The sequence below is a fragment of the Amblyomma americanum genome, chromosome 4 (genome assembly GCF_052857255.1).
Source record: "Amblyomma americanum isolate KBUSLIRL-KWMA chromosome 4, ASM5285725v1, whole genome shotgun sequence".
Lineage (NCBI taxonomy): Eukaryota > Metazoa > Arthropoda > Arachnida > Ixodida > Ixodidae > Amblyomma > Amblyomma americanum.
In genome coordinates, this window is record NC_135500.1 from 153,737,338 (window position 1) to 153,871,931 (window position 134,594).

The following is a 134,594-nucleotide window of genomic DNA, read 5'->3' on the forward strand; positions in this document are numbered from 1 at the left end:
TGCGAAAGACAGCGAAGAAAAAGCGAGGTGTACAAATATACATGACTCATTGTGCTAATGTAGTTCTCGCGTTCATGTTTGAGTAGATTTGACATCAATGAACCTTTTTCCAGTAGCGCACCCCTCTATCGGCAGCCAAGTACAATAGAGTCGCCCAAGGCTCCCTCTCATTTTTCTGCGAAAATTCTTTTACAGTTGTGGGGTGGCATTATTTTGCTGGCAGTAGCTAGAGAGACAATAATGGTTGGAGTGCTGGTTTCTTGCATGCCCACGCTGATGTGCACGCTGGAGCGGCCCCCGCACGAAAAGACGCATTCTGGTTTCCCTGCCTATTTCTGACTGGGATTAAAAGCCTTAAGTGCAGCCCTGAGAGGGCACTGAGCAGATGTCCCCCGTGCCCCCACTTTAATGAAGGAATAGAGAACTTTTCAAACTGCAGGAGAGCTGGCTCATTGGTAGAAAATTTCCAACCAAAAACCCTCCTTCACAGACTCTTTTTTCTTCCTCAGTCAGCGTGAAGGTATACATCAGTCAGCTGCCCTCAGTTGTATTCTTTTAGAAAAGTGGGACGGCCCTTAATCTGTGTAATCCTGAACCCCGACGGTTGCCACGAGCTTTCGAGACGAGTGTTAAGGGTTGTTGTCGAAAAGGTACAATGGCGCATTCCGATCACAAGTACCTGTCTCGACTTACTCCTGACGTTCGCATCTCTGCTTTGAACAGAAAAAGGTAGAGCGCAAAGTAGCAGGCGCCAATTATCCTACATTTCTCTTAATTAATTTTAGTAAGCTAGGGACCCAACACTAATAAAAGGATGGCACCACTGTGCCCGCATACCAGTGGAAATTTTGGATTCATTGGAACGCTTTTTTGATGACTCATTCTTTTCCTTTCGACAACTTTCTTCTCGTGCAGATCAAGTGCCATCTCGCACCTACTTTTTCGAAAAAGGATTCGAGAATGCATTTCATGAACAAGAGCTTTTGGTTGCAATATATCTCCACGTGGTTCAACTTTCCTGCATTTTTAAAAATTTGCCATTTTCACAGAGGGAGGTTCAAAAGACGGACGGTGATGCAGAGTTGCAAAGCAGGATGTGAAAATGGAGTCTGCGACCAAAGTTTTTCGTCTTGTAATTTTTTTTTTTTGCATAAGAGATGAAATACTTAAATTTCCGTAAATTATATCCCAACCAATCATTGCATTCTATTACGTTTCATGTCATTTGACGCTTCTATGGCAGGCAACCGTTCTAAGATACCGGCATGCGGGACACAACACATGATTGGTAGAGAGTTGCTTTATTGCTGTCACGTGCTCTACTCGTGCAAATCTGCCTTCACATTGCAGTTTGTAGAGTGCACACACGGGTCACCCGAAGACATCTTGGATGAAGACAGAACTGAGGGTGAGCCTGACAGCCCTGAGGCGGCCAGCAACCTGTGTTCCGTTCGGCCTAGCGAAATGCAACCACCCTTGACCAGAAGGACCAGACAAAACATGCGTCCAGACATGTGAAAGAGTGCCAGAGCGTACTAGCAACTATTCCGCGTGCAGTGCAGCCAGCGGGGAGCAGCGACGCCGCTGCATACTTTGCAAACAGTATCGGCACTATGATTAGGCATTTGAAGTGGTGTAAAGCTTGTCTGCTGCCAGAAAGATATTCTTGCTCTGCTAGAAAGGCACTTGGCCACAGATTAATTATACCAGGCGTTGACTTCCTGTTTTTGCTTTATTTTCTCTGCCTGTGCAGCGAAAAAAAATTTGGCGCATATTTGTCTTCTTACGCGCAGTTCTACAATGCAGTCCCATAGTTCTTTTTTGTGTGTGGTTCTGGGCGTAACGTGCCAACATTGGCAGACTCTCGCTGCTGAGCACAGCACCTCTGCACATTAAGTAAGCACATATTTTGTCCCACACAGCAGCACCATACACACTCTCACGTCCAAAGGACGGTAGGAACCCGGAAAAGCAGGACCCTCCAGGCCCTTCACTGCTACCCTCGACGACAGCTTGCGCATCTTGGCACAAAATGTGGCGAATACCACACGTTCCAATCACTGCGGCAAGAACTCTTACCGGCCTTGCGTTGATAACTGTTTACAGACAGTGAAAAAGGGTTGGCCAAGATCCCAAATGTATTTTTCACAAGACGTCGGGCTCTTGACAACGTGCAAAAACGAAAGGCAAGTGTTAAGTGAGCCACGACATACTGAAATGCGTAACTTAACCCCGGACATGATGAATCGGCAGTTTGGGCGAGTGAAACAGCACACTCATTCTTTTCTTCAGCTCCGTATGAGCCAAACTGGCACCAAAGTACTACCGGTACCAGCAGTGCCACAAAAAAAATCTTATAAATTAAATAGAACGCGTGCAAAAGCTAGTAGACGCTCTGTAAAAGGAAATTATATTTTTTTTCTCAAAGGCTTAGAAATACGTGAAGGGTTGGGGTGGAAAATTCTCTCTTTGTACAGAAAAATCCTGAGAACGAAGTTCCTACACTATATATAAAAAAATAAACTGATAACTGAGCTGGGGAGACAGGGTCGGACGGGCTGGGGTAGCCCACAACACTTGGGCAAAAGCTCTTCTCCTTTCCTTTCCAGCTTCCCAGCGTTGTCAATAGCTTTGAAGTAGTCTAGAAGCTTTGGTTTCCCAGCGCATCGTCTGCTTTTTTGGTCCGCCCTGTCCGCTTGCCGGCATCGTTCCGCAGACCAGTTTTCAGTTCCTTGTGAACACGTGAGCCCCGCCGCGGTGGCTGAGTGGTTAGGGCGCTCGACTACAGATCCGGAGTTCCCGGGTTCGAACCCGACCGCGGCGGCTGCGTTTTTATGGAGGAAAAACGCTAAGGCGCCCGTGTGCTGTGCGATGTCAGTGCACGTTAAAGATCCCCAGGTGGTCGAAATTATACCGGAGCCCTCCACTACGGCACCTCTTCTTCCTTTCGTCTTTCACTCCCTCCTTTACCCCTTCCCTTACGGCGCGGTTCAGGTGTCCAACGATATATGAGACAGATACTGCGCCATTTCCTTTCCCCCAAAAAAACAATTATTATTATTATTATTGTGAACACGTGATGCGCGACCCGGGACCGATGGTCCGTCTTGTGAATCAGCCTTAATGCTGTTGCGTCATACCTTTAAGCCGGAGATTAAGTGTCCCCTGAAGTTTTAGTGCGCTAGCACGAAAGCCGAAACTCACCGATTTCGCTGGTTTTTGTCTAGAGCTTGCTTGATATTTAAAAAAAAAGCCTCCACCGGAAACCGGAGGGAAAACAGATGTGCTATCGCACCTAATTCGCATTTGGCCTAACCACGCTAAATATTCCGTCATTTTTTTTGTTGCTATTGGCACTGGTTGAGTTACCGGTTTTGAAAGTTGCTGACAGGACAAGCTTTGCGGAAGAGTGGAGCTGCAGTTGAATTCCTTCCCTTAAGAGTTCACATAGGCCACCCATGAGAACTTCATCCGCGCTATCATCATGAGCGCCCGCAGAATTAAGAAATTAAAAAAAACAGCATCAGCTTTGAGCGAGAAAGAAGAAGATCTCTTCGTGATACTTGTGCCACGGAGCTTCGACGCTATTCTTTTGGCCCCGTGTGCGGCTTTCTTTAGCCAGCCATCTCGCTATCCTAATTCGGGGTACCTTCAGTGATGGCCTGGACAACCAGCCAAGAGCAATCGCTTTTCACGAAGCCCTGGGACATTCAAGAAGAGATGCCACTCCAGACTCCTCCCGAGATATCGCCTCTGGCAGCTGGTCAACCGCCCAACAAGGTTTCCAAGCAAGAGCGCTATCAGTCATCATCGTGGCGCAGAAGTCAGGCTCACGCAGGGCACCCCACAAGACCTTGCAATGACTACCGGGCATCCTGTGCAAAGACTGCTAGGCCAACATTTTCTGAGCCCCCAGAAAGGCCAAATGGGGAGATGCCGTCACCGAGTCCTCCTGAATATCGTTGCCCCAGGAATGTTGACACGGTACACGGAGTGTCTTCCTCCCGGAGGATCTCGTCAGGTGGTTCAGGACGACCATACGAACCTCGCAGCAGGAGACCTTCCGCAGCGGGACGCCAGAGCATTATGCCGGCCAGTATTAGTCACGCTTCAGAACCGCCCCCACGGCAACCATCCGTACTCGCGAGCAAAGAAGCGGTGGCCGCCCGTGACGGCATATCAAAGCCTCCCTTTCGAGTCATGGTTTATTCCAAGCGCCGAAAATTGTCCGGAACACCTCCGCGCTACCAAGGTTTTCCCGGAATTCCTACAAATGTTATCGAACCAAACCTAATTCTCTTCGTACCAAAGCCACCGTCTATAGAGAACCAAGAGCTACCGGCGTCTATTATCCCAGCGTCTGACGCTCATTCGCCGAGAGCACCCAAGGCAAGCCCCAAACGCACCCCTGTGAGCCCACCCGTGTACTCGTCGGCAGTTGACCCGTCTACAGAAGGCTATCAGACGGAAGTAATACGAGAAAAGAGGAGACTTTTCATGAGTTTTTGGGTCTTCTTTGCGGTGACAGTCTCAACACTGCTGCTTCCGGTAGGCCTGATTTTTCTCTCGTACTTCGTTACTCCTGCCGACTTGCCATCAACTCCGACTGGGAGCACCATGTCAAGAACGTTCAATTACGATCTTTCGATTCCGAGTCTGCCTACTATAGGCACAGTACCACCGCCGTGGTCTACTTGCCTTGACAAAGTCCACGTGGATGACGTCCAAGTGCCGACTAATACGTCGTCAGTTCCACGTTATCTCCGACAGGGTTATCAGTTCGGGAACGCATTCTGTATATTTAATAATTCAAGAGTGATGAGAACAGCGAACCGATACTTCTTGCCAAAGCACATCCCGCTCACATTCTGCACAGGTATCATATACTGGTCTCTCGCAATCAAAGGCGGGCAGGTAACAAGCAGGACTCCAGTCTTCGATCAGAAGCCCGGCTTGAAAAGGTTGCGGCGCATGGTTACCTCACGCGGCTATAGTGACACACCAATACTTGCTGCTATCGGCGGTTATCAAGAAGACAGCCCGGAGTTCTCCCTCTTGGGCCGCCACACAGCGTCCATGGCGAGATTCGCCGAGAGTACATTCAGTACTGTGACTGGCAACTACCTAAACGGCATAGCTATCCACTGGGTACAGCCAGAACAGCGATGCTTCGACGGTGACCATGTTCAAACCTTATGGTTGATTGTGCGAACGGTACGAAATTTGTTCGCGCTAAACGGGTACAACATCACCGTCGCGGTCTTTTTAGTGCCTCAGAATAACGTGTCCAACCCCTTGTGGGCTTCCCTAGAACCTCTTGTAGACTATTTTTTCGTTGAAACGCAGTCTTTCTCGTTACGTAGATTGCATATGAGAGTTAACTGCAACTTCATTATTCGCCGAATCACCAGCTTTATGCAAGCTTTACCAGCGTCCCCGCAAAGCGTGCAAAAATTTTGCCCCGGTGTTTCTGTGGCGCCGTGGCTGGCGCAATACGATCTCATTTCGCGCAATCAAACGCCCGCTTCCTCAAGTTTCGCGGGGACACCTGACAGGGAGGCTGTTTTCAAGGTCTGTGAACAGAACGTGTGTACTATCAGGAGGAGCCCTCCCGATTGCACCGTAGTGGTGCCCCAAGCACACTTTGTCTCGCCTCCCTCGGGCACTCATCACATTTACTACTTTATGCCGCCGTTTTCCTTTCACCTCCTCGTGCAGAGTCTTTCCACTGCGGGAAGCCTTGGCTCTGGACAACTTTGTTTCGTTTTTTACGACATAGACCTAGACGCTCTCGACCGATCATGTACTGGAGGACATGCGTGGGTCGGCTTAAAGCATATCGAGCAAGCATTCGATGCCCCTAGGGCTACGCTACCGAATGAAATTATCCCGGACTGTTGAAGCAAGGATAAGACACCTGTATGCTAGACGAAATACTGTACATACGAATCGCGCAGGGTACAATTTGTTGGCTGTAGTGATTTGGTTGACGTTACGTCCTAACTGCACGTGCAGTTTAGCACCTACCTGAATTGATGAACCTGTGTGGGAGATAGGGTTCCTTAAAATCTGGAATTCTGCCGCTCATGGTACAATTTTTAAACTCTCACATTGAAATCAGTAAAACTGTTTTGTGTGCTTCTGTGCAATTCTAGAAGAAACATTGACTACAAATCAAGTGGAAATGTATAGGGGCTACGGTTCTACATCTGAGAAATTCAGTTCTCCATGCCTGGCTATGCTCCCAACCGCTGCACGAAAACTTTTTTTGCGTACCCTTGCCTCTATTTGCGCCCATGTGTCATGCAGTCAGCGGTGCATCCCGAGGTGTTACGCTGTCAGCGATCACTTTTCTGTATTATAATACTGAATGTGTGTTGGTATAAGTTTTCTGTGGTAAAACTTGTGGGGCTCGCCGGCCCCTTTTAGCCATTCAAACTCCTCGCGCTGCTTGCGCGCCCTATTTTCCCGTTTTGTTTAATATGTTAAACTTCTGACTGAAATTCTTGGCAGTCAGCGGAAGAAAAAGCACGCAACAAAAGATTATCTGCAGGACTATTTAAACCCCTTTCGTCAAGAATATTGCTCGCTTGCTCGCCCGGTTGCCAGCTTTGCTTTGCTTTCTTTGGCAGTTTTGCTTGCTTTGCTTGGGTAACTTGTGCAACCACGATATCCCACACGCACCATTCCAAAGCAGGAACATGGGCCCTATTTCTACCCTACTTTTCAGCTTCAATCATAACTTTTTTCCGGGATTGCTCACGGATACCATTCATAAACTTATATCATTCTGCTGGCTTTGCTCCAGCGGCCGTCCAACCTTCTTTAACCAGCATATACGGCATTTTCCGTCATGCCTATAATTTGGGACATAAGCCGTTTGTAAAATAGTGGCGATTACGCGCACAGGAGCTCCTTAATTGCAGGGCGCGAATGCACAAGAACTAAGGAGGATTAGCCTCTAGCTCAAAGTATCTGCTTTAGTGCTTATTCGAAGGTACTCCAGATGCACAGAAACGTGTCAAAGAAGTCCTTTGAAAAGAAGCTAGCACAAGCAGCAGACGAATGAGATGGAAGGGGGAAAAACACAAGTAATATAAGAATGAAGGATTCATCAAACGCTGGTAACGCCAACTCGAGATGAGAGCTTGGGGAGATCCAAGTTTGAACAATCGTGCTTGGCTTTGCCCCAACACAAAAGTGTCATTTATTCTATTCGCTGCGAGTTTTATTTTACTCTATAACTGCTTTAGCAAGTTAGCGTGGGTCTATTTCCATTCCAGGCAAAATTTTACTTCTTTTCACGCACTGGTGAAAAACTGCGGACCACTAATATGGTTCTTTAAACCTGCACCCTTATCTGCATTTTATTTTATTTCGTTTTATTTGTGTGTCCCACCTGAATTGTTGTTGACGCATCGATCTGTCTGCCCGATGTACAACTTTGCGCAGGACATTGGAATGGCGTACATCACACAGATGAAACATGCTATGTAGATTGTCCCAAGCCTCATTCGGCCACCACGCCTGCAATCACCGCATGTGGGGAAGCAAAGCTTTGATAACGTATTACCGAGATAACGTTAAGGGTCCCGTGTAGCAGGAAAGCGAGTGTCGGCGTTGTTCGCCGTGAGAGAAAGGCCCAAATATCCTTGGAGAAGCAACCTAGGTTGGCCACCAAGGTCACGTGACCTTGTGACATCTCAACCTGCCAACCGGATTGTGAGCAAACAACCCACCAGGGCAGGGAAAAGTTAAATTAATGGTTGATAGTGAAAGGTTACTCCTGTAGAGCAACCTTGGTCTTAGAATCCCCGCCAGTGGCAGCACCTGCCATCGCAGGACAGTGGCACGTCGATTAACCGCTGAACCACTTAGCCAAAAGTGGAATCAGAATCGGAACTCCCAGCGATCTATGAACGTAAACTACAAAGTACCATGCCCCTCATATCTGGGCATTAACTCACGACTGATTTTTATTTGAAAGAAGTCTCATCTTTAATAAATTAAAAACGTCATATCCAGGACTATGCGCAGTTCAGAAACCTGCCTTCTTATACAAGTTGATTGGTGGGTCACTGACAGAACCATCGCCTTTCTTTCTTATGAAAAAAATTAGCAGTGGCTTAGCTAGGCTATGCCAGCATATACATAGCGTGAGCCAAGCTGAGCCTCTGAGCATGAATTGCCGCTGAGCAGCAATTTCGCTCTCCTTCTCCATGGCCATACCACACTGGCAAACGCCCCGCTACATGTATACCCCACTGATACCTCTGCGCATGCGCACATAATGAGAGGCGCTATCAAGCGGCTCCGCAGCGTCAGATTTGGCTACCGCGCAACGGAGGCGCACAGCTGGGCACGCGCCGGCGCCAGTGCGTCTGCCGCGGCTATGACTTCACTCCTATGAAATAAGCAGACCGGCGAAGCGCGCGCAGCGGCGACGGTTCCGGCGCGCCAGCTGTGCGTCGTGCGACGTCACTGCTCCTCGCGCATGCGCAGCACGGCTTTCCAGGAGCGACGCGAAACTGCTCAACCCCGGCCAGTGTAGCTCACGCTACAAAATGGCCGCCTTGGTGTCTCAGTGGTTATGGCGCTCGGCTGCTGACCCGAAAGATTCGGGTTCGATCCCGACCGCGGCGGCCGAACATCTATGCAGGTGAAATTCTATAGGCACGTGTGACTGTGCAATGTCAGTGCACGTTAAAGACCCCCAGGTGGTCGAAATTTCCGGAGCCCTTCACTACGGCGTCTCTCATAGCCTGAGTCGCTTTGGGATGTTAAACCCCCATAAACCATAAACCTTCTTATGAAAAATGCCTTGGCAAGATCACATGCCACCTGGCCATGGCTTCTCTTCAAAACGTTTGTTTTCTTCAGCAAATGCAGGTATGGCTTATTGCGTGCAGTATCCGGGCATGCGCCGCGCTGCAGAGGTAAATTTTACCCTTGTTTGGACTTATCGAAAGTTTGTATTCTCTTAATCGATCATTTAGAGATCGATCCGTCTGACTGATGTATACCGTCCCACAGGTTAGGAGGACTTTTATAAACAGCGCCCGTCAGGCACCTGTCGAAAGGAATGTCATGACGCTTTACACAGTGCAGCCCACTCTACCCCTCGGACATGATCCGAGGGCACATTGAGGTCAATTTCACGGGGCGGAAAATACAATCTATGCACCGTAGCGATTTGTGTCAAATTGTAGGAAACCCTGTGAACGTAGGGTAGCACTGCTGGCTTCATTTCGTTAGTACGGCCATCATCCTGGCAGGGCCTGGCTTTCAATTCTGTAGAACTGTCCCTGCCGCAGTGATAATGGTCGAAAAAAATCCAGCTTTTGTCATCTTATTGTCCCGATTATTAAGGATCTCATGTATCAGGTGTACGCAATGCTTAGCGTAGGCGCCCTCTAAGCAGTACATTCTAATGACACGTTTCACAATCCTAAAATCTCACTAATATCTGAAAACTATGGCTTGTCACGGTGTGGTAGTTCGTGAGTAAAGGTTAGACTTTTCCCATATCGTCTAAAAACCGATAAAACCTTTTCAACGGTTACAGTGCGTAACGTCGGGTTGATCTTAAAGAAAAATAAAAAAATCGTCTACATATCTACAAACATTCACAGTTATCTCGTCCCGCAAACAGCGCATCAGGTCGGTTGGATGTCAGTTTTTCGGTGGCGAATAAGGCATGCTGGCCCTATTAATTTCGTATACGCTCCACTAGCCTATCACGCAGGGTATCTTGAAAAAAGTCACTGTATTCGCACTTCCTAGCTCGGCAATTCGTACTCAGCTCGGCAGTTAAATTCATAACTGTTCTGTATCACGTCCCTTTCGGGGCTTTAATGGCCCTTCAGGAACATCGTAACGCCCGAAGAAGGTTTCCTGCCAGCACAACCAAGCTCTTGGAAACTTCAAGCGCCTCTGGGCCTCTCACTGTCAAAGAAACCGGTAACATTTTTGTTTTGCCCCTTACATCGTTCGCCGTCAGGACACGCTCGAACTGCCCAATGTGTGATTTAGTTTTTTTTCTTGGGGTCGTACTATGCCATCCTTCCAACGCGCGACATTCTGCTGCCAAATAGAAAACCCGTTACTTATCTGCTTCTCTCCCTTGCATAGCCTGCTGTCAATCGTCGCTGTTGAAGATCTAGTCCCAAGGCCAATATCGATGGGCGTTGCTCGATTCCAACCAACGATAACCCACAGCGCCGGTCAGTGCGAAGTCATACCCCGGGAGTACCTACTTGGCTAAACGGTTTCAAGCGCGAGAGAAAGGTTGCGCTTGCTCTTCCCTCGCAGAGCGTGCCTTCAGTGCTGCTCTGTCGACACGGTAAGTTTCGTTGCCTACGAGGCTACGTAACCAGGCTCGTCGCCAGATCAAATGACTTGAAGTGGCATCCCGATGAAGGAGCTGTGTTTATTCACGAGCGCCGTGTATTTATAGCCCAAGGCGACATCACGCACCGACAGCCGGGCGACGCTTCCGCGCGGTAACAAGTACACGCTGATAACGCGCACGAGCTACAGCAGGAAACTATCGCTGCCGCCTGGGAGTTGACAGCATGCGAGTACCGAGTAAACCTGTGGGAATGCTTTTAAGCGTAAAACACACCCATTGGAAATAAAAACATATTCTCTTATCTTGAGCGCTGATATCCGCTGATATTCCTGCATCTGCAATCTAGAACTGCCATGGTATAGGCCAAGGGGAGCGGTGGGGGCGGGTAGGCGGCCGAGTGTCGCTCTTGTTTTTGCCTCTGCGAAGATAGCCATTCATATATCTACTGCCCAGGAGAAAAGCAGAAGTGCGGCCTTTGCCTAGAAGCTTATATGAAAAAGGGAAAAATGGTCGAAAGGACTCACTGATAGAGCTGAACTGTTAAGATCGACATGCCGCAGCTAAAGTTCAGTGATTGCTACACGGTAGTTAGAGCTCCGCGAGGTATCGCTCTTATTTCGTCTAGCCCTAGGGGTATTGCTGCCGTAATGATGCTGAAGTAGCAAAACGCCCCTGGGAATTATCTTTTGAGTATTCTCATAGCCAGTCCTGACTCTCACTTGCTTCAGATTATACAGGCTGGGACTACAACTCCTCTCTCGGCATATAAACGCTATCTCCCAGCCCAGCAATCGAATCCCGATACGCCTCGACTGCGATAACGACACGATTTTGCATTCCGTAGCGGTGGTTGGGGTGTGTTCTCAGCATGTAAACTCAAGTTGTTTCGAACGTGCAACCTCCTGCGCAGTTCTTAAAAGTAATGGGACCACCCTGAGTGCCGTGTTTACCCACTTCCACGCAAGAAATCTACTAAGCACCCCATCTGCAATAAAACTGAAATTCGCAATTTGTGTCAGGTCGTCTGGTTGCCAGCCACTCGCCACCAATGGGTCCCTGTAAGCTCTAGAGTGTAACAGTATTGTTCTATGCCGTAACTGACAATTCCCTCAAATGTACCCAAAAATCCCATTTTGGTGTCATTTTTTTGTGTGCAGCAGCTTGAAAACTTCGACAATTCAGAGATAGCGAAAAAAAATTGTTTTTAAAATTCTCTGAAGCTCCATAAAAAATACCTCTGCTCCAAGTTTTTCTCCACAGATTCTCTGAAATAGGGGCAAATTCGAAGGAGATATCCCTTAAGTACAACCCTCGTTTCATACATTCCTTTTTATCACGCTTGCATTGCCTTTTAAGCAAGCTAATTCCGACTGTAATAATTTTCAGAGGACCTTGGTCGATTGCCGAAAAGGTTTTCCACCTACTTTCTTATTTAACATTCCGACTGCTGAGCGAAGAGGCGGCGATTTGTTGTCCATTGTTTGTTCAAAATTTTCTCCCGCGGCAAAATGTTGCAGTTAAACCCCGCTTCATTTGCAGTGGATCTTGTTCCCTGACCGTTTTTTAGGTTACTCCATACTCAGTGCCCCGGGCTTCCTGTATACTATACGGCCATGCGACTTCTTAATAATCCCTATACGACTGTTGTTTACCTGATAATATAAAGTCAGCGCGTTTCACTATTTTGAGCCTGTCGGTGCGGCACTGCAAGCGCCTTTGGTACTGTGCTGCAGAAAACTTTTCGTACAAGCATTCAGGACCGGCCACATCCCTCAGCGGACAAATTCGATCCGTGTTAGGCATGCCATTTCACATCCTCGCACAGCTGAATCCTAGTGATCGATTGGTGAATAAGGCACCACGAACAATAATCTTTTCTCAAGTGTTAAAGTTGGCTGGCGCCTTAATACTGCAGCTTCTCACCTGCTGTTTTATAAAATACAGCTGGTTTGAACACTGCCATTGCTTTACTGTCACGAATAAGGGACGAACAAAAACTAAGCGCCATGTGCTCAGTTTCCAAAAAATAGAGCAAGGAGCAGGTTTCATGCGCGGTGGTTATTGCTCATCGCTCACTTCCTTGGCGGAATATAGTTGTTCTCTCGGTTACAGCTAGATGGAACCTGCGTGCAAAACTTCTTTACAACCAGCATCGAGAACATTAGAAAGATTACAAACACATGGCTGGCATGCACAAACGGATGGTTTTAAGAACGGAAGTTCAATACGACATTCAGCATTCTGATTACCTACAACACCCATTTTACCCGCATGTTCAGTTTTTCCCATTTAAACAATGATCCAGGCTTCATTCATTACTAATTTCTTGAGTTTTCACGCCTCGGGAAGCAGGAGCCACTTAGAAACGCTGTGAGAACGCTCGGGAACGCTCCGAGAGGTTTGGGGAGGCGGATTCTGATTCAATTTTCCTTCTATTTCAGTGCTACTCCTGCCGTTAGAAGAGGATAATGATTTACCTTATTAAATCTTCATGTTGTATTGAAGCCAGCAGCCACTGCTGCAGGCTGCTAAAGCGCCGCATCATGAATGCTGAAAATCAATTCAAGAGGACCCACAGACGTTCATTGTAGGCGGAACAGCGCAAAAGGAATACAAATGATAAAACAAGACACGATCACCGGTCGACTGTATGTCTTCTGCTTCTGTTTGTTCCGCCCAAAATGAACAGCAACTGTCTAGCCCAGCTTTCCCTCCCTCATTAGGATTTACAGTTTTTCCACTACTGCGTCGAAAAACATGAATACACTATACAAAAAGGCCGTCAAGGTTATTCCGTTAATAAAACATCAAATTTGAGCTATGCTGCAGATATGCTATGCTCTGGATTTCTCTGACATCGAACGTTGCCCTATAAAAAATTATCTTACTAACTCGGGTTCCAGACTCTGTACCGCAATTTTGTACTCAATACGGATCGCACATCCTCGTCTAGAAAGTACCATGTCCTTCGCGTGAAGCCTTTGGCAGTATGGCGTTTTAAAAACTCGCGACATGTACATGTACAATTTTTTTCAAAACTCTGGTCTTCCCACGTTATTTTTTGGTGTCTGCCTCAGCATTCCTCCTATATATGCACTTACATTTTTTCTGTCTTCGAAATCGCATCTGCTCGAGCAGGTAGAGTCGAACAAAGAGGTTTGCCACAATACGCGGTCCTTTTACTTGCGGCTTTAATTTTCTGGTCAGAGCTACGCGAACTTTACCTAACGCTAGATATTTAATGCGACGCTCAAAATATTGTGCATCTTTATGGTCACCACTGAAACGGCTGACCGCAACTGACGTCCGGACGTCAATATACACTATGTCGCTGTTTTTTCCTTTTAGTAACAATAAGTAGCCTCATTTTTTTAAGAAACATAGATAGCAACAAGCAACTGGTATAAAATGTAGCATGGAAGAAGATTTGCACTGCTCTACGGAATCTTTCGCTTTGGAGATGTCATTAGATTTCAGCGTACATTAAATTATGAAGGAATGAAATTAAAGCAGGTATTTTTTGTTTAAAATGGGTATTTTATTCCCACCGAGGCTATACTACTGTAGAATTGGCGAGCTTGTAACAACAATTATACAGCGAGGCTTAAGAATTTAAAAATGCAAAATGATATTTCACTTTCTTATTCCAAAAAATCAGTTCTTGTGAACTTTCTGATTAGATCACTTAAGCTTTCGATTTCAATTAGCTTTAAAAAATTAGGGCACATTGACTGAGACAACATTATTCTAAAATATACCCGCTAAAGGTGAACTTTTACTTCTGTCCTTCTGAACATGTAGTCGGTCTACAAAATTTAATTTCAGCCAAGAGGCGGGTAGCTTCAAAAATAAATCGATGCGCACCTGGTTCACTTGCCGTTGCAGTATTAAAATAAGCTTGCAATATTACAAACTTGCATGCAAATTTTATTCCCCAGGTGAGAGACACGTCTCGTGAGCCTAAGTTCTCGCCTTCAGATGTTGCACGGAGTGGAACGTGGTTATCGCGCTTCCTGCAAAGAGAGTTTAGGAATATTTCTTCGAGTTATGACCTAGGAAGTCGCTGCCGCGTACAACATCAGAGAGCGCCTTGAGGGTTGTGTTGAATTTTGAAGGCGCACGACTAGCTAAACACGTTACGGAGACCCTTCGACTGTTGGCAAAACCGAGCGAAAAAGCGCATCTTACCTTCTTCCTGAATTCATCTCCCCGTTTCCTGTCTCCTCTTACTCCCACTTTCCATTGAACATGGATATATATTTTCTGCCCACGCTACCAACCCCGACCCCCAACCGTGCCTGGCGGGTATTCCTCGGACTAGGAGATAACCCGGTGTGGCGCCACGAAGCTGAGCGAAGAGTTATCGTGTACTCTCCGCTCTCTCCCCCGTTCCTCCTCCTTCAGGGATCATGGGCAAAACTCGACCGAGGTGAAATTGAGTTTGGGGCAGTTTCTGAAGTTTGCTTCGCACACAACCTTGCCATTCCTGTGCGAGCTTCCCACTCTGTTTTCAGCGGCTGCCTAACTCGAAGATGTTCTTGGACAGCATTTCTCTCGCTTAAATTCGTAGAATAATATTTTCGTTTTTGTTATTTTATAACCTGTTTTTCAAGCTCCTGCGAGACTCAATTGCATTGGTTTCCCAGCGAAAAACGTTTCCACGCGGCAGGTATTTGGATCGATGACTTCGAGGGCGTATATTGAACCAGAAACTAAATTGGATCTCTACCTCTGCTTCCAAGTTCTTTCCAATCTGCGTACCTACCTGCTTTTTGCTTCTCCCTGGGCTTCGTTTCGCCGGTGGTACGCGATTCGGTATGCAGCTCCTCGCGCGCATTATTGGCTACAAAGGGTTATTGCTCTACGCGGGAGGATGAGAGAGAGGGTGGGGGGTGCGGTTTATTCCGAAAGTTACGACAAGAAGGTCAGACAGGTTTCTCGGTCGGCTCAAATTTCCCAAGTGACGGAAGCACATACATTTTGCAACGGAGGAAGAATTGATCGTGCTTATCGTAGAGGTGTGAACGAGCGAAAAGGTTTGGAAAAAGTGACATACCACAGCTAGGGTTTTCACGATACGTGTGAGTCAACAAAAGCTCAAGAAACGGAGTCTGTACTTCGCGATGTGAATACAAAAGGAAAATGGATAGTCAACATCTTATCACACTTAATTCATTTAAATTTAGTTGTTACACTTCAACAAAATGTAAGGAATGTCTAACTTTAGAGGGCTGTAGTATGCCTGCTTCGCAAGGGTTTAGAAAGCGCTAGCTGGCACGGAGAGGACACACACAAACACACACGACCAAGCGCCACTAACAACTGTTTATTTTTCGGGAGAGTATAAAAACACACCACAGCGTTAAACCATGCGCATAAAGATTTGCAGTAGCCCTAGATTCCCGTCTCGCAGGTTTAAAAAGCAAAAAGAGAAAGCAAACACGAAAAAACCTTGTCAACCAGCGCGTGCATTTACAAAAGCTTAAGATTGCGGTCCCTCAGATAGTTAAATTCGGTTCTTCCTAAAAATGAATGAAGGCGTACTGACACGTTGGTAATGTGCGCAATCTTCATGGCAAATGCTTTAATTTCTCGTTCTTTTCTGCTTTAAGCTTTACCTATAACCTTCCTCTTTTTTGTAGTGGAACGCATTCGCATTGTGCCCAGTGAGGGGCCAGATTTCCAGATTTTACTTGTTCACAGGCCCACTCGAGCTCTCTTTCCTTGTTTAAGCACCCTCCCTCTGCCTAACGTATGTTCATTAACGTTTTTACGTATTTGCTTCCTCTTCTTGCTGTTAAAACTTAAAGGCGCTCATCTAGGGCTGCTGCACATCTTATTGCGCATGGTTTCATGTTGTGGTGTGTTTTTATACTCATGCCTCTTCTGAAAAATAAACAGTTGTTAGTAGCGCTTGGTCTTGTGCGTTTGTGGGTCTCCTTTCCGCGCCAGTTAGCACTTTCCAACCCTAGCGATGAAATAGAAACTCGCCTCCATAGTAGCTTTTATGCCTGCTTCTGAAGCTGTTATGAACACCGTTGGTTTTTTGCTGCTTCTATTCGGCATTGTCGACGGGCTCGGGCTGAATGTTTAAACAATAATGCGATTTCCTTCCTGCTGGAGTGAGGTAAAGAAGGAAGAGAAATGGGTTTGTTACACGGCTTGATTTCATACTGTTTAAACATGAACACGTAATCCGCGCTGAACGGTCGCGGCTCCATGAAGAAAAAAGGACAAATCGATAAAACCCTGAAATCTGTCTGAATGATTCTTAAAAACGTAAACTGCCATGGAGCTTATCACTACAGGGAAATAAAAGACCTTTCAATTGTGGCTTCTTCGAGATAAGCAAGGAAAACACTTCATTGCGAAGCTAGTTATTATTACCATGTTTTAGATTTTTACCGAAAGTAATGGGTCTCGTTAAGGACGAAATAAGAAATAAATCCTCCACAACATAAGAGTGCAGCACATTGATGCTTTTTTTACATGCTCTTTATTCCGCCACATTGATTCACTGCTGGTGGTCCTTAAATTTCTTAACTACGAAACTAGCAGCACTCAGCGCACAAAAACGAAGCACAATAACAAGAAGGACGGCCGAACGGATTCATTTCTTGAGCTTCGTTTTTGTGCACTGAGTACTGGAAGCATGGAATCAAACCAACTAGCCCAACAAGTATTGCTTACGAAACTTATCATTGATTTTAATAATCTTCTTCTCTGATGTCGTGGTAACTGTTTAAGTATAAAGTGGTTAGGTCGCTCGCCTACAGAGCCGGAGTACCCGGGTTCGAACCCGACCACGACGGCTTAGTTTCGATGGAGGCGAAACGCAAAAGGCGCCCGTGTGCTGTGCGATATCAGTGCACGTTAAAAATCCCCAGGTGATCGAAATTGTTCCGCAGGCTTCCACTACAGCACCTCTTTCTTTCTTCTCTTAGTCTCTCCTTCACCCCTTCCCTTACGGCGCGGTTCAGGTGTCCACGGACATGTGAGACAGATACCGCGCCATTTCCTTTCCTCAAAAACCAATTTTCTGTTTTCAATTCAGGTCAAGGTTTGTGCCACAAATTTCTGTAATTAACAAATTAACAAATTTCTGTAATTCATTCCTGCGAGACACACGAGTATTATCCAGCAAACTTCGCATCGGACAACCTCCACCGGGTCAGAATTGGCCGCTCTTCGTGCGGCTGTGCAGACGGCATTTGTTGGGTGCACAAACACCCAACAAATGGGTTGTATTCTGCGACTCAAAAGCAGCCCTACAGTTTCTTAATTCTGCTTTACGCCATGGCGATCACGATCAACTAGTAGCTGAATTAAGACATCTCCAACACCAGGCGCAGGAAGAGGGTCATGACATCGTCTTCCAGTGGATACCGGGGCACTCTGGCATTGTTTGAAACGACGCAGTTGACGCTGCAGCTCGAGCGGCTCACGGCAGTGCCAACATTGTCCAGATACCGTTTGCAAGAGCCGACGCAGCAAGACATCTGCGAATGCTTGGCCGAAGAGAGCTTTTAGCGTCATGGTCTTCTACTGACAACTCCACATGCCGTCTGCACCGCCTAGACCCCTTACTCCAACTCAGTCCTGCGTCCGGCCTCTCCCGCTGCGATGGTATACTCTGTTGTGTCGCCTGTGGCTGGGAGGGGCGTTCACAAATGCCTACTCCCACTTAATCGCAATGGCAGACTCTGCTGCGTGTGAGATCTGTGGGTGCGACGAAACTATAGAACAACTTCTTTGTGACTATCCTCGGTTTCAGCGTGAGCGTGCACTCCTGGCTGCAACACTCCGCCGCTTAGATCCTCGGCCCCTTACTGAAGCCAAGATTATGGATCCTGGCAGTAAGCCTTCATCGCAGACGAATGCTTTAAAGACACTTTTAAAGTTCTTGAAGGACTCAGGACTGAGTGAAATGTTGTGAACTATCAGTGTGTGCCCTGTGTGCCTTACAAGTAATGGCCAACGGACATGTGGAAATCTATCTCTCCCTCCATTCCCGTTCCCACGTGTAGGATAGCATACCGGGCGCTGCCTGGTTAACCTCGCTGCCTTTTTGTTTGTCCTTCTCTCTCTCTTTTCTATAACTAACATCTAGACTAACCATACAAAAGCGGTTAACCATTGCACATTTCTTGGGGTTGTCCTTGAACCCAATTTGAAGCTCACAAAACATACAGCGCACTTTGAATTGAATTGAATTGAATTTATTTTCTCCAGAACAACCGGAAGGTTTTCCAGGCAAAAAGCTGCTTTTGCAGCTTGACTGAGCCCGGGAAACCTTTAGATAGCAGTGGCTGCGACATATCACGTGATGGAAACAAACATAAGAAAGATACAACAAAGGAGAAGAAAAATACACACTAACATACAAACAATGAATACACTTAATAAATACAATTGTGTGGCTAAAACTGTAGCTTCCAGGCTCATCTATAGTTAAAAATAATACGTAATCAAGAAATACACATGTAATACAATAACAAAGATGTGCTTAATGTTCACTTGTACATATTTTGAAGATATGTATATACATGAAAAGCAGAATATACTCATCAAGTTGTATGAGATAATCAAAATTTAAGAGAAGTGCACAAAATTATCTCTGCAGATCATAGTGCACCTAGAGAATCAGAAGTAATGAATCTAAAAATACCTCACAACTCAACTAAATACCGTCGCAATTCTTTGAATGTGAAGTTTTTGGTATGTTTATATTTGTTGAGTACGTGCGGAAGATTGTGTTGCAACGTTTAGAGTATATAATTAGTTCTAAAATGAGGAACAAACCAAGTATCCGTGCTGCGGGTATTAACAGAAGTATGTTCAATTTTTGGGAACGCTGTTTCAGTTACAAAGGCCTTGTAAGAACTATTAAAAAAGAAAACAAACGTAGCATCCGGAAGTCATACATGTGCTCAATGCTGATAATGTGAGCGCAAGCGTAACTTACACGGCAGGCGATCGGGAAACCGTTCAGGCAACGGACGGGTTTTGTTTTTTTTTGTTCCCCGAGGGCCGACGTCCGCTTGACGGAACCGAGCCATGGTCACGACCCAGACCACCAGACCAAGGCCTCCATCCCGAGCCTGAATCACCAGGCTTTCGTCCTCCCAGCCCCGAGCCATCAAACCCTTGTTGTGGCGGACTTCCAAACCTGAATGCTTGGCTCTGGTGCGATGCTGCTGTGGTTCCTTAGTATAAGAGTCCGACAGCATCGCTTGCCCTGAGTCTTCCTCTGCCTCTACGGTGTCGCCTTGCCGGATACCCTTCCAGTACATGGCTCGTCGACGCCGAACGGTGATCATTCTTATGGTGCCGTCCCGTCCTGTCTGTTGCTGACGCGTGCTCGCGCGTTGTTTTCTTTATTCCCTTTCCCTTACTGAAAAAGTTTTTTTTTTTTTTTTTGCCTGAAGCAATCGTCCTCGCCTCTTTCTCTTCCATTGGCACCTGGGCAACACTTGTGGAAATGGCGACGCTGTAACTTAAAAATCATACAGCGAGGCTTAAGAATTTAAGATTACAACAACGTGATATTTCACTTTCCTACTCTGGAAAATAAGCTTTTTTTAACCTTCTGAACAGATCACTCAAGATTCCAATTTCTATTAGCTTCAAGAAATCAAGGCACGTACGTATACCCTTACTTTAAGATGAAGATAAAATGCGTGATCATTCCAAATTTCAACGTTTCCCGAAGCGAAATCTAGACGCCGCGAAAATGTGAACGGTTATAAGCGTCAACTGAAATTTTATAAGCGGTAACGCCAGAAACAATAGTTTAAGCCCTCATCATTACGCTCTCAGTGTGACCCTCCAGGGTTCATAGAAAGGAGCCGCATGATGGCATCTATACGTTCTCCGAATATTGCTTTTCACACTTGTTCTACGCAGGTCCCTAGCATGACCAAATTTGTAGGGGCGTGAGATGGGGATCTTTGCGTCCAGTGCTGCCCTCTCTTGAGAGTGGGAAGCGTTGGTGAGTAGCCCACGATTCCGAGAGGTTTTCCGGTTCGGTGGCCGCAAATTGAAGGGCGCCATCATGACAGGAAAAAAAACGAGAGTGATTTCCGCTCCGCCGCGCGCACATTGAATTTTATGTCTGCTGTTCTGACTTCAAATTTTGTTAGTGGGATCCACGGAACTAATGTTTTCAGGCTGATTTGAAAGCAGTAATAAACGAGCGCTGCCAGCTATGTAGTGAAAAGCTCTTGGTGGGAGCTGCGGAAAAGCAATTATATAAGAGCTCAGAAAAACCTGAGGGGGAATAAGCCAGCCCTGCGTTTGCCATCTTATAGCCTCTTGTCTAGCGCTGCACATTTAACTCGATCAGCGCACCTTTCTTGACGACAAATGGAATGATTGATACTGGTGACTTGCGATATGCAGCCCTGCATGCGCTTTGCCCGCAGCCCCGAAAGAACAATGCACACACTGGTTCATTTGTTATTTGCTTTAACTGCTAGAACCTACGCTGTGAATCCCGTACGAATTATCCACACTTCCCCTAATATAACTGCACCAGGAACTGCTCTTGCAAAAAACTCGAGCTGATACCAATGCAGTACTCGTTCTCTGGGAAGAGTGTACTCATTGAGTGGTGATTCCTTGTATGCATTCATATCGAAATCTCAGCGTGTCTAATAATGTCAGATCAGCTGCATTCATCGCGTAATTCCTCCGTTTCTGACCTTCCACAATCATCCATAAAGGTGCCGATTGGACTTCCTGATTTGAAAACTTTTAGCAAGTATTCAACTGTGATTATTATAGATGAAAAAGAGGCGTGCCATTTAATGAAGTCCAGCGCATGAAAGCAGACTCCCCTCCTGGCGCACTACGATGCAGATGGTTGGCCGCGTCGAAACGGAGCGGGATACAGACTGTCCACAAAATATCGTTGCCACCGACACAAGGTATCTCTGTATGTTACGCCTGTTCACATTTCACCGGAAAAGGATTTCCTGTCGTTTACTAATCTGCTCCAAAGCTTTGCTATAATGGATGTACAACCGGCATTTCTAAGTCTGAAAACACGCGCTCCAGTGCTTCGCTCACTCTGCGCAGCCGTATGGCATTTTTAACCTTGATGTCGTCAGTGATCATAAATTTGTTGGGATTTTTCCTATTTTTTCAAACCGCGAAAGAATGGCCCTCTGGTAAGAGCAACGTCAACGAAGATCGGCTGCGGCTGCTCAAGAATTTCAGGTTTCTATAACTGTTTCAAAATCACGCATAATCATCTCGCGCAAGTGTTCTCTTTCAAGATCCGCTCCAGATAGCAACAAACGAAGTGCAGCAGATTAGCCAAGATATTTCAACTTTCCCGATTGAATTAGAAAAGGAGCCGCTCTCAACCGCCATTACATCTGGAGTGCGGAGCAACGGTTGGTGACAGTGTCCAAGCAAAGATGTATGCAGTCCCACTCGAGGAGTACATAAATGGGCGCATGTATTACGCAGGCGTATAATATTTAATCAAAGTCGTCCGAAAATTTTTTGCCAGAAGGATTTTACCAAACGAGGATTCTGACTATATTGGTGTCTGTTTTTACATTCTGTGTAGCTGGACTGTCGGCCAACCACTATGGTTTGCTTCGTTCCAAGCTAATAATACCGACAATAATAACGACAATAATAACGACAATAATAACGACAATAATAACGACAATAATACCGACAAGTCAGACCCCCATGGCGGTCGATTCATTCGAGACAGCGCACCCCAACTTTCCTGCCATCTAATAAAGCCGGACACCACCGGCGTTGACATGCGAATAGCACCGTATGGTGCTGGCAGTATAGATTAAAACATCAAGCAAAAAGCAATGCACCAGGTCTTCATTTTCAGGCATAAACTGCTCTTATCTAGAATCCGGCGTTCGCTCTGTTAGAGCGATAGTAAAGAGCTTGTCAATATGTCATAACGCAAGTTTCATTTCCAGGTTCCGGTGACAGCTGGCGCAATATTGCTCCGAAAACTTTCCAGACAGGCGAGCTTCGTATTTTGCACATAGTCAAGACCGCCAAACTGATGTCAATATCATGTCCGGACATCTAACAGTTAATGACGCTTTATATGGTGGGAAATATGGGAAATACTAGAAATACAATCTTTCATGATATTACTTCCCAGTTGTACCGCAGCACAGAACGCTTGTAAAGAAAGGACTCGGCGAGTGCAATTTGTCTCTATCGTTATAGTTCAACGTAAGGTATTTGCTGAATGCAGTGGTGGAGGTCGATGATCGGAACAAGTACATATCTTACCAAATAGTTTGGCGAAAGCCTTAGTGTCGATCATAAATTCAGCCAGCTTTATTATGTAAAAATGTCGGCTCCGTCATTACCTATCCATCTCCATGACCGCATTTAGAAAATCCCTCGACGCTGTTTTCGTGCAAGAAAAAAAAATTGCTGCTTTAAGTAAGCTTATCGGTCTGTAATTTTCCAAGCCCCAGACGTCCCCTTCTTTAAGATCATATACGCCACGCGTGAGGACACAACTGGAACGTCTTGAAGTCAGCAAGTAGTCTTCTGCACTGCGAAACAATGCATAAATAGCATAAAAAGCAGCACATAATTTGCATAAAAAAGGTAACAATTTTTATGTGGTGTTCGAAAAAAATTTCGTTCTCTCGCTTCTAACTTCACCATAATGATGAGGCATATGTCAAAGCCTCTTCAGAGAATGAGTATTGTTGACAGAAACTGCAGTGTCAGAGCATTTATATCTAGAAGTTTTTGGAGTTTTACGAGTAATTTTTCCCTTAAAAAAGCGGGTAGAAGTTTACAGACCCGCTGACCGATGTATATAAATTTATTTATTTATTTATTTATTTATTTATTTATTTATTTATTTATTTATTTATTTATTTATTTATTTATTTATTTATTAATTTATTTATTTATTTATTTATTTATCAACAGCGCCACGCGGCATTACCGTGGGAGAGGGCATACATAAAAGAAAACATGACATAACCAGTGTCAGCCACGACAACAAGTCAGAATTTCACAGCACCACTAAAACTTAAATGTTCATTAAAACATAGGAAAGAAAATCAAGGCATCTTTTTTTAGCTGCAATCTTTCAAGGAAGATTGTGGCTAAACAGCGAATGCAAAGATCAGCCCTCTGCAGGGAAATTCCAGAAAGCTCCAGGCACACAGCTGCAGAAGTGTGTACTGAGCACGTCAAGACTTCATTCATTCATTATGCATCCTTCATAATCAGCATAAATTCAGCCCTTTAAGTTACGGGTGCAGCGATGGCGTACAGGTAGAGCATCTGCCTCGCGGGCAAGAGGACCGGGGCTCGAGTCCCAGTGTTGTGCAGTTCTTTACCGACTAGCAAAAAAACTCCGCGTGCTGATAAAATTCAATAACCAAGCCTGTGGTGCGGCCTGATCTCAGTGACGGGAACTAACAACGCACTCCCTCACCAGAACTCTACCAACTCATCTCACCAACACACTCCCTCCCATCTGGCCAAGGTGGCCAAAGTGATCATCACCTTGATGCAGTACTTCTCCACGACCTCGATCCTCTATGAAGAAACCAATTAACTCTCGGTCTTAGTCCCCACCTGCTCCAATGCAACTGACCAATGCGGCAGTCAGACTTGTGACGCAGTGGAGTGTGCTAATAATTTCAGGGCTTAGTGAGGTTCGGAGGACAGATGAGGAGTATGGAGTGCTATAGGGAGGGCACATGCTGCGCTATCGTGGATTAGCGGACAGATAATAACTGGCTGCATAATTCCTCATCAATCAGGATACAGCTGGGAAAATAGCAATTCTATGATATTAACGAGGTGGTGGCAGTTATCGTAATTAGGTTTAATAAGAGGTGCAATGTGCAGGCGTACGCGCCTACATCTAGCCATGATGACAAGATCGCTGAAGCTTCTATGAAGACGTGGAATCGGCAATGATCAAAGTAAAATTACAGTACACTGTACTGATGAGTGAATTCAATGCCAAGGTAGGCAAGAAGCAGTCTGGAAAACAGGGAGCAGGCGACTATGGCATAGATTACATTCGAGCATACCCATGTAGCACGGGTAAAACAGGTGCATACCCGACGCAAGCTGCGACTTAAAGGTGTTGAAACATGAAACTTTGAGGCTGTAAAAAGCATGTTATGGCTTCCTCTGTATGTAAGGTCACTCACGGCGAAGTATTGGATGCAACAAACGCTTACAATATATTTTAATTCATCTCCAAAGAGTCCCGAAATGCTCTTTCTCATGATGGAGGCCTATCGCTAGCGCTATAGTTGGTGTTATAGAGCTGTGAAAACGATATCAGTCATTAGTAGTGACATCACAGCAGAGTAACTTCACGTATACCATGAACAGCGACGCGCGACAACGGCAAGGTCGGCGACTAAGAACTCAGTGTGCTGATCTGCAAATATGCCGTTGACGACGCACCAGCCGGCACCAGCATCGGCGGCCGAGCGAAACCTTTACTTCGATGAGACAATGACTATAGTTGCTCTCGTCCACGCCTTCTCTGTACAACGATTAATTGAAACGAGCGACCTTTCATGTGTTCGCCTTTAACTCACCAGCGGTGCGTATAGGCCTAAAGAGTCCGCCGGTTTCGTATGCGCGATGTCGGCGATTGTGGAGAGCGAGTACACAAGTTCTAGCGACTACAAATGGTCCTCAAGCATTGCTTTGACAACAGTGACCTAAAATCGGGGATTACTAACATCTTAGGACGCAAATACATTGAGCGGCAAGCGCCGCTGCTATAGCGGATGTGACCCAGTCTGCCAACAGCTGCAGCGCCGGCAGCAGTCGTCGGCGTCGCATGCGGACGACAAATTAATTGTCACTTTAATTATTTCATTTGGACGCCGAACATACTTCTAGATGAAGCAATTTAAAGTCAAGTACTGGGCACATTGGAAAAAGCAGTTACAACGAGCGAGAAACGCCGGACATACTCGGTGTCAGCAATCTGGCTAGGAAGCGTTCCCCATGCAGCTGGCGCTCGCTTTTATCGGCGATTCTTGCTGACTTACCGCACTGCGTAAACAAGTAAACGTACAACCGGCGCAAAAATGAAGAGATTATTCATCCTATGTAGAACATAGCTTTAAATTCAATGCAGAACTACTACGCCCAATGGCTGCACCGTAAACAAAAGTAGCGCTGAGGTGTAGTCGTTGTCATGGGCGCATTCCTCGGGGAATTCCGTACTCGCGCGGTAAATGCTGAATCCTGTAGAATTATCTTGAATCATTCATTTAGCGAATACACGGACTATTTGCTATGCAATAAGCAGAAGAAAACGAGCAGCAAATATTGTGACCAGCAGCCCGGAGCAGCCTCGCACAGCGGCTGCGCGGGCGGAGCGAAGTGAAGACACCAACTGGTATTGGTCGGCACGAACAGTAAAACATCGCGTCGTTGTAATGTGACCAGGGCATCGGCCGACTGGCGCGCTGTCTGCTGCGGGCCACCGACACAGACGTCTGCCGATCATCAGCGTCGGCGTAGTGCGGCAAGCTAAACACAACGCAGAAGCCGCGTTGGTATACGAGGTATGCCCAATGAGATCGGTCCAGAACTCGATGTCGCCCCTCGCCCGTTTGGCTTTGGTCAGCATATCGCAGTACCGGCCGGCATTTCTAAAGGGCCTGGTATGCAGAGCATGTGTGCGAGAGCAGACGACGCAGTGGTCCGTGCGTCACTACTTTTGGGGCCCACGCGACCAGGTTGCTGCTCTTACTTAAGAGTGACGTCGTAACACACCCCTGCACTCAGAAGCCGAAACCGAAATCGTTCAGTATATATAATGCGGTAATAAATTATTTGCCGCCATATATGAATCGCGGAGCACGTGCCACGCGTCCTGAGGCAATACGCAATGTTTGAAACATAGAACACGTCAACCAAAAATGTGTCTCCACCCCTTTAAGAGGTTGCCCCTATTTGACTCTAACAAAACATTTCCTGCGGACTTCTAGGCACAATTTTAAACCGGTACGGCACGCAAGCTTATCAAGCCTAGCGCCTAGCCGAAGCGAAACTCGGCGGTGCCTACTAGCTCTTACCTTCTAACGACTTCCGCAAAGCTACGTCATGAACCGTAAGACGCAAAAAGCGGTTTGATAAGTACTCTTCCCTGGTAGCTATACCCATACAAGCCTCACTGACTTTTCCATAAGTGAGGCGCCAGGTTTCCTCCGCACCAATTAATTAGGTGTTTCCGCCAGATTCGCTCCAAGCCTTCTCTCTGCACCCCGCTACCAATGGAGATCTTATCTTGAACAACGACTTTCTTACGTGCAGTGGCTAAAATACAGCGCGCAACGGCGATGTAAGAGGGGTCATGTGTGATCGACTTATTAGGTCCGAAAGAGTGAAACAACAAAAGAGAATCACTCAACGGACACACAAACCAAGGTGAGCTGCCGAACTTCTTACTTTTTAAGCCGATCTCGCCTGCAACACCCACCGATCTAGAGAAAACGCGACGGCTGAGTGGTGCTGCCATCTCTGCTTGCAAGAGACAACCAGACTGGTTTTGTGTATTGCAAATTTACCGGGCGAGGCCGCTGGCGGCGCTCTTGCGCGGGTTTCTTCCCATTTTTGAATCACGTTTTTTTGTTCGCGAAAGGAAAGTTCATTGTCTACCGTACGTCAATCCCTTCCCAACGTACAGTCTGCACCGTTGAGTGCAACATTTCACATACACATCAAACAGCTACACATCGTTTAAAAAAGGCATTCGTGTACTGAGAGATATAGGTTCAGTCTAACTTAAGTGTTTCTGCTCCAGACTCCAGTAACAGGGGCAAGTATTCTGCAATACCAGGTGGGGTGGAGGGGAAGGGGCGCGGGTAGGTGTTCGAATGAAGGAGATGATAATGTGTATGGATGCAACACATGCGCAGTCCGTTTAGTAGGAACAGCGAGCCGAGACCTGAGCTGAGCAAGAAACAAGCGAAGGAACACTAGAACTGCTTGTGGTGTTTTTAAAACATTTGTCCTCCGAATTGATTGCTGTTGAATAGTGCCGAGGAAGTGATTAGCGCCAACTTTTTACACACGTGTATCGTCTGTTGCAAAAGTTTACAGCACCCCACCCCTGCTCATCCGAGTGGTGGGATTGACTGTAAATTATTGCAACATGTGGCGCATATGGCAAGCTACTGTTATGCGGTTTACAGTCTCTGGGAAGGGGAAGGAACTACAGCTTGGCTAGTCGCTATGTCCTGTAAAATTGATGTACCAACGGGTGAAAGCTGCGCCCATTATAAACCAATATAGAAGGTTCACGTGAGGGAACCGTTGCCTCCAATCTGAAGAAATTGATTAAATTCGAAGGGTAAGGCTGAAGCCTTCGGCCAGAAGTCGATTTTTCGTATAAGATTGCATTTTTCACATAGAAAGAGTCTATATTTGCGAAGCAACATCATTTCATTCCATAATTTTACTTTTATGTTCATATCTCCCAAACCAAAGCCGGTATTAGCGTCCTATATTGAGTTTATGCTGGAGCACTGATTTGTAAATACGAGATGTCTATCACAAAAATAGGAAAAACTTTCCTCAAAAATGCAACATTGCAAAGTAAATTTAGGTTTTCTAAAGGAAGCCTGACCTGTCGCCTTCCCCCGAAGCTCTTTCACCATTTAATGGGTCCTCTCCTTTTCCCACCAGGCTAATATCATGACATACGGTGAGTTTCTAAAGCTTTTATTCTTCGACCCACATGGCACACCATGGTAACATAATCTGACCAACAGGACTTCCCGCAGGATTCGGCCATGACTTGCAAGTCGACAACGTACGCCGCCTGTCTGTATGCGTAATAAAAGCAGAGACAGCTCATGCGGCTCTCTCCACCAATCGGTATGCTAAATTTTGGCGCTCCGCCAAGTAACGAAGGTTAGCAGTTGAGATCTTGAAAACTGATATCTCGAGAAAATTGTGATCTCGCGGGCAAGGCAGCGACCTGCCACGGCAAGGGTGTAGGCAAGAGTGTGAGACTGTAGACAGGCCGGCAGACATAGCAGGGAACGCAAAGCACGCAAGGCAGGAAAAGCTTGGCAGGTGACAGGACAGCAGAAGCACTGAAGAAGCAAGCAGGCAGCGGATGGCAAGAGCAAGCAGGACGACAGAAAGAGGCAAGCAGGGGTGGGCACGTAAAACCAAGCAGGAAGTGGCAGGAAAAATAGCAAGGAAAACTATAGAAGCCGGCAGAGGCAAGCAGGCATAAACAGGCTGCCAGAGACATGCAACCACCCAGAGGGAGGCATGCCAAGGCATTAGAGAAACAACAGTCCAGAAAAGACAGAAAGCTAGCAAATCCATGCCGACAAAAGCAAGAAGTTTCCCGACCCCGTCAAGAAAATGCAGTCAGGCACATGCAGGCCTGCAGGTGCAGGTAGGCACTGGTATCCAGGCACGTTGAGACAGGCTGGCGCACAGGCGTAGAGGCGTGCACGCAGGTAGGAAGAACCAGGCAGAGGCAGTAAGACGCGGCAGGCGGGCGAAGGCAGGCAGGGAAGCAGAGGCAGGAAGAAGGGGGTGGGGCAGGCAGACAGGCTGAAGCAGGCTGTCAGAGAAGGCAAGCAGCAGGCAAGCCAATTAACGGGTGAAGATGCAGGAGCGCGAACTGGCAAGCAAGCAAGCATGAAGGCGGGAAATTAGTGCAGGAAAGCATGCTGGGAAAGCAAGGTAAGACAGAGGTGCGGCCAGATGCAGTTTTGGTAAGCCCTGTTATAATGAAATATTTTTTCTTCTTATCCATTCTCGCCGCCACTAATTTGTTGCCCTGAATTTGAGCACTTTCTTCAGAGTCAATTTTATGACGTTGTGGTTTTGTGCGGCTTGGTTTACGACTTAGCAGCTTTTAAGTTACGGAATCAGTTTGACTTCAGACCACATCTTTAATTGCGTTCTGTCGTTGTGCTGACGCAACTGACGCTTAATAAACTTGCTTCTGCGATGCTATTTAGTGTTGATGTTGTTCGTGTGGGTAAGCGGGAACCCGCTGTGTCCGGGCTCTGACACTCAAACACAATGTGGCTTTGACAGACGGTATTTTCTGCAGCTCTGTTAGTACAACGGTCACTGGGAATAGTCTAGGTCCGCATCCGAGCCTCCGCGGAGGAGGGGGAGGGGTATGCGAGGAAAACAGCAAATGAGCGGCGTGCAGAGTAGCTTGGGAAGAAGAGTGCACAAATTCGTCCCTCTCACCTCACCCCCCCCCCCCCCTCCCTGACCCCACCGACCATTCAAAGAATCTCATCTCACCTCGCGCTACCTTCAGCGTTGTCAGATGGGGCGCGAGGCCCCACAAAACGCTGCCAAACATATTGGAACTCCTCTCAGAAAGAATAATTCAGCTAGTGTTCGCGCCGCTGAAGCCATGTCATGCAGAAATGCAGTGTGGAAACATCTTGCACGAGATTTCAAAAGCCGCAAACAAATAAATAAGTAAGCCTACGCTGTGCTGCATATGTTGCGAACCTCATCAAGAGAAAGCGTAAACGTTGCCGGCTTTTTTTTCTCACATCTTGCCATTTCTTAATTGAACTCTTTCACAGATATGATACAGGTGAACACCCACTGTAAGACGTACTGTCGCACCTTTGATAACTGCATATGACACCCACCCAGACGTTCACATAGCGTCGGAAAGACATTTAGAAGCACTTGGCGGCGTCTAAGGACATCACGTCCCAGCTGATGACACGATCGCAACAACGAGCACGAAAACTAGCCGCTTTTTGCAAGCTCAGAACGTACGAAGCAGCGGCCAAGAATTGCTTCCTCTATTATTAAGATAACACATCTCAGAATGACAGTCCTGATGTAACTTCCTCGTTCGAAACATATTGGGCACCTGTCAAAATTGTCGATTGTTAATCAGTTATGTTAGAAACCAGGCCAGGTGAAAACGAGAGAAAAGTATGGGGACGTGCCCTTCTGGGGCACGGGCTTAATGCTTAGCAACGCTAAAATATGTTCGCAGCATGCAGCATTTTCCAACTTTTCAGGCACGAAAACGTGCAATAGACATCGAATTCTTATTTCACATCAAAATTTAATAGCGTCCTTGGCATCAAGACATACTAGCAGCGGCGAACTCCTCGGAGGGTTCATAATCCGGATGCGGACGTGATAAATGCGTAGTGGACGCCAGTAGTGCACTGCTGCATTAACATTCTAAAATTATCACGTCCTCTCTCGCCGGTTTCGATCGTACTCAGCCAGTTGTCCACCCTGGCGACTTCAACGTGTACGTCATAAAGCACGGACAATTCGTCGTCGATGTCGACTAAGAGGACGTATAGTCGACGTCATAAACACGTGCATCGACGTTATGTTGAGCTGGCAGTGCAATGTGAAACGAAATACGAATATAAGCATGAATTTCCCTGGCCGCAAAGCCGGCGTTATCAGGTTGCAAGAAACCAAAATGGCACAGAGACTATAAAAGGACAGGCCAAACGCAATAATCGATATTCTTATCATTTAAGAGTCAGCTAAAAACAATTACGAACGACAGTCTTAAATACGCTGCGAATTCCAGCGGCGTATGCATCTCCTCTAAACCAGTGAAGGACAGCGGGACGTACGCGCACTCCCGTTAGAAAACCCTAAGCGGCGGTCGGGGCGGGATGTTCGCATTTATTCAGGTTGAGCGATTTATACGATAGTTTAGCAGAAGTCGAAGCTTCAGCAGCGACTAATAGGTCGGGATAATTTCACCTGTTTTTTTTTTTTCGGATCATCATATACACTTACAAATCCTGGCCACTTCCATGGCAAGTAAAAAATCCTCTTATATTACCCTAGAGATCTATCTGAAATAACCCGAAAATTACTTAAGCTCATTAAGTTTCATAACTTACCAAATTAGACAGTTTTCTTAACAATGTTGAGACGTTGAAAACTGATGGGCATGAAATTGCGTTGATGGAAGCATTAACTGATAATGCATTTCAGTGAGCCTTCTCCTCCACTTTTTCTTTTAGGAAAACGAAAGATTTGTGGAAGATGATCCACATTGTTTGGATGTCCCGGTAGCCGCGGCTGGTGAGCCGGCGGAGCGGGCTGTCGACGTTGCTGGCCAGGCCGGTTGCCGGAAGCGTTCTGTGAGTTGCGCGAGCGAGGACGCGCTCCCCAGCTTCATCTTCATCATCGACGCCGCTGGCGATGCCAGCGCCGCTACAGATTTTCACGACTGAAGACGCTTTTGAGCTGCACTTCAGTCTCCCTGATTTTGAAGCAGATATGAAAGACGAATCTTCCGATGTATCAGAAGAGCTCCCGACTGAGGTGTAACTCGACGGCAATGTCGAAGAGGGGTCTTCCGGGACCAACATACCCAACAACTCTGGGCAAAAGCATATTTCAACGGGAAAGAGTTTATGCGCGCAATTTGATATATATTTTAAGATCTCACTAGAGCAACCAATACTTCCGCATATCTGCCGTCGGCAGTCTTTGTACTTTTTATTATTAGCATTCTTGCACTCGTCAAAAGCGTTCCCCATATTGGTTTCCTATGGCAGTCCTAACGGCTCGATGCGAGCGATGGGAACACTTTAAAGAAATGTTTTGCTATATATCGGGAGGATTGACCATTACCTTCAAGATTTCTATAACAACGCCTTACAATTTTGCAGTATTCAAAATTATGCTCCAAGAATGTTCGACATGTGTCTGCAGGAAAAAAAATCGTAGTTGATCTCGTGGTGGTCGAAAGCAGCTGTCAGCATGAAATTCACTGCAGGAAAGGCGTAGCGCATTTCAGGAGGGCTCATAAATGATGGTGGCTGCGCATCGGTGTAGGCCAGAGCATTTGGCTGCTGAACATGCCTCTGCCTTGACCAGCTTCTGTTCTTCGAGCTGTGCAGTGCCATGGGCCCCTTGGCTGCTTTTGCGGCTTGAGCAGCCTTCGCCATCAGCGGCTTTTCTGGCCAACGCTGCTTTTGGTGTGTTGCGTGCGGCCGCTTCTGCTTTTTGTGATGAGCAGCGAGCATAGCGCCCCTCGCTGTCCAAGCTGCTTTACGCGCCAGAGCGCCCGCCCTCTATTCATCGACCTTAGTGACGCGTTTTTCTACCTTTGCCATCCTCTCACTTTCTAGTGTGGCAACATAAAGGTGCCACCGGCGACATATTTGCCAGTTGCCGGTATTTGCCATATATACCAGTTTACTTAACCTACTCAATTGCACAACTACGACAGCTTCGCTACTGGCTACAGGTATACGGAAGCACAGAACGGGTGGCTGAATGCTGAGGAAGATGACGATCTATACAAGAGGAGGCGCGGAATGCTTCCAGTTAGAACACATTGCGCGATAAGCAGCCGAATGGTAATGAAGAAAAAAAGCGGTGGTGGCCGATTGGTCTAACATCGGAAAACGAACCTAATCTGTTGGCGTCGGCTCTGGCTAGAATCCCGCTTGCTGCTTAAGTTTCTTTTTTCTGCAGTCTATCGTTCTAAAGGGAAAGTTCGGAAGTTTTTGGATAACTTCGGCTTCCTGTGCGGCATGAGGTTTGCCATGATTCCTGAATGAGGTTAGCTAACATTTGCGCAGGATGGAATCTAAAGACATTTTATGCTTCAAGAGAAAAGCAAAGAAAACATAGTTGCACAGCCGTAAGAAACATCGACGCACAGGCGTTGCTGAAAATTACGGCGCCGAAATTGAAGGTTTTGGGGAGTGTACAACACTAGAAACAGCGACGTCAGTAGAGCAACTGGTCGGGAAAACGTGCTATGCAATGTTGCTTTTATTGACTGTTACATAGGTTTCTAGTTACTAGGTAACCTAGGTCTCGACCGGCATTTATTGAAAAGGAGCATTCCCACAAACAACGTGCTCGTATGTTCCCAACAATGTAACGTAACGGAAAAAAAGTTAGTTTTTGGCTTACTAATTGCACGCCATTGTATCAGAATTGTCCTCAAGAGTAAAAAGAGCAGCAGCCGAACTTTTACGCCACGCTCTAAAAGCCACGGAAAGTCCGTTTTTACACCCTCCTTCTCCATTCACGTCTACAGACAGCCCAGCCCATAATATGTGAAAAGGAAATAAAATATTCGTCAAAGCCCAACGCAGCAAGAAAAGCCTTTCTATGTTTTTGGACCGTCAGCATGCCTGATTCAGCAAATGATTCCCTAGGTACAGGTAGAAGACTATGAAAGGCAATCATACGAGGGATTGCCCAAATGTTTTTGGGCTTTGGTTGATCAAATACTGAAAGATAAATTCGAATTGCTGCAAAAGAAAGTCTGTTCACTCAACATTTTTCAACATATTCGCGGGCATTGTCACTGCTTTTCTTCATGTGACTTCTTCACTTAGCATAACGTGCTTCGAAGTCACGCTTTTCTAAATTTAGCAATTCATTAATGCCGTCTGATTTCTGCTAACATGCAGTTTACTACAGAGTAGGAGGTTGCAGATGTCAGAAGAAGGAAGTTCAGGGAAATTATCCGTGGCTTCAATGACTGGTTGTCAGAAAACCGATGTTGGACGCTAGAAAATTGTCATCTTTATTATGTCTCAACTTGGAGGAAGTTCTCACGTTGGGTGCTTAAATCCGACCTTTCTCGAATTTTGAAAGTATCCACAAACCTTTTCACACTACTCTACAGTTTTTCTCAGATGAATCTCCCAATGGTAGATTTCCGTGGCTGGTTGATGTCTGAGGCTGTCCGCTGCTTTCCTCATTCGCGTTGTCAGAGTGTTCGATGTGCATGTTTTGAAATCGTTAAAACCATTGGAAAACAGCAATAATAGATTGATCTTCATTCCCAAGATGCTTCTGAATCGCGACAAGTCACTCGGTGTTGCTCTGACAAAAATGAGAATGGTACAGCATGGTTGTTCGTTTTCTAGGGATACTTCAGGGCATCTCGCACCAGTACAACTTTTGTTTACATTGTTAAAAGGCTGCAAGCCGATGAATGGGACGAGATGACATGGTTGCAGCATGATTTAGTGGCGGGCGGCCTGGCGTGAGCAATCCTGCCCACGCCACTGCACAGTTCGTCGTGTTCTAGTCCTTAACACTACCAGGGGCCGCAGAGCGATAGTCCGGATCGCGAACGAGAAGATCGGCACTGAAGATGAAACGCAGTAGATGACGATGGGCGTGAAAAATGGTTGAATAGAGAAGAAGGTGAAGGGCTTGCCGCCACGGTGGATGAGACGATCGGCTGCTGAGCGCTGTCCCACGAAGCTTCTGGCCCACGGGTCACCTGGAGCCCTCGACCGAGGCCCATGGATGCACCGAGCGGCACGGGTGGGGAGCTATGTTCTTACTCGTATGTGGCTTCTATGGTCGATGATGTCACAGGGTCTTGTAGCGGGAGCGTCGTCATTTCGCCGTGCCTTTTTGTCGGGGCGGGGGACGGGGCTGGGGTAAGCGGCGAGCTAGGTCAGTTCTGGTCTGGCGGTCTGAGGCACAGCCGGGCGCTGCCGACGACCACGTAAGACGCAGGACGCCGAAGCTACGGGACCAGGATGGCGATGAAGGCACCACGCACCTCACACCAAATGTTACGTGACGGCAAGCCGATGAATGAGATGAGATGACGGATGGTCACTATATGAATTTAATGGCGAATGGCCTGGCGCGAGCCCTCCTGCCCGCGCCACTGCACGGTTCGTCGTCTTCTAGTCCGTCACAATATTTCTAATAGCATGCTTAGCTGGAAAAGCACTGTGAAGCAATTATAACTCTAAAATGACATAGAAGTGTCGCTCTAAAGCTTGACAAGACAAGAAACTGATGCATCAAAATGTGCTGCCCGAGAATGCGATCTTTGGGAAAACGGCAACATTATGCAACAGAATGGGGGCATCAGCCAAAGTACACACACTATTTCATTACTGCATTGAAATTACAACACTGAACAATTCTCTAGAATGACGCTCGTGAGTTTGAAGAGAAGCAGGGCGAGGCTACGGTGGACCTCCTCTCTCCCAGCAACTCACAGCACGAAACAAACCCATTCGCCTCGCGCCAGAGCTGCACATCATACGCTGCAACTGCCTGCCAGCTGTGTTCAGACTTCTCATCCCACGCGTTGACGGTGTGGCACCACTCATCCCCCTCTGAACTGCCCAGCATGCGATAGTGTTACTACTCTTGCGGCATGTTGGGTCGTTTTGATTCCGTCTGCCGACTGTAAGTGCGTACGCGTACTATACTCAGGAAATGCAGTGTACTCAATACATACCCAATCAGAGTCGTCTTCGGACACCAGACCAAGCCGACAAGTTCGCAAAGCAGACTCCATGCTTCAGCATAAGCATAATGGACGGAAACTGTCAGCATATCAGTGCTTTGAATTTTGCCTTCAAGCTGGACAGAGCAGCTGTGTGAACGTCATTCCTTGGAGTACTCTGAACGGATGCCAGCAGTAACCAAAAACTTATCTGTTCCGCCATAAAAGTTTGACTGAAGGTGCCACAAAACTAACAATACCTGGGCGAGTGCGCGATAAAATCACTAGTAAAAGGTAAGGCCCGTAATTCGACGTGTTTTGTCCACCAACAAAGAAGTTGTTCCTGTCCTTGGCACATCTGCAAGACAAGACTTGCAGCTGGTTATTGGTGTGCACTCATGCAGCGAAAATCCCCTTATACTCTAGGTAAGAAAAGCTTGCTATACCGTGGAGCGCTCAAGCTAATTTAGACTCTTTCTGTGATATATTTAAAGGCATCTGTGAGCTACATTGCGTAGTCAGCATCACCCTAAAAAAATAATGCGGTACCTGTCATCGCAGCACGCTGGACGGTTGCTCTTGCCGCTGAACACAGGGTAAAGGATGAGCTTGATGACATGGAAGCAAAATGCATCAAAAGCATAACAAAACTAAGAAGGCCAATAGATTGGTTTCTCCCACTCGTGATCGTCACGAAAAGGATGGCAGCTTCAGATAGTTTCTGGAACCAAGACAGTTAAATGGCCCAGTTAATTGCGAGCATGCGCGAATTAGAGCGCATACCATCACGGGAGCAACTTATTGCTAACTTGATCAAATGTGCAGTGTTCACGGTCTTGATGTTGAGCCGTGAAGCAGATAGAGGTAGCGCGACGACAAAGAAAATGAACGCACAAACGACCAAAATTGGTTTTCCAAATGTTGCATACCTAGGACACCAGCTAACGCCAGATGGCTTGAACTATATCCGGCTAAGCTCCAAGCTATCTCGTCTGCAATAGCACAAGCTATCAAAGTTTTCTAGACATAGTTACATTTTTGCAGTTTCTTTTTCGTCCACAGAAAGAGCATAGCTCAGAGCTCTCCTGCAGCATGGTGTAGCTTGGTACTGGGAAGCAAATATGGACACAATTTTTCGCCGCCCCAGGAGGCACCAGTCCTGAGATCCAAATTATACTCTGTCTGCAGATACCAGCGCATGGGGACTAAGGGCTGTGCAGAAATTGAGAAAACTCCTGGTAGTTGCGTTTGCTTGTGCTCAGTTTCACTGAGCCGACCTCTGGAAGTTCCCACTGACCACAAGCCACTGATTAGTCTCCACAAGAAGGATTTCGATGGAATTTTCTGTGAGTGGGGTGCACCTAGGAATCATTTCTTTTTTTTTTCAGGTGAATTTCGCATACATCACCTCTAAAATAAGCTTTTTTTTAAGCATATAGCGAACGCGGTAAATATTACTTCGCGAAACAGTGAGCGGCGTAGCTCGTCGTCCGCCATTTTCGCGGGGATATTTTTTGTCAACAGTAGTGATTTTTTTCTCAGTTTCAAGCATAATGTACACCTTCTGAATGAATATTATTTCCACTATCATTCCGGTGTTTACCACTGAGAAGTCGCGGAATTTCGATGCGGTATATTTGCCAGTCATGACACTTCTTTACAAAATTTTCCACATCCCTGCTAAGAATCAAACGGTAGTATTTAGACGAGGAAAACTAACAAATTGTCTTTCTTATGGCCTGAATACGCTATTTAGGCAGGAAAATATTCAATTTCGATGGTTTAATGTTATATCAATGTCTGTGGCGTTATTGTTTGCGAAGAACCAGCGTTACTGTTGACTGCACCTTGTCGAGATGTTCGAATAACTTGATGATCTTCTTGTCTTGACGGCGTATTCCACTGACAAGACGAGGCGACCATCAAGTTATTCGAACATCAAGTCGAAAGTTCAAACTAACACTCTTCTCACTCCCCTAATGCTCTACAACTTCGGACGGCGTGGCACAGATCAGTAGTCCCAAATGTCCAGAGATCAGGGCAGACATAGAACACATTCTCTACTCAGTAACACTGCCTGTCCTTATTTCTCCTACCCTCCCCCTCCTTCCTGGAGTGATTGTCTTCACTCGGGCTCGGCAGATCATCAGCGGGCCTAGGCGGACTGAGTCTCTTCTTCACTGGGCCTTAGTGCTGGCCCAAATAAAGCTTCTTCTTCTTCTTCTTCTCCTCAAGTAAAGCTTTTTCCTCCTTCCTCTTCGTCTTTCCTTCGTGTTCGAAAAACTTTGTAAATTTCCAAATTTCATGCGAATCGCTATGTCCCAATCTTTTTTTTTTTTTATTTCGAAGTTATAGCGTTGCTGCGCCTTCAAAACCGAACTAACCCTATTTGAGCTAACTCCATTACGAGGTTTTTAGGGGCAGGCTAAATGAATGCAGCGTTAATTTTTTAGAACGTTTTGGGCCATCTACCATAATTTCCGGTATATAGTTCGCACCCAGTGTGTACTCTGCAGGGCTCAATGTTGCTGTAAAGGTAATCTTACTAGATTGTCCGCTCCCGATACACAGCCTACAGGAGTCACTCGTGCGGCGCCCGCATAAATGTCTTTCAGCGAACACCGAAATTATCAAAACCCTTCTAAATAGAATAAGCGTTGGGGATCTCAGGCCATACTCGGATATGTTGAGAAAACAACTGTAAACTCCGCCCCTATAGATTGTTCACAATGCCCGCAATTTCATCTTTTGAGGATTTATTGTACGCGTATTGTATGTCGGCGATTACGGTACATCAAATGTAGCATTTCTTCCGCCATAAATTCTATCAAACGTGAAAACGGAAGAGGCAGTAGCCAGGAGAGTCACGCTCGAGTAAGCACAGCTGCGTGAGAGGAGATGAGACTTAGGCGAGGGTGGGGCTTCTGCTGCTCCGATTCTGACTTCGCTGAGGGGCGTCCTCTTTTTTTCGTCTTCTATTTCTTTTGCGTATAGTTAGAGGTGTTTTAGTGACGTCCGGCTAAACCTGACCAGCCGACCTTCCGAGGCCGACAACATCTGGCAGCTAGCAGCAAAAGGAAAAGGGACCCAAGGTGTCTATGCCGGTAATAGGAGGTCGGGGACAAGGGAAGTCGTAGTAGTCCCGAAAAGAGACAACTTTAATTTCGACCGGTTTCGGCTAAGCTGCCGAAGCGATCGGCGCTCTAGGCGCGCGAAAGCACGGCGCAGATAACAAAGAAATGGAAATAAAAACAGGTAGTGGGAAAACGATTGCTCGGCGTTCGCCTTATGTCGAAAAGAAAACAAGAGAGAGAAAATTTGTCAGTGGCTCCACCTATCGACGCTCCGTGGAGACTGTTTACGGGTTTGCATCAAGCTGCGAGGGAGAAACGCGCTCGCAGGTGTGAGGAGAGGAAGAGGAGAGGCGCGTAAACAGAGAGGCGTGCGAGACGCGACCGACGGGACTTCGCCGAAAGCCGCAGTCGTCGGTCCCTCCGCATCTGTTCGTTCATTCCGGAAGGTGGCGCGCGTCCAGCGCCGTGAGCGTCTGCCGGCTGCCGCCGCGGGCTGCTCGTTGTCGAATGCCTCCTGGTGCTCTCAGCCTCGCTGACTGACTTCCCTCCTCGCTGGACCGATTCCTGATGCGGAACGACGAAGCCCGGAGGGGGAGCAGCGCGCGCGCACGAGCAATCATCGTCTGCTGCCCCTGCAGGGCGCCAGACAACGGGATACTGCTTCGGCGGCCCCTCGCCCCCTGACATCAGTGGACCGTCGGGCACCGGCGCTGGCTTATCTGCACGAGCCGAGCAGCACCGGCAGTCCGTTAGCCATGCACCACTGCTGCCTGCGCTCTCGACTCGTGCTGTCGTCGTCGAAGTTGCTTTGGGCAATCGGTGCCTGCGAACTGACCGGCCATGCACGGAGTCGGAAACTCTTCCTTTAGTTGACATCAACCTCTCCTTGTGCACTGTCAGCGTCGGCCGGCTTCATTTAATTATCACATTCTGTCTGACTGAGTGATTGACTGAACTGCGCGTGTTATTATTTCGGATCGACTGCTTTCCCCGAAATGTCAAGAGTAAAGAAACTGGAGATGTCAGCGACTGCTTCGGTGCTCCTTCTCATCGCCGTTACCGTCACGTCAGTGGTGAGTTTACCATAGCTTTATTTGTGTAGAATCCGATGCTGGTTTTCGACATTGTTTTCGGGAATCTCGGAAGCGCGGTTGTAGACTGTTGAGCTAATTTGTTAGGACGCACAACTGTTCACTGTTCCGTCTACCTGGGTGCATGTTATAACCGTTTTGATGCGCGTGCCGTTTTATGTTTGTCTTCGTCACGCAACGAAGTAAGGATTCTGATGAGTTGTTTGAAACAAAGTGCATCAACGGCGTGAGTTTTGTACAAGGCGAATTCTTGAACAACTATCGTCAAACCTTCTCCCGATCCCAGTTCCTCTGTACGCGGGCAGACGATAGGCGTGTTTAAAGCATGGCACCCGCTCTAGTCTATACTTGCCTGAGAAACATTGATCATTATAAACCGCGAGACGAAAGCCTCATTCCATCCTAGCCGCCAACTGCTCAGTATGCATCCATACGCTGTCTACTAATAATGTACTGAGATCACTGGTTCTTTGTGATCATTTCGCATAAACGCGACTGTTCCATCTTCTCGTTAAAAACTCATAAGTTGATCCGCCGGAGTGACCGCCCTTTTGGCTCGAAGCTCTAAGGCGTGTGCGGCGACAGCACCGACATAGTGCTCGATTCTACTGCAGTTTCGGCCCGTAAACCAACACAGCATTTACCCTGTTTAGTTCTCGTCTCCTGGTAGGTTTTGATTTTATGCAAGGGTTTTGGGGTGCATGGTCCTCAGAACACAGGCTGTTTTTCGGCAAACAACGAGGCTCAGCAGAAACTAGTACAACTGGACGGCAATAATAAATATTACGCCCTGTATATCTATGCAAAAGAACGGACAGAAAGATCTGGACGCAACCTTGACCACCTTGACAACAGTTTGTTTTTTCCTTTATAACAAAATCTGAAGATTATTACGGAATATTCTGTGCCTTTTATTATTCTGCCTCTAAAAAAAAGCTGCCTTGCAACGTGGAACTTGTCGAGTAAAACACAGCGCAAGGCACCAGGGCAAAAGCGAAGACGAGACTCGCAGGGCTCCGTGCTTTCGTCGCGTCTTCGTGCTTGACCCGGTGCTTTGCGCTGTGTTCGTAGTCAACACAGTGCATCAACTAGCTGGATCTTCCATTTTGTTAAGGAAATGCTTATTTTATGTTAGTTTCGTCACTTTCTCTTCTTGAGGCGCAAGTGTTATCACAAGAGACAGTGTGTAGCAGTTTTTCTCGATGGTGGTGTTGTTTAAAAACTTTTATTACCAACGCCTCTAGACTGGGGCTGTTTTCCCCTCGAATTTCTTACTTCAGTGTGGTGAGTACGACTCAAAATTGAAAATGCTTGCCCAAATTCGGGTGATTCAGAGTTGGCGCAGTAGTCAGTGCCGTTTGAGGTAATCCCGCCTTCGTACATCGCCACAGGGCATCTCGTTTAGCGTGACGACGCAATACATTTAGAGTGACGACGCAATACAGTGCTATTTGGTCCTCGTTACTCGAGCATTCTATTATGATCGCAGGTACTCTGATTGTCTTGATTAATGCTGTGAAGGGCCGCATACGGGAGGCCCCGGCATTGCTGAAAAGAACTAACCAGGCGACCAGTGCCCAAGACATTTTCCCTGCCTTCAAATTTATTGGCCCAGACATGTCGGCGAAGACGGCGGCGGGCGATGCAGAAGACAGATGTGCAAAGACCGCCAGACGGCTAAAGAGGAGAGGCTGCGCGCGGTGCCCTACGCAGCCGCAGTCTTCTCTGCGGTTTGCGCCGTGCTGCCCCCCCCCCCCCCCACCGGCGCGCGAAGACGGGTTCGTTTGTGCTTTTGTGTGTGCAGGCCGACAGGCGACCTTACTAGCAGCGGACACGACGGGCTGCGTAATGGCTCGAGGTGGCGGAGGAGGTCGGCGGCTGGCACCGGACGGACTGACTGCAGAGAAGCGTCGCCCTCCGAGGGACACCTGATCCCCTTCGACCCATCCCCAACGGCGCCATCGGCCTTCCCGTCGTAACAGCCGCGGATTCCTAGAAGTTTGGCGGGTGCCTTTGATCGGCTGTGTGAGCAGCGACGACGAAAAACCGTTGGGCGAGGATGACCCAGAGAGAGAGAGAGAGAAAGGGAATCTCCGGAGAGACGCGGCGGGGCCAACGAGACAAAGGAAAGGAGTCGAGCAGAGACGGGCGAGGCGAACGGACGCAAGATGTCGCGCTGGTCTATAGTCAGCGAAGCCGGACTTCAGCGTCCGTAGCAAACTGACCGCCAGCCGAAACGCCCAAGAGTCCTGTGGCCTCGACCCGTCACAGCACCGCCAGCCGAGAGACGCCGGGAAGAGAGGCAGAGCCCGGGAGAGCCGAAGCAGCCGCGGCCCGCCGACGCGAGACGATTGGAGTGGAGCCCCGATCTGCCGGACCTACAACCAGAGGCTCCTGAAAGCCAGCGGTGAGCGGACCACCAGTTTCGCCTTCAGGCAGAGAAGAATAAATAATGTTTTGCCGGGTTACCGCCTTGTTGGCTCATTTCTCCTCGCTTCAGCAGGACCCGTAGATTATGTGACTGACCCCCGACAGGTGGGAACGTCACAAGTGGTGGCAGCGGTGGGATTTTGCTGAAGTTGTGGTGCGAGACCATTCACCCTCGTACCTGAGGAGAAAGGGGCCAACATGTCGCTACAGGAATCACCGAGTCTTCACGAAGGGGTAATAGGAGCAAATCAGATGCTGTTGGGAGCTGTGATTCCATCGTTCACGGGGGACGACAATGGTCCCAAATTAAGAGATTTTCTCCAAATTTTAGAGCAGGTTGGTAATCTGGGCGGATGGCAGGAGAAACAGTTAATCGGGATGGCGCGGTGTAAGATGGTCGGGGCGGCTCTAGACTTTGCGTGGTTGGATGAGGAGGTGGCCGGCGTAACTTCGTATAGATCGTTTAAAGCGCTCGCGCTGAAACGATTTGATACTGAGCCGGCGTACAGGAAGTTTGAGAAGTTTCTGAGCGCAAGGCAGAACGCTGGTGAAAATGTGCGCTCGTTCGCGAGCCGACTGCGTAAGCTCGGGGTGGAGGCCTTCGGGGACGTTGATGGCGATGAGGCGTCGAAAAGTGAAGTGAGACGCGAAATCCTTAAGGAACAGCTGACCTCTATTTTTCTGAATGGGCTCCGCGATCCGATGAGGAGATTTGCTCTGTCACATGATCCCAAGACATTCGAAGAGGCAGTGGAGGTAGCGTCTAGAGGAGAGCTGTTAGAGGAAGTGACCCGCACGAACACCGCTATTGTCCGGCGTGTAGAAAGCGGGAAAGAGATGAGTGAGCTTAGTGAACGTCTAGATCGGCTGGAGAAGCTGCTCGTAAAGAGCATTCGGATACGTGAAGAGCGTCCATCCAGGCAGACGGGAAAATTCAATCGGCGCGTCGAATCAGGCGCGTGCTTCTCGTGCGGCAGGTCCGGGCATACCTCACGTTGTTGTCGTATGCGTCAGGTATCGCGCGGGCGCATTCCAGATCACACGGCCTGTTACGAGCGGCGTACTGAAGAAGGCAAGGGCAGCCGTGAGGCTGTTGAGGAAAGAAATAGATCCTCTACTGACGGCCATCATGAGCGAGGGCGTTCAGAAGCGGTAGTGAGCCTATGCGCGGGCAAAGCAGAACGGCTGAGCGAGGCAAGGGAGAGCAATCGCCATGCAGATGCGCTTAGCAGCGCGGCGGACGCCAGAGTAATCGATGTTCCCCCTGCGAGTGAGCGAACCCGCCTGTACAAGGGGCAAAGGAAAGATCCGTCTGTCCTAAAATTGATAAACGTGTGCAACAGCTCAGAAGGGAAAGAGTCGGGTTTTTATCATTTGGACTCTTGTGGTGTACTCCGTTACAGAGACAAAGCGCACGGGGCCGCAGACAGAGCGGTTGTCCCTTTGCAAATGAGAAGGGAAGTTGTGAGGTTATGCCATGATATGGAAGGCGGAGGACATTTAGGCTTTCGAAAGACCCGTCGGGCAGTTAGCGAAGGCTATTTCTGGCATGGACTGAGACAGGATGTGGCAGAACACTGTAGAAACTGCCACTGGAGAAAGACACCGAGGGTTAAAGAATTGCATGGGCCACCTCCTGATTTTACGTAACATTTTCGTGGGCAGCATGACGTAAGGGGAGTCTGTGAATTGCTGCGATCATTGAACAATGAGAATGACTGACTGGCTACACATTCTCGTCTTAGTAGCAAAATTTTGTCTCTGAGCTGTCATGCGTGAATGACTGGTGATTTACAATAAGAGCGGACCTGGATTTGTTGTTTTGTTTGGTCATATTAATTTGATCTGCCTGATGGAGTTACTGGCCCGTTCATAACGTGGTGCTATGAAAGATGGTGTTGAGAACTCTGTTACGAACAGTGTGCTGTGAGAGCGACGTGAATGTAAAATTTTCCTAGAAAATTTCTTTGTAAGAAGAGGGGGTTGTGAAGGGCCGCATACGGGAGGCCCCGGCATTGCTGAAAAGAACTAACCAGGCGACCAGTGCCCAAGACATTTTCCCTGCCTTCAAATTTATTGGCCCAGACATGTCGGCGAAGACGGCGGCGGGCGATGCAGAAGACAGATGTGCAAAGACCGCCAGACGGCTAAAGAGGAGAGGCTGCGCGCGGTGCCCTACGCAGCCGCAGTCTTCTCTGCGGTTTGCGCCGTGCTGCCCCCCCCCCCCCCCCCCCCCCCACCGGCGCGCGAAGACGGGTTCGTTTGTGCTTTTGTGTGTGCAGGCCGACAGGCGACCTTACTAGCAGCGGACACGACGGGCTGCGTAATGGCTCGAGGTGGCGGAGGAGGTCGGCGGCTGGCACCGGACGGACTGACTGCAGAGAAGCGTCGCCCTCCGAGGGACACCTGATCCCCTTCGACCCATCCCCAACGGCGCCATCGGCCTTCCCGTCGTAACAGCCGCGGATTCCTAGAAGTTTGGCGGGTGCCTTTGATCGGCTGTGTGAGCAGCGACGACGAAAAACCGTTGGGCGAGGATGACCCAGAGAGAGAGAGAGAGAAAGGGAATCTCCGGAGAGACGCGGCGGGGCCAACGAGACAAAGGAAAGGAGTCGAGCAGAGACGGGCGAGGCGAACGGACGCAAGATGTCGCGCTGGTCTATAGTCAGCGAAGCCGGACTTCAGCGTCCGTAGCAAACTGACCGCCAGCCGAAACGCCCAAGAGTCCTGTGGCCTCGACCCGTCACAGCACCGCCAGCCGAGAGACGCCGGGAAGAGAGGCAGAGCCCGGGAGAGCCGAAGCAGCCGCGGCCCGCCGACGCGAGACGATTGGAGTGGAGCCCCGATCTGCCGGACCTACAACCAGAGGCTCCTGAAAGCCAGCGGTGAGCGGACCACCAGTTTCGCCTTCAGGCAGAGAAGAATAAATAATGTTTTGCCGGGTTACCGCCTTGTTGGCTCATTTCTCCTCGCTTCAGCAGGACCCGTAGATTATGTGACTGACCCCCGACAGGTGGGAACGTCACAATGCAATCCTTGGACTTGTGTCATAGCGTCTAGTCGTTTAACATAGTCGAGCAGTATTAAAATTAACGGCTCTGGAGCAAGAAAGTATGCTTGTGTCTAACTGACCAAAATTCTGCTCTCTCCATATAATCCATTCAAAACGTGTAGTCCCGTGTAAGAACTCACACCTGAGTGAGCTGCCTGTTTGCTAATCCCAGCCTAAATCCGCGCGATGCAAACTTAACGTCTAATTTGCATTGATGAAGGCCAAAAACGAGTCCATGCTTTTTTCTATCCTTCTCTAACCGCCAGGTTTACAAATCATGCGCTGAGAATATAACGGCATTTTCTCTTAATAATCAACAATTGTGGCAATCCGCGAATAGCTATACTTTGTGACCGATATTCTTGAGGGTGTTGAAATAAAAGGAACATCTTTGCAAACATTATTTGTAATTGTATGCAGCTCCCTTGGGCGCCTCTTCCAGCTCCAGCTTAAGGCACTGCTGTGATGCTTCAGGCATTAAACATTAGCTACAGCAGAGAAAAAAAAAAAAAACCCGCCCTCCTGACTAAATACGCATATCACTTGTCTACACAGCATCCCTGCAATTTAGATGTTAATTGCCTGAGTTCTTAAAGAAACAAAAAAGGACAAACGGTTAATTTCGGAGCTTATAGTGCAGTCAAAAACCTGATTGTTGGTTTAGTAACTAAGGATTTGAGTTTATTGTGAGCTGGGTGACAATGTGTCCAACTAAAATCGCGTTGTATATATAGTGACTGCCCTGGCGCTTTCTGGCCACTTTCTTTTCTCCTCCTACTTTCATATTATTTAGCTTCTTTCTCAGTGTTGCCTGCAGTTCATCAGCTATAGTCGGATAGAACTCAAGAACGCAGCGGCACATGCCCCTGAAAGACGTCGCTCCAGCCAATGGCGTCGACCGGTTCTCATGATGCCGTGATTAATCCCGTTCGGCCATTCCGAGTCCCAGGGAGGCCCACATGACTCCTTGATGCAAACATGATGTGGATCCAACTTCGCTTCATTTCTCTTTGGCATTCGCGCTCTGCTCATCGGTCAAGTCTCCGCCTCTCGGTCAACACGAAGAGGCCTCATTAGCATACGGGGCCTACGAGAGTATGCTTTTACCGCGTGACGCTCCTCTCGACTCCGCAGCAGTTGTGCTTCCTCCGGGAAGCACAACTCAGTTGACCTCATCTTCCCGCTCACCCCGAGACAAGCGGGGCGTTAAACTCTCGATCGATCAACAGCGCTGTCAACGCGCTCTCGAAACGTCTATTCTCCCCTCCACTCTCTCTCTCTCCCTTTCAGCTCCCCACATACGGAGCGAGTCCGCAGAAAAAATTGGCCCCGAGTCCGCCTCACTTTGCTCTCGAGGAATGCTTGCCCTCTCGCTGGCTCCTCGCGTATCATCCCGGTCAACAAACGCACTCCTACTCTCAGACAAGAAGACAACAAGGTGAAACGGTAGCGAATAAGCCAGTATATGGCCACCCATAGCCAGTATATGGTATATAACAGCTGTGTCGTACTTACTTATGGGGCAGAAACGTGGAGGCTGACAAAAATAATCAACTGGAGTTAAGGACAGCGCAGTGATCTATGTAAAGAAAAATGATAGGTGTAACGTCAAGAGACCGGAAGCGGGCAGAGTGGGTGGGGGAACAAACTCGTGTTAATGACATCCTAGTCGAAATCAAGAGGAAGAAATGGGCTTGGGTAGGGTACGTAATGCGAAGGCAAGATAACCGCTGGTCCTTGAGGGTAACGGAGTGGATTCCAAGAGAAAGTAAGCGTAGCAGGGGACGGCAGAAGGTTAGGTGGGCGGATGAGATTAAGAAGTTTGCGGGGATACGGTGGGCGCAGCTGACAAAGGACAGGGTTAATTGGAGAGACATGGGAGAGGCCTTTGTCCTGCCTTGGGCGTAGTCAGGCTGATGACGATGGTGATGATGTCCATTCACATCGCGGAGGTTGTAACCCCGGCCGGATGCAAAATGGATGCTCGTTTTCGCACTTTCCCCTCTTATCCTTATCAGCTCGCTTTGCACAGCCTTTGGCGCTCAAGCACCTTTCCTGGAGTCCCAAGTGAAGTTTGCTGACCCTCAGGCGAAGAGGCTAGAAACAAAGTGGCGAGAAAACATCCGCGCAGCCGCCCTGTGGCTTCTGTCCCGCCGTGGGCGTCTTTGAGATTAGATAGCGCCTGCAGCTCTGCAAACGGGCTCCTTCTCATTCAGGTTCGTGTGAAGTGGCAGCTGTGACGCACCGTCTCGGTTTGCTGTGTCGTTTGCCTGCGCCGTGTTTGAAGAACAACAAATGATTTCCTCTTGAACCGCCTCTGAGACTGGTGTTCCGATTTGCACGTTTCCTCTCAGAGTTTTCCATCAGAATACTTACAGGCTAAACTTATAGCTGTAGCGTTAATAAGGGTGCGAGGTTCCACGTTTCTTCAATTGTTTATTGTTTATTGTATATTGTTTATTGTAATACCCACAGCGCCACAAGTGGCATTACAGTGGGGGGGGAATAACACATCATACAAACGAAAAGAAAGGTAACAAAGTGCAGCACATACAATGCAACCATGATGCAACAGTAATACAGCCTAAAAACAGCATTCACAGAGATGAAGAGAATAAATCACCTGACGTAATTAATACCACCTCTTCAGAGAGCCGGTTCCAATCTCTTATAGACCTAGGGAAAAAAGCATATTTGTACATCTCTGATTTACAGTTAATTTCCTTAACTTTTAATCGATGGTCACGACGTAGCGAAATATAGTTTGGTGAATGGATGTACAGGTCACGGTTTATGCCAGTATTGGAATAGTAAATACTATGAAAAAATTTTAACCTCAAACAATATCTACGTTTTTCAAGCGTCTTCCATCCCAGCGAGTTTTTTGCACGTGAAACGCTAAAGCTCCTGGTATAGTTGTTAAACACATATCGGATACCCAAGTTTTGTACCCTCTCAAGTTTTTCTATATCCGTTTTACGCCAAGGGTCCCATACTGCGCAGGCATATTCGAGAACCGAGCGAACGTTTGTCATAAAAAGTAACTCTTTTGTTTCTAAAGAGAATTGCTTGGTGTTACGCCTTAAAAAACCAAGAACGCGACACGCCTTTCCTGTTACATAGTCGACATGTCGTCTCCAGCTTAGGTTGGAAGTTATGAATACGCCGAGATATTTGTATTCTGATACTGAGGAAAGTTGTGTCCCATTAATTGTATAAGAGAATTCAATCAAATGCTCGCATGAGCTCGTTGTCTCTATGTATTAAATAACAGGTTATCTTAATTGTTCGAATTTCGCAAACACTTTACTAACCTGCATTTTGTTTACTTGATTGTGTGATTGAAAGCAAAAGTAGGCCGTACTTATTCAGTACATGTCACTGCATGTGCTCTCTACTTACTAACGAATTCGTCATTGTAATATGTCTTCGTATAAAAGGGAACCATCGTTTGCCTACCGGTCACTCGAATTCGCTATATTTGTTGAGACGGCGCGAAGTTCGGACAAAATCCCTGGGCAATGTCTGTAATAAAATAAATCAAAGGCCTATCGATTTTGAAAGCTGCTTCTGTGTGCCGCTCCCTCATGTTTTTCCTTCTTTCGCTTCCCTTCTGCATTGCTTACGTTCATGAACTTGCTACACCCAAACAAAAATATGGTTTTGATTGTGCCGTTCGTCATACGATACACTTGAGCAGACAAGACACCGCGTGTCATAAAATATGAAACATTAACTAGGCAGCACATTCCCATTTAGTTGCTTTTTGTTTATATTAAATCAATTTCACATTAGGCAGCATCGATCTTTGTTTTCAATGTACCGTGGCGGCTAAGCTATGTTTAACACGCTGGACGAAGGCCAATAGGCTCTAACACTAACTAGAGCGGAAACCACCAAAGCAGAAGCCACGACACTGAGGGTAAATTGAAGTTTGGCTGTATCGATACATAGACTCTAAGGCATTCTAACGACAAAGAGACCACTCTCGTCGAAAAGGGAGCCTTTATAACTTATAGGCTAGAAAAGACCAAAAACCAAATACAGGGGTCGCCATCACCGCCCGATTGCGCGAGTGAACTGCTTGCGTCGATCATAAATTTTTGGACCGGATCTCAGAGGCTATGCTGCACCATCATTCACTTCAAAACGGCCGCAACCAGCTCTTCTCGGTGCAGAAGTGACTAGTCTGAATAAAGCGGCTGGAAAATTTTTAAAATAAAATTTTCTGAGGCACAAATGCACTATTTGCTGCCGGACAAGCATCCGCATGCCCAGGAAGAGGCGGGGAATCAATCTTCACTCAAAACAATAATTCCATACAGTTGTCCTCAGTGCTGCTTTAACATGGCCCCGGTACACGCCCTAGCTGGTGAGAGCAGGTATGGGCGTTTCAGCGCTTCCCCTGCGGCAACATATCTAAAATATACCGCATGCGGTATTTTTAGGGTCTTCAAGCTAAGCAAAGCTATATAATACGTTATTCGAAGCACAGCACTTAGGCACACCTATTCTGCCTAACTGCTCTACATGCGTGACGCGGATCCCCATGCGGATTGCGGAGGGGCAGTGTGCGGCAGGCGCCGCGCTTGTCCAAAGTGCCCCGGCTAGGTAGTTCAGAAAATTAAATGCTGTCTACTGGGGTGATGATATAGCGTTGTCGATCCTGTTTATGCGTGCCTGATCTCCCACATACACCATTTACCCTTAAATGCGAGATGCTACGAAGAAATACCTTTAGCTTTCTCAATCCAAGAATTCTAGACAAAAGCATTTCTGAGCGGGGGAAACTTTTCATGAACGCAATTTTTTCACATAATGTATGATTTCACTATAACAATCAATATATCCGCACATCACCCGACGGCAGCCTTGTGTGTGTGTTTTTTTTTTCTATTCGCGTTTTTGCTATCGTCTTCGTATGGCAGTCTTAACTCTTTGATGCGATCGATAGAAGCACGTAAAAATAAAGATTTTGCACATATCAGAAGAATCGACCGTTACCTTCAATATTTCCGTAACAGGGTCTCACAATTTTCAAAATTTCTCTCCGAGAATGTTGGACATGTCGATTCCTTTGGTGTGGAACGCCACTATCGAGCATTCTACACAAGTCCGTGCATTGCGTCTTCCTAAATGTCCTCGCTAAAACGGAAGCGTCCTCCTTGTAACGAGGGCACCTTGGAAACTCGCGCAAGCCGGTTCGCATCCCTTTTGTTCTCACGGAAGCAGAGATAGGGGACGGTGTCTTTCGCACGTGAGCTCTCCTTGGAATGCGCACTGTGTCTTCCTGCCTCGAGTGCTTTCCTTTTCCTGCGTCTCATTTTTATCGGACGCTGTACCGGCCCTTCACGGCAACTGTCCTTGGGCGGCTGCCAGGCTAAAGAAAGTGTTACTGCCGCCGTATAGGCAAAGTGCAGAACAACATCGCCCAGCCATATCTCCGACCTCCTACCGCGTCACATGGAGCTCTGCAGTGCCTGTGCACTGATCTACATTGCACTTGGTGCACTATCGGATGCTCGACCGGCGAATAAACAGCCGCTTCTGAGCCGTCAACAGCGACGTTCGCTTTATCGTTTCACTATATTCCAGTGTCAGGCAGGCCGGTCGTTAAAGCGGGTCGCGAAAGCGTCGGGTCAGGCTCGTGCGTAACCCTTTTACTACCACGAGGCTTACGTCGTCATGTTCTCGCACGTGCAATAACACCGATATTTCATCGTGTCGCGCACGCAGCTATGAAGCATTCCAGGCTATGAAGCACCTGACAGTGTGCACCCAAATTGCAGTGGAGAAGCGCTGCTGTAAACGCAAGGAGATGTAGAGAAAAGTTGGTTTCAGGCGTCAAACACTCCGTCTTCAGTGAATGCAGCCAAGCATTACTGGGAACGTTAGTAGAGCATGAGCCTCGGAAGACCCTTTAGCTATTGTAATATTTTGGTGCCAAAGCACTAATCCGGGGGTTCTGACCCGAACAAAATTGTCTAACGTTTGTCTATCTGTCCGAGGCCAACCTGGATCACGCATATTCCACATGTGGCATCACCTGCCATCCCAGGGCAGTGGCTTAGGAAGAGCAAGCTGGATGGCAGAAATTGTACCGATGTCAGCACTTGCCATCCCAGGGCAGTGATGCATCTCTTAACCGCTGCACCACTGCTTCAGGAGTGTTATGAGGACTCCCATTGATCTATGAATGTAAATTAGAGAACGGCCAATTCTGCATACATGGATACACCGTGCTTTCGCACTGTATACGAATATTGTAAACATTCTTTCTCATTTTCGCTTCAACAGCGGCGGGCGCGGACTAATTGGAAAGAGGACGCACGAGACAGCGAACTGAACTGTGGATCTTGAAAACGATCTACATAAAAATATTGGTACACAAATTAATAGAATTTTTTAGTACTAAGTATTGCAAGATTAAATTTACCCTGGGCTCCTTCCCGGCCGCGGCGGTCGAATTTCGATGGAGGTGAAATTCTAGAGGCCCGTGTACTGTGCGATGTCAGTGCACGTTAGAGAACCCCAGGTGGTCGAAATTTCCGGAGCCCTTCACTACGTCGTCCCTTATAGCCCGAGTCGCTTGGGGACGTTAAACCTCCATAAACTATAAACCATAAATTTAAACTGATTGTCCGTTCCCTTGAACCACCAGCCGTATACAATTACACGCGCATGCATAGACGAAAGGAAGGCTGGCATATACGCCGATACGTTTATAGCAAACAGTAAAACGTATAAACCAGTGATGATGCACAGTGCTCGCGGAACTTACGACCGTAGATGAAAGAAAGCCACTTGGTTGCTCAGAAACTTTGCTGCGCGTCGTATTATTCCGAGAAAAGTTGTCATTCAAATACGAAGGCGCATAAGTTATGAATACTATGAATAATGCGGCGCGTCAAATTCTTTTATAACACTCATCATTCTGTCTTCCGTTGAATTAGAAGGGCTTTTACTAATTGCTTTCTACAAGGCTGTTGCTACCATCCGCTCTAAAGGAGCGAGTGATCAAGAGGCTGTCGTATCCGTATACTATAGAACGCCGACATTTGATTGGCCCGGCGCTGTCAGCGTTTCAAATGCAGCGCCAGCTTTGCCGCTGTATTTCCTTCATAGCAAGCCAGGAATGCAGCGATTAAATGAGAATCTCTTGAGCTAAGAAAACAGCCCCTTTAACAAAAGGTGATTCAGGGCACCTTAAAAGAACGATCGCGACGCACAACTAAAATACTGCAAGAAAGTGAGTTGTCCGCTTCTGATTCCTTCTCTGCGTTTTTGTTTTATTTTTTTTCAGTGGGTTTCTAACAGTCTCCCATTTTTTGAGGGTGGCTAAGCACTGTGAACCTTCAATTATAATAAATGTTTATTTTTCTATGGAATAAGCAAGCGCATTTTGTTCATTCGGCATTTTTTTCTTTAATTCGCGCTATTTTTAAAGACAGAAATAACCGTAGAGAAAAATCGATACTGGTAGCACAAGATTTCATTGTACAACCGCAAGCACCACTGCGCTTGAGTAACACGCGCATATAAACGCAGCGCAACCTAAAGAGCCCTAAACTAACGGTCCAACAGTAATGGTTCTCCTCGTGCCAAAAATTCCTCGTGTCAAAGTTGACGCGGGCGGTGGCCAATGGTCACTAAACGATAACCTTTACTCAGACGAATGCTGTACATTTCTTAGGTGCACATCTGCTTCCTTCGTTCAACTGGCCAAGTGTGTCACCCAGCTTGCTTGTTCCAGGATACTAACATTTTCGAATTCTGTATGGGTCTTGATTTTCTACAATAAGCCACTCTCTACGATGTGGTAGCCTTCTGCTGCCATCGTTTTTTTTTAAGGGAGAGGCGGGGGGTGTAGAGGTAAATAGCTCTTTTTCAAATCCGAATACAATGCGAATCGACTAACGACAGAACCGAACCAAATGCGATTCCAATATTTTTATTAATTTTTGCTACTTGTGTAAAAACTCGCCCAAAGTGAATAATCGGGGTAAACAACGAAACGCTAGCAGTGGCGCTCTGGTAAGGCGTTAAAACTTAGAAAGATATAGCCAAAGCTGTCAAAAGGCACAGCACCGATTTCCGCTAGGGGCACGCAACATGAAGTCAATATATTAGCTCAGTGACCGTTATGCCATATATTACGTAGAATGAATTTTTTCGGCGCGAAATACACAGGACAAAGAACGGAGATACACGTCATATAGTACCTTTTGCTACTGATGACGACTGCGAATAATCTAACGCCACATCGTAGTCTATGAGAGCGGCGAGAGTCATGCATTAGCCATGGCCTCCAAGACCAGGAGTCACTGAAAGGTTTGCTGAACATGAGCACTGCCGCGTCTCTCAATCAATGAGGCGATGTTTTAGCATTATCCAGGCCGTGACTCGAATGGACTGCATTACGGCATTCAATCCACCGTCCCACGCTGACTGATCTGGGCAGCATGCTGTGCGGCTTCGGAGCGGGTCGCAGAAACTCCAGTGTGCCTTATTCGACTTCATGCCAACTTTTTCAAATGTATCCGAAGACTTGAGAACATATTCAATTCGTTTGCAATAATTCTTCGAATAGTCGAACATTAGATTAGCCTTTCGAAAGTTTCAAATATTCGCACGCAATACTCGAGGCGTGTCCGAATGGCCATCATCATGTGTTACCGTTGCAGGACGGGATGATCTCGTGTCACCAGTCAATACAGGCTTCACTGGATCCTATAGTTCGCACTCTGACCTCGTGCAGTCGTTTGACGACGTGTGATCGGACTCTGCTCTTCTTTTAAAACTAGCCGATATTTGATTATTCGGAGGCTAGCCCCCTTCATGGAGAGATGATGTAAGAGTTCCTCTTTGCTTTCGGAGGCCAAGGCACCATTCCTCCATGACGATAGCTCCTTGTTTTCTGAATCTTTTCCGCCGCTGATAAGACCCACAAACAAGACCACAAGGCGCCTCAAAATACGTGATCTTCATGTTCTGCGCAAGGCGCACCTTTACCAAGCGGTCCACAAGATAAGAGGCATCGGCGCCATGCTGCGTGCTCTATGTAGGAGGCAGGTAAGCGCGAGCACGACAGCTCTCTCTCTCTCTCCCCTCCTTCCTATCGTCACTTCGCTGCTAGCTCTTCCGAAACCTGTTTACAATGTTCTGCAGAAGAGAAAATAAATACTGACCGGCTACGCTCGATTGTCTCGTTCGTTATCTGCCGCAGCACTCACGTTGGGACCGGCGGCTTATTTCTTTCGAGCTCGCTCTATAAGGGTTTCCAGGCAGCGTTATCTGATATGCGGCCTGGCTGCATATGGCACAGCGCGCTCGGGATGCTCTCACCGCTCGCTCCGTCTATCATTCTAATTGCGTGCAAGGTTATCGTTCGCCTAGTTTTTTATCACTTTATCTTTTTTTTCTTGGGGGGGAGGGGGGGCGGAGACTAGCCTTCGAGCCTTCAGGTAACGCTGTCTCCCCAGATAGCGTCCAGCCTCCTCTATGAGAAACCGCAGTGGCGCAGTTGGCGAGAGCTCTATCGAAGAGGGGCTTTGCGGGGACTCTTAACCTTTGGTTTACAAGCTTTACAAAGACTCGCTGGCGTCCTGCTTGTCTTTACGGCGACGCATGGTGGGGTTCGGGATTGTTTTGCGGTGATGTTCTCAGGCCCACGAGAAAGATAGGATGGTGCCCAGTTGGCAGCTGTTTGGCCTCGTCAACTTGAAGAGCTGACGTGACAGCGATGTGCATATATAGGGCACCGTCCCAATGATCAAGTCGCGTCCCGTGACCAGTAGTCACGGGCTGAGTAAAAAAAAAAAGAAAATTGAGGTTGAGGTTCTCTTCAGTACCACATATGCGAAGGGAGGACAGAATGTTAAGTCTTCGACTAGCAAGTATGCAAAATCGGGTGCATTGGGACATATAAAATAACAGCTCGAGAGAACATAACTTCCGCGCGGTTGAGACCGCTCTCGGCGCGGGTTGCTTTTGGGCAGCTTCGTCTAAGGTTCCTGGTCTGACTCAGAAATGTACGCCTTAAGGATTTCAATGCACTTGTTTCCAGCGGGCCCTTCTCAGGTCAGAGCTCCGGTAACACAGCAAAAATTTTTTTTTTTTTTTGCTCGAGAATTACGGTTTCACCCAGCGTCGGAGGAGATTCGGAGAGTCGTAAATTACGCCCCTGCCTTTCAGACGCACCTTTCCTGCTGTCTTCATATCTTTCTTGTGTGCACATCAGACATCAGGCGAGAGGAAAGCGCTCATCTGAATCGCCGATGCACCAACTCTGTCTTAAAGCAGGAGTGGTGCCCAGGACTGAACGGGCCTGTCCCCTCTGCGTGCGATATGTTGCATCGTTGGTGATGCGTCGTCGCTTCCTTGGAGGGGATTTCTTTGTGGCATGCGCATGCTTGCATCACTGGCATGAAACATTGCTAAAGTTGCATCGGGTGTGGCTCCTCACAGCGTCTTCCGTGTTTCGTTCCTCTGACTCACGCGCTGAGTGAAGTGCGTGCAGTGTATTAGCCACTCGTGAATTTATAAAACAGTCCCTACTTCTTTTCTTTGCCTCATTTGAAATTAAATGCGATGAGATTGCTGATGATGTTCCTGAACGCTCACATCATTTCCACCGTAGCATTGGTCTCTTTACTATATTCAGCAAAACTCAGTAATATTTACATTGTTCATAATAGCAAAGAAAAGAAAAAAATATTTGTAGGCGTCAATTTCAGGACATATTTCGTTTGTCCGCAAAAGCAGGGCATGCAGGCGATTTTTTCTTCGCTTTTCTGATGTTCAGCAGCATTCTTCTACATGTAGCGCCATTCCTGCGAAGTTGTGCGCTCCATTTTACAAACCATGTATCTGAGAAAACGATGGCATGAAACATCCGAACTGGAAGTCATGCGTTATGGAAAGAAAAAAATATCTTCGCACAAAGTTTATCTTAAAATTAAAAAAACCATCTTGTGATTCTCCCCTATTCAAATGAAAACCGCCCGATTGCCGATGATGTGCCGAAGTATTAAGGTACTCTTAATGCCCGCTTTAAGCAGTAGGTGCATCAGAGGCTTTCATGCTCGTTTTGAATATACAATGGGCCTACGCACCTGCAGCAGTTTTGGAGTGATGGCTTAGAGCGTACGACAGCCGTCTAGTCAGGAATCAGACTTATACACCTAACCTATGTAATTCCGCGTCGTTATGTTGCGGTCTGCTCCCGTCCTTCATTTTTTCTTCGGGGGTGAGAATTTTGGAAGGTCGCATTACATGTTATTTTTAAAGATGCTTTTAAAAAGCCACCAATGTACCGCAGGTGTCATACTAAGAGGGAACATGGCAACGCGTGGGCGCCACGCTTGCCAAGCGCTGCTGCTACCAGCGACCGGTGACATATGGCGAGAATCGGCGGCAGAGACGCATGCGCAGTAAGCGCGGCGGTCACGCGTTTCCGTGTTCCCTCTTAGTATGACATACGCTGCACATAGTCAAGGTATCTTTGTACGGGCGCTATTAACGCAGTACAGTTGTCCGCGCCATAGATATCAAGCAATACTTTTCGCGCGAAAGTCAAACGTTGCTGCCGAACTGTAACGGTGGGCGATTCAACCATGCATGTCACCTCTGGCCAGCAGCCCCAAAGAACGTCGCGCGGCGATTTTTATGTGAGCCTCTGTGTCTGTTGTAGCGCTGCATTCTTTCTGCATTATTCCTCTGTTCTCTTTGTTGAAGGGTAGACAGGAGGAAGGGGAGGGGTGGAGTTTTCGCGTTGCACCAAAATGCACATCCGGTAAGAGGGGCATGCATGTAAGGGCCTCATGTTCGCTCCAGCGTGCACCTCCCGCCGTTACAAGTGGCACACTGCCTCCTGTCGGCGCCAGCGGGAGCCTTCACAGCGTCGTGCTCCGTGAAGCGTGAAAGTGCAGTTCGCACCGATCCTCCTTGCCCCAGCTCGCGCGCACTCGCAAAACGCGGCTTTCAGCGCGCTTCCATAGAGAGAGACAGCATACCACTTCGCGGCATCGGTGATGACAGCAGTAGCTTTTGCTGCAGCCTTTACTCGCTTAAGAATTCTTTCTTTCTTTCTTTCTTTCTTTCTTTCTTTCTTTCTTCCTTTCCTTTTTCCTTCCTTTCTTTCTTTCTTTCTTTCTTCCCTTCTCACTTTCTTTCTTCTCTCTTTCTTGCTTTATTTCTTCCTTCCTTTTCTTTCTTTCTTATTCTTTTCCTAGTAAATTTTACATCTTGCACAACGCTTTGATTCGTTGCACAGACATTTCTCGTGGTCTTCGCGAAATTAAAAGCACTTTAGGCAAAAAGTGTCGTTTACCGCCTACAACGCAACAGCACAGCTCAAGCACATAGCTGATGCAGCACGATGAATCTTTTGCAGCCACGCCAGTGCGTAGGCGGAGTCGGCACGTAGCCGATACAAAAGAAGGGCTTCTCTCATGGTTGACCGGCATGGCACAAGGGAAATGCAGAGGCGGCCGAAGTGAATAGAAATGGTGCACTCTGCAAAGTTCTTGGCCGTAGGAATTCTCACTATGGTAGGCGTGACCGGTCATCTTGCGAAAGACGATCCACTTCCGCTTTGCCAACGGCTTCGAACTGAGATGAGAGCCACCGGAAGCACACCGTGATCTCTTTATATCTGCGTTTTCTGAGCCAGATTAGCGATGCAAGGTTTCATTTGTCTTTTGGGAGTCCCGCATAGGATTCACCGGGGCACTTATTTGTATTCAGTCACGACACTCTGACCTACGTCGTTGACAAGGTCCATATGGGGAACTTGCGCTGAAGTTTGCGGTGCCGATTGCAGCGCCATAACACACTGCCTAGCGAGAAGAGCAAACAGTTTTGGGTAGTACTGTTGGTAATTTTCCGCGCCACCTTCGGGCGCTTATTGGCGTGAGCCTCCGCGCTCTGTCGAAGGCGCACGTGCCGTGCGTCAGCAATCTGGGCTACGCCGAGAGAAGCTAGGCAATGAATGCTGTCAGCCAAACGCGGGTATCTAATCGCGCAGAATGTGTTCTCGCGTTTGCAGCGGCCCAAGCGGCTGACAAAAGCAGTTTTGAGTCACCGAATGGAACAATTTCAGTGCCACCTTGGCAGCGCAGGTTCCCCATAACTGTTTGTCCGGAGGAACTAAAACCATCTTAAGGTGTTTGAGCCATGAGAGTACGAGATATATGGCGAAAATTTCCAGACAAATTTTCACGTTGACTGTCTGTCATAAAAATGTGGCAAGCATATGAGAAAAGTTATATGTTAACAATACATTTCACACAAAAATCGACATTCTATGGGTTAGCCTATGCATACATTTATAGTGACCTCGCCATGCACGCATCTATGTCCACAGGCGTTGCACACAGTGAAGCGTGATATCATACTAATGAAAGAAACTACACGAACCTGCCGTTAGCATTGTCTCACATGGCGTTGCAGTACGCCGACCAGGAAATTGGCCATTCCCACCTCACACCTCACTCCGAATAGTTATAAGTACCGAAACATAAAATCATCTCTAGAACAAGCTTACTCAGACACGTTGGTGTCAGAATCCCGCCTTTCAGATCATCGCAGTGGTTATATCAAGGCCGCGCTTACGGGCCTAAATGCATCACTTTGATGTCCCATCATCACTGTGCTTCGAGACCTTCCGGCAGTTTGCCGAGGCGTATCATGGTACCGGGAGCCCAGAGGTTGCGGCTCCTAAAATGTACAGACTTCTCAAGATTCTTAAGATACCGAGACAAAATTCTAGAAATGCAAAGCAACTTCCTTCAAATTTCAACTATTTTTCGCTCATATTTAGGTGCTCAAAATCAACATGACGGCAGCCAAGAAATCAGTTCTAGCCTTAGCTAATCACCAGTCAGCTCGGAATTTTTCAAGTCCAGCTTTCTCGGGCAAAATTTTCGAAAATTGAAAAAATTGTTAGACAGACCCTGTTATGAAAATATTGAAGGTAATGGTCCATTATTCTGGTATGTAGATAGATATTTATTTTAAATTGTTCCCACCGGTCGCATTGAGCAGTTAAGACTGCCATAGATAACCAACGGGGAACGCTTTTGAGGATAGCAAAAACGTTAACAGAAAAAAAAATTCAAGACTGCCGTCGGTTGATTTGCGGATATATTGATTGTCAAAGTGAAGTATTAGATTATATGAAAAAAAATTGCGTACATAAAGGGTTTCCCGCTCAAAAATGCTTTTGTCCATAATAGCTGGCCGACCGCGGCGGCTGCGTTTTTATGGAGGAAAAACGGTAAGGCGCCCGTGTGCTGTGCGGTGTCAGTGCACGTTAAAGAACCCCAGGTGGTCGAAATTATTCCGGAGCCCTCCACTACGGCACCTCTCTCTTCCTTTCTTCTTTCACTCCCTCCTTTATCCCTTTCCTTGCGGCGCGGTTCAGGTGTCCAACGATAAATGAGACAGATACCGCGCCATTTCCTTTCCCCAAAAAACCAATTATTATTATTATTATTATAATAGCTCGGTATGGTTAACACAGTGTGCCTGTCGTTCCCACGCACGAATGCAGCACGCTGGCAGCCACCGGAGGCACGGCCACGGGTTGGGCTGCCGCCGATGCGCGCCGGGCACCGCAGTGCTGCGGCCCTGCGGCCACGGCCTGGACACCGAGTGCTCGCCGTGCCGGCCGGGCCAGTTCCAGCCGCACCACTCGTACCGGCGCCACTGCATGCCGTGCTCGCGCTGCGGCCGCGGGCTGTTCGAGGCGCACGCGTGCACGGCCACCAGGGACGCCGTGTGCGACTCGTGCCACACGCTGGTGCCCGGACCGCACTCGGCCGACTTCTACGCCAAGTGCTCCAATGACACCATCTACGCGGTGGCGCCCACCTCGTCCGAGGAAGACGACGACGAGGAGGACCTCTGGGAGGAAGGCGGAGAACCCGGAGGCGCGATGCTAGTCAAGGACGAGCTCACGCACATGAGACATGACGGTGAGCTTGCTCAACTCTTGTTGGGGAATTTCTGACCATATACGCTGCACTGTCTCCTGTGTGCGTGGAATTAAATTTTTCAATGCGCGTAAATACAACTCAAAACGTATTTCATTCTGGAGTAATCTAGCAACAAGTTAAATACCCGTACAGAAATGTCCTATGGCCGGCTATAGAATTTTGGCCCAAATAGCTATAGACCTTTCCTATTTCTGTCTATAGCTGTCTATACAGGCTGATATATTTTTCTGTAGAGAACTTAAGAGAATTGTATGGTTCCAAAGCTATATCTTTAGTGGCATAGATTTCTCTATAGCTGGCAATAAGCACCTCTATGGGTGCTTATAAACGTTCATAAAAGGCCATAGACGGACATTGCTCTTTCCATAGACGCCCATAGGACTTTTTTGTATGGGTATCCGCAAGGGCTAACAGTATTTAGAAATAAAATGCATATTTGCACGGGTTAACCGAGTAGCCAACGCCAGTGGTAGCGACATTGTCTGTCTTGATCGACTCGATGTCTTTCACCCGATACTTTTCTCTACTTCCCTTGGGAGCTTTCTTCAGAAACTGCATTGTAGTTTGAAGCGCTTGATAACTGACAGGTTCTTTGGGGAGTTCTCTAGCTTCTTACTCGGGGCGTGCAGACAATAAAACCAGAGACGGAACCAGTCTGGTCGATGCCTTAGCGGGAGCGGGCTGTTTAATTTAGGATTCGGACAGGTCACCAAATAAAGGGAACACATCGAACTGCAACTGATCTTGAAAAATAGCTACGCATTCACAATGCTCGACCAAAGGGTTCACACCGCATATCCGCCATGACGGATTTGCAGTCCCCGAATTTCACTTTCGGTCTGATCTACCCGGATGTGGCCATGCATGAGACGCGTGAGCAAAATTTAAGCCACGCCATGAGCAAAAGTGGTCCCCTTGACCAAGAATAGGGTTTTACGCTTTCTTCACTGAGTTTCACTTGTTGTTTCCTTCAACTTGTTCACTTTTTCAAGAGCTGGCAGCTCACCGCAGCGTCACGCGATTGCACCCTCCTTTGTAGCAGCAGAGAAAATTATTCTTCATATCGGCCCGCAACCTACTCATGTGTCCGCAAACGCGTATTAAAGGTCAGACTGCAGAGAAGTACTCGATATTTACAGCGTTGGGTAGGGGGGGGGGGGGGGGGGAGGGTGAGAGAGCCAAGTTACGACCAGTGGCTGGGTTCAAGGCCATCATCATCTCTCACGCTTGCCATGAACAGGGTCTCCAACATTACAGCGTGCGTTTGAGTCAACCCATGTGTTCTTCTTGAATCTCGGGCAGTAGCCCCTAATCAAATCATCCGACGTCGAAGCCAAAGGCGTCTCAAGCCTTTCAATTTGGTATGAGCAGAAAAAAAAAAGGGCGAAGCTTACGAGTATTGCAGGGCTGTAACGACATCGTAAACACACTCCACTCACTCCGACCGCCTCGCTAACGCCAGAGCTTCGGCTCTTCTCGATTCGGTTGGGGCTTGGGGAAAGGGAGGGGGGCAAGCGACAGGTGCTGGCGGCTGGGCAATGTGAAATATAGGATATACGTGTGCCAGTCAAAGGGCGCTCGCTTTCTGGGAAGAGGCCCGTCCGAAAGATTTCTTCGAAGGTCAGCCGTCGAAACGGGAGGGCAGGCCGAGGGGATCAGCCCAGCACGTAGAGAAGGGGGCGGGGTCGCACCGGCTTGGGTTCCATTTTCCCACGCTTGGCTGGAGCCTCTGCGTCTCCTTCGCTTGGGGGAGGAGGGCGACCGCTTCGTCGCCTTCTGCACTCTCACGACCATTACAGCTGACAGACGACGGCGACGTCAGGTGCGCTGTTTTTTGCCTCGGACCTCTCTCTTGCTGTTCTTTCCATCGCTCTGTGTCTATGTTTTGTCCAATTAGTGTTATTATAATTTGCGTGCGCACTTGTCTTGCTTCACGCCTGAGCAGGCTTATCGCCTTGAAGATCTGCCATCAATCTTTTGAACAGATGTGAAACGAAGGAAGACGGGGTCGCGATTGTTTCTGTTTTTGCTCTCTCCCAGTCTCCTGGCTTGTTGTCACCCTGCTTCCCTCACTGTGTCGATTGGAACCGATGGAAGAGCCAGCGTAGGCCCGGGCACGTTTGACAGATAGAAAGAACGGGTGCGGGGAAGACAAGAAAATTGGGGTCAATGTTCTATCTCTCCATTTTGTGGGCTGGTGCATCGCAGTGTGTGCTGTGCGTTTCTTCTTTTTTTTAAAGTAGGTCTGACGGCTTTCAACAAGGTAATCGATATTGTGCCGCAGTATGTCGTGATCGAAAACTCCGGCACTGATCTGCTGCCCAAAGAAAAAGTTGCGCAGGTAGGCGTGTAGTCGGGGGTGGCCACCTTCAAGATCACGCCATCTGGTGCGATAAGGTGCGGGCAGTCCTGGGAGTGAATGTACTTACGAAAGTGGGCTGGTGGTTGGTTAGGGGTGGCAGAGTTGAGGTGCAGCTATTGCTGTCACTTTTGTCGAGAGGATGTTGTGAGCCGTATCTTATTTCCTGGCTTTGTCTACTTTGCGGTCGCATATACAACACGGTAAAACGCACCGTATTACGAACCGGCTGATGCTATTTGCTGTGAGTATAGATCTGGCACCGTGTGCTCGTGTGTTAGCTTTGCTGCTGCTTGAGACTCCCTCGTAAGTCCTGAATATCCACTTGCCTACCTCTGATTCATTCGGAGCACCAGAAAAAAGCAAAAAGTTTTCCGCGGGTGAAAGAATGACAGATGAAATACCGCTCAACGAAATTGCGCAGTACGGGCAGACTCGTCTTTCTTTATTTCCTCCGTTCTATCATATACCGGACGGCTATCGAGGTCTTGGTGGTCAATCGTACTTCAGGTCGATAAGCGTTTTCTATGCCCTCCATTGACGCGGTCTCTAAGCGGCTCGTCCCGAACGCTGTTGGAAGCATTCGACGCAAGTACTCACAAGAAAGCACGCCTTCTCTCTGTTACACAAGACACGCGAACACTTTCTCGCCGCTCCAGCAGTAAACCCTATTTATGCGCGCATGTAATGTCTGCATCCAGGCGGAGTACGCAAGCGCTTATCTTTTCGTGACCTCCTGTTTAGTGTAGGTGTAAGGTCGCCTCGCTTGGAGCGCACTATACACCCGTGCTTTCTTCGAGCGTTTCTTTTTATTGGCTTTTATTTTGTTTTTCCGGTTCAAAGCGGTCGAGAAACTCCGTAAGAAGCGTCTTCGCGCATGCATTAGCGTTGGTGTCCTTGTTTATTCGGGCTTTTTGCTGAAAAGAAAGCAAGGTCCTGGCTGACGCGCAGTCGGCTCGAAGTCATTGCGAGCGTGAAGAATGCGCCTAAACAGGGCCATTTGTTCACCGACACATGCGCTCCATGCGGCGGCAGCCGGTCGAGAGCAGCTGCGGGATGTATGGGCTGCCCCTGAAACTCGCGAGGGCGCGAACGGGTAACGCGCTTTCCGACGCCTCCGGTTGGGCAGGTGTCCGTCTCCAGCGTGAGCTACCGAGAATTCGAGCCTGCTGGTTCTGCGAGAGGATACGAGGACTTACTAGCGACCTTGACTTGTAGCTGTGGCAGGCCCTCGCTTTGGAAGCCCGCCGTGTCGAATACGTAATGCCGCGAGTTCACATCGCGCGCTGGGGCAAAGCAAGAAGCACGCAGATTCGCGTGCATATGTTTAGATATTTCTTTGCTCCATTTCCGCCGCGTCCATTGATATTTCGCATGAATTTTTCACTTGAAAAGCATTGCGTCCTTGGATCTTCATGCCGAGATTCATGCCATCTGATTACTGCTAACTTCGCGCTTGTACTACGAGACCTGGTTGAAAACAAGACTTTTTCTTATATTCTTGTTGCACTTAACAAGTGTACTGCACACTGTCATTCGATTTTTTTTTCGGTGTCTTACTGTGTACTGCTGACTATAAAATGGTAACAAGAAACGCTAACCTTTCGCGTTCAGGCGACTGCCCTTATATTTGTTTCCACTGTAAATGAGCCTGCCAATACTTGTTCAGCGCTGCACACACACACACACACACACACACACACACACACACACACACACACACACACACACACACACACACACACACACACACACACACACACACACACACACACACACACACACACACACACACACACACACACATGCATCGCTGCTTGTAGGAATCTGCCTGGCATGTAGATATTTATGTACATAAGGCAAACAGACCGCTCTGTGTTGATTGCTTCCGGTCCTTTCCTTTGTTCTTGATTCATTTCGTTCATTTCCTCTTTCTTCACTATTTTTCGTATTTTTTCTGCGTTTTTGCGGCTACGCTTGCTCTGAGCAGATATCGCGAGTGTAGCCCCACTCGAAACACGACACGACGCCGCTCGAATTCGCCGCAGTTGCACGCAACACAACGTGCAAAGCCAGGTGTCTCCGAGCGCACAGGCCCCAAATCCTTCACTAGCTATCGTCACGGAATCAATAAATTCCAAGGACCAGCGGCCAGCCTTTCTATTCGTCGCCGTTGCTCAACGACGACCGAGTGGCGGCAGCTGCAGCATTGCACGCCCAGCGTCGTAGGCTCCGATCAGAGCAGGCTGTGGCCCAGCGCTTTGCTTTCACGGTCACAGTGGACAGCTGGTGGACCGCGCATTGCGTGAGCACGCCAGCTTTTCCACTCCTCCTCCTCCCTCCCCCGGTTCGCCTAACTGCTTTATCGTTCCCCGCCCCGACCCTCTCAACCTCAGCGCTCTCTAGACCACGGTCCTCCAGGCGAGCTTAACCATTGCTGCTAGGCTGCTGCTGGCAGCATCTGCGGTCGCGGCTTCGAGCACCTCGGCGCTCTTCGCGGGCTGACCCCAAAAGGGCGCCGATAGCGGCGGAGGCCGGTCGTGCTGGCTCTGTTTGCCTTTGCCTTCGCCCGCCCCCCTATCAAAGCGCGAGGCTGGAGGGCGTGCGGTCTTGCCTACCCGCCTCGCTGCTCGACCGGCTCCTTCTTCATTTGCGTTTCTGCCGGCCCGGTTTGAACTGGTTTCGCGTATGCGAAGCGGCTCCTCGGGGCGTGAACGAGGAGTGAGATGAAGCACAAGTGACTTACTGACTGACCGACTCGGGCGGGTCAAAGGTCCCTTTGTGCGTGGCATGCTCGCGGAAATATCTAGTCTTCACTGCAGAGTTTTCTCTACATTTCTGCCGTGTGTATTCAGTCATCACTCTGAAACCCTTCCAGAGAGAACAGTGCATGGCTCGTGGAACAGCTCGACAGGCATTTACTGTGGTTCGATGTCTGAAGAACTAAAATCGTGTGTTCGCATCGTTTGGTGTCAGCAAAAGGCTAACAGCACCCGCCACAACTTTCTCGCTGTGATCCGTCTCTAGTCCTCTACATAACCGTGTCATCGAGCATATCTGAGAATTCGTGGTACCCGGCGTACGACAGTACAGATGGCCAAGCTTAGTAAAGAAGCGCGTTAGGTGCACACGGTGAATAAAACCAGTCATGCTATTGTACGTCATTTACTTTGCGTTTCTCTATTTTTTTTCTAATGGCAGGATGACCAATTTATCTCTGTAAAAACCTGCGCTTCAAAACCGCAGAGGTTCTCGGTGATTGCGGCGATGACGGGATGTCCGCATTTGTCGTGGTGTACGGCCTCAAAGCGTTCATCTGGCGGCCAGATGGTGAGGCCATGAAGCAGGTTGCGCGATATAGCTGTGAAGATTGGCATCGTCGCTATCGTAATTCAGGCTTATCGCTGGTCGATGTATTCGCGGCATGCCCGGATGCAGTGCTCCTCGTCGGCGCTATGCACAGCGGACGCAGATGGTGCCTGTTGAGATTAGGAGCAAAGGTCGTGGTCTATGGCCGCTGCTTGTCTCTCCTGAGACAATCTGACAACGCGGGACTCTAGGTGCACGTGCAGTCGTAAAAAAAAAAAAAACAATATGACTGCACGTGTATGCAGATTGATGTCCTTAGCAGCCTTTGTGACACGCTGTTGGTGAGCTGTTTATGTGTTTGTTTATGGCTCATAGCCCTCCAAGTAGGACGTCACTTGAGGGAGCAATCTTGGCAGATTCCTGTAGTTTATGTGAGAAATGGAGACCTCTGAATGAACTGTATTTGGGTAAACACAATTTCAACAGTTCTTCAAGCACCATACAACACTTGAAACAGTAGCAAGTTAGAGCATCTGCACCGCACATGTTTTGAGTAATGAATTCCCTTCAAGGAGTTGTTACGCTTTTGCTATTGCTATCTGTTTACGGGCCTGCACATACATTGCAATACTTCAGCATGCTTGCTGTACGTTTCCTGACTAAAAGGGATTTAAGGCATCACGTGGGGTACTGTAGGAGCGAGAGAGAGAGAGAGAGAAATAAAACACCACGTGCTGCTCCAAGGAACATGCTCTCCCACTCGACTGACAAATTAAAAACCAGCCAGCTTTCATCTCTGTCTTTGAGACAGTATGAAAGTTCTGTGCCGTAGCGCTGGTTTGCATGTACTGCCTGTCATATCCTGCAATCTTATCGTTTCAGAAATGCGAGTATGTTCGCAAAAATAATCGCTATGAAAACACAAATTGTGAAGCAACTAAACAAAGGGAGAAAACCTATTAAATTTTTATGGCCTTGGTACCGGAAGAGTAGTGAAAATTTTAGCTATACAAATTTCGAGAATAGTGTTCATTCTAAAGTGAAACCATTCATCGTAACATTAGAATCCCAGCAGCTACAGAACGTGGTTCCAACGTTCCTAGAATAACTACCCTGATTTGTGTTTTGTGCTCGGGGACTGGTGGCCATAGTTGCAGCTACTGCTTGTTGTTGTTGTCTCTCTTTTCGCGTTGCCATCTATTACATGGCGCGCAACCTTGCAGCCACGCCTACACAGGAGCATCGACCAAGCTGCCAGGGCTCAGCTCGCTGAGATTGTGCGTAAACAGTGGATCCTACATCTCCTTCGTATCCGCGGCGCGCACAGAACCGAGCGAGTGTGGGTTGTTAGCGGGAACACCGGGCCTCCTCCCGAGGCCATGCCCTCTCAAACGCTCTGCGGCAGTAAAGTTTCCTCTTGCTACGCTTTCAACCTTCGTCGCGAATGAGCATCTGCGCCTCGAAGAAAAATATCCTCAGGGCAGATGTTCTCGCGTATGCAGATCTCTCTGCTCACGGACACAGCAGGCCAGTCGAACATGTCGCTCTTTAGGCCTGCGCCCCCCCCCCACCCCCCCCTCCCCACGTTCACCACATTTCCCTTCCTGCTTCGGTGTTTGTCTATGTTCGCGTGGCCTCTCTGTTTAGCGCTATCTCGTCGTCGCGTGTGCCCGTCTTGCCTGCCTTGCGCAAAAGAAGCGCGTGCCACGGACGTAAGCCCAGATGGTTTTTACTACCGACGTAATCCCCCCGTCGTTTCCTCTTCCTTCCGGGCTCTTCCTGCCCGTCCTGTCCCACACTTCCGCCCCTCGTGTTATCTTCCCGGTCACCAGCTAGTTGCTTCCCCAATTATTTCCCTCTTTTGTGCGTGTCCCCTGCTAATTGCGAATGAATGCGTAATCGCGATGCTAATGGATCGTGTCTTCCTATCTTTGATTAGCCGTTCCAATGGGAATATGTTTTGTTCTTGTTGTTGCAATCATTACGTGCCGGGAATCGAAATGAGTGAACGGCTGTCTTTAGCTGCCCGCCCTTCGATGAGTTCGTTCGACGCATCGGTTATCTGGCTTTATGATCGAGATGCTTGCGTTCCCACCTGGTGGGAACTTTCGCATATCATTCACCGACCTCTCTAGCTTTCAGCTTGGGTCGTCTTGGTTCTGACGTTGCGTGGCACTACTTCTCTGGGTGCTATTCTAAGACGGACGGGCAAGGATATGAAACAAGAAAAAGGAAAAGTCCTTGCTCGAGATTAAACTGAGGGTTTGGGTGAAGGTACGCGGGCAGCTGCTGATTTAATTACGCGATAGAAGATGGGATCTACTCCCGGTGCAAGACGCCCTCCTTCAGCCCGCCTTCCCCCAAGTCACGACATTAATTGGAAGATAAATCGGGCTGTGCTTGGGAGCTGACTGACGTCAAGTTGGCTCCGCCTTCCGGCGTTGCGGTCTCACGGGGAGTTGATTTCTCTGAGTGGTTTACTTTATTTCCTGGCGTTCCATGCGAACGCATTGAAGAAAGGGCGTTATCGCCTTTTGACGGATTTGACAAACCGTGGGAGCGGTGCAGAGGCCGAATTAAAAGACAGTTTTAGTGCAGCTGAGTGGTTCTCATTCTTGCAAGGGCTGGGTTCTCTGATGTGGACTTATTTCTTAGGTGAACTAAGCCCGGCAGATTAACATAGTTTGTTGTGAACGTGATCATATGTGTGTGATCGTGGTAAGTCGGCAGACCGGTATATTTTCTTTTTGGCTCACGTTGTCTATGCTCCCAGTCATCACGAATTGTGCCTTTCTGTGTCTAGTTTGTTCGCTGCGATGAGCTAGTTGTCTCATCGAACCATTTACCTTTGGACTGGGAGCCTTTCTGCGTCCGTCTTCTATGTGTTGATGACGCCGAGTGTTGTATCTCCTGTCCTTGCATACATTGGGAATCCTTAGACTGCCCATGGTTACTTGTGTGTGTTCTCCCTATTGTGTCTATGCCATTATAACATTTGTACCTGAACGGGTGGCCTTACCATTCCCTAAAATGTAATACTTTATGATCTTGTTTTTCATTAATTCTTTCCTTTCGTGCACCACCGTGCAGAAGACCGTCCGCTGGCCTTGGAACAGCAAGTGCGTCCACATGGGGTCCACTCGAAACTGCACGCCTCTAAGCATGGCCACCAGGGCGGCGCAGGAGGCGGCGACAGTGGCGCCACCGTGGTCACGGCCGTGGTTTCCATCTGCGTGCTGGCCGGACTGCTTTTCTCGGTGGTGCTCAGCCGGTGGAGGACGAACGGTGCCTCGGAGTCGCCCGTTCCTCACAGGGTGAGGGTGAACGCATTTTTAATATAATTTTATTTGCTCTCAGTCGCCTAAAATCATTGCGGAGACGAGTCGAGACGAGAAATGCAAAAGCATACAAAGCACGAAGCCAAATAAAATGCAAAGACAAATATGATGCTGCTCTAAAACGTGCAAACAAATACAAAGGCATAGAAAGCACGAAACAAAACAAAATAAAGTCTGAAATATGGTGGTAAGCTAAAACATGTTACTACAGAAAACGTGACCTAGAGACCTGTTAGAAGAACACGAGCTGTAACTGACGCGACGTCTTATGGAAGGCGGTTTCAGTAGGTGGATGTGGGCGGGATGAATAAATAAAAGAAGGACTTTCTGGTACGAGTAACAATATGAACTTTGCCAACGTGATCGATGCGCGATGAGATATGAAGTACACGAGTGATGAATTGACAATTTAGTTCGGGATGACGATTGATTTTATAAATTAATCACACTCTAGACACTTCCTGCGGTGTTCAAGAAGCATGAGTGGTAGGAAGCAGCTCCATTCTGTGGACCACCCTGGCAGGTCTGTGAAGACTTCAAAACAGGGTTTTAGTTTTGCACGCGGAAACTTATTCAGTGTACCCATCAGTTTCCAAAAAGCAAAGCAACCTTGAAGACGGCATTCGTTGACGCGAGCTTCTTCAGTTAATACCGGTAAGTGTCGCGAGTGGAGCGCGTTTTGTGTTAACGGTCCTGCATTCATGCATGAGGCAGCTTTCTTCGGCCTCGAGGTATGGAAACAGGACCATGCCTATGCGGGACTTCGCTGTACCATTCCGCTGGTATCCATCACGTCGAGCTGTTTTTTTTTATTGCCGGTAACGTCACGAACGAAATTGTCTAGAAAAGTGAGCGACCTGACGACGCTACTTGGCGTCGGCAATGGTCGCGTCAAGATATTTCATAATGGATGGTGGCGGATAGATAGATAAAGAGGAGGAGGGAAAGGCATGGATGTTAACCAGAAAGGGGTTCCGGTTGGCTACCCTGCACTGGGGAAGAGGAATTAGGGGACTAAAAGGAGGAAGAGAGAAGGGCAAAAAGGCAAAGCACACACACACGCGCATCGCTGTCACAATTTGTCACTCAATCCAGTCGCGGAGAAGCTTGAAATAGTCTATAAGCTGCAGCCAAGCAAGCTGCCCTCTTATGGGCTGCTTGCGCAACCGCTGCAGTGTAGTGAGCGTAAGCTTGAAAACACTAGAACAATTTGGAGGAGCATGGATCTCCACCAATCGATAATGTTTATACGCTAAACCTCATTTTTGATGGAACTGCGCAAGGCGAAGGGACAGGACAGGAAACAGGCGCTGACGTAACGTTGTAGGTCAGCGTCTGTCTCCTGCCCTGTCCCGTCGTTTTGCGCTGTTCCATCGCTAATGAATTACCAACATGCCCGAGCTGTTGTCGGGGCTAAACCTCAGCTGTTTTTGTGGTAGTAATGCTGAGTTACTCTTAAGACACGTTTCCGGGTAATTTCACTGCTTAATTTTGTTTGCGGCTTAAAATAACTCCGCAAAGAGAGGAGTTCTGTGATTCGGCCAGGAGCATAGTAACAAGATATCTGCATCTTATTTTCGCGTATCAAAGCGCAGTCAATATCCACTGCCTTCTTCTCCGTTGTTTTATTTTTTGTGTTTTTTTTTATTCCGCTACCAATAAACTAAACTTCCCTGGCACTGACGCCCGTTCTAAAGCCTGTGCCCGCCGCGCGTAAGACGGACCTTGCGTCGAACACAGCGCATGCCCAGCATCGGCAGCCTATATATATACTTCCGACAAGGCGCGTCGGCCGCATCGCGTCGGACTTCGATCTCGCGTACGCCACTGGCAGCAAACAGATGGGAGCGAAGATAGGAGAAGGAGCCTTGGGCGTCTTCCGCAACGGCTGGGCAGAAAACAAAGGCGAACGGAAAGACACTCGCTCAGTGGCTCCCCCGGAGTCGGGGAGAAGAAACTGGACGCGCTCTTTCGTGGTCACCGGTCCCTGTCACGTGTATCGCTGGTTCTCGCGTCTCCCACGGTATCTCCGCGATGGTGGCGCCACTCATCGCCGCTCGCCCAAAAAACAAAAAAGCAAAAGTGCTTGCTCTAGCTGGAGTAAACAATACGTAAGTAGTAATAACGTAATAGTGCCGCTCCTCAATTGAAAACCACGTCGTATGTGATAATTATGCTTAGTTGATTATGCTATGCTTCTTAGAAAGGCGGACTACACACGAGGACAAGAAGTGGACAGAACTGCGCTTGTCCTTGTCCACCAGCGCTGCATTTCTAAGAATGATAAACATCAGTCAACTCGCCCAGCAACGTACCATGCTATGCTTGGCTGACACAAGACACGACGAATTATCAGCGTTGTAAATTTGGTCAGCTTTTAATTTATATCTCTTCTGCAAGCATTGTTTTCATATTTCTTTCTCTCGCCTTTTTTTTTTTGGTCTCCTATTGAGACGGCTCTTTTCTTCGATTCTTCATATCTGCTTCCTTTTTTCATGCTTTTTTCGTGTTTTTTTAGCCGTAGTAAGTTCACATCTTAACATCACCTGCAGGTTAGGTGCATGCGCACTTAGATGTCACCGAATTAACGTTAACTACAAGTCGCGTGGTCTGTGTTGACTCACATTATGCATAAAAACCGTATTACCTTTCAGTAGACAAAGTGTTTATTGCAGAAGGCATTTATGCCGCACTTACAGCTAGGAATGTTTTCACATTCTAAAGAAAGTTGCTGAAGATATCAAGAACAACAGCGACGCAGTTTTTTGTTTCTCACATGCATTTGGAGCAGCGCAGGAGACATTTATGACTGAACTGGCTGAAAGCCTTGTTTTTATTAATTCATTTGTACTGCAATAGTTATCCAAGTCAGCTAGACAGCGCGAAGCGAATCGAATCGAGGAATGGCGCGTGTGCTCGTGCCAGACAACGTCCGCAGATAATCCGACCCAGTTGCAGGTCCCTCACGCACGGCGTTGCTGTCATGATCTTAAAATTAAGTTTCCCGCTAGACCGGTTGCCTGGCTCAATTAACGGCGTACTGAATAGGGAGCAAAGCGTAGGGCACTCGAACTTGTCCATGCGTGATATTAGAGCATCAGTCATCGTTGCATGAGGTGGAACCAAGGAAAGCTTCATATCTTTGTGTCCTTATTGTCAGCAGGTAGTCATGCAAGGCCGATCTCCCTCGCAGAGACTTACGGGTTCCTTTAGTGTGTATACACGATGCATGACACCGGTGATCGTTGCAGGTGTGTCTCCGACACCAATTCTACCAGACCATTCGCGCGTGGCCTTCTCGATGCACGCCGGTCCGGTGTCGTGGTGGTCACTGCGTAGCTTATGCATATTGAAGGACACGCGTGATGTATGTACGCTCTGGGAAAACGAGTTCCCGATGAGAAAACGCCGAGGACGACCGAGTCTATTGTGAGTTATGTATAAGAGAGAGGGAGAGAGAGTTCGTGGCGGCATTTCGGGTTGCCCGCCAAACCTGATGCCGCTGATAACGATACCTCCTCCCAGAAGCCCTTCTGTCCTGGCGGCATGCTACGCCGACGTATGGGCCAGTGGGAGAAAGGCCTCTCTAATGAGCCGTACTGCGCGACCTGGTGTAACTGCGCTCAGGAATTCCCGCGCGGTTCCATTGCGAGCTATACTCTCGTGTGCCCCCAAGGCAAGCTTCCCGAACTCATTTCCGTGCCTAATGAGATGCAGGGGTATGTGGTTGTCGTTAGTAAGCGGACGCTGCCGCACGCGTGGCGTGTAAAGCGCACTGGCCGGCTTTGCAACTACTCTCAGCCGGAATTTAGAATCCCGGACAAAAGCACTTTGTCGCATTGTGCACATAATGACTACGGCAAGGAGGCTATACATTATGCTGAGATCTAATTGCTGATTGCTACGTCCGCTCCTCGAACTGCGTAGCCAGAAAGCTGTTATTGTTTATTATTGTATCTTGTATTGTAACGCCATGGAGGCCCTTTTCTTCTCTGTTTTTCTCAGAAGCTGATCCAACTGAGCGAAAAGTTACGGAAAAGAATGCTGGTCCAAGCAATAGTACTTTGGCGGCTTTGCTGAAGTTTACTGCTTGGTTAGAAAAAATTCCGCCCGAGCTGTTCACGGCTAAAAATGTTGTGTTACTTGTACTGCTAGTGATCAAGAAATGTGCAGTCCCGCTCAGCATGACCCATAACATGCCGGGTTTGTCGTCGCTGTGGTTTGTGCTTTGTTGCCATAACTACCTACCTTATACAGAGCACTCTTTCGGTTGTCAGCTCCTGAGTAAAGTTGTCAGGGCTCGCACGGCTTCCTGAAAGAAAGAGTTCCGAGCACACGTTTTGCATTGCGGGTATTACTAAACCCGACAGCGTACTCAGCATTCCAACGAAAACCGCCAAGCAATATTCGCTGCAATTTCTCACATAACTGCAGCTGTGCACTCGAGACCACAGCATAAAAAGTATTTCCGACGTCCGCGCATATCGCGGGCAGAATACTTCATCCAGACACAAGGAGTCTAATGCACTTCATATTCAGTACACATCTACAAACGGATACGCTATCAGAAAACTTCGCTCAGAGTGTAAAAGAGGCGTAGCTTGCAAAAAAAAAAAAGAGTGCTCTCAACCCTAAAAGTAGTACAAAAGCCCTATGAACCTGCAACTGCTCGTAGGAATACTACAGCTTTAGTAGAAGAGCGTCAATTTAGACTTGTTTCTAAACCGCGACTAATGTGTGGTGCGATGTGGAACTCAGTAACTGAAAGTTAAAGGCTTTCCTCTGTGGTCTGTTTTGTGCTGTTTGAAGCATTTGGTCAGCCACCGATCAAACAGCAAAAGAAGAGCGTTGTAGCTTCAGACAGTTCTAAATGCGAAGTTTTCATAGGTCCAACCGCAGCGGTTTTTGACGCGTCTTATCGTTTCGATCGAATACAATTTTATTCAGAGTCACCTGAAAGAAACAGAATATAGTCTCAACAAAAATACATTGTCTTATTAGGGAGCGTCCCCGCTAAAATGCAAATACGTCGTCATATACGCTGACACTTATTCTCTTTTGTATGTTAATGCCCTTCCTCGAGTTCCTCCCATAGGTACAGGCCCTTGAGGTCCCAAAAAATCCTCATGTTTAAAGACCTTTGCGACATGCCAAAGAAACAGTTTTTTTTCTCTTCTTTTCCTTCTTAGCGCCAATGACTCCTCTCAGTGAAAGCGTCAAGAAACAAAGAGCAACGGATGAGGCTATTAGTTCCGAAGGGCCCAAGGAAGGAACGGAAGCGTCGCATTGTGAGGGCCTAGTACGGCGCGAGCTCCTTTTGTACAGCCTGCCGAGTGAACTTTCACTGGCAAGACAAAGGAAGGCGTTGGGGTGAGGCGACTCGAGGCAAAACTGGATGATCACGGGGGAGCTCGTCGTTCCCGCATTGTACACCAGGAGAGCAACATCCGCGAGCATGACTGGCAGCTAGACAGGACAGGGACGGGCGAGACGTATACGCTGGCATTATAGGACACTATAGAACTCCTTTCGCGCCGTCCCATTGTCGAGCGCCAGGAACAAAAGCGGCTCCGTCTCGGCCCAGTGTCCGCGCTCACACGCGCCTTCATTCAGAGTCGACACCTCCAAAAGGAACGGACCCGTGGGACCTTTAACCTTTGCCCAGGAAGGCGTGGCGTGCAGCCGTCTATAGTTGAGTTGTTGTAGACTGAATGAGCGGGGCTTTGCAGGGCTCCGTAGTTGCTCCGTCTCGCACGTTCATTCATTTTCACCTGGCGACCCTCTTCCTCTGGCCTGAAACACTGCAACGGACGGCCGCTCCAAATGCGCACGCTTCGGAGAGTCGGGTTGTGTTCCAATTAGCCGTCTGGCTTGGAGCGTCCGCGTGCTCGACCAACTTGTGTGCAGTGTCTTTGGAAACAACGACGCCTCTATCTCCTCGGAAGCGGCGCAATGCAGTGGCTAGTATTGATGTTTACCGATAGCGCGCTTGATTGCCTTCGTGCGCGTAATGTTAGGCGTAACACGTTAAGGGCTCCCTATATGAACTATCGCCCTTGACCTTCCTGTCCTCGACGGACGCATCGAAGACGTGGATTTGAAAATGTCACAATGCTGCCCGTTCTTTCGTTTAAGAGCCGCTAAATGTACTTTGGTCCGTATTCAGTTGCCCCAAGAAGAATACTCCTCGGTTCCAAATGGTAGACGTGATTACACCGAAGTGCTAAGATTTCTGCAGCGCTTTAGAAGGAAGTTACTTCCCTCTGTATCCCTTAGATTTAAGATGCACTTTATTACTTGTTTCAGTATTCCTTTGTATCGGGCTAACTCTTCCGGAAAGATTAAACAACATCCTTTACTTTACTTTTTCTGGGGGTCTGAGGGAGTCGATTAGGGCCAAGAAGGTTACGTTTAATAACTGAAGCCCTCATCCGCGTGTCTGCCGCATGGCCACCATGGTTTGCCACCATGCACACCATCTCTCGCAGCTCGCCTTGTCACCGTGCATGGTTCGGAGTACACTGCACAGAATAGGAGGCGGGAAGTTCGCTCGATTTCGCCGCCGCGCGCGCGGCTAATGTGTCACGTGCCGGGGAAGCGACAGAGGGCGCGCGCGTGGGCGAGCACGCCGCCGGAAGCAGCCAATTACGATCTTCCTGGCGAAAAACCTGCGCGCGCGCTCTTGTTCCTGGGGGAACGCCTGTCATTTCCCTTCCGAGTGCCGCCCGTCGACCCCGGCTCTCAGCCGCGGCATCGTCGTGAGTCCACCACGACCAGCACTAATGAAGCCGGCCAGGTGCTTCACAGGCGGCTGTGTTTCGCCGCTGTCGCTACCTCGGAAGTAGATGACGGCAGGCAACCTTTTGTTTGATGCATGCAGAGCCTCCCGTCATCCTGCTTTCGTTTTCTTTTTTTCTGCAGTCAAAAAAGGTAAAACTAATTATACGCCCAAAATGTGTTTAGGTGTGCTGATCAGGCTGACGCAGGTGTTCGCTGGGACGCTTTTTCTGTTGCACAAATTGGTGAACAAACGCATGGACCAGCTCGAGCTTTACTTTTGGCACCGAATCTTCGGGCAAAATCTCAAAGGCGCTGTTTCTCGGTTAGCAGCAATTTTTTTGGCTCTATGTGCATGGAGATTGATGGGTACATTGATCAGCAGCCTTACCTGTTTTTGTCCATGAAATGTGAGCTAGTCGCAACGCAACACCTGTATATTGCAAACCGCTACTCATGAGATAGTTGCCTATCGAGGTTTATCAGCTGCCGTGCATCGTCTAACCACGGACCTCCTATACGTATAAAGATCTCCGAAGAGCGTGGCATGGCTGACCGTACCGACAAAGCTACACATACGTGAACGTGCTGCGTACTTGCTTGGCCCACGAGTGCTCGCTGCAATTATAGGCATTAGAGATTATCAGGGACATTATGGTACATTATCAGAAGCAACTATAGAGACACCGCTCAGTCACGCACGTAATATACGATTGAGGTGACGCCTAATGTGCAAGTTTCTGCACATGCACTTTATATCTGCTGTTTCCCCTCTCCTGATCTTTTTATTTTTTGGGGGGCGGGGGGGGGAGGATTTTATTGTCTTCTAGCATTACAGGGCCGTCAGCCACACACAAGCTTGATTAATCTCTCTAGCTTTCCCTGTGGTATATTTCTCTCTTGTGGATACAGCCCTTACTGCACCGTTTCTTTTTTACTGATAAATCTAGTAGCTTTCCCCCCGATCGCCTATTCCAAGTCGTTATAGTGCTTCATTAGAACCCTCTGGCAACCAGAACACACGCGTTTCCTTGACGCGTCAGTATCTTTATTTCTTCTGGCGGGAAAACTCGAGTAGTGAGCAATACCGATAGCGCTTACCTCCAGTCAAAAAGGAAAGATAGCGGAAAATTAGGAACGTAGCTGCGGAAAATGAATTGATGCTGTTAAGTTTAAATTAAAAAAAAACAGGAACGCGGTGGTTAATCGCATCGGCCACACGTTTCAATCTCTATATCTATTACTATCTCGCTGGTAGGAGATATTAATCCGGCCTTAGTGGCCATGGTGTGCATTGTTCCCCAATTCTCTCCTCATAAAAGAGAAATTGGCATGATATATCGCAATTTGGCAAAATATATTAATCCGCCATGCCTTCGGTGTCGATGACTCCTCTTTTCACTGGCGCTGCGGCACCCGGTCGAACCACCGTTTATGGGACCCAAGGTTACATTACGTCAATTCACGGGAGGCCACAACAACAACAAAGATTCCCAGAGGTGGCTACGCTAGCAGCTGCCAGCCTGCTCGCTGTTTGTGTATCGGTGGTTATATGGGTAGCGCCTCAGCCTCGCTTAGCGTTAAGATCTGGAGCGGAGCCAAAACGAAAGGTGCGACGCCTAAGTCGGCCATTGCGCGGCAGCTGCAAGGGTTGCGAAACTCCGCCGCGTGCAGATGTTCTCGAGTGAAAGGTGTGCATTAACGCCCACCTGACTCCCTTCCAGGCGCTCATGAGCCGTTTATCTGGCTTACGTGAAACGTGATCCGCAAGCATAACGGGCGCTCAGGTCCACGTTTGGTGTGGTAGCGCCAACAAGTTGTTAACGCTAATTCATATACGTAAACGGGAGAGGTCGGCCTCATTGCCAACAACGCTCGCAGCGGGTCATATCGCGGCACTCATTATAATGCCGTTATTTTGAGCGCCACATTGAATCCTTCGTGTTTCATTGAATCTTTCGCGTTAAGAGAGCCTTACTAAACAAGCTGGCGTCCAACTCCTGAGAGGGATAAAAGACCGGGTTAAAATTACCTCCTGCGGCAAGGCAATTTTTCTTCAAGCGCCGTTAGTTCGTTCGTCTGGAGAGTTGGTGCGCTCGATAATAACTTCTTGGACCACTGGATATTGGTGAAAATTTTCATTCAGTAATTTGAAGATGCCCCAGAGTAGCCACAAGGGGCGTTGCTAATTTGTGATGGCTTATCGCGCAAGTTTTTTAACTTTCAGAGCATTTTGGCATGTACTAATAGCAGACGGCCGCAGGCTGAACTGATACAGAACGAGAAATCGTATGACACCACCTGGAACGCTGTACGACAAGCGGTTTCTTACAAAATTTTGATACGAATGTATATAGTCCGGAAAACTGAAGCCACATTAAGGTCAGCAAGTGGGGGTATATGTAGACGAACGATCATGCATGTGATTGTTTGAAATGCTGATTCTCGGTTTGCTGTGTGCGCCCTACGGCCTACTTGACGACGTCACCCTTTTTTTTTTCTTGCCATCGCTGTAATTTTCTGTATAATCTGCGAGTAGACAAACACACACACACACACACACACACACACACACACACACACACACACACACACACACACACACACACACACACACACACACACACACACACACACACACACACACACACACACACACACACACACACACACACACACACACACACACACACACACACACGCCGCCCGCTTTTCTCTTAATGGGGCTCTTCCTCCTTAGAAGGCAATCAAGTTTCAACACAGACAAAATATCGCGATATTCAGCGGCATGAGTGTGTTCTACAAGCATGCCGCACCTAGCAGCGCTCCCGCAGTGGCCGTTTACATGGTGTGCAGATAGCTCCTACGACCGCAGTCGTTATCAGCGTATACAAGCGGCCGCGACGATGACCTCTTCCGGGATTCTCGGTTGCTCCACCCCAGAGCGAAAAAAAATGGCGATAACAAAGCTGTCTTTTCAGAAATAGTTTCGTTTCTGTGGCGCACAACAAATCGAAGCTTTTCGTGCATATCTCGTGCGCCTTACGTTCATTAATGAATTACGGCCAATGAATTATGTAGCCAAATTTAAGATATGCTCAGCTTTGCAGCAGCCGGCTTTCAAATGTTTCATAAAAGTTTCATTCATCTAACTTGTATTATTTTTTATTTAAAGCCCTGCGCTCATGTTAGCGGGGCCACACGGTGATACGTGTGCAGGTCTCTCTCGAAAGCGTTTTCTGTTTAGGTAAGTAGCGGGATACCTACTGACGGGAACCCCGCTGCTCCAAATCCCCGAAGGCGGTGGGACCTGTCGTCCTTACCCCTGCACAGCTGTGGAGCTGCAAATGAGTGCCACAGCCGCCGCGTTTGCCGGTTCTGCTCAGAAACCTGCCAGCCGGACGCAGTGACAAAAGGCCGTTCGTGCATCCGTTCCCAAATCACTGTTTCTTTCCTGCCATATCCAAACACGTTTACGCTATAGGTAAGACTTACTCATGCCAGCCTATACCTTTGCTGCCAGCGAACAGATGAGCAGGCAAGAAAGCATGACCGTCCGGCATTCAGAGATCCATTTGGCGTTAACGAGTATTATAGAATACGACTTCGAGTCTGCGCCCTGACTGTCCTTCGACGCGCACCTTTTGTCGTGAGAGCGGTGCTAGCGGCACGTATCCATCCGGCCTCCGCCGCTGCGTGTATAGCGTATGCCGAGACGCAGTGAGCGGTGCCGCCGCAGGAAGCATCTTCTCTTGTTCCAGGTGCAAGCGTCAGCGCGCATTCCACGGACGCTCGCTTGCTCGGCCGCCGCTGGCACGGCGCCTGCGGCGGCGATGCGTGCGTGCTTCGAGTGCGCGCGGAAACGACAACGACAGCCTATGCGAGGAGAGAGTCCGACCTTACCGCCGATCGCAGGCGCACACTCACAACCGTCAGTTACGAAACATGAGGCGATAGGAATAGCACAGGCATGCTGGAGGAATAAAAGCGATAGGAAAGCGAAAGGATAACAAAGCTCGTTTGCAGATACGGCTCTGCTCCCGCATATCATGCGAACCACGAAGTTGTCGTCGCAGGTAGCCTAGAGAAAACACCGTTCGAGAGAGCAAACCGCGGCGTGCCCATGAGTTCGCGATGTAAAGCAAGTAAGCGATAAAGACAAGCCACAGCGGAAAAAACAAAACGAGTATACGGCGCCAGCCAGACCTCAACACCTGCGGCCTTGACTGACTCTTGTCTGTCGCACGAGCTACTGAGGCCTGCCGACTGCCTCCCGGACAAGGAGGGCAGTGCTTTGTTTTCTAGGCCAGCCGGCAATCGGTCTGACGGCGTTTAACGCCAAGCAACAGCCTGCAACCGCGCGATTCAATTAACGCGAACACGTCCTCCTCACCCTCCTATCTACCTGAGGCGCTCCTACAGTGCGGTTTTTAACGGATCTACTTTCCACCGCGCCCAACCGCCGAGAGGACCGCTTCTGGTTCGCATTTCAGGCCGCGCTCGAAGGTAGTGGGCGCCTTTTAATTTGTCATTAGTCGGCTCCCGAAACATCGAGCCGCGGTGATCGGTCTTCGAGCGTGTCGCCTGTCTCGGCTGCTCCAGAAGCCGGCTCGATCGACCTCTTCACGGCGTGATTTAGGTTAGGCCTCCCTGGAAACCTTGTAGCTTATAAGTCACGCTGACGTGACACATTATACCGCTGTCTTCTATAGAGGCAAGCCGAGCTACCTTGAGAAAAAGAAAAGAATAAACACAGGTTAGAAGGTGATGAGAAACGATGGGATGCTTATCAGGAGGCTGCGCGGAGCGATGCGGTCATTCGCGAGCGACACTGTATACGCGTTCCTTGCTGCCAGCGCGGCTATCCGGGTGCGCGTCCTTGGCTGGTGTCGGTTGTGCTCGGAGGACGGTAAAACCTGGCGACGCGACCGCCTGCGAGCCTGCTCTTTTGTTATTGAAAACTCGCTTCCTGTCGGATAGCTTTCTCTGCCCTAATTGCAGCGTTCCTTTCTATTTCACTGTAGAAGCAAACGCGGTTTGAATGTCGTGTGAACTATTGGAAGGATACGTGAGCGCGATCGAAGGTCGACGAGTCAGGTATAAATGGGCGAACAGATTGAAGTTGCAATGCAAAGTTTATGGAGATATACGATATGTTACTGTTTGAGCAGCAGGGTGGAAGGGGATCAGAGAGGGTAAATAATTAAAGATAAAATATCGCTGGAAGAAAGAAGCAAGTGATACCGTCTGCCGGTTCCTCGGTACATAGAGTTCATGCAGTGGCCTGATATGCCGTGTTTGGTTAACCGATTTGTTTCGCGTAGAAATTGTGGCCTGAGACGAGACATGACGTTAAAATTTAAGTGAGCAGAAGGACAGCAAAAGATAAATCTAATCATATTTTGATGTGACTGGCAGCGTGTATGTATAGCTCGATACACTGAATTGTTGCTACAGCAAGCAAGACAAGCATGCTTCTTTATTTTTTAAGCAGAGTAAATGACAGAAGCTTGTGCGGTGCTGAAAGAATGTGTCGTATTAAATTGCGTTGCTGAAATATATGCGTGGCTTTCCTGTAACCACCACTCGATTGTAACTTCGAAAGTCCGACTGCTGATTCCAAGGTCGCGGGTTCGATCCCGGCTGCGGCCGCCGTTTTTGTATTGCGGAGACGGAATACAAAAAGTTTCCGTGTGATCTTCGATGTCAGCGCACGTTAAAAAACCCCATGTGGTCTCAATTCATCCGTAGCCTACCACTCTGATGTCCCTCATAGCCCATGCACTGCTTCGGGACGGACGTTATTAATCCCCGCAATTTACAGTTTCCAACTCAGGGGCGATCATCAGTCGATGGCTAAGAACAAAATAAAATATGGGCAGAACGCCACTCCTCTCTTTGAACTTTTTTGTTTTCTTTTCTGCGCTCTTCTTTGTACATCTGCTTTTGTTATTTTAGTACTCTTTACCGCCGCTGCTATCTGAGCGAAAAGGGGACATAACCTGTTTGGAAAACACCGAAGTGGTTTGCTTCAACTTACCTTTATTTAACACAGCACATAAATTCACCACGAAGCCACGTGTAAAACAAGCGCCCTTCCAATAATTCTACTTGGTTAGTACAGCGTGTCGCACCGGTTGTCTAATCTTCGGTGCGCTTTTTCTTGCAGCAGATTTCTTCAGCAACTTCAAAGCACTTTCATTGCAGTGTGTTAACTGCAGATGAATTAACCAAACAATGGGAAACGGTAGAAACCCGTTAATTCAAATTCGCTTAATTCGAACTTCTCCTTTGTTGGAACCTCAAGTGCATTAAAGAGGCCCTTCCCCTCAATTCGAAGTCTGCGTCATTCGAGAGGTTCCTAATTTGAGTTATTTCTACATTTAAGGTGTGCTCTGTACAAGCTACCAGGGTCTGGGCTTTTCATTAGATATTCTGGACCGCGGAGTAAGCCACGCGATTGTAAACAACAGCGTCGCGTGTATGGTTGCAAATAAAAAAGATAGAAACAATGAAGTTGCCCTGGGCTTCGTTGTAGAGGAATTTTTAATTAATTTTCAGCGCACTGGAATTTAATCCATTCACAAGGTCCGCTAGTACTGATGCAGTTATGTTACACGCTAGTTTACTGATGCTTTTTCTCCTTTCGTTTTCTTTTTTTTCTCCCTTGCAGAGTAAACAGGGCTACGTTGTGGTGTCCCAGTCGTCGTCAGAGAGCTCGTCTCCTGTGTGAGGTAAGGCTGGCTGTTAGCATATTCATTAGTGAGTAAGCGACTGAGTCCGAATGAGTGAGTGTGAGATCGAGTGAGTGAGTGAGTGGGTGATTGAGTGAGTGTGAGATCGAGCGAGTGAGTGAGTGGGGTAGTGAGTGGGTGAGTGTGTGAGCGAGTGAGTGATTGTGAGATCGAGTGAGTGAGTGAGAGAGTGGGTGAGTGAGTGAGGGAGGGAGCATTGCTGATTTCACAGCAATCCGTAGTACGCCAAAGCTTCTTGGCCTGCTTAGTACATGTATGAAGGCAAAAGAAGACAACAGCTCAAATATAAAACTGAGCTACTGAGCCCTGCTTGTTCACATTTGTAGTCCTTGCGCAAATAAGTTGTTCCGTCGGTAGAATTTTTCAGCAAGGGACATCGCTTGGAAGATGCGCCTGGGCCACGAACTTCCCGCTCGCGCTTGAGTCGACCAGTGTGTCCTCTCACGATGCAGATATGGGCCTTGTGTTGAATGTAATGGATGACGTGGCGTACCGCACACGTGTAATACACGTTTTAAATGCTTTAAAAAGCACTTTGTCTTGAAAGAAATTCGCTGAACACGGGCGAAGAAGTTCGGGCGAAGAAGTTGGCGTAGGCTGACGCGGTGGGAAAAAGCATACCACGTCTCTTGCGTAGAATGTCGCCAAGCCGGCTTTCCTTCCATTTTTCCTTTTACTTTCTTTAAGACTTTCCTTGCAACAACGCTTCCTGCTTGGTAGTCTTAGATTAACATAGACTTTCTGTGTTTTCACGGAGACAATAAAGATAGCAACATCGTTTCTGTGGATAAAGTTAAGCGCGTTATCTGTGGAATGACCGCAACCTTCACTTACCTCGATCGGTGCCCATGTCGCTGTTCAGAAGCCAGAAGTCCTGCCCCGCCCTCCACAGTTCTCGAGCGGCTCCGTGAAACCCAGAGCGTCGTGCCGCGCTCCAAAGTGAAAGAGCAGTGAACCGGAACTACAACTAAAGTTCCCACAGTCCTCCGCTTTGCCTTAGACCCCCGTAATTTTATCTAATCATTTCCCCTTTGACCGTGTTTTCTCCTTTCCCGCGCATTCGCCATTACATCTCGTTCCGCATGCCGGAGATGGCCTGTGCACTTAACAGATGTCCGGGTGCGCCTGAAATACCGGTGACACTTCTATTTTTTTGTTTCTTTTTTAATCAGGAGCTGGCAGTTTTTTACATCGAACTCGTTGTACTGAGCAAGCAAAGAAACTAAAACTGATAACGACGTTCCGGAACAACGGCAGGACGAATTCTCGAGCAAAAGCTGAACGGCTTCTTGCTCTTGAGTGCGGTCGCGTTCTCATCAATCTCCGCAACTCCCTGCCAAAGTTCTTGCTCTCGTTCTGTTTTTTCTTTTTTTTTTATGGCGACCGCGATAGCGCACGTCGCTATTACCAAACAAGTTTTCCAGTACCCGGCGCTGAACTCTTGCGACCTGTTCCTCTCTGCTTTTGTTGTTTTTTTTTACTGATTTTTTTGTCGCTGCACGAACGGCGATCTAGGAGGCTCAAGAACGTCAATAATAAAGAACAAATCCCCTTACCGGATAGTCTGGAAGCTGGTTTAGTTTAGTGCTCAGACTGAACTGCGTTGTTAAACGACGCAGTTTATATTGCGGCGGCTTCCTGTCGTCTGGGGCTTTTCAAGATAGGATTAATGGCCGTAGCAGTACGCTACCAGGCGTACGCCCTAAACCTCGAGTCGGCGGTATATAGCTTCCAGTGCACAGCCAGCTGCAAGACAGGCTCCCGGCGGATTTGTGGCGATGAGGTTCGCGATAACGTCGGATTACATTCGTCTTTTGGCGGCGATTCCTTCGTAACTTTGCGGATTAAGACAATGATACGGACCCACACCACTTCCTCTTTTTTTTTCTCCCTTTCATTGGACTCAAATGCGTCTTTTTGTATTGCGGCATTCTTCGAAATAGGTTTGATTAGCAGCAGTGAACCGGAAAAACTAAATTTTGCCGGCTGTGTAGAGGCAACTTGCACACATTGCCTGTTGGTGAGCGAAGAGCAAGCAGAATAACAGGGTGGTGATACTGGCTACGCGATGCGAAAGCTTCAGATGATGATAAACTTCAACAACTGGATGCATCTGTTCCGCCTGGCTCTCGCTATCACCAAACAGCCTAAAGCAAGTGTCTTGGCTGTCGTCTTTGTGTACGGTGCAGAACCTCTACTGCGCCTGTTGAATTTCTTGCCCCACCTGGCAAACTGTATAGAATTATTTATGTGTCCTGACTTATTCTTCACGAAACACTTGAAGGGAAGCGCGGAAGCTTTTTGAATATATTTTATGATAAGAGAACCTCCCGGATAATAACACCTTTACATGGTATCTGTCTAGGAGCGTCGCGTCGTGTGACCATAATCTTGCACTCTGAGATCTTCCTGAATACTTATACCATTGGAGTTTTTCAAGCGCCCGTGTGCGCGCGCGTGTGTGTGTGCCTGCGTGTGCGTGCCTGTTTGCATCTGTGCGCCTGTGTGGGTTTGTAGATTGAAATTTATTTCTTGAAATACATGAAAAATACTTGCATACACTGATTTATCCTACAGAAAGAGTTCCCAGACCAGTATGCGGTAATGAGACCTCTTATAATAAAATGGCTAACTAATGACAAATTTTAGCAATAGCAACTGCAGACAGTAATGAGTTAAAGGACATCGGGTAAACAATATGACGTATTCGATAAAAGTACATATTGAATCATAAAAGGCAGAGATACCACCGATAGGCAAACACAAAGCAACAAAGAAAAAATTTTGTGTGTAATGAACTACACCTTTTTTTTTCCCTTTTATTTCAGGTCGTCACGCATGCCGCCTTCCGAAGGGGACGTGGAGACAACCGCTTGACTGCCACAAACTAAAACCAGTGTGTGTTGCCGATAAAGTGAACTCGGCAATGCGTCCCAACGAAGATCCGTAGCAGCGAACTAAGCCTAAGGATCCCTACAGCACGCACAGTCTGCGTCGCGATGTGGCGGAATCGTGCTACCGTGACACCCTTTGGCGAACGCTCCCTCCCCCGCTTCCCATTTCCCTTTCCAGCGTGCCTACAAGGTCACTCACTGCTTCACCTTCTTCGTTCGTGCGCCTGCGTGAAGAACTCATTTGCCTCAACGGAGGTTCGTGAGCCCATCCCGACGAGTACTGTGCCGCGAGCGATGGGGATCGCTGCCATTGTATGACGTTGAAGAAACGTGCGCCGTGAATTTGTGACTGAGAAGTGCGACACATCGAGGCCCAGGAGGAGGAAACGAGTTGGTGTTACAAGATGTGCGCTGCTAGTTTGCGCATTTTTGCCATTAGATAGCATTTTTTTGCCAGTAGATAGGAAAAATGAGCGATGCCGTATTATGAACTAGGAATGTTAAGGACCTGCCGTCACCACCACACGGCATCTGCACATTTTCAATACCGCCGAAGTAACTTTTGATCCAAACCAGGCGCAAGACTATGGACATATTGCAGAAAGTCTGCAACGTGACGTCATAAAGCCGCCTCCCTCTCTTCTCTCAGTTGTTTTCGTACGCTTTTTATGTCGTTGTAGCAGTACCTTCAGAGACGTGTGTATCGTTAAATAAAAAGATGGTAAGCAAAGGGCCGACCGTTAATTTGATGATCGTGGTTGGTCCGTGGTGTGGGCGCGTAACGGAAGAGGGAGAGGAGAGAGGGGAGGAACTTCGCTGCACGTGACGTCACGTTATAAGAGCGGGTGAAAAGGGCCATCGACAGAGCGCCGCCGCTGCGGCCAGCACCCTTTCTTTGAGCGTCATATCACGTATTCTGGTGCCGTTTAATACCCGTTGATAACATCTATACACGCCGACACACATCTGTTTCTCTGGTCTTCCTCACCTGCTGTGTGCGACGCTGAAGGCCGTATAGGGAAGGGGTGAGCGAAGGCGCTACACTGATATTCTGAACCTAAGTCATTTCTCTGTCACGTGAGCTCTGTTGCACCTGGGTTTCGAGCGAAACAAGCGTGCCGCGGTGCGTTCATTTTTCGCCACGTTTTATCGCCAGCTGCACCTCGGACGCCGGCACACAGACAAAAGACGCGAGCCAAAACACGTTGGCTGCATCCCAATGCTAGAGCTTATTATACTGTTGTACTTGTGTATCTGTTGAACAGAATTTTATCATTCTTGATGTTATTGAGATGTGTGTACATGTGTTCATATTTTGTGTAGATTGCCCGAGCAGGGTCAGAAGCCTGATAGCGTTTTTCATTACGAAGCAACAGGTGCTGCTGACCTATCACTCAGCTGTTGTTGTCTGATGCCACCGCACAACACCGCATTCGCCTTTATGAAGATTTGTTTTTCTGCAAGTGTTAGCCAAGAACTTGCAGACGCGCTAGCTGCAACGATCTCAGAACGGAAGTACTTATACTGTTTGTACTCCGAGCACATGTCATACAAACTTAGTTCTTTATTTCTGTACCATTCTACTTGGGGCACCTGAACTATCATTCATCAGATTGTATTTAGAAATAATGGAGCCTGAATTATCAGTCATTACATCGTACCAAGAAATAAAGAAGTGTGAAGAAAGAGAGGCGTGTGGCATTATTTTCGACACACCAGGAACTGCGAAGGAGACTAGCGAAAGCTTCCTCAGAATACGAGCAGCTCGCATGCACCAATGTCGCGTGTGGGCTGGCCAAGGAAATGGGAAGCAAATTAATAAAGACATGTAACAGAGTATCATTGCTGCGTGTGTTGTGACTCGAAGTGGAGCATCCTACAGATAGTGCTCTTAACACTCACTATTGCAGACTGCAACTTTATGCTTGAGTCTAGAGCCGAAGCACGCGCCTTGATATTCAGGCGTACGCATGAACAATGCGTTACCGACCCTTATAAATGTTGGTGGAGAAAAACAAGTTGCTGCGTATAAATGCCTTAGAAGTGAGCAGAACACGCTTCTGTGCTCAAGGTGCGTCGACGCATGACCCTAAAAATTTTGCATGGTATTGAATATGACAGAAAATTTTTTAAAGAGATGTACTCTTATCCGCCTTGATGCGCCATCACACCACGTCCGGAAAATTTCAAATAGCCTTGACAGCAGAGTGTTTCATTCACGTCTGACGGAAATCATTTATTATAGACCTCGCCGATTCTGGTAAGCTTGCACCTAGTCTCATGCCAATCTATGGTCAAGGGTGATTTGAAAGTTATGGTTGTCGCTTCGGCCGAACAGGCTCAAAAAGTCTTAATGCGGTCGCATTTAGGTTGTCGCCTTGCGAACACTACTCGGTTTCTCCGTAACGAAATTCCCTGATTTGTCGTGACATCATCAGCGCCGCCCATATAGTTCATCATCAGCGCCATCCGAATGTTCGAGTACCTCTATTTGATTATCATATGAGATTAAGCTAACCGGACCTACTATTCCACCTTAATTCCCCCACTAACATAATCCGCCAACTAATCCCCACTAATCGACATCAATCTACCTTATCCATTCACAAATTTCCACTAATTCACCTTAATCCACCAACTAATTCCCACCAATTCACTTGAATCCACTTTCAGGGTTGGGCTTACTTGTGGAATGTTTTGCGGTGGGCAGTGTGTTGTAGAATGTTTTGTGGGTGGGCAGAGTGTTGTAGAATGTTTTGGGGTGGGCCAACATCCAAATGCTATCGCATTTTCTTTTTAAGAATGTGGTTAAGATGGCCCCCAAATTTTTTCCCTGCTGTGATGGTCACTAACTGTCCATTAAAAATGACTATGGACGATAGAGGAACCAAGCAGCCAGTTAAACTCATGAATGTTGTTCAGCTTCCTTACCAAAACATAGTGTGCTAAGCCACTTAAATCGGAGTAGGTTAAGGTTTGAGTGATCACATCGAAATCGTGTCATTCAGTACACAGCACTGCACCCAACATCAGATGCCAGTGCAAGCCCCTGTTTTATTTATCTGGCGTTGAAACAGCACCTCCAGCCTGTGGGCTATTTTGTTCCTATATTGGCTTCACGAGATCTCCCGATGCCTGTCTACATTTTTGAACATATAAAAATGGCAGCATAGGTGTGCAACTGCTCCGTACCGGGTCACGTGAATTACGCTCAGCTTTTGAAATTCTAATTTCTCATATTCAGAAATCGGAGCAAAATCGGGTACCATATAGAATTCATTAAAAATTCCTTTGTCACTTCCCTCTGACGGCAGCAAAGTATGTCAGCTGAATTTATCTCAGTCAGTTAAAGAAATCATGAGTATGAACCACAAACACCCCGCGCAACGTATACCTGTACTTGTTTGCGTGACAGTAAACTTTTAACACTGAGTTCGGTCAGTGCTATTTCTTGTAATATTCAGTTTCATGTAGTTCCAACCACTACACTCTTTTAGTTTATTCATAGGTGTACTTCCCAGCATAGAAGAGCGAATCTAAAATTGCGCAGAAAGCGGTGACTTTTGTTTAGTTAGGTTGGTGTTGCTAATGATGGTGAGCATTCGTAGGGCTACCGTTACCTCGTGCTTACCATTTACCCTTTACCAAAGCTGCTCGTAGGCGCGCCTAGGGTGACCTTCGCTGTAAGATGTTCAGAGAAGTTACTGCGGAGTAAAATAACCACATTAAAGAATCCAGGGGCGGCCAATAAAGAGTAATGCGGCTGGACATGCAATGCCGAGAGGAGGTAACCGACAGCCTGTCAGTGCAGCAGAGTGGATTCTAACGGAAAGAGCCAGGGGGTGCCTGGAAGTCAGATGACCAGGTGAGATTAGGGAAATTGCTGGCACACTGTGGCAGCTGCGCGCTTGCTGGCGCAGGGCCAGAGTAATTAGAGAACATTCTGCGAGTCATTTGTCTTGCAGTGGGCGTGATTCGGCTGAAATGGCGATGTTGAAATAGAGAGAAGGCTGCGTTGCTGGACACAACCATCACAATAATCTGCTAGGTCTACTGTGTACTGCTAAGGTCTCTAACAATCAGCAAATTAATGCAGTTTTGCATCAGCCGTGACCACGTTATACCGGAAAATAATTTTGACCTTCATCACCGCACCCGGATCTGGGCCACCGTTGAATGTGTACGTTTACTTTCCTCTCGCATATATTCTGTCACTGCCTTCGGCCACCGGTAGACAGTTCTGCGCATTACGTTCGGATTCCCTGTGCATGCCCTTTTCTTAATTTCAGCTAAAATATCCTCAACTCAACTTTCTTTTCTCATCCACGCTCCTTTATTTCTCTCCTTTAACCCAGCTGGACGTGCAACTGGCTATGCGGGCCTTGCATTGTTCTTTAGTTATTTTTATTCGTTCATTCCATTCTTTGTCCCTTCGAACAGGACCTTATTTTTCGTTCTTTCTCTAGTACTCTCTAACTTGTGTCCTTTCACTTGTGCGGGCTGGGCACTTTTATTTTTATGTCGCTATTGTGCGCCCGCCCTAATATATGCCCCTTAATGTAGCCCGTTGTTCCATGGGCGGTGAGAGAGGTGCGCTATTTTTCTTATTTATCGCCACTGCCCGCCATAGAGAACGTGCTTGCCATCACTCCATCGTCAGCCTCTCCGTCACCCCCCAAGCTTCGACCTCAAAGGTGAGAACTGGCATGCTGCACATCGGTATTGCGCTGACCTTTTCAGGTACATAGGTAAGTGTGACAAGCTAAATCCATTCTACCCCAACTTATTTCCCCGGTAACATCTTGGTCGCCGTAATAAATGAAAAATTATAAAAGTGGCAGCTTCTCGCGCGCTTTCTCAGTACAGTGGGCACCGTAAGCGCTGTCGAAGAGAGAGTGAGGGAACCGGGGGAGTTACTTTTGGGGCGAATATCCAGTGCTCAGTCGACAACCGAGCCTGGTTATGACTGCACCAGGAGCAATGAGGCCTTCGGCCGAAAAACGGTATCGGCGCGGTGCAATGCCGTAGAACTTATAATGCGAGATGCCGAGTGAAAAAATATTCGTCGATGCGGCTTGCGCTGAGGCTTTTCTATTTAGTACTCCGTATCAATTCGACGCTAAAATTCTTGCTGGACGCTTTCTGCAAATGGTGATTAGGTTCGCTTATTGGCAATGGAGAAAATGCTTTGGCGAAGTTTCCTCGTCATCAAGTCAACTTCGTGTCAGTTGACGCGTGACAGGTAGTACTTAAAAATTCAGCGTCACCGCTAGCATCAGCCTTGTTCACTTCGAGACTGCCATTTTTACTCGCCACACGGATTCGCCACTGAGCCATGCATTCGACAAGCACATGTGAATAATGATCATTGCCGCCGCGCAACCTTTGTCTAAGAAATAAATCTCCAGTCTTTATTTTCTCCCTCGTTTAACAGCCTCCGTAACCCGTGGCTCAAACTAACGATATGCCCATTCCTGCAGCCCAACCCATGACATATCCCACTTTTCAACACTGGCAAGACATCACGATCTCTAACTGTTGCCTCCCACACTTAAGTCAAGTCACCTTTATTTAGCATCACAGAGATTTCAGGAGTGCGGTCAAAATGCCTATAGAAGGCCTGACGAAGGATCTGCGCACCAGTTAAAAACTTGCCCATTTCACCAAGAACAAAAATTTCGCCTACACAAAAAAACAACGCGAGGAAACGGCATTTTCACATAAAGCTGACAGCGACAACAGGAAAATAAAGAACATTACTTCATAAAAATAAAGAACATAGCTGCGGTGTACAAAAAAAAACGGTTCACAGCATTACACAACTTTTGCAGGACACCATACAGAAATGCACTTTCTTTGCTACAAATCCTCTTGTGTGTTCAAAAAGATCAGAAAATTATAGTCGATCATCAAATGTTCATATATCGTCCGTGCTTGCGGAATGTGAACATGATTGCTTTGATTATCAGTGGTTGCTTTGTAGACTCGTAATAATTTTTTTATATACTTCTGGTATTAAAGTCATATTTAGTGTTTGAGAAACTGTGTCTGCAGGAGCGTTGTGGGAAACGGCGACTATTATTCTGAGGGCTGGTTCTTGCAGTTTGCCAAGTTTGCTATTATTGAAAAGCTAGTCGCTCCCCGCACCGAGAAACAGCAGTTAATGTCGGAAGTCAGGTAACATTATATCGAAAATCACCATGTAGGTATGTCGGAAATCAGGTAACACTGATGTGTTACACTGATGGCAACATTGGTGTGTTGCCTGATCTCCGTACGCTTTAAGAACCGCGATATCACCGGGAGCTCGAGAAGGCGGCAAACGGTTGTACAGCTTGTTTCTCTTTTCTGTCATTGCGAAATAGTGTCTTTTTATCTAAGGTTTACGAGATTTTTTCGATATTCAGGCACTTTATTTTTTTTTTCAGGAAAACTGCCAACATATATACGCTCTCTCTGGATCCTTAATATCATACACGCTGTCCCAGAACAAAGCAATAAGTTTGGCTCGGAATACTTCCAACGTATCCGCATTTGTTGCTTGATATGTTTGAAGCTTTCGCTTTTCTCTTGGACAGCATTCTGGACAGTCAGCGGAAAGAAAACTTTGCAAATGATCGCTCAGTTCATCGCAAATTACTACTGATTGGACAGGGGCAACATGAACATTTGTGATGAAAACATCAATATGTGAGAGTTTCTGCGCTCTTGTTCGCTCTATGATGATATTTCTAAAGCCCTTGCAGTACAACACCACAAGAAATTCTCGCTGGTCTTTAGGCGAAGTTAAGGAATCTATGTGGATGCCACCACCTAATATTCAAATCAGCTTCTGATCAGTTATCCAGGACAGAAAACATCAAGTTAACAGGCCGCGGTGGCAACGAATGTGAGCATACTGACAAAATCCCCGCAATTTTAACTGCAAAAGCACTTCGCGGGATCGGCCTACTCTGCGGGACTCAATCGGACCTTTTAGCCCGGAGAACATTCCAGTGCGTAACTAGAGAAAAAAAAAAGAGATTGTAACCAAGTGGGTTTCGCCCGACCGTGGACTAGAAATTAAGCTAGGACATAGCCACGTACACTTAAGGCAATGTTGTCTGGGTGCGGCGCTCAATAAATGCTCGTTATCTGGCTCTTCACAGAGTGGCCAACGGATAACTGGCCCGTTGTCAGCGGGTCCGCCACGGAGTGCTTTTGGGCACAACAATGCAGGGAGGAGTCAAAAACGAACGTAAGGGCGAGAAGCCATGATGCGAAAAAAAAATACTTGCAAAAAAACACGAAGATACAAGAAACACGAACAGGATAGGTCATTTGCAAATGAAAACAGGAAGCAGTTCGCTGAATGTGAAAAAAAAAAACGCCTTGAACACAGAAATTTATAGGAATCGACATATTGTGTACGCAAGAGTTATTCAAGCATGCACCCACGCACAGCACCACCGTCTTAAAATGGCTTCGCATTTGTTTCGCTCTTAACCACTTTACAAAGTGCGGGATAACTAGAGGTACCGAATTTACTGGTTACATCTTTCCACTTTAAGCACAGCCTGCAGCGCCATAAGCAATATAACGTCACATAACTTGTAGGCAGTAGTTCCAGTTTTCATTCTGTGAGTAGGGGTACCGATAAACTGAACAATGGGGGAAGCACAATAATTCGGCCTTTCCTCAGCACGCTGCACTGCAGTGCAATGTTTTCCTGGCGAAAAGAACCTTGTTTTATATGCAACGCCGCTCCCCGCGCGCAAGTCGTGAGAGACATGGTTCTGAGCTCAATGTCCTGTCTAATGCTGATTGTGCTATGAACTTAAAACAAACATGGTCATGCGTTTCTTAAAACAAAACAAAAATTGTCTATTATATTTGCTTTTCTACTTTCGCACACTCCTTCTATGCACACACAAAAAGTCTTCTGCAAGCGTATCGCGCCCTTAAAATTATGTTTCTGCATTTCTTTATTGAAATAAGATTATCCGTTTTCTTTGGTCTTTTAGGCATATAGGTGAAATCCTTAATAAAGCACTTCGTCTTGTGCTGTGAGCCCGCGATAGAGGTAGACTTTTGGGGCACCTTTGTAAAGAACGGTTAAGCGGAAAGGGGACGTCCCATTTGAACAATGCATTCCTTGAGTTTTCTTTGTCAATAAAACGGCTGTTTTTGGAAGGAAAATTTATCGTTGAGGTAGGCGCGGCGGTTGCCTTTCTCCTTTCTAAATTTGCCCCTGTGCAGTCAAGTTCTTTAAACTTTACCGGAGCTACAAAACATGTATGCTAACACATACACAATACTGGAAAGAAATCTGCACGCACCATCCAATCTGGTGCACTGCACGCTACCTACTAAGACGCCGACGCAACGCTGCGTGCAAATCGCCGTATCACATCGACCCGTTTACTGCTTTCTATGTTCCCTGGTAGATGGCAGCGAGAGTTCGTAGTTTAGTAGCAAAAGTGGCCGGTAGATGTCCCTAACGATGCGATCAGGCGGACGCAAGAATGGCGGCAAGGAAGCGCGGCAAAGCACGGATATTGTGTTCTAGCTCTGACACGGAGCTAAAAAAATAGTCGTCACGTGACCATTTTGGCGTTCAGTTACGGTGAATAAAAGCCAGCAAGTCGGTCTCACATGAAGCTCCATGGTGCTGTTTATCTTCACGTGGGGCCGTATTTGGCCGCCTCGGAAAAATAGGAAAGAGAACTACTCCTAGAAAACTTAATCGCCAGCCGCATGAAGTCACATGAAGTCCCTTTTTTTTCTGCACGCCAAGCCCAGTTCCTAATGTCAGAGAAGCGAAAGTTGCAGCAAATGTGCCGGGATGTGATCGAGGAGGCCGTGATGCCGAAACTCTAGATAAACGCTTTGAGAAAGGAAAGCGCATTTATTAGCACGCAGGGTCATTTGTATTAAGGTCATAGCAGAAAACGCGCTGTAGTGTTGAAACTTCCTAAGTGTCCATAGGTGCGACACGCAAAAAAGGAAATGCGTTCTTAAGCGTGCGTTGTGTCTTTTTTCTCCTTATTTTTAGAGTAATGTACTAAAGAGAAACACGATGGCGATCACGCTCACAACGTCACAGCTACTCCTTCAACTAGAGCTTGCGTTGCTGGAGACCTCTGGCGGATTGCGGAAAGCGAAGAGGGCATGAAACGGTTTATTTTCTTATCTCGCTCATAATACTTGTGAAGGCAAACTCTATTAGAAATTTTAGTGATTCTTGTGTCTTCCGCTAATGGCACGCACAAACTGAAAACAGTTACTTTGGTACTTTCTTATGTTATATAGTTTCGTCAGCTGACGATTTGTTTTAACCGTAATAATTGCACTGTAGATTTTTATAAGCCTCATAGAAGGGTAACGACTGAGTTGTAATGCCGACATGTCTAACTGCCGCAGACTCTTTGCGAACTATGTTATAACTCAGATATGGATCAAATGCCGAACGTCAGACAAAAAAAAAATGCCAGCTCTGCAGCAGCTGCTGACTTTCATACGTGGATTTGCTGAAATACGCGCCAGGTGTTTCAGCGAAGGTGAACCAGCGTTTTTAAAAGTAGGCTTGTTCAGGTATGAAGGCGGTTTCTGCAGCACAATAAATACCTGCGTTGCTTGACACCAGAAAATATGTAAATAATATTAACTAGTTAGCAGCTTAACTAATTTCTGATAATTACCTTTTTAACTATAACAGTTACGCTACTGGTTACAATTAGAGACTTGTAGCCGGTCGTTAGTAATAGCCATATAAGTTTTTAGAATTTCGAAAACGTGATTACCCTCAGCGCTGTGGCTCGACAAAATTTGGCTATTTCGACTAGTTACGTGCACCGGAGGGGTTGCTTTGGCTGCTTGCTTTTCGAAAGCGCATATATATTGGCGGGATGTATCCAAAATTGATCCAGCCATAGCGGCGAGAATAATCGCGTTTTCTAAATTCTACGACCGGCTACAAATATCTAATTATAACCAGTAGAGTAAAGGTTATACTTAAAAAGTTGAATATCAGAAATTAGTTAAGTGGCTAACTAGTTACAATATTTAAATACTTTCTGATGTCCCCCAAAGCAGGTATTACTGTGCCGAAAAAGCCACCTTGATAAATTTCAAAGCTATTTACAAAAATTCTGGTTCACCTTCGCTGAAACACCTGGTATATCATATTGAAGAAAATTTCCAGGTGACATTAAAAGATGCTGCGAATGTCAACGCTAGATGGTCACTTGACCCCGGCTCTTCATGAGGTTATTGCAGAATGAAGCAGTTACGCGTGCAGCAACCACAAGGTTCTTGACCACTCGAAATGTTTTTGAGTCTGCCGATAGCAGTACCCGTCAAGCCGAACAGCGCGCGCGTATGCCTTGAATAGACGCGCTAATGGACGAGTGCCATGATCTTTGTTCGCTTGTGTCTTGCGTCCGGCGGCTTCGGCTTCACGGTTACACCCTTCCTCCTCTCCACCGGTAATGCGCACGAGCGACGCATCACGTGATGCTGACGTCATTCAAGCACACGGTTTAAGATGAAGCGAGACCGCTGCAGGGCTCAGTAATAGCTTGCGCTGCAACATGGCAACACACAAAAAACTCTTTTGAAGTGCGGAATGAACAATGAAGGACCGGCCAGATACATATTGAAATGGTGTTACCCATCTAATATGGCGTTTCTCTCTGCTAAACGTTTCTCTCTAGACGTTTCTCTCTTCAAAACAACGCGAAATGTTCAAATCAGTGCGGCTACATGTTCAACAACATGGGCGGCTCTAAAGTGGTTCCATTTTAGTTTCTTTTTCTTCGTGAATACCTCTGCGATGTTTTGTGCTCTATGCGCGAGGGTAGGTGAAAACTGATTAAAATAAAAAAAAACTCACAAAACTTCTGCGAAAACACAAAAACACAGCAATTTGGGACTATTTTTCCGTGTGAAATATAAATTTCATAGCACCTCTACTAAATTATGACGTGTGTGTGTGTGTGTGTGTGTGTGTGTGTGTGTGTGTGTGTGTGTGTGTGTGTGTGTGTGTGTGTGTGTGTGTGTGTGCGTGTGCGTGTGCGTGTGCGTGTGCGTGCGTGCGTGCGTGCGTGCGTGCGTGTGTGTGTGTGTGTGTGTGTGTGTGTGTGTGTGTGTGTGTGTGTGTGTGTGTGTGTGTGTGTGTGTGTGTGTGTGTGTGTGTGTGTGTGAGAGAGAGAGAGAGAGACCTGCTATTTTGACCTGATACTATGTACGCTGTATGATACCAAGTCAAGTTAGAAGACTAGAGTTTCCACGAGAAACGAGCAATAGCCAACCAATAAGTCCACCTCGATATTCCAGTGTCATCTTTTGGAACGTGGCAGGCGAAGAGCAAAATTGCATATGAGAAACTGCCGAGCCTATGAGACTGCATAAGAGCGATGGGTGGGAGTATTGTCCATCTCTGTATACCTCAACGATGACACAGCCAACAAGAGGGCACTAGTGAGAGAACTTCTTTTTCGCGATTCGACCCGCACCTCAGGCTATGCGCTAAACTTGCAGGAGGACCGAGGTGGATTGCATAGATATGGTAGCGGCACTGACGGTGCTAAACTTCGCCTTCTTTAATTCTTTTATTTTTAAACCCTGTTTAGCCAAAGTTCAATTCTCTTCTGTTTATTTACATTTTTTTGAACTCGGACGCCTACGAAACATTTGTGCAGCCGACAGGGCGGGACTTATTTCACTCTTTGAAGGTTCGAACACACTCAGCCCCAAACCAAATTTCAGTCCGTAAAGCCAGTGAGATGACAGTAAAAACGTCTCGGCAGTGCCAAGCGATTTCAAAAGCGAAAACTTAGTGAACTAAACGATGGCATTTTAAAATCTGACCCCTCGCATGACGCCCACCCTTGAGTTGCACCACTGAAGTTTCCACTGAAGAAAGAGCGTCCACTTACAATCATTTATTATTGTTTTCTTGCTCATATAGACGTCAAAACACAGGCGTCGAAAATAGCTCTGCGTTATTACAACGTGCGCAGGGCTGTGACTCAAAGCAAAGCGCATGACAACCTAGCCCAAGAAGAATGCCCTCGGACTGGTAAGCATGTTTCGCTTACCTTTGGCTGTATGCAAGGAGGCTTCATGCAACAAAGAAACAAACAACGACAACGCATTTATTGGGTATCTCAGTTTGCTAACGGTGTAAATATATGAATGATTGCACACTTATCGCCCTCTGTTTTAACGCGCTAGCTCTAAAAAATAAATTCATAATTTAAATTACAATGAAAATAAAGATAATCTGTTTTCTGTGGGCTCACTATCAAAAGCAGCCGTGCATAAAATGACTTGAATGACAAATCACGGCAAGATTTTCCTGCTTTCGGTTTGTCGCTGGTGTGCTTGACGGCGGGCTGTTCTTGTGTGTGTTTTTGTAGCATGTCTCATTTGTTGCTGTTCCCGGATGGCTCCTCCTCCGTCAGTCTTTCCGGTTTCTGTAAAATTAAAAGTTGTACGAGTTGTCAATCTGAACGCCAACGCCTTACGAAATCATCAAGCTCAGAAAATTACAACAGGTAGTCTATAAACCGCCTTTTGAACTGTTTATTTTTTTCTTTCCTTGGTCTTCTGTGCCACTGCCGCACCAAAAGCAAACAATTCTTTAATCCTGATCTGAAAAATGCTGATAATGGTTTGGTTTGGTCGATGGAGTTTAACGTCCCAAAGCGACTCAGGCTATGACAGAGGCCGCAGTGAAGGGCTCCGGAAATTTCGACCACCTGGGGTTCTTTAGCGTGCACTTACATCGCACAGTTTATGGTTTATGCGGGTTTAACATCCCAAAGCGACTCAGGCTATGAGAGACGCCGTAGTGAAGGGCTCCGGGAATTTCAACCACCTGCGGTTCTTTAACGTGCACTGACATCGCACATTACACGGGCCTCTAGAATTTCGCCTCCATCGAAATTCGACCGCCGCGGCCGGGATCGAACCCGCGTCTTTCGGGCCAGCAGCCGAGCGCCACAACCACTCAGCCACCGCGGAGGTTGCACAGTTCATGAATTTTCTGGCTTCTTAATCTACTGCATTCAGACTGCTGCCAATTTTTTTGTTAGGTAAATCTAATAAATTGTCAAGCACCACCGGTAAAATGCCAACTTTGAGTAATCTTTATCGAAAGATTATTGACCTCAATATAATCGAAATCGTGCTGATGCACGGCCTTGCTGAAATGCAGCGTACTTCAATGCCCTCGTGTTCGATGAAGCGTTGCAATGCTCCATCAAGCCCTTACAATAGCACGTAAGATTTTAAATGTTGGCAGGCGAGTACGATAGCCGGTAATGCAAAATTTGAGTGCAACTCTTCACGGATGATAGGCGGCGTGTTAGGCTTGCAGCCACTCTCCGGGATGTTCCCATAGCAGCCATCTTCCAGGTGGCGTTCCGCTCTGCGACTAAGACAACCGGTTACGTCAACAACACCGACAACGCCGACGCCGACAACTACGCCGACAGCACCGACGACTACGGCACAGAAGCCAGGAACGGGCACCTAAGAGCTGAGCTCTAAAAATTATGCGACGTTTACGACATGTTGCGTAATGCGCTAAACTCAGCAGGAGCTCTGCAGTATTGTGGGAGCTGTATAGCTTTTGGCAGCTTCGTGTGACATCTGCTAGCGCCATCTATGGTGGAATCAAGACTACAAAACCATACCCTCCGCTCTCGGCCTCCACCGTGCTTTCCCTCATCCGCACCCTACCAGCAGAGCCGAGCGCGTTGGCGATGCGACACCTTCGAGCTTTTGCCGTTACCCGCACTAGATATTCCTCGCCCCCGGATAGCCGACGGGCGCGTCTGCAGGCACGTCGTATATGGTATATATATTTTTAACGTATATAGAATGCGCCCGAAGTGAGAGATTTTAGCCAAACTCACCCGGACAACGGCTATTTCGCACAGGCAGGGATGACAGCCCGAGGAAGCACCTCTGTTAAGGATGGCGTGGGCGCAGCCTGGATTGCATGGCTTGCAGTTCTCGAGCCGAGGGGAACCTGGCGTGTCGAAAATTGTTCAGATGTATAACTGTGATTTCCAAGGTAATTGGAACAACAACAATAAAAATATGTAGGTAACAACATATTCTGTTATATTTGTAAGGAGTAGTCCGTGGCTCTATGCGTACCTTCAAGGACCGACCCATACACTAGAAACAAAGGCTAAAAATTGAAATCTGGAACACTGGTGATGGTTCGTGAAGGTTGTCCTACTTGTGCAACATGCTTAAAAAGGCGCTGGTAGGATTTATCTAAATCAAATTGCTAAATGTAGCATATTTTATTGGTTTCTTCCTGAAGGGAGTAGCGGCCGCGTTAGTGATAATTTCGGACTAAACAATTCAGTAGCTGTTTTTCATGGGACGTGCTCTTTCGACTTCACGTAAACCACGCAAAAACCTTCGCTGCTGTTCAATAAACGCTTTTCATAGCCTCAGGGGTGCATTTCTTTGCTCTCACAGCTCCTTAAACAATTCAGTAAAAGCAGTCACCGGAAATATCAGCAAACACAATTTGGTGGAACAGCAAAAAATAAAAGAGCTTACAGGACGGCTTGAGAGAGCAGTCTTCTGATGTGCACTGGGGCTGCTCCAGAGTGCATTCTTTGCCCTCGGGGCATTCCAGACCCTACGAGTACATTTGTAGAGGTGAGATTTTACCACTTGCCGAGTCGCCGCAAATGATTAGATCAGCTGAATTAATGCTGCAGACGCTCTTATACACGGTATAGCCTATGCATGAGAATCAAGCGGTTCCGCTATAGTTGGTTAGTTCGTAAACATAAACGGAGGCAAAACAAAATGGCTATTAGAGATGGGGCACGGGAGGACAAAGAATAGTGACGCGAGCAAGATAAAAGGAACGCTGAAGAAGAAGTCTGTAAAAGAGCACTTGAGAAAGGAAGAAATATAGCGAGAGGAAATACCAGCCATGGCCTTTTTTTTTTTTTTTGTACGAGGTGAGGGCAGAGAATGATTTCGAAGACAAAAGCTGCATCACGCGACTCCTGCTAGCACTCTAGCAATTACAGATAGTATGGGGCATACATAGTTGGCCGAGAGGACTATGAGCTTTTCACGCGCTAAACGAGCATCTGGAGAGAGACGCGCGATCGCGCGCGTCCCCCCCTCGAGCAAGAAATTTTCTCTGGGAACGGAGCCTCCGCCTTCATTCCAAGACACAACATTTCCAAGACACAACAAGCGTTTTTATGCCTATGGGGCTACGGCATTTAAACAGGCCCTAAATCAAACCCCTGTCAATGCATTTATTAACGTCTCGGAGGCAGCAGGGCTAGTACCGACACATGTCTTCCCAAAAGTCTTCTCAAACGCGATACAAAGCAGGGAGAACATTTTTGCGCCACATTAAGCTTTTGCCTATTCCCTAACCTCAGTTCTCTCTCCTCCGTTTCCCGTCTACTTATACGCCTCCGGGAGCGTTGCCCCGCTTAACAAGGCAGCACCGGGAGCCGTTGCCCCTGGCGACCACGCTGAGCCGCTGAGCGCGGCGGTACGGGTTAGCGCGGGCGCTGACCGCTCCAAAGGTGGCTTATGGCTTAGTCGAACACTGAGTAAACAGTCGCACGTCAAGAATCGCAGCGAAAAACCCACCAGAGCACGATAATTAATTCATGACAAGATTCTAATGGACCATCGCGTGGGTTTCCGAGGCCGTAGAACCCACTGCGGTCGATAGCCACACAACGTTACAAGACAAGAACAGAAATCGTAGGAGGACCGCAGCTTAAAATATTGTGGCTGGCACCAGACGCGAAAATACGCCGAAAGTGTCTGCTCTGAGAACACTGGGTACGAAGTGATGATATGTCCTTATGCTGTAATACTGTGTAATCATCGCCGAATGGAGCCACAAATAGCTTGTGACGTCACGTTAGGCGCCTGTCTGAGTTAAACCCAATATTGAAGGAGCCACAAAATGAAAAACTAAAAAATGCATTGTGTTCTGCTGAGCAAAGGTGTGCTTATTATTACAAGAAGAAAAAAAAACGAAAGCTAAAGGGTTGGTGTGTCCGTGTCTGTTGAAATTTAATCTCGGCACTTTTCTTGGTAGATGGGGATAGGAGGTCTCGTAACCGCAAGTAAGATAATTCTGTGCCGATCGCGCCCAACCGGGAACTGGACATCGAAATTGTCCCTGGGAAACAGAGGTACGTCGAACTATGTCGCTATCCCAGGTCCGATTATGAAGAAGGAAATATAAGCTCTCTTAGCGCAAGCATTTTAATACGCGAAAAAAAATTGGATTGGAAATCATCAAACGACCAGAAAAGGGCGATATCTTTAATGGATACAAAAAAGTTTCAAAGCAATGTTTCAAAGCAATGGCATATTTCAAAGCTTCGAAGTACTCGTCAACTGCAGTAACATCAGAGAAGCAACTGCAGAAACTTGGAGTGCGCCTTAGGCACTCATACTCATCGACAACACCTTCAGCAACATGGGGTTCACTTTTTTTATTTACTGAGCACAAGTCACCCCCTCAGGAATCAGGATGCCGCCTTAATTAAGTGGATTAGAACGTACTTAAGCGAGCAGTTATCTTCTACAGTTGTTTTAAGCGTACTTTTACTGGGAGCGCACACAAAAATAAAATACATTGGAGTTGTAAGAATGCGGATTTTGTCTCCTAATAACATAAGACATCACAAATCTGATTATTTATTCTTTATTAATTTTTAAATTAAACTTGTTCGAATCACAAGTTAGTAGCAAATGCCATAACTAGCTCGTATGTAAATTTAATGTCGTGTGTGCTGCAATAAATCTTCATTATACACACAGTATACTGCGGAGAACTTCCTAGAAGCTGCATTCGCGAGCATGTCCGTACGTCCTGAGCGTATGGCTCATTTATTACCCAAAGGATACGGATTATGCCCCGGTTGTCACCAGCCAAAGTAAACCTTAAAGGTTATGCAAACTAGATCCGTATCCTTAAATAGCTTTTATTTGCTAATCACTTAAAGTCGAGGCAATAAAAACTTGCTTGCGACGCATAAAACTAAATGAGATTAATTGTGGACTGCCATTTTCGGAGTGTATAGTGTAAGGGAAAGTTATAGCCCGTCTCTCTTTCGTGGCTCTGTCGGTTAGGTACTGTCGCTCTGTAAGATGCTCATTTCTCTGGCTGCCTCAGCGGCCAGGAAATGTGCGTTATCACTGGGGTTTTATCTGACGCATGCTACCGAAATGCAGCTCAACAACTGTGCATGTGTGCTGCCGTAAGCAATGAAATGCAATTCTGGCGCAAGGAAAACGATACAATGCAGAAAGTACGGGCGTAATAGAAAGCCATGTACGAGTCCCATTATTGGGCACCACAGCAAAATAAGGCAAGGACTCGTTACTGACTGCCCAACTATGAATTAATTAATTCAGGTACAGTAGTGGTCACCGTGAACGCGGCTGCGGTTGTTTACCGCGTGCATCACGGCACGAGGCGCTCCCGCGTCGTCTATTGTAGACAGCGCCATCTGCAACTTGTGCTCTTTTGATAGTGGCGAAAATCTTTGGAATCTAACGGTACATGTGGTCGCTATAGTAATGAAAAAAACATGTGCTGGCATGTTCACGGCAACAGCACCCGCATGTTCACTGGAACAGCATGTTCACGGCAACAGCGAAATCAATAACCCATGTAAGGTGCTTACTCTATATTACTCTATATACTGCTTCACAAAACAGACTTTCGGGAGATGATCATGTGCTGCATCCGAAGGAGCAGCTTCTTTGGAACGCTTCTTTTTCCACATGGCTACTCAGCGATGCTGGGTGCTTCATTTTTCCTCTATTTTTCTCTTCGGTATTTCCATTGCGACTACAAAATAAGAAAGACCTCCTTGCAAAGTTCAAACAAGTACATGGTTAACAGATGTCAGGTGATCTCTTCCTGCCCACAAACGTAACAAGGGGATAAGGAGCACAAATCACTCCGCAGAGCCCGTGCCTGACGAGAAAGATTTTAAAAATACGCTCTGGCTATTAGCCAGATTGATCGGTATGAATATGCTTACCTCACACAGCCACGCGGCTGATACCAAGATCTTGTTGTCGTCGGCAGTCTGTGCACTGGTGATGGTCACTGTGGGTAAGGAATATCGACATGTTATTAGCATACCATCATCATTGTCGCCAATTGGTAATTTTAGTGCAGCGCCCGCAGACATACTCAAGGAGATAGCGCACGCTAAAGAATAATTTGGTTCTTAGTGTGCCTGCGCCAAACACTATTTCAAAGCGAGCCTTAAAGTACGCTCGCGTTACGCTCACTTCTTCATGAGTTTACCGTAAGTGGCGCTCGCGTACGCTAAAATATCATTTCCAACATGGCGGCGCACTTTGAAGCAGGACGTACCCCTCGCTTCGGAGCGAATTCGTCGTTGTTTCTGCGTTTTTCGGTACGCTCAGTGAGCATAAACGGTACATCACGCTTTTGCTTCATCTAAGGCGGTCTAAAACAAAACGTTGAGAGTAATACATTTACCTTATTCTTTCATTTAGAGTGATGGTTCTGCTGCGTCGGTTTGTTGGAAAAACTGGTTCTCGCTCTAAAAACCACATGGCTCCACTAAGCTGACGCATTTAATCTAACCCAATCCAATCCAACCCCAGCATACAGTAGGTAGTTGTTTGAATACGTTGCATACGTTTGCATAACTCTCTTGTACTAAATGTGCAAGGTGACAAAAAGCGTCGCGTCCCCCAAAATGTTTGCGCTTAGCGTACTCAAGCGTGCACGTGCTATTCTAAAACTACCTATGACCAGTGTTTTCATCAAATAGAAAATATAAAACACAGTGTATAGCGCTACAGCATATGTCAGTAGAGGAATTAGGAATTGTAGGCAGACGCCCATATTATCTAGACACCCCAAAAGAACAGATGACCGCTTTCATGACTGTTGGTAGCGTGAGCCACCAGCATATGGATATACACCCACACCCATTTGAAAGAGAGTTCTGATTGCCTTCATCGAAGCGCCCCAAGCAGTACTATATACCAAACAGGACTGAAAGGGGGTGAGAGGTTAGTCTCTTTGGGGACAAACTGATTTGCCACAACCGTTAGTCCTTTTCGGGATCAACTGAAAATGGTGAAACTGTTGGTCCCCTAGGAAAGGGGTGCAACAGTTAGTCTCCGGGAGCAGCCTTTTCAAGAAGAAATGTGAATGGAGCGCGAATTTGCGGTGCAAATTAGAGCGGGATTCTCCGGGCGGAAGCACTTGTTACATATAACATTTACGCAAACCACTACCCCTTATTTGAACAAAAAAAAGGAAAGAGAAATCACACACGAAAATACCAGGATTCGAACTCACCACCTTTGGATTGGGAACAAGCACGTATATAACCATACCACCACAGCAGACAGTGCGCAGTTTAAAGTAAATGCCTTATATACGGATCACACATAATTGTTTGGGTTTAACGGCCGCAGTTTAATGAAACGTATTGCTGTTCAGAGCAAAGTATGGTGATTTTGCTGTCATATGCTATTGCAACAAGCTAAGGTAAGGCTTAAAGTATACGCACAGTGGCTTAAATCGCGTTTTTGGCCAAAAAAGAAGTGTCGAACCGTGCATATATACGTACCAGCCGCTACTTGACAACCGCAAATCCTTGTTTTCTTTTCTTTTTTGCGGATAAGGTGCTCTTAATTGCAGCAACAGGCAACTGCTCATTGCGGCCTGTTGAAAACGAATACTGAAGGCCCGGGTTCCCTTCGTTTTTTAACTGGCGGGCAGCGGCGTTGGGGAATAGAATATTTGCCGCTCATCGTTTCGCTAAATGTCGCCGGTACTTACGCAGCATCAGCTGAGCTCGTAAACAAACGGCAACGAAATGAAACTAGTGCTCGCTTAACGCTCAGCCTTTCAACTCACATTCGGTACGTATTGAAGCTCGTTGTACTTGCTTATGCACTTTCCCAGCTGCCAGTCGCTTCGATTCTACGAAGCCTTCTTTTTTCACGTAAAGCAGTCCATCCTCTTCGACACGGACAGCGGCGGTGCTGTCACTGGCCTTATGGATCAGTGGCTTGGGCATTCGGCGGCGAGAGCGAGCGAAATCCGCCGCCGCCGGATTCATACTTCCCAGCCATCACATCGCCGCTCTTGGCGTACACACATATGGTTAGAAAAGTGTATAGAGCGACGCTGTCAACGTACCATTTGCGTATGCAAGCTTCCATGCGCTAAAAGCAGGTATTTTGAGGGACTTTACGCCTTATCTCACAATCCCTCTTTTAGTTTGCAGAGAAGAAACGATAAGTGCAGACTAGTGGCGCCATCTGGTTGTTAGGACGGCAAGCATTTTTGTCAACGAACCGACGCATCTCCTAAGCCTAGCAGCGGCAGAATCGTCACCCTAAATGAAAAATAAAGCAAAATTGTCGATCATACGTTTTGTTACACGCCAAATGAGACGAAGCAAAAAAGCCGTGCCCCATTTGTCCCCAGTGAATGCTCTGAAAAGGCAGTAACAACGACAAAATATGTGTGAAGCGAGAGGTCCTGCTTTGAGGGGCGCCGCCATGTTTGGGGAGTAACGGCGGAGCAGAGGGAGCAAATCCTATGGTTCGTCCTTAAGTTAGTCCTTTTCAGGCCAAGGACTAGGCATTTGGTCCGTGAAGTGTGCTCACGTCACGCACGCGGTCGCAGTTGCTTCTTTCGCGCTGCTCACGGGGACTAACGGCTGCTATGGCTCCCAAGGGGACTAATTTTGGCTAAGAGTGTAGTAGTTCTCAGAAGAGCACGTCTTCCTCTGAGCTTCCTCCGAGAAATGTGGCGAAGCGGAAAACGACCGCAAGCCTGCCGCGCCAGCTTCCAGGGCGCACGCCTCGATGAAAGCCCATGCGCTTAGAGGCCTTGAGAGCGGCGATAGGACATTCAAATCCCGCTCCATATTGGCCATGGCGTGCTCAAGGTCCAGGTCGTAAACAGAGATCAGCACTCTCAAAGTTAGCTTCGTAACAAGGTGGCAGAACCGTTTGAACGCAGGGCCTCTGCAGTTTATATCTTGCATAGAAACCGAACAGCATATAATAATATAAACCACATGACAGTTTATCAACTTTCTGCTGACCACTGCGTCGGAGAAGCGATGCCCGGAAATTATAGATATAATAAAACTACCGCCAAGGCCTAACTACAGCAAGATCTGCATGCTTCAAGCGCGTAGTTTCTGCAAAAAAAAAAAAAATAGAGAGAGAGAGAAGAGGTCTCCTATGACGGTGAGGGTTCTTAGTTTGGTCTCCTAACTCAGTTAGCACAGAACTGCTGCCTGCACCAAGTGCTGCAAGCAAATTGTAACGACATTTACGCCCCGGTGGAATTCATTATTTAAGTTGTTTGTACCGAGACGGCATTGTTTTTGCAGTGCTTCCTTCATTTTGTTATTCCTGCGTAATGATGTTCAAGAACAAAGGCCAGTATATGCTTCAGCTCAAGTAAACTAAGGCACATTTTATAGAGCGCCGAATAACGCGAAATTCGATCATTCCAAAGCTTATAATCGCTCCCACCGAATGTTCTTCATAACGGCTGTGAAGTCTATCAACGAGAAATGAAAGAAACTAACAATAATAAACGTGAGAATTCCTTATTCTGCACTGGCAAATAAAGGCATTGGAGACATCCGAGCAAACGTGTGTATCAGAATGTGCTTGTCAGAATGTGCTTACTGTGTGCGTACGCGCGGGTCTGTTATAACAATCAGTGACAGCCCACTTTGCAAATGCATTGTGGGGCTGATATTCACGAATGCAACGACGAGTGGCGTAATGCGTTGCTTGTGCTGCTGCCCATTGTTGATCTGTGTAGTTCAATCGGCTGTTCCGCTGTGGCTCGGTATACATTTACGCAATTCATCTCCAGCACAGTGAACACGCTTCGCCGGAGGTGTTCTGCTTGCAAGTCCGCCTAAACAAGCAGCGTTTTTTTTATTTGTTCTTGCTCCTGGGCTGCTTTTTTATTGTTGTCGGACTGAAGTCCTTGTCACAAACAAAAGGTAACTTTATGAAAGTAAGACGCTGTTTCGCGAATTCCGAAGGTGTAACGTGTACAGCTCTGACATTGTTTCTCAATTTGCGCGGGCGTGTTAAAGCTTCAGTGCGATCACGAGGTAAAATTCCCTGGAAAGGCAGTCAGAAGTGGCGCGCTTGGTTAACAACCGTGCGGAGACACTGCTTATTTAACTTTCCAGTAGAACAGAATGGCTCTAACTGGACGTAGGTAACCTTGCGATCCAAAACTTCGCTTTGTGCAGCTGCTGACGCTTACATTAAAATGTGCGCAGGCGTGCTAGTTGTAGCGGTTTACAAACGCTTAAATTATCTTCTTCTTTCAAGTTTTTTCTTGTAATAATCTATAAACTATGCTATCGTTAAAGATGAACTATTTTGTTTTATTTTACCATTGCTGTTTTAAAGTGATAAGAAGCGGCCACCTTTGTAGTACGCCGATTAATTGCTTCCATTTCTGCCACATCAGAGTTCTCTCTTTTTAATAAAAATTCGCTGCATCAGATTCTCCACTCGCTGAACTCCTGAATGCTGCGTGATTAAACAAAATGAGAGGCCTTCTCAAGTTACTGCTTTGGTCACTGTGACCTTCCAGCACGTCCAGTTGATCTCGTAACACACCGACGCAGCGCCACAAGTTACGGCTATACCCCCGGTAGCACAGTTGACAGGACCTCGACGGACACTTAGGGTGCGGCGCATCACTCAGAGAGCGGTAACTGAGACACTTCACCTGATTTGCATTTCCCATTAGCCCCGCGGTACGCGAAGGTCGAGGGAGCGGCTCCCAGGTGTGCGCAGCTTGGGCAACCCTTTCGTCGCAACACTCAAACTCACGCGCGCGCGGTGTGTCTTTCATATTTTCCCTCCCTCCACCACCTGCGTCCTTCAACGATAGTCCATGGCGCGTTCATACCGGCACTGGATGATTGTTTGGCTAAGCAAGTCGTGCCTCAGTGGAAAACCTCGCGCCAGCGCCCAGTTCAGTTGCAACAGCAGGCGTAATTCGTATCGCATATGACGACACTCAAGCACGCGTTTACTTTCAAAACCCATGCAGCTGCGGTGGCGCATACAAGTGCTTCCTCCGGCAAGGTACATCCCACTCACAGCCACCGTCATACCCAGGTGGGGTCTTCTTGGTTGGTGCGAGAAGCGATTGAGAAGTGTTCTTTGCGGGAACGGTGGTACGTGTCAAAATGCAAACTGCCTCGTTGGCGCCTTTCGTTTGCGAGCCTCGACAGGCCCTGCGAGCTGGCAGTACAACGCACGGAAGGCGCGGCCGCACTCGGCTCGGTGTTGCTTGCCTGCCACTCCCTGCGCTTTCAGAGCGAAGGTCACCTCATTAGCGGCACCCGTCCATGCCAAATATCCCCAGCCGGACTGCGAGCGGAGATAAGAGATACGGCCTGTGCCTCGGGGCACCGGGCCAGGCCTTAGTTAGCACATCTCACTTCATTTATTTTTTTTTTGTGCGTGCATTGCACAGTGTAAGCAGGAATTGCAGGCTTTCAATCCAAATGTCAACAAAAATGTATCGCCGACTGAACTGAGCAGTGTCTTCAATGAGCGTTGCTGGTCACATGATTACTTTCCAGAGCCACATATTAGGAAGGCACGTTTTGCTGTTCTCAAGTCAACATGTATACACAATGTCCATGAGTGGGTCTGGACCTGTACAGGCCCAGCAATTATATATAAGGTTATGATTTAGCACCGACGCCCATATCTAAATATATCGGAACGGAACAAATTTTCTTAGCAGCCAAGCAGCAGACCTCTTGCATTAAAGACAATAGCATTTTTTTATCTTGCCTCCAACAGTTTATGTAAAACTGCTGAAAATCGCCAAATTAAAAATGTGTCTCGAAATCTTATACTTCCAGCTCCCACGCTCCGCTAAGACAACTATCGAAACTGTCCAAACTGTAGCTGATAGAGCGTTTAAGGAGAAAAAAAAAATGAACCGAAATTTACCTTTGTAAAATACTGCTCTAATAATTTATAAAACGGAATCTTGAAAAAGTTTTCGAACTGGTTTAGCCGTTTTGCGTATATGTAGTTTAATTCAGGACAGTTATTTTGTCTGCTGTATTTGCTTGAGCCAACGTTCCATAAAGAATTTTCCTTTGAGATATGATATTTATTTCAAAAACTTAAGGCAGCAACTGTGTTTGCCAGTAACACAAGCGGAGTTCGCACAGTCAATAAATGTAAGAAGGACCTACTATTAGCAATGTTACCAAGCATATCTGACAGTGCACAGCATAAGAGTATAAAAAAGCTCTACAGCTACAAAGCTACACAAATGTACACAGGTAAGTTTGTAATATTTCGCACTTAGCTATTTCCGGAAATATTTGCGAAGTATTTCTGTCTTTAATAAAAATTCTATCTCATTCGGTGACTCCTATTTCACTATTTTTTCGAATGAAACAAGTTTTATTCGTCTTAAACAATGAACTGTTTGCATAATAGCGCACCGCTTATGCTCCCTACACCCTTCGTACTGTCAGATTGCGCCATATTACGATATCCTAATAAGAGCAGTTTTCGCGCTGTTTATGCATTAGAAAACGAAAACAGTGACTGGACCGAAAATGAAGCTCCCTCTTGAGCACGACTGCAATGGCTGCAATAATTTATAGGAGAAAGGCAAAACCCCTCGAATAGTTAAATTTCGTGCACTTCAAGACCACCAGCTGGTCAAATTCGTTACGGTTTCCCTCATGGTACAACACCGTAGCGTTGAGAAGGAGATATACCTATCATCAGAATTCTTTCTTAGTAATTTGTTTATGTAAAAAAAAAACTCGACACTAACTAATTGCTTGGAATTGTTGCTGTAAGAATTGATGTATTCATTTTCCTGCCCAGGGAATGGAGACGAGAGGCTAAATGTAATATAGCGATTCTACCCTTTCTTATTCCGAACCGATCTTTACCGCATTCGGTTTCCATGTTCAGTGCCATCGTACCGCTAATTCCTCCAGAATCGAGCACGACCAAAAGAGAAAGAAATATTTTACAACAGCCTTCAGCACGCACTCCAGAACGATGAAGTACTTTGGTATAAAATTAGTAGCCGTCATTCATCATCGTTCCTTGCAGTTTACAACGCAGGTTGGGCACCGGAAACTAAGGGGGAGGATCCAGGGATTGTGCACGTAGACCCTTGTCCGAGGAGATTCTAAGTCACACTGTACGGCTCACTATACATCGCAACGTTTTAAATCTCTTGAAGGTAAGAGAAGCTCTTTCCCGGTCCTTTCAGAAACTAAGGCCTAAGCAAACCTCTTGAGCTCTTTGCTTCTGACAAAAACTGTACTTATTAAGATGTCCAGACTGCTCTGAACGCCCGAACATCACATTTTTTTTAAGGGAGTTCCAACTGAAATGGGCCAAAAATGTCTATTTGGAGCTTTCACATCAAAGGCCTCTTCAACTTTCTCGCCACGCGAAAGAACTACACCGAAACTACGCTTGAGTGCTCTGCGTTTCTCCGCATTCTGTGCTGCAACTTGCCTGCGATGCTTGAGATCACTGCAGAGAGCGTGCACAGCCTGTCGGCCTCATCTTTGCATTCTTAGCGGCGGCCACTTTCATTAAGTGCATCGCTTTTCCAACGGTTCATTGTGTATGCACTTGGGTGTTCACAATTCTAGAGGAGCGGAATATACAAACAATACATTAAACAAATAATGAATGAACACTTGCCCTTTTGTTTTCTTTGCCTCCGCTCGCTATTTGCCATACCCTGCTGTAGTGGTGAGCCCCTGTTCGACTGCTCCACCAATTGCCTGCATGTTTTCACTTACCAAGGCTTTCCTATACAGCACGCCGTGAGTACTGAGCAAGAGCAAGGGAGATAAAGAAGCTAGATTTAGGGCTTCCCGCCCATATAAAAATGGTCTATAGACAGTCTGTAGACTTCTTATAGATGCTATTTCCTTCCTATATATATTTCTTTTGGTCTATTCATAGTCTATATACTGTCTATACACAGAAGTCCACTAAAAGTGTATGGACATAAATCTATAGACTGTCTAAAGACTATATATAGGATTTGTGTTGACTATAAACTAATTTTTAGGATATGTTCATAGAGAGTCTATATACTTTATAGACAGAAGTCCATGGACAGTCTATAGACTGTCTAAAGAAATTTATTTTTGTAAGGGCGGTAAGTGGCTCAAGTTCACTTTCTCAAGCAAACACGGCAACGCTATTTTAAAGGGCGCGCGGGGAAGTGCTCGCCCAGATGGTCGCGCATTGCGCTGCTTTTAGCCGTCGTTTCTTTCGGCTCTGATCATTTGAAAAGGAGGCGTCACCGCCAGGCGCGTTGGGTACGTACCATGAGAAACGACGCGACGGCCGGCGTCTCGGCGCATTCCACTTCACTGCCAACTTTCCGTGACGCTCCCCACGCGTGAGTTTATGGTTCTTGGCCATTTTTCCTCGCAGACGCTCTATTATGGCTGGACCAGACTTGGGCGGCAGTTCCGTGAAGGACAAAGGTGACCACGTGAGCGCCCCAGTATTTCTCTTTTCCTGCCACTGCCGCAAGACGCTCCATGGCTTAGCGACGCTGAGGAAACAACGCGAGCGTATTCGCCGCAAACGATGCCAGGGGACGGAGGACAATGCGGCGCTAGGTCAACTCCGAGTCCTTGGCACTGGAACGTTGTTTTTCGTGCGGGACAAACAAGTACGGGGCCTTACATTTCGACTGTTCGCTGCCCTTGTCGCCCTGCGCTATAAAGCCGAATTCTGGAAAAATCCTTAGTTAACCAGCGCACCTCGATAACAGTTCGAACTCTGGCAGACAAAGCGCGCTCTGTGTATACTGCTCTACTCGACACTACTTTTAAACGATGCAAAGCAGTTAATCAGGTAACAAGGTTTTTGATGTCAGGTTAGGAGACAACAGTTTAGTGTGCCCTCTGTAGAAAGGCACAACGATCAAGTTAAGATGGCTGCTTGAGGCGAGCATAAAGACTGCATCAAAGCCTCCTATAATATTATTTCTATATCTATAACAATGTGTATTGCACATATGCATTGATGTAGAGTGGCCGCGGAACAACACAATGAGAGGCAGTGTTTGTGTACGCGCATTTCATACCTGCATCACTTAGTAAGGTCCTTATAAATATTATCTCAAAGTGAGAGCCCCTCCGTGCACTCCCGTAAATCCAGATTTTCTTTTCAATTAATTTTCCCACGCATATGCTCACGTCACATCCTATAGTGTGTATTTTCTTTGCTTGCGTAATTTCTGCAATATTAAAGCGCAAAGGGCTTACCGCCCGCCTTCGTGGAATTTATTGGCTGATAGCAACGCAGAAACGTCGCAAAAGGTCAGTCCATAACCTCTGCCGACCAACTTTCAGTCGGGGGCTACACTAAGTACTTCTTGACAAGACTTGACTTGCGGCGGCACCGCACAGCACAAAGTGCGTGGATTGCAGGCCACACATAAAAAGAGCAACCGATCCAAGGGACCTGTTCAAGACGTGAAGGAATAGAATAAAGTTTCATTGGTTGTGACCAAGAATTTGAAAGTGCATACCACAGATTTCCAGAGAGCTTTTCTTCAATGAATCAAATGCACCAGAGGTCGTCTCTGCACTGACCGAGTATTGTATCAGCAGACAAAGGCACGTCGTGCTAACACCTCTTCTCAGTGTCGGAGTAAGCCAACATGGTTCTGAGCCCAAAACGCTTAGAGGCGTAGCCAACCATATTTGATGCAAACTGTCACCGACTCTCACAGATTTTCTCAATCCGCGCAAGATGTCGCCCACGTGGTTTGTCAGTGGTCATAAGGTAATAAAGAGCAGAAAACCATGCACCGTTGCTCGAGCGGGTAGGCGAGTCGTCAATGCCTGAATCCCACAGCCGTGGTGCTCTTCCTCCAGGAGAGACACCATCAACGTAAACATGCCTGCGGTGGGAATAGTTAAGGCCAATATCGGAGAGCATATTGGAACTTCGGGGGATGAAAAAAATGCTCGAAATTCGAAGTGAAGCCGACGACGATGACAGCAGTTAGACCGCACTGCGCCAACGTATTACTGTCCGATCTCCGCTGAAATCTCCAGCCTCTTCACGTTCGGTTCTGCCGCGGATGATCGATGTGAATAAAGGCGTACCACGGAAGAGGGGACGAGAGGACGTCGATTAGGTATCAGTGCTCAGCAGACTTGTTTCGAGCCGTCGGACGGAGAGCTTCGGTGTCGGCAATATACTCCAGTGCCTTCAGGGCTCGACAGAGCTCATTTAAGGATAACAAATAAATCATCATAGATACTTAAAAGCGGAATCCCGATAGGGTGTTGCTAAGACACTCAAAAATGACCTTAACTTATGCAGCCGTGCTCTGTTCGCACGCTCTTCTCTATAGTGTGCAACAGAGAACAGCCACAAAACATGCAAACCTTTTCGCTTTTCACTGATGCCGCAAAAAATAAATAAAAAGCAGCCCGCCTCCGGTTAACTTATGAGCAAATAATCGCGGCTTTTACCAGCCCGACGGCGGTCCTTTTAAACGAGAATACTTAAAGGAGATCGTTTCGTTTTCTTTCACGCGAAATCGTGTTTTAAGAAAGCAGACGTTTTACCGCGATGTGTTCGAACTTGTAGCCACTGAGGTTGACACAGTTCTAACTATTTGCACTATGGCTCCTTCTCAATGCTCAGCTTCTATGTGGAACAAGCGCTACAAGCAAAACCCGTGCGTATGTCAGTAAAGATATGCGACGTCGACAAATTGTCCAAGACAACGTCACAAACGTGTAGCTAATAAGTGAGTCATAAGCAATTCACTAGGGCAAGCTGACGGCTGACCGCTCTTGCAAAAGCACCGTCGATACATCAGCTAAAAAAAAAGAAAGACGGTGGGCTAGCTATAGTCAAAGAGAAATATCGGTCGAGGGTCAAATGCTTTTACAACCTCCCGCGTGGGTATGTGCCATTTTTACTGAGGTCAACAACAGCAACAACGACCACAGTTAATAAAGTCGTTGATTTTGTCGAAGAGCATTTTATGGAGGACGACAGAACGTTCGGAGGTGATGGCGGAGGTTAAAGGAGCATCGGAACAGTGAAGACAGCAATCGCATAGGTGAAGTTGCTGAGGGGCGAAGAGTGAGAAATAGCAATGAAAGAAAGAAAAAGGTAATTTCATGGTCTAGAACGAGGCCGCCGTCAGGCTATGATGATATGTGCAATGTACGAGTGCAGACACATTAGCATGTTCAGTCCTAACTGTGGCGCTGAAGTGCGCAGCTTGAAGGCACACAAATTAGTTACAAGCGAAATGCTTTAGAATACATGCACTCCGATTGTCTCCTTGTTACGTAAACCAACGAACGCATAGCTCTCTGCTAGTGCTGCATTCGCCCGGAACACTTATGAAAACATATCGAAGCGTGTATTTCCTGTTTGACGACATGCATTGAAACGCTTTCTATGACATTGGTGCACGGGCGGGTTTCGTTACGTCCCTGTCAAGCTCCTCCGAGCCACTCACGTACTACGACATGCCGGATTGTTTCGAAGGTGAATTTAGTTTTTCTCTTAGTCTCTTGTGGTTTAGTAGTTATGGTTGTTACTGTGGAAGGTTGCCGCGGCCTTGTCATTAGCTCTGGAAAACCTTTGCGCATTATTTTTAGCTTAGTATTAAATGTGTTAAAACTTAATTTTCCGAGCGTTTTTTCAGCAGGTATTCATATTCCCTTGCTTTAAATTTCATTCATTCCTTTCCTGTAATTAAAAAAAAAACTAACGTCCATTTCCTCGCTCCTATCTTTGCCTATAAAGATAAGGGCAGCTGGGAAATGGGTTAACATTTACGGCATGACTAGGTCCGTATCACAAACGGCACACCATGGACGCTAGAAAAAAAAGAAAAATAAATTACCAGCGAAAAGCTACACGACTTCCGGCCAAAGCGAATACCCCATAAAACACCTGCGTATCAGTGGACCTCTCTTCGTTGAGGTAACGATACGAAAACGAGCGACCCATTTTCGTTCAAATGAAAAAAAAGTTTTACTTAAATAACAGGAGGGTGCGGGTCCAAACAAAAATAAAAAAGAGACCTTGATGTTTTGTACGGCGAGAAATCTGAGGCTTTGTTATGAATTCTGAGTAGGCTTGGTGTCACCTTTCTGGCATTAACACTGCAAAAGCGCACCCACAACGATACAGCGGCATGCGTGCAGTTAGTGGCGATACTGGTTAGCGTACTGCCACACACTCAGCGCGCAAAGTTACGCACAAACTCCAAGGCTTGTCGGGAGAATCATTACCTTATAACTTTATTGAGGCCATGCATTGCGCTTACTAACACATTTCGAAACTTACAAGCAGAAAAAGAAGAGTTTCCGCATGGAGGGCGTTTCTTTTCTAAGCACGCACACGCTGTTGAAGCTACGAAACAGCTAGCAGTCAACGAAGCTACCATCAGTGACTTATTTTATAGCTTACTGTCCGTATCTGTACTGTTGGAGTGCCTAAAATGGACCTCTCACCTCTGTAAAGGGTAAGTAAGGTATTAATATAGTTTCTGCATTTAGTTACCCGTCAACCAAATTGTTGAACTTATTGAAGCATGCACTGGCTTTTCCGAACAAGCTTCCTAAGAGTCGCCCACAATCACATTCCTTTAAGACCCAGCCGCCACCCCTAGCATCAGTTGCTTCGGTAGCTCCACAAAACTATATTGAAGGCCAAACCGTCTTCCTGTCGACCATGGTGTACTTTGCCGCGCAGTCAACCCTTTGCTGCCCGAACAGTTCCACTGCGTCATAATCTTTACCAACGAAGATGCCCGCAATAATCAATCCAACTCAGAGCACGGAAAAGCCTGGCCAATCTCGCTACACGACCATAAGTCCTAGAAAGGCGTAATTACATATACGCCACTGTGCAGAGACACCGCAGGAGGTAACTTGTACGAAGCACCGAGATATTTCAAATGCGTGTTGTTACATTATAATGTTCAACTCAAATACAGAAGCTGATATGGCGAGAGCACAAAATAAAGGCAAGACAGATCGGTGCTTTTACATAAACCCAGAGTTGTTTGGTAATGGCGTCTGAATCTGGTTTATCCTCCCCCGAACTCTGCGCTAAGTAAAGAGAATGTTACGCAATGTCCCGCAAGCCGATCCAGATACGCAAGCATCTCTGCCCAGACAGAGGCTGCGAAAGAACACCCGTCTGCGTAAGCAGCGGCAGAACGAAACCAAGATAGATATCAAAAGGAAAACCACCAGCAATAGCGCCCGGACATTATTCGCCGTTAGGCCCGCCTGATTTCACGCCCGAAGGCGCGCTACACGCGAGATCTCGGTGGCAGTCTCGTTTGAGATTAGAGGCAGTGAATACTACGCGTTCTGTTGGAAGGAGGGCACTAGGATAAGAGCAGCTTCATGGCAGGCTATGTTACATAGTGTCCCTTCGTACGTTGCAAAGTTTTTCTTCGATAAAAACTTGTCCTTTGCAGGCTGTGAGTTTGAGCTGGCCTGACTTAAAGATCGTAAGATGAGCGCGGGGAACAGAAAGGAAGGTTACATGTAGGAATAAAGTGTTTGCATCATAAGAAAGGACAACAAAAACGCTCAGTTGCAGTAATCCGAACGAATTATTATCGGGCGGTTTTACTCCCAAGCCCAGTACGCTGCAACTGTTCGACGGTGCTTGAACGGTGACAGTGACCCTGACGCAAATGGGTGGAAGCACTGAGAGATAAGCGCCGCACGCCAAAATGAAAAAAAAGGAAAGTGAGAAGAAGGCAGTTAGAACACGCACAGATTACGCACCAACTTCGTCCTGAAACGTGCCCCGGTGTCCTGGACTCGGGGAATAGAATAAAACAAATTCTGACCTAGAAAGAATGTAGACACTGAGTAGGCTAACGCTGTATGAGGAAGCCAGGAGACGGTCACTTTTTCCTCTATGCCTTCGCCCTCCGTTCGCAACTGAAGTAATTACATCCATCCATGCGACATTTTTTGGTGTAAAGAATTTCTTCTTGAGTCCATATTACTCTTATTTAGTCTGTAACATCCTCTGGGTACTTAATGAAAATCCCTCAGCATGTGTGACAACTTCTCCATCTGTACCGCCCTCACTCACTTGTCTTTGCAGCGGACCGTGAAGTATAAATTTTCACGCATCAACGCAACAACAGTGCTACCGAAAAACCTTTTGTTTTTCATTTATCATCACTAGTTTTTTTCCAAAGGGCAAGATCCTACCAACTGGCCTCCAATTTTTTTTAGAGGAAATCCAAGAACCCTTGATTAGAAGGTCTATAGATGACATTTTTTGTGCCTTCAAAGTGAAATTACCACCCGCTAGTATTGAGGTTCCCACTGCTAAGAGCTTCTCATTTTACACTCCGTGGTTCAGTTGTCGTGTTCACGTTTCATTCGTTGCTTATGGTACATTAAACCTTTCAGACAGCAATCAGTCGGCACGTAGTTCAGTTTCACTGTTGTGTCGGACTTCCTAATGCCACTTCAACGCGAACCATGTCTGGCAAGTTTGTATCTTTCCTCACAAGCCCTTGTGGCACCGAGGGCGTCCTTCTCGCCTCGATGGTTAGAAAGACCATTCATTGAAAATACAGTCATTGAAGCCTTTTGTCATTACTTCTCGGACTAACGACTCACAACTGACTTCATATCCAATTCCGTCATCTCGGCATATCCCATTGACTACGTCCAGGACTAATCGAGACGGAACCTCCAGAGTTTGAAGTAGCGAAACAGCCTAGCCTTTTCGTCCGACGGTCAACTTCGCTTGGCCACGCTCCACGCGGAGTCGCGTGGGTTGAAGGGGCGAACGTGCGACCGCTTCTCGGTGGGCGTGCACTCACCGATCGCTGCGGCCGTGGCTGCGAGCAGCAGAAAGCAGAGCGGGGTCGAGCGCTGCGTCATGGTCGCTGGTGGTCTCTCGTCTGCTGGCGGTCCCTCTAGAGCGTCGTCGTGGCGGCGGCAACCTTGCGTCGGGAGTCTAGGCTAACTGGGTTGGGCCTCCCCTATATAGCACTGGCCGCCCATTCTATGCAAACTGCCAAACAGGTCGCCCGCCGCCCTTTTTTTTTCCCCGCTCTTGAGAGAGCTCTCCTTCGCTGAACTCTTTCCACCACGTCACACCGCTCACCCCTTTCGCCAGCGGCCACGTCGCTGCAGGCCTGGACAGCGAGCGCAGATGTGCGCGCGAAGAGAGACTGATCGTCGCAGAAAGAGAAATCACCGTAGCGCACCCTTTCTTTTGGTTTTTTTCTCTTTCGTCTTCCACTTCTTCATCCATTTCTGTTCTTCACTCGCTCGCCCATTTCTTCGTCGTGGAGAGCGGTGATGATGTCGCCTGGCCACTACGCATCACCGGGGCGTGGGCGCCTCCCGGCGCCAGGTCTTGATGACCGGCAGTTTCAACGCGATTAATTGTAGGTGTATAGGGCCCGCTAACGGATGGGGCCATACGTGCTGTCAGGCAGAAGACTACCGCCAACCGCCCCCCCCCCCCTCTCATCTTCCTGCCTTCCCCCTCCACGACCCCTCCACGTGGTGGTAGTTCCCTGCTTCCTTTCCCTTTCTCTGCCGGAAGTCTTCATCGTCCGCTTTGGAGCCAGTGGGCCGCCTTTCTAGAAGTCGGCTTTCGCGTGGCATACGCAATTGTTGGAGCTGCATCTCCGTGTTTTGGGCGAAGACGGCATTCGCGGAAAGCGTGTTTAGAGACAACACACCTACAGCTAGGATGAGTTTGCTGCGTCGTATGGGGGGTGTCTAGTACGAATGTCGTCGCGTCGGAAGATTATCTGCGTTTCTGGGTTCAAAATCTTGGATCAATTCTTTTTTTTTATGTGTGTGCAGTTTCGAATGCCGGGAAGAGACGCCTCTTGGCTGAGGTTGCGGTGTACAGGTGCGGCCAAAATATTACTTCGGCGTTCGAAATTTTTCTCACGTGTTCTGTAGAGGAGATATGAGTGTGTCTTCTGTTCATACGCGAACGCGCCAGTGACGTGTACTAAGCTGTGTCAAAAGTACCTCTTAATTTTTGTTAGGTAAGGTGTGGACTGAGTTCAAAGCACCGAAACGTTCTCCGTAATATTATGGCCGGGACTGTACGTTAAAGAACTGCAGCTGGTCCAAATCAATCCAGAGCCCTTCGCTACATGTGTAAGCCAGCTTGAACAATGGAATACTGTGCTTTCCTGTTTGTCTCTCTACGTACTTGTCCCACCATGCAATCTGGCTGTGCCGAATGGAATCGAATCAACTAAACTGGAAACGTACCATTCTTCTCTACTCTTCTAGTTCCCTGGGCGCTTCTGCAGTCGCTTCTCTTAAAGCAATGTCCCCCATCGTTCACGCTGGCCTCCCTCAATGGAATCGCAAGAACTATCCCGGAAACATACCATGCTGTCCTTCACTATGTCTTGTTTCAAGCCTGCTTGTTTACTTTAGCGCATAAAAACCGATTAACCACATTAAAAGTTGCGACCGGAGATTGAGCCTGCAAGTCTCTTTGTGGAACACCAGCACATCTTGGACGAAAAGGTTACACGTTGTTTCGTAAATGCCTCATGAACTCCTTTAATACATCCAGGCTTTCGTTATCCCAGCCGTCTTTCAACGTCGCTAAAGAATGATGGTAGACTGTTTTGATGCCTACGAAGGAAGACAGTGGTTGCAAGACTCCTGTTTGATGCACTTGGTAATAAGGTAGCTTCAGGAACCTTATTAACCTTGGCAACATTTTTTTCAACGAATCCTACCTCAGCAGCATAAAATGCGTGAACATCGCAGAGTAATGACCCCACTCTATTCTAAGGTGTCTTGCTAAAGATCAAGGTGTCGTTTCTTACCGCCCCCCTCGCCTGTATGGTTTGCGTAAATGAAAAAGATAAGATAGCGGAGCATAGCTGCAAACTTCGGACTTGAGGGGAAAAAAGCAATGCTAAGGTACCTTTCCAACGGGAGTTTCCTCTGGTATACACTGATAGCTTTCTACCATATAACACAGCTTCAGGATGGGATAAAAAAAAATGCCTGCATATTTTGCCAAGAAATGTAGTTACTACAATTTCCCGTTCTTTTCACGAGCGAGAAAGCAATTTCTCTTTGCTTACATGGGCGCCTTGACAATTCACGAACTTTCTCAAAAAAAAAAATTCCTTTTTGCGAGAGCCTCCCCGAGCTGGAGTACGTATACAGCACAGACCCGTATGAAGTCCCATGCCGTCACTCCAGTGAACGGTGAAAAACGAGCAAGGCAACAGTAAACAACGACGTCGTCGCTCGCCTGAGTGCGAAAGGATTTGTCAGGCAGCGAATGGCTCTGTCATGATCCGAGCCCGCATCCCGGGCTGTACAAGCCCCTTACTCTAGCATCTTTTCGCAACTCCATGCAAGGCCCTTCGATAGAAACTCGGGAATAAAGGGGGCAACAACCTCAGCACGCCATTAGCATTTTATGCGCTTTTATTCTGCTTATTGTGAGCTCAGTTTATGCGCACGCGCGCGCTCACCAGCTTGCAGGTCCGAGGGCCTGCCGTAGCCGCCTCCAACTTGTCGTCTGGGGTAATAAAGACGTTCCTCATTCGTCTCACTTTTTCATACGGTGCTCCTTCTACTGCCGACGAACACATTCGGATGGTGCGCTATTTCTAGGCTTTCCAGAAAACAATGCTGTACCTCTGCGCAAAAACACAAGCAAACCTGAGAAGAAATGCAACTTGACTTAGATTGATGGATCACCATTCTCGAGTGAAAAATAGGATACATTCGCACGAAACAGAGCTCTTATCAGCCAGTTTAAAATTAGGTGAAAATGTTTGTAGATGGTTTATGGGGGTTTAAAGTCCCAAAGCGACTCAGGCTGTGAGGGACGCCGTAATGAAGGGCTCCGGAAATTTCGACCTCCTGGGGTTCTTTAAAGTGCACTGACATTGTGCAGTACACGGGCCTCTAGAATTTCGCCTCCATCAAAATTCGACCGCCGCGGCCGGGATCGAACCCGCATCTTTCGGGTCAGCAGCCCAATGCCACAACCACTGAGATACTGCGGCGGCAGAACGTTTCTAGAGCGAAAGCTCTACTTCACGAACAAAGCAGCAAAAGTCGGGCCATCGCTGAAGCATTGACCTTGACCTTGAACGAATAAATACTGCCGCGACTGGTATTCGGACCCGCGGCTACGAAAACAGATCAGCTTCGCTGGTCCCTGCACGAGAGCACAATGCAATCACCGCATTCGATCACGCCTCGTGTTAAACTGCAACATACGTAGGTAGGTAGGTAGGCCTCAAACATTGCGGGCACATACCCACTGCGGGGGAGTGGCCAAGACACAGGGGGTTAATTGCTGGATACAGGAAAGTTTTGAAGGGAAAAAGAGTGGTAATAGCATGTAGGCTGATAGATTGGAAGACGCAAGGACAGGGCTCCTGTTAACTTGGAGATCGAGGACGGGACAATGGCTTAATGTGCATAATAGTATACAATGCCTGTAATGTTTCAATTTCGTACTGACTGATAGCGGGAAAAAGAAATTAGAAAGGGAGTCGCTGCGTTTCTTGAAGGAAATTTTGCATAGCAGAGCGCACACTCCTGTTGCTTCGTCCAAGCAAAGAAGCGCCAATGGAAAGAACCGCGGAGGACACAGGCAAACCCAGTTGATGAAATGGAATTTGCAAAAGACGCTTCCTCAAATGAGAGAAGCGGCGGCAGAACAGCAGGAAGTGATCTATTGTCTCAGGCTCGGCACAAAAAGGGCACAATGGGGAAACCGCCAGGCCAGATCTGTGAAGGTAGAAATTTAGAAGTGGAACCCGGCAACGCAAACGCGTGAAAGAGACCTCTAGTCTGCGTGAGCGCCAGTCTTTGCTACTCAAAGGATGCAGAAGATGCTGATATTCGGTAGATGATGTAAGAGCCGAAGCAGCAAATTCCTGAAATATTGTGTAGCTGCGAAACCTCACCGCAGCTGTATATGCACACGTTGGCAGGACAGCAACAATTGGGCCGCAGAGAGAGGCCCTTGCTAAGGAATCTGCAACCTCATTTAAGTGAAAGCCCATGTGACCTGGTACCCAAAGCAACCTTACCGAATTTAGATGGAGCGGAATCAGGAACTTAAAGAGGCGTAATGCCCGAGACTCAGTGGCTGAGGATAAGGAAGAGCAAATGGACAGAGAGTCCGTCATAACCACAACCTGGGAAACGGTAGTTTCTAATTTTCGTAAGGCTAAGATTACTGCTAATAATTCAGCCAGATAAATTGGAGTGAAGTCAGGAAAACGGAGAGAAAAAGACCAACCCAGTGAAGGCGAAAAAACTCCCACACCTGCCTTTTCGCGATCCTGCGAGGCATCGGTAGCAATAAGAGCATGAGAGGGAAAGGACCTTAGGTGGTCCTGCAACAATCCCTGAAGAATAGGAAAGGGCTGTAGCTTTGCATTCGATGGGAAAATGTCATCGAACTCAATCTGGACAGAAGATAAGTTGTTATAAATTTGGTGGACATCTGTGAAGTGAATGTTTATGGGATCAAGGAGGGACTGCACGAAACATATCTGCGGAGTATGAAAACGAGACCAGGCGGCACTAAAAAAAGGTGGAAGGTTGACTAAGAAATATTTTACTGGAGGCGTGAAGAGGTGATTCGCACAAGTTTAAAAATGTTTGAACTGTTAAAAGGCGAAACCTAGCTGATAACGATGGTATTCGCGCCTCATGGTGCAGAACAGCATTGGCGACATATTTTGGAAGCCCCAGACAGAGGCGCAACGCCTCACGCTCCAAGAGCACAAGAGGGCGATGTTTATAGGCAGGAGCTCCTGAGAATAAAACACAGCCGAACTCTAAAATTGAGCGGGCGTACATTTTATACATCATCAGAAGTGTATGCCTTCTCATGCCTATCTAGCACTACAAAGCCTGCGCAGGATGCCAATATGGCCCGAACTCCTTTTGCAGAAACTTGCACAATGTGTGGCCGCCAGGATAGAGTAGAGCCGTATATTACTCCTAGGTACTTCCCCGTCTGAACTTCAGGAATTATGTTATTTCTCTAGACCAGGCAGATATTTACAGGAACAGAAACCGGATATACTAACAATGCGCATTTCTTCACATTGAGGGACAGATGAATTCTTCATAACCAGTTGTCAAGAACATTGAGGTAATTTTGCAGGGTTCGATAAAGAGTGTGAATGCCACCTGCTGATGCAAAAATGCAATATCGTTGGCGTACACATAAGTTTTCACATTTTGAATGCATGGAATTGCGCTTAGAAAAATGTTAAAAAGAACAGGTGAGAGAACTGATCCTTGCGGTACACCTCTTGTCTGTTGAAATCTCCTTGGGAAACACTATTTTGGCAGCAATAAAATTCTCTATTGTCCAAAAAAAGCAGAAATCCAGGCTACAAAATAGGTTGTGAAGTTGAGTTCTTGTAATCTGAGTAACAGAGTCGAGTGCTCAACGCTGTCGTATTCTTTACTGACATCCAAGGGGACAAGCGCAGCAAACTGTTTTCTATTGCGAGCTAATTTAATACTACTCTCTGGGTCAGTATGAGCACACCAAATTGAACAACCCGGCCTGAAACCAATTTGACACGGATTCAAAAGAGCATTTTTCCGAAATCAATGACTTGACATGGCTGAGAAGGACCCTTTCCACCAATTTCGCTAGGTTCTATGTTAATGAAATAGGGCGTACGTTGTCTAAAGTTAAGCCCTCCCCTTGCTTTTTAAGCAATGGAACTATTCCAGCAATACGCCACTCATAAGGTATCCAAGGACCTTTAATAGAATGGTTAATTAGAGCCAACAGGTCTTCAGGAGATTCATTGAACAAAATTTTGATCATAGATGAAGTGACCTTATCGGGGCCAGGAGCCGCTGGGGATAAGCGCAGAACAATTTGCGACTGCTCAGGCATAGAGACCTCAGTGAAATCACTTGAGGTGCATGTAAATATAGCTGGAGAAGGTAAAGCAGATGTAAAGCGAAGCTCTAGGCCACACGCAATATCCTCTAAGGCCTTTGCGATGTCAGCAGGGGACTGAACGAGGGATTGAATGTTGACAGCCGGTAGAATCACCTTGTTGCGCCTCATGAAATTAAACAAAGCTCGTTTATTTCCTGATTGAGAAAGGAAATCATAATGATTTGCATTATACTCCTCGTTTGCACGGGAGACAGTGCGCTTAAATGTTGCTGCAACATACTTATAATCGAACCAATTTTTTGGGCATTGATTGATGAGAAGTTTCTTTCAAGCTGCTTTCCGTCGTCTGTATGCACGCGTGCACTCAACATTCCACCAATTGTTCGCGATTGCACCCTTGGTTCTCTTAACCAAAAATTCAGACTTTTGCCTTGCATGGTCCAGTACTGAACATAGATGTGTAGCCTTGCTTTCGACACTTGTCTAAGAGCAAGAGTCTGAAGTGATTTGGAGAGCTGATTTTAGCGTGTCTTTAATGCAACTGTAATTTATTAACGCGCGCTGATGTCGCGCAGGAAGAGTAAATTTACACGCAAACTTGAAACTAATCGGTAGATGATCACTGTTTGTTGCACAGTCAACAGGCGCCCAAGACATAATAGGGACTCCTGGGGAGGAAAAAGTTGAATCCAAGGCAGAGCGGCATTGACTCCGAACAAACGTAGGCAATACGGAATTGTTGCAGATCAAGTTGTTGTCAGAAGCCCAATCAAATAGTCTAGAACCAAAGCTGTCTGTTTTAAACCCCCACGTCACATGGTGCGAATTGAAGTAATAAAACCTGAGAACGACTACTAGACATGAGTGAGTCAAAGGGCTGAGTGTCATGCACACCAGACTGGAAATATGCATTAGCTACCGTAAAGGGTTGTTGACCTGGGACACTGAAATCAACCGCAAGGATTTCACATTCATTGTCCGCATATTGGAAAGAAATGCATGTCCTGTGACAAAACTTTGTAGAGATGAGCACTAACAATCATCCCCCTCGTGATGACCGGTCAAGCCGGAACGGACGGTAATTCATGAGATGATAATTGAAATTTGTATTTAGCCATGTTTCCTGTAATGCAACTAAATCTGGTAGAAGCTGATTGCATATGCAATTTAAATCTGTTGAAGCTGAGAATATAGATCTGCAATTCCACTGGAGTACACTTAAGAACCCTATCTTGGCGGGAGTGCCGAAGCCGCGGCTGCCTTCTCTAGAATCCTGGTCTTAGGATTTTGACTAGCGTTACGTTTCTTTGTCTTCGACTGGGGGCAAGATGGACCTGCAATATTGAAAGAAGACCCACTTCGTTTCTGGGCGCAGAGATCAGACTCCATATGCACACTGCACACAGTCCATAGAGGATGCGTCCATAGCGCTGTTCGGAGGAGAGGCCTGAGAGGTCTTTTGTTGTTCATATTGTTTTTGGCCCTGTGGAGCGCAATTGATGACCACAGAAGGAGGAGCAGCTTCCGAAGCCAAAGAAGGCAAGAGCGGAATGGTGGGCACCTGCAGCAGATTGGTCATTTGGGTAGCTATTACCTGCGAAATGCACGTGGATAGGGTTTCTATAATGCGATACATTGCATTTGCCACAGCTTTCTCAACTGCAGCTGTAATAGCCTGGGACCAACTGGCATCCATTATGGGTGGGCATTTGGCGGCCACACTAGAGTAACCTGAGGCTCTCTCCTTGACTGCGGCAAAAGCTTCTCTCCGCGTGCATCTGCGCTTGTCTATAAGCTCGAGCACCTGAACTTCTTGTGCTCGTGCAGGACAGTAAGGCGAATCAGCAAGGTGAGCACCACTACACAAACAAGATTTCTCTTGGTGTTCGGGACATTCCTCTCTTCCATGACCGTAAGGCCGATTTGCAGGCTTTGCCGCTGTGGCCAAATCGCCAGCAGTTTTGACACTGAAGGGGACGAGAGTTAAAGGCATATACTCGAAATACAAATGGCCACACCTTAATCTCTGATGGGCAGAATATTCCTGAAAATGTGGCAATGACGGACTCCGTAGGAATTTTTACTCCATCGACCATCCTGCTGCATCGATGGACAGCAATCACTCCTGCAGGTGAGAGGTTCTCAAGCGTTTCCATAGGGCTCAATCGAGAGTCGACCCCTCGGACCAAGCCCTTGGAACACGCTAGATGAGGCGGAATGAATGCGCTCACCGGGTGGTTGGCGAAGGTCGTACCCTTCAGCAGACCTTCAATACAGTCCTTATCCGGCTACCTGCACAAAATACCACCCCTGCCGAACTGACGCGTCAGTAATGCGCATGAAGTGCTTCTATGTGGATCGAAGAGACGCCTGTACTACCTCCGGGTTGTTCAGTCGGATAGCGCCTCCATCGGAAGGCACTAAAGCGAGCGGAATGCTGGAAACTCCACTGCGGAAAAAGAGATCAATTGGGAGCTGGCATTGAGGAAGAGATGTCGACCAAGGGGAAAACCCCTGGCCGGGAGAAGAGGTAGACATTAAGCTCTCGTCCCGCGCCCAATCACCCTAGAACAGGAGCAAGCAGGCACAGACAAAAAGGAGAAATTGAGCAACCTAGCGCAACACCGCCAGGTACTTAGCCGCTACCCCGCCCAGCCGCTCTTTATTTGTAAGCTTGTCCCAACATACTCTCACAGCATACTCCTGCAACATACTCTCGCAATGGACATTGCACATTGTCGTCTTCATCAACTTTCATCTGCGGCGCGAACAGATCAGATTTGCTTAACCTAGATCAGAGTTTAACCTGAGTCTGATATCGTCGCCAGACATGTCGACAACTCAGCAAAGCAAAACCATTAACCAAACAGGCTAAACACAGGCTTTCGCACGTCTGCTCGATTTAAGCTACATTAAAACCCTACCATTATTTTCTCATCAGAGAAAGTGAGCGGTAGGCTACGCGCCTAAATACTGCGGAGGTTATACTAACGTCACGGGCACTCGATCAGGCAGCCGTGGTAACGCAATTGATACCGCTGTTTTATCGCATAAAAGAGACCAAATCAAAAAGATCGGAAATTAAGCTCAGCAAGCCTGGGTTACTCGACAGCTTCAGCGACACGGCTCTGAATTCAATTGGCGGGGGAAAGTACTTCGTTTAAATGCAGGCTTATCCACAAAGAAAGCGTATCTCGCTCTCGAGCAAATGTTAGCAGAGTTGCGAGAAGCAAGAAGGTCACCCTCAAAAGTAATAAGGGAAGATTTTATAGGAATTGTTGCGCTGCTTTACAGAAAAGGAAGCCCCGTTGCTTTATTTTTGAGATATCTCTTTTTCTTTTCGCATAGACCCCATTTCTCGGTGCACGCTTTTCCCACAGATCGGAAAACTCGGAAATATCCGTCCGGTAAAACTCCGTTCCGGAGGCAGTGATGTACTGCAGCAGGGATTGCCTCTGGTGTATCGTATTATCGGCCTCGCATTTCATCCTTCAAATATCCGAACAGCTGAAAGTCCGAAGTAGCCAGGTCGGGGCTCTAAATCGGGCGTGGAATAATTTCCCCATCCCTCCTGTCTATTTTATGAAATACCGGTGGATAGAGAACTTAACCTGATCCCAAATCATAATCCACGATCACAGAACAGATAGCGTTATGTAGCAGCAAACACCAATCCTTGTGAGATTTCAGAATTGCACAAAAGAAATTGATCATTACTTCGGTACGACCCTCGATCGTATCTATTTTACCAACAACTGAAACCTAATAGAGTTGTCCTTCGTGTGTTGCCCTCGCTCGATTACGAGTAGGCTGATTTCTTTCACTCTTCTATTTTTTGTCTATTGTTTCAATTGTTTTTATCGACGTCTTTCGGGATGCGTCTATCTGTTTTACCTGGTAGCTTTACACCTATCATTTTCTTTTATCGGTTCTTGACAAACAGTGCATTAACTTTATTCATAAGTGCATAACCAAGAGAACTCAGTGTGCTCGCCCAATCATCTGGCACTCAGCGCACACCCCGTAACGTGATAACACTAAAGTACTATGACACCTCGCTAAGCAGAGAACAAAGATGGAAAAACGACAATAACGAAAGCGGAAATGATCCAGAAAGAAGAAACGAAAGACGAGAAAACTGAGCAAAGAAAGGAAAGATGGAACTCTCTTGTCACCTTGCATTTCAGAATTAGCACTCATCCTCTCCAGCTCCTGGGCACTGCGATGCCTGATCAAAGCAATGGAGGCACAATAAGCAATAGCATGCATAAGGTGCCTGTTTTATTATTCGGCACCGACCTCAAAACGCCCTTCAAAATCCCAAAGTTACTCGGAAGTGGCCTCAGTACCGAGAATTGTTTCCTCGGCAGGGTGTCCGGTATGTAAACACGAGGAAGTTGAGGCCGACATTCATCACTGACTGTGGGACTGCTCAGCTCTCAAGCCTACAAGGATCCGGCACCTGATGGTAGCAGGTCTTTCACCAAGCAACCCGTCTTCATACATTGCCTGAACGCAGGGACCGTACCATCGTTCTCTACTGGACTTCATCAAATCAATAAGCTAACCTTTTTCCATTCATTTAGACCGTTCATCACACCTTCACCCATCATTGATGCCCTGGGGCAATAAATCTCGCTTAAAAAAAAATCCAAAAGATGTGATATACCAGACTTATTTGCAGCAACATGACGGAATCAAGGAGCGAGGGAGCTCGAAGTTTTCTCATCTCCACCTGACAAGGGCGAAGTTTTACTGCGTTTGTACAACGAGAATGAACAGTCTAACAGTTAGGAATGGCAAGGCTGTGCCGAGGTACTTGTTCCCAGCGTGCGGCGGATTCATCTTAGTATGACAATTTGTATTTATGCAATATGAAGATACCGAGATCGAAATTCATAAAGCTAACGTAAATCCATTAGTTGTATTATGGTAAACGTTCACTGCCGACACACAAGGTCTTTTCTTCGCGTCTGGTCCTTTCTAGCGGTAGCTAGATGGCGAACATTTCTACCTAAACGGTGTCAGCATCGTCGCATGTCACAACTGGAAACTGACCCCTCCTGCCCCAGCTGCCCCTAACCCTGTAGCAATCTGCAGCACTGTCTCCTTCAGTGACCAGTAGCCCACCGGACTCCCTTCTTGCCCTCTTCCTCTTCCCTCGTACCTGAAGTACCTGGATGGCGTCCGACTAGCATGACGACCAGTGGACTCTGGTGCGCCATGCCCGGGATATTCTGAGCGCTTAATGTGTCACTCTTTAATAAAGTGTTTTTCTTTCTCTCTGTGTCGTTCACAAGCATGTTTATTATTAAATGGGTGACCAGAACTGAAAAAAAATTAAGTGGACAACTGTGTCTAACGCATTTGTCCACTTATTTAACTCGTCATAACACTCACTCAATGCTATGACGAGTATTATATTAAATTATCGGTGCGATTATGAGAACGGTTAAATTCGCCTTGAAGTAAAGATTGAAGTCGGGGCTTCTGAGTCTAAGCACGCGTTTCCTCAGTTTGTCCTCGTTGTTTTCACGCAGTAAAAAAAAAATAATTACGGGGGCGCTTAACTGCCATTAGGCGATGACAATGAGTTCTTCCCCTTGCTTTTAATTTCTTCTTAGTCTTAGTCGTAGTCATGCGTTTTCTGGAGGATTCTTGCCATGGCAACCACCTTGCGCCTTTCCCTCCTCTCCCGTACAAGTTTAAAGGATGGTATCTCTCTCTCCACTTGGCCACCTACCAAGCATCGCAGGTGGTAGGTTGCTCTGACTACCTGTCAGGTGGAAGGTGGAAAGTGTACGCGCCACTAGGTCAGACGCCGCCTTTATTTCTTTTACAATGGGACTTGGTCAAATGTTTAGGGGAAAGTATGACTGATCGGTTTATAGTTTATAGGGGTTTAACGTCTCAAAGCGACTAAGGCTACGATGTACACCGTAGTGAAAGGCTCCGGAAAATTCGGCCACCTGGAGTTCTTTAACGTGCACTTACATCGCACAGTACACGGGCCTTCAGCATTTCGCCTGCGTCGAAATTCGACCGCCGCAGCCGGGATCGAACCCGCGTCTTTCGAGTCCGCAGTTGAGCTCCGTAACCACTGAGCCACCGCGATGGCCGAAGGTAGGGCTGCGCTTGGGTGGATGCCAATGAGTAATTGCTCCCTTATTACAGTGGGACTTCTATAGATAACGCATTAAACCGAAACACTCATTTGTCTTACTGCATGCAGACGGGGTATTGTAACCGTCGCAGGTTGCAAGCAGGGGTGCCTATGCATAATCCAACTGGCTATGTAGCACCTGTTTCAATTCATGAACACAGTAAACAGAAAGTTCTGCAAGAATCTGCGCCCCATATGCGCAATCTGCAGCTGGCAAAAAGCAATAGGTCCAACTGGAGACATATATTAGTTGAAGTGCTTATTTACTGCACAAAGAGTGAGAATAAAGCTTAATGTGGTCCTTGAAGTCCATGTTTGAGGTAGACTTCCTGTCTGGGACGCATAGCAATGTTTTTTTTGTTTCAAGTGAATTTTCGATGGATTTTTCTTAAACGTGGTGCGTTCCAAACTAAAAAAAAAGTAGCTTTTCTTTTAGAGTTCCTTCAAAACTAAGCTGTATATTGTAGAACGAAATTCAACTGAGATTCAGTTGTCTTCTAGGCAATAACAGATTTCCTACTAAATGAATTTATTACAGAACGTTATGAAGTTTTAAATATACAGGCGTACTGAATAAAAGGCGGGTTTATTTGTGGTGTCCGAAAAATGCTTTTATCAAAACTTGTTTGAATACGAATAGTAGAGAGGAAAACTGAATCGAATACGAAAGGAATATTTTTGCGAATATTCGATACCTTTGCGAATACGCCTTTAAAACCAACACTCGCGTGAAACAGCGAAGCACCAGTGGCAGCACGGTGGTACTGCGCTACACCCTGTAACTTGCGTAGTGACAGCTTGCACGCGTGCTAATCTTCATAGGAGGACGCAACACGAAGTCAGTATATTAACTTTATGACCGTCATTTTGTATTTTATACCTACACGAAAAATATCTTATGCTCTTGATAACAGTAGCGAATAAGCCAACGTATTCTCAGTAGTTGAGAAGGGCGAGCGCTATGTGTAAGCCGTGGTCTCTAAGACCAAAAATCAAGGACATGGTTAGTTCAGCCGGTCTCAGCCCTGCCGCATAGACAAAAGTTGGAGGCTGTGTGTAAGTATTATGGTCGCCGCTGCACGAACAGACCGCGTCGAGGCGTTGAACCCTCCATCCCGCGCAGACCGATTTCGGTAGCATGGTTTGTGCGTCTGTGTGGGCCATTTTTGAAACAGTCGTCGAGGAAAACTATGGTGGGCTTTATTCCACCTTCGTGCCAATTATTCGGGAAGTACTCGAAAGCCTTGCTGTCTTGTGTAAACCGAACCGCCGAGAACAGGCACTCCGCATAGGGATGATGTACATAGGCAAAATCTGCTCCTGATTGGTTGGGGGCGGCTGCTCATAGCTCTGACATCAGTGCTAAAGCCGGTTGTCAGATAGAGTTAGCGCAACGCAAACGCTTGAAACTGAACGGCTTCAGTTGTGCACTAGAGAAATAAAGCCGGCTGACAGAGTTTTGGGATTTAAAGGGGAACCCTAATCTTATAACATTTTTTTTTTAATTTTCAGCTGGATTGTGATGAAAGTTGCACTATTTAATTATGCGCCTTTTGTGCTGATTTCAAATATGCACCTATATTTTCCAAAAGTCACTTAATTTTTCAAGATATTAAGCATTTTATGTTATTTGTTTAGAGGTGACCTGCGTATAAGACTACCAACTTTACAATGAAAATTGAGCTACAAAAATAATATAGAAAAAACAGAGAACGGCACAAAACAGGTCTGAATGTTATGGCCCCATTTTAATCAAAGTTAAAGGGCCGAGCTCGCGGTCTCGGTTCTTTATTTTCATCTAGGGCAAGATCTAAATATGCTGTATTTCTGGATCCAACGTGTCAGGATCACAAAAATGAGGTTGAAAATTCGATTTTAAGGTCTAGTGTCGATCGAAAAGACCCGGCACTTCCCTTAATGAGGTCAAACAAACTTATAATAAATAATGCTTTCTTCTCGTTTTCTCTGACACATACCAGCAGCTATGAGCAGTTCGAGAACCCCATTGCTTGCATAATAATGCGCCGCAAAGACTTGCACTTATACGCTTCGTTAAGAACGGTAAAATGCTTATAACCTTCCTAATGATGTAGCGCCAGCAGCTATGAATAGCGTGACCATGCTGAATTTAGAACAAACGCGTCGTATTGCGTCATAATGACTTAACACTTCCTAACGTTCCTTCAGGAATGATGAAATTCCTGTGAACTTCGCAATAAAATAACAGAAGCGGCGAACGCTGTTTGCCCGCGTCCTTAATGAAGTCTGGAATACCATGATACTTTCCCCTTCAGTGCTTTATTGTGGTTCCTACACAGCAGAAAACTCTTAGTCTTTAGGCCATCAACGCAGAGTCTCTTTCACGCTCCACGTATGAATCTATTATGGCTTAAGTTGTACCCAATTTTAGCCGCAGTTCTGCAACACCTTAGAGCCTTTCTCCAAAGTGCTCCGGGAGCACGGTCCGGGAGCAGCAGCGTTCATAAAATAATCACGCTAAGCGCTATTTTCGTTTGGTTATAATTCCATCAAAAGCAGGAGCTCTTGAGATTACATTTTCAACAGTCATTCACCCCCAGATGATCGAAGAGCTGCGTGGTTTCTGTTTTATTGTTTAAGCCGCAATTGAAAGACACGAGGAGCATAAGATTAAGCACATCAAAGAGGAGAACAAGCTATAAACTTGTTATTCGTCGTCTGCGGTTAAGTGCGGCTTCAAGGTAAACGACCGAAAAGAATGGCGGCAGCAGCGGTGAACAAGATCATTTTTCGCATTAATTATAAATAAAACGTCGTTTCAGTATGCTGCTTTGCTTTAAGTGTCCAGAGAGTATATATTGAAAAACTTAATTAAAAGAGAGAAAATGAAGTCTTAGAGAACGCATCTGTCACCGGCAGCCTACGATAGAGCGTAAGTTTTGAGGTGGTCATTAACGTGCAAGAACAATGTATCGACAAGATAAGTGTTTATGCTGCTCATACAGACTAATTTTCTGCCTATCTCGAGGTAAGATGAATTTCCACACAGTGGGTGCGTACTTGCAATCAAAACAGTAGAAAAATCGCTTTCAGGTACTGTCGGCATCAAATGAAATGCTTCTGTCACACGAGCAGTTTCTAGGCCAACCGTACCAGCGAGCATCGATCTTGATTTGGAGTCGGCCGGTAGAAGGAAATGGTTTTCAATGACCGTTAAAGCCGATGGGTATCGACTCACTGGATCTTCGAGAATGGTCATTGGAGCTTCTCTCCATCGTGCTAACTGAGCACTATAAAAAAGCAAGATCTATAATCTAAAATCAAAAATGAATTTTTTTTGTATCATAAATACGCAATAAATCCTCGTTAATTCGACTCCCATTAATAATAATAATAATTGGTTTTTAGGGGGAAAGGAAATGGCGCAGTATCTGTCTCATATATCGTTGAACACCTGAACCGCGCCGTAAGGGAAGGGTAAGGGAGGAAGTGAAAGAAGAAAGGAAGAGAGAGGTGCCGTAGTGGAGGGCTCCGGAATAATTTCGACCACCTGGGGATCTTTAACGTGCACTGACATCGCACAGCACACGGGCGCCTTAGCGTTTTTCCTCCATAAAAACGCAGCCGCCGCGGTCGGGTTCGAACCCGGGAAATTCGGAAAACTTGATAATTCGGACACACCGTCCAGTGTCAAAAGTATGCATTTTTGTCTGGCGTGAAACTCTCCTTGACTGGGCGGAATTCGGC

At 47.2% G+C, this 134,594-nt stretch overlaps 2 protein-coding genes across 2 annotated transcripts; one reads left to right on the top strand and one right to left on the bottom strand.

Moving 5' to 3' along the window:
- The first annotated feature begins 39,045 nt into the window (after positions 1-39,045).
- On the top strand, positions 39,046-87,343 carry LOC144128536 (uncharacterized). The gene is made up of 5 exons (XM_077661988.1): positions 39,046-39,732; positions 59,787-60,210; positions 68,990-69,213; positions 82,688-82,748; positions 85,598-87,343. The coding sequence occupies exons 1-4, from the start codon at positions 39,655-39,657 to the stop codon at positions 82,745-82,747; spliced, it is 786 nt and encodes a 261-aa protein (XP_077518114.1). The 5' UTR covers positions 39,046-39,654; the 3' UTR covers position 82,748; positions 85,598-87,343.
- A 10,593-nt stretch (positions 87,344-97,936) lies between these two features.
- Positions 97,937-118,772, bottom strand: LOC144130413 (uncharacterized). The gene is made up of 5 exons (XM_077664338.1): positions 118,620-118,772; positions 103,723-103,790; positions 100,232-100,313; positions 99,568-99,683; positions 97,937-98,121 (listed from the first exon to the last, which is right to left on the bottom strand). The coding sequence occupies exons 1-5, from the start codon at positions 118,678-118,680 to the stop codon at positions 98,071-98,073; spliced, it is 378 nt and encodes a 125-aa protein (XP_077520464.1). The 5' UTR covers positions 118,681-118,772; the 3' UTR covers positions 97,937-98,070.
- Between the last annotated feature and the right edge of the window lie 15,822 nt (positions 118,773-134,594).

Bases quoted from the DNA above. Each gene is read 5' to 3' on its own strand.
- LOC144128536 (XM_077661988.1), top strand. From the start codon at position 39,655: ATGTCAAGAGTAAAGAAACTGGAGATGTCAGCGACTGCTTCGGTGCTC. The intron at 39,733-59,786 runs GTGAGTTTACCA...GCACGAATGCAG, and splicing joins CCGTTACCGTCACGTCAGTG to CACGCTGGCAGCCACCGGAG. The intron at 69,214-82,687 runs GTGAGGGTGAAC...TCTCCCTTGCAG, and splicing joins AGTCGCCCGTTCCTCACAGG to AGTAAACAGGGCTACGTTGT.
- LOC144130413 (XM_077664338.1), bottom strand. From the start codon at position 118,680: ATGACGCAGCGCTCGACCCCGCTCTGCTTTCTGCTGCTCGCAGCCACG. The intron at 99,684-100,231 runs GTAAGCTCTTTT...TCGACACGCCAG, and splicing joins CTGCTCTCTCAAGCCGTCCT to GTTCCCCTCGGCTCGAGAAC. The intron at 98,122-99,567 runs GTGAGTTTGGCT...TTAATTTTACAG, and splicing joins GCGAAATAGCCGTTGTCCGG to AAACCGGAAAGACTGACGGA.